This window comes from Phocoena phocoena, chromosome 12 (assembly GCF_963924675.1).
Source record: "Phocoena phocoena chromosome 12, mPhoPho1.1, whole genome shotgun sequence".
NCBI classification, from domain to species: domain Eukaryota; kingdom Metazoa; phylum Chordata; class Mammalia; order Artiodactyla; family Phocoenidae; genus Phocoena; species Phocoena phocoena.
The window spans coordinates 14,605,986-14,715,370 of NC_089230.1; the positions used below are offsets into that span (position 1 = coordinate 14,605,986).

Sequence of the window (109,385 nt, forward strand, 5' to 3'; positions counted from 1 at the left end):
CAGGCGGGATATGCTAGGCAAAGGGGTGATTGACGTCCCAGGAGAGATGGAGTTGGCGGCACAGTATTTCATCCTGCTACTCAGACGGCCACAATTTAAAACTTATAAATTGTTTATTTCTGGAATTTTCCATTTATTCAGATGGAAGTTGACGGCAGAAAGTGAAACCTCGGATAAGGGTAGTACTGTATATTCACATCTCCCAACTTAGATGAGAGTCTTGTGCCTAGTTAACTCCTCTGAATATCTGAAAGGGATAATCAAGGTGTGCCTCCACAGCCCTTCAGGCAGACAGGGGGTCTTGAAGACCAGAAAGTCATGGGAATCACAAAGGATCTGGTGGATGAAGAGAGAGGGGTGAGTGCTGCACCCTGATGGAGAAGGAAGGGTAGGTGTTGTGTTCACCTACTCATGCTGGGGTGCAGGGGCTCTTAGCAGCTTGCGGCCACCTCCTCCACGTGACAGACCTGGACAATGCCAGTTGCCTCCCCAAACCAGAAGCTGAGTACAGATAAGGAAGCCCACCCTACCCTGGGATACTCGGTACCTATTTAATCCCAAGAGGTTATAAACTAATAATTTATTCTGAGTTTTTGATGGTACCAGTTTAAATAAGCTTTGGACATTTCAGTTGATGGTACTGTTCCTGGTGACTTTGAGCTTCTTGACGTCTCCTCGCAGAAAGAATTCAATGAGAGACAGAGTTACAGATAAGAAGTGGATTTATTTAGAGAAACACACTCCACAGACAGAGTGTGGGCCAACTCAGAAGGCAAGAGGGCCCTGAAATACAACATTGTCAATTTTTATGGGCTGGGTAATTTTATAGGCTAATGAGTGGGAGGATTATTCCAATTATTTGGGGGAAGGGGCGGAGATTTCCATGAATGGGCCATCGCCCACTTTTTGGCCTTTTACGGTTGGCCTCAAAACTGTCATGGCGTTGGTGGGTGTGTCATTTAGCATATGCTAATGTATTACAATGAGCGTATAATGAGGTACAAAGTCCTCTGGAAGTCAAATCTTCTGCCATCTTGGACCTAGTTTCTTCTAACCAGTTTTTGTCATGTCCTATGGCTATGTCATTCTTTTAAACGTTGTGCCCTTCCCCCTTTCCTCCTGTTTCATTAAGAGCAATCTGAACACCTAAGCTTTAGAATTACTTTGAGCTGTCATTCTCCATGCTTTAGCCCTTATTAACCCCACTGGTTCTATTACTTTTCCTTTCTTAGGGAAAACAATAAACGACTCATTCAACAGATGTTGCTAAATGATAGATTCATAAAGAACTGTAGGATTTTATTTTACCATAGGAAATATGGCTTTAATAGGAAGAAAGCATTCCATTAAAATATATTTATCAATTATTCTTCAATAAAGCTGAAAAATAAATAAACAAGGTAGCTTGGATAATGATAGAAGAATGGAGAGTAGAGTGGACCCCAAACCTCCTTGTTAAAGTCATAAGAACTAGCCACCATTCTTTTTTGTAGTTTCACCTTGCAAGAGAGGGGAAGAGCTGAGACATCCAAAATAAACATTTCTAGTTCAAAACGTCAGACCTCAGTCATGCGTTTCAGGTAAAATACTAAACTGCTTCGTTTAAAAAGATATAGGGGGCTTCCCTGGTGGTGCAGTGGTTGGGAATCCGCCTGCCAATGCAGGGGACGCGGGTTCGTTCCCTGGTCCGGGAAGATCCCACGTGCTGCGGAGCTGCTGGGCCCGTGAGCCATGGCCGCTGAGCCTGCGCGTCCGGAGGCTGTGCTCCGCAACGGGAGAGGCCACAACAGTGAGAGGCCCGCGTACCGAAAAAAAAAAAAAAAAGATATAGGCACTTAGAAGGATGATTGTGGAGGATGTGCGTGGTACCTCCTGAAATTTAGCTAGGAATTGAGATGGGCGAGGGGGAGCCCTCTCGTACTAATTCACTAGGAGTGAATTCTAAGACAAAAGTATGTGCACGGTGAGTATAGTTTATTGTAATGAAATTTAACTTGCTCTTCGGGTTGACTTTGCATTTTTATGACAATTTTTGCTTTGGTTTAGTCCTCCATTTTGGTCTAGAACAAATTATTGCTATATATCACTTGCGGGTAAGCCAGATTTAGGCTTGGAAATCTTTAAGTAAATAAAAAACTAATTATCTTAAGATATGATCAATGAAACTCCTTTTTCTAGAACTAGCTCGTAAAACAACTGGAAGACTATCACTAAACTGTGATGATCACTAAACTGTGTAATAGCTCTCTAAATAAAAGAAAGACTAGGGGCTTCCCTGGTGGTGCAGTGGTTAAGAATCCTCCTGCCAATACAGGGGACACGGGTTCGAGCCCTGGTCCAGGAAGATCCCACATGCCGCGGAGTAACTAAGCCCGCGCACCGCAACTTGAACCTGCGCTCTAGAGCCCACAAGCCATAACTATTGAAGCCCACGCACCACAGCTACTGAAGCCCCCGCGCCTAGAGGCCGAGCTCTGCAACAAGAGAAGCCACCGCAATGAGAAGTCCAGGCACCGCAAGAAGAGTAGCCCCTGCTCGCCGCAACTAGAGAAAGCCCGCGCACAGCAACCAAAGACGCAATGCAGCCAAAAATAAAATATTTTTTTAAATTAAAAATAAATAAATAAATAAAAATGAGAATGAGAATCTCAGTGTGGGAAAAGAATGGATCAGGATGAAATGATATGGTGGCTTCGTTCTCCTCAGGCAGATCAAAAAAGAAATTTTTTTTTTGGCGCCTTATGCGGCATGCCGGATCTTAGTTCCCCCACCAGGGATCGAACCCCGGCCCCCTGCCGTGGAAGTGCAGAGTCCTAACCACTGGACCACCAGGGAATTCCCAAAATATTTTTTAACATAAGGAATAGTTATTAAATTTTTGACTCAAGCTTGTGCTAGTCTCTGGAAAATATTCAAAACCTACCCTACCTAAATTCCCTGGTTGTTGTGAAGATCGATCCTTATGAAGAAGACATTACAAACTGAAGGGCTGAACCTGGGGAAGCAAGATCCTTCTTTTTATTTTTATTTTTTTAACATCTTTATTGGAGTATAATTGCTTTACAATGGTGTGTTAGTTTCTGCTTTATAACAAAGTGAATCAGTTATACATATACATATATCCCGGTATCTCTTCCCTCTTGGGTCTCCCTCCCTCCCACCCTCCCTATCCCACCCCTCTAGCTGGTCACAAAGCACCGAGCTGATGGGGAAGCAAGATCCTTTATAGGGTGTCTGTGTGCTCCTCCCAACAATACTGTCAGACATGTGTCCCATGTTTACAGTTGAGGGAATTGAGGCCCAAGGAAGTTAACAAACTTTTCTGAGGTCACCCAGACAGGATTCAAACTCCCATGTGGCTCAGATGCTATATTCCCCAATGTGCAAATATTTCTGTGGGCTAGAAGCAACTGGGGGGAAGGTATGTCAGGAGAGGGGTGGGAATCTGGAAGGGGAAACCTTTCCCACCTGTTAACCTATTCATTCTGCTATTGAAGCGATTAACTTAATTCTGTTTTATTGCCTTTACTACAGTAGTCCTAAAACTTCAGCACATCAGAATCTTCTGGAGGGCTCGATAAAACAGACTGCAGAGTATCTGATTCAGTCGGTCCGGGCGGGGCTGAAGAATTTGCGCTTTAAACAGGTTCCCAAAAGATGATGATGGAGATGATGATGCCAGAAGCAACATTTTGAGAACAACAGCATCGCTATACAATTTGTGTTGTAGTATTAGTGCCTTTTCTTGGTTCTACTTTCTTCTCAGAATTGAAATAAGCAGGGGAGGGACTTCCCTGGTGGGCCAGTGGGTAAGACTCCACGCTCCCAATACAGGGGGTCCAGGTTCGATCCCTGGTCAAGGAACTAGATCCCGCATGTGTGCCGCAACTAAGAGTTCACATGCCGCAACTAAGAAGTCTGCGTGTCACAACTAAAGATCCTGCATGCTGCAACTAAGACCCGGCGCAGCCAAAATAAATAAATAAGTAACCAGGGGAGCTAATAAAGGGCCAGAAAGGGATCTGTGCCATGTCTAGCATGCTTCTCTCTTTGAAGCAAAGGGCTCCTTAATGAGATGTGTGCAACGTACAGATTGGTGCATGAGCCCTTAAAAATGCATGTTTGAGAGGCTCTAGAATTTATTTTAAACCTCCCTATTCTCATTCTAAATGCCTTTGTAATCTCTGAGCACAGAAAAGGTCATAGCCATAGTAACAAAATACCCTAACAAGTTTTAGAGGAGGTCACCTAGACTATCCTCCTTACTCTAAGAGATGCAAGGATCTGGATGAGGAAACAAAATGGTGGTAATTACAGAGTCCACGTCTCCTAATCCAGGGCTCTTTCTGCTATCATTACTCTGCCTAGGAAACCCTTCCTTGCCATTAGTCATTTAAATTCATTTCTATAATTTTTTTTGATTAGCAAAAGATAAAAGACTAAAGAGTCCTTTTATCTTTCCATTTAGATTAAGATGCCCAGAAGCAGACAAAGGTCACAAGGTAGCCAGCCAGAGAGAACTGGGCGCCAGGAGGATGCACGGTCTAGGGAGTCCCGGGAGTGACCGGGAAGAGACTGCAGGTTTGGTCCCCTCCCAGCCAGAGTACCCTACCCCACGTTGCATGCCCCCCACCCCATGTTGCATGCCCCCCACCCCAGTCTCCCTGGGGAGATGTGCCAGCAGGCCACAAAAGCTGAAAAGGCAACAAGGAGAGGAAGAAAGATAAGAAATGCAGATGACACACAAAGCGAGCATGTCTGAAAAAGAAGTTTATGATATTTTTAGAAAGATCAGTGTCATTATTCTGAATCTTCCAAAATACTCAAGGGCACAACAGTCATCAGGTTGCTTCTAATGGGTGGTTTTACTAAAACTTCTCTTCTAATTACTAATATTAATGTACTATGGTTGATTTTGCTTTTTACTTTGTCAAGCACCTTCACAAGAGGAAAATCTTGTGAAGCACCTTGTCATGCATTCTGAAATGAGGAAACGGCTGTGACAGGGTAAGTGAATGCAACAGCCTCACCTTTCTTAGTCACCAATGTTGGTGCATGAGCTTTTAGGAAATGTCGTAGGGATCTGTGTAGGTTATCTCCCCCTCTGTGTCTCCAAGGACGTAGAGAGGACAGAAGAGCCATTGATGTCTCTGTCCTGAATCCTTTTCTGTTTATAAGACCCATATAGCCAGCTACTGGTCCTGCATTTTCCCTTGGGGATCTCACAGGCCTCTCAAATTGAACATTACCCAAACAAATATCATCACCTACCTCTACCCATGTCGGTACATGGCTCCATATCCAGGCTGTCAACATAGAAACTTCATTTAAAAAAAAAAGGTTTGTCATTTTATTGCTTGGGGGGCGGCGGTGCGTGTGTTGGGGCGAGGGGTGGGGGTTGGTTGTTTATTTTGGGGTTTGGCTGCACCTCGTGGCTTGCAGGATCTTAGTTCCCCAACCAGGGATTGAACCCAGGCTCCTGCAGGGAAAGCACCGAGCCTTAACCACTGGACCACCAGGCAATTCCCCGGAAACCTCATTCTTCAGGCCAAGCTGTTCCTGTGACAAATAATCAGGTATCCTGCCCTGAGGCTACCTCCTAACATCTGTCGACCCCCTCACACCCCTCCAGCCAAAGTGTCGCTACTTTAATATAGGCCATTTTCAGCTCTTGCTAGGTTATTATAGTAACATGTTAGCTAGTCTCCTCCCAACCTCTGGTCTTCAATTCTCTAGAAGCAATTCTCTAGAATGCTTGGCATTTTAGGTAGAAACTCTCTTTTTAAGAAGGGCTGTTCTGGACCTTGCAGCATCACAAGTGTTTGGTCCCAACTCATTAAAATTCAGTAATACCCTAGCCATTGCGATAAGCAAAAACTCTACAGGGGAGTGGGGCAGAATCACAACCGCTAACACTGCCTTGGAAATGGCAGGAGGATAGCATCATTTCTCTGCTAATGATATCTTAGGATAAATCCCACTCCTTAAAATGGCCCGCTGGCCAACACTGTAGTACCCTTTTCAAAAGGCCTTTACAAAGAACCCTAATTGTATCCAGGTCTCAAGTCCTAGAGGCAACCCCACCTGCTTTTCCAGGAATCAGGTGAGCTCCTGAGGCTGACAGTGGTTAAGTAGCATCAAGCACAATGTGGGGTTTTTTGTTGTTTTTTTGGGGGGGCTGGGTACGCGGGCCTCTCACTGCTGTGGCCTCTCCCTTTGCGGAGCACAGGCTCCGGACGCGCAGGCTCAGCGGCCATGGCTCACGGGCCCAGCCGCCCCGCGGCATGTGGGATCTTCCCGGCCCGGGGCACGAACCCATGTCCCCTGCATCGGCAGGCGGACTCTCAACCACTGCGCCACCAGGGAAGCCCCACAATGTGGTTTTTAAATTGGCCTAATTTAAAGGATTGTCGTTGTGCTCACAATTATACCAAGTTATTTGGGATTATTAGAACAAACAAGAAAACGCACAGGGGTGAGTTAGAGCTAGGACTTAGCACTCAATATCCTGTTGTGGGAAAATAACACCTTGGGGCCTAATTTCATCATTTATGAAATGTTACTCTACCTCTGGTCTCCAAATATGAGTACTATCTATAAGGAAGCTTAAGTCACATGTTATACTTCTCTTGTGTTAAAATTTTTCATGTCAACAAGAAATGGGAGAATACGCAAAGTCATGAGATTACCTCAGTCCTAAGTGTAGGATACTGTACAGATGGCCTGTTCTATTTAAATATCAAAAAAGGGGGTTGATTTCTAAGCTGTGACAGCACTAAAAAAAAAAAGTCATGATTACCTTTATCTTCACCACCATGCCACCCCCACGTCCTGGTCACCTTAGCTAAAACCTGTGCTATCACATAAGGGCTGGTGACCTATATCTCAACTTCCTTATTTATAAAAGCAGAGCCAGGTCATTTTCCTAATTGTAAGAGATGGTAAGGAATTTGGTGGTGAGGAGAAAACTTGCATTTGCACAAAAATTGTGCCAGGCTATCCATCAGATTCATCTCCAGCATCACATTACAAATGAAGTCACGTGACATTGGTCACGTTCAGGTGCCAACTTCTTCCTGGGAATCCTTGGACGGTGTCCATTTCCTTTCTTGCAGTTGGATGAGGGGTTTCTAACTCTGGTTCTGGTTACCGTTGGGATTTGAGTGTGGCTATCCAAAAACGACCTGAAACTGTGTTCATTTTAGGGAGTTGGAGGTGAGCCAGAGCTTTACTGAGAGTCTAATTAAAGGGGCCCTGACCCAAAAAGGTGAAGAAGAGACTTCTGTGCACTCACAGAATCCCAGATACATTCCAAACTCCCACGAAGCTTTGTGGCCAGTGTCTCAAAGGATGATTAAGTAGTTAAAAGTAGAAGTGAAATGTGTGATGGATCTCATAACAGTTAAGAGCAATCAAAACTGAATTATGGTGCAATTATAGAAAGAAAATCCATGGCATTTAATTAGGTTGCATTTTATTTAGATAAATGAAAATTTACCCCCCAAACAGAACTAGGAATCAAATACTGTCTCAGATTAAAAAGGAAACTGCTAAGCTTGAAGCTTACACTGAAAAGCTAAAATTTCCAGCCCTTCACTACCTGTCGTTCCAAACATCAAAGGAAAATACCGGAAAAAAGTATCTGTGTGACAGAGAGAGGCAACTCGGGTGTACCATTAGCAAAAGAACCTGAGGGGGAACATTTTATATTCTTCGATTACAAGAAATGGCGAGAGTTTACAAGTCTTGCGTTGCTTTCTCTTGAACATGGCTCCACAGGAATGCCAAAAATAGCAAAGTTTAGGCACTTGCTTCAACTTCTGCAGTTTGCATTTGATTATTATGTACTTCACAAATTAACAGCCGCTTTAGAGTTACAATACAGAATTGTATTTCACGCTACTGTTAATAGCATTCCTCCTGTTAATAAAACAATGATGCTTAATGGACATAGGTCCAGAGCTTGTACGGAAGTAATCCAGGGCACATCAAGGGCACAATCATGAAGCAACCACTACTGGAAAACCAATCGTGATGGCCAGAATGACCTGGCCACGTGTACTGAGACAAGACCAAATACAAATGGGATGAAGTGGCAGGATGGAATTTAAACCCCCCAAAAATGATTACCACAAACTACACAAATCTTTAATCTGTTCAAAATAGCACGAAGTTTCTTCCTGCCGTAGAAAGGAAGTCAGTTGATATTTAGAAGTGTAATGAACTCCTTAAAAACTGCTACCATCTCCAAATTTCAGCTGATCTTCAAAAATTGACACCAGCATTCGGGTTTTTTTAAAGTATCAAGTTGGCGAAAGAAATATCTTTAGATCAGAGGGTGTTTTTTTTAAGTTGGGGATTTTAAAGTTTAGTAATTAAGCACAAGTAAGTGGCTATCTATGTGTGAAAAACTCCCAAAAAGATGCTAAATGTTTTCCAACTACCATATGCTCTTACCATGAGGGGGTCTTTCTGATAATGGCCAATTTTTTATCGTAGTCAGGTTTGTTGGTTTATGAGAAACTACTTTCCAGTTTTGACAGCAAACTGTCTTTCTGCTAAAAGACTGTTCTAGTTTTGCTAGAATGTTATACTTCAAAATAATTTAATTGGCAGTTGAAATTTAAGCTCTCAAACTGGAGTACTGAGTGTGAGTACAATTTAAGAAGTGTGCACACCAGGCCAGTGCTACCCATGAAAAAGTGGGACTTTCAGGTAGATGGGGGACTGTCCTTTGTGTGGCACCTGTCTGACAGAATCCTTTAGGTATTAGCGTGAATCAGAAATCATTTTGACACTTAAAATTTTTTTTTCCAAGATCACCTGTTAGGTAAGGCATTTTTACCACTAAGCCTTCTTAAAATGTCATTCTAGAGACATTTGTCATTAACAGATATTAATAAAGAAAACTGACTTTTTCAGGAAGGCACCACCAGATGGTAGCATTGTTTCAGTACCGTCAATCTAAAAAGCTCCTGGTTTATTTCAGCGGATCCCCCTCTGCCTTTGACTTCCTCTGATCCCCAACTCAAACTGGTGTAAAGTGGTGACATCGTGTAGTGACTACATTAGAAACTTCTAGCTTCTCTGCTTTTAGAATGCAGTAAACATATGTCCCAGGCTTCCTATTATCTAATAAATCCAACAAATCTAAGTGAAGCAAATGTTTTATTGAAATCAGTTGTCAAATCACAATTTATCCAAATGATAATGCTACATTGTTCTTAAAAGAGTGGGCACAAATATGGCACAGACACAATCCAGCATCTATCAAAATACCATCTGTAAAGAACCTAACTTATTTCGTGCTATGTGTGGATGTGGTCCAGCATAGAAGGTAGACTCAAAACCAGTCGAATTTTTTCTTGATAACACGAAAAACATTTCACTACTTTGCCTCAAAACCAGTCGATTTTTTTCTTGATAACATGAAAAACATTTCACTACTTTGCCTCAAAATTAAGCACTCATCTGTCCGTAACAGCCGTATAACAATTAGCGGAGAAGACTTTAAATTAATCTGCTACTGAAGAAAACTTCCTTCCAACCTCCACTGGGGGATAGAAAGAAAAATTTCCCAGTAACAATGGAACATTCTGTATGTTTCCCTCCAAAATACACTTTCTATTTTTAGTGCACTGTGCATAATAGGAAAGTGACCAATTTCAGAGTGATACTAAACACTCTGAAAGGACCTAATCCTTAGTGAATTTTAAAACAAGAAGTGTAGCTTCTGATCAGGAATGTTATTTCTAGGAAGCTCTGTTTTCAAAGGTTGTAACTGAGGCAGACAGCTTCCTGAGACTTCACCGTGGTTGCATGCCCCGTCGTATATTGTGTGATACAGAAGGAATGCACTATACTGTAATTTCCTTAAACATTAAGAAAAAAAAATATACAATAGATACAGGAGAATTACTTAAAACATACATATAAATACATAAAGAATGATACTCCAGTTTGAGAAGCAGAACTAGGTATTGCCAACTCCAGTTCCGGGCTAAGAATTAAGGACCTTGAATCAGAAACATTATATGGTACCAAGGGAAAATATCAGGGTGGTCTTGAAAGGAAGAAATGTTATCTGGCTACAGCTCCCGATGAAGCCTCAGGATTGTCAGGGGTTCTCTAGAAATGAGAGCAGTTGATGTGTCTGTTCTTCCGTTCCCAAAGTTCTGTAAGATCGGTCTCGTCAGCAGCATTCGTTTTCTTCTCCCACTCGTCTTCACATTCTGGTCTTGCAAATACACAACAGTAACTGTAGAAGGAAGCCAGAATCAAAAGTAAATAACATATCCTTCGCCTCCCTCATTTATTCAACCACAGAAGAGCTGTGAAAGTGAGTTGCAGCCAGTGGGAGCCCTAGTGAGAACCACGGTTTAACCGTGTGAGAAAGAAAGATGGTGAAGGTCCGTAATACAGCATCCTTTGCTACTTGAACACCAGTAGGCAGGATCTCACGTGCACTGGAAATTCTTTTAAATGCTTCTTACTACTGCTGGAAGAAATCCAATTTTTTCCCAGAGAGCTATAAACTATAAATTTCAAGCACTACCGTATAAACCTACTTTGGACTTCTAGTTATTAAAAAAAATGCAACAAAGTAGCTGTGAGCACCACATATTTCTTATGTCTTTGAGCCAAACACACACACAGTCACACTGGGGGTAAAACGAAGTCATTACTTTCAGGACACCTGTAAGACTGAAGAGCATGTCAATGAGAAAAAGGAAACTAACCCTGGGGGCTTCCCTGGTGGTGCAGTGGTTAAGAATCTACCTGCCAATGCAGCGGACATGGGTTCAAGCCCTGGTCCAGGAAGATCCCACACGCCACGGAGCAACTAAGCCCGTGCACCACGACTACTGAGCCTGCGCTCTGGAGCCCGCGAGCCGCAACTACTGAGCCTGCGTGAAGCCCGCACGCCTAGAGCCTGTGCTCCGCAACAAGAGAAGCCACTGCAGTGAGAAGCCCGCGCACCGCGACGAAGAGTAGCCCCGTTCGCCGCAAGTAGGGAAATCCCACGTGCAGCAACGAAACCCAATGCAGCCAATAAATAAATTTTTAAAAAGGGAAACTAACCTGGATCTCCTAGTCTGGTTGATGGTTATTTCCCCAGATGTAGGTTCTGCATAAAATCCTAATTATTTGAATTCCTGCTTCCCTCATAACAAATCTGCCACCAGATGACAGAAAAGAGGGCAAAATTACTTTCAAAGGAAAGGAAGTTACTTACGTGACGTTTTAGGATTCTGTGGGCTCGGGTTTTGCCGGTGCTCTCTCTTGGTCCTGTGTCTCCTCCTGTGTTTGTGTTTTGATCTCTTTTTCTGACTCGCTCTGCACTTTTTCTTCCTGAAATTCTACTTCCTGGCCATCTCCCTTCTCTTTCAGTTTGGGTCCAATTGTATCTGGAGACTCTTTGGTCGAGCCTCCTGATGCCTCAGCATCTTCCGGGGCTGAGGTTTGGTTCCCGGGGTCAACAGCAGCATCACCTTTTTCATCTTCTCGGGATTCAAACGGTGACTTCTCTGTTCTTTCTCCAAACCCGGCACCACCGTCGTCTTCTGGCACAGACTTTGTTTCAGGGGCTTCTCTCTTTTCCTTGGATGGGGAAGCTACCTCTTCAAGCTGCTGGCCATCTACCGGGGAACTTTCTACCCTCGTGGCCGCCATCTTCTCTAAAGCTTCATTCACATCTCCGGAAACATCTGGATGTGTGTGTTCCCCGGCACTTAGCGGGGACTCCTCTTTGGCTTCGATGGTTTGTGTTTCATCCAACGTGCAGGGCTGAAGTTTGCTTTCTTCTTTCTCGATTTCCTGCCCAGCTTCCTGGCTGTCGGCTTCCGTCAGTTGAGCCTGGGTCTGGAAAGCAGAGGCCATTTCTTCTGTACTCCCCAACTGGTCAACAACTGTCTGAATTACGTTTTGTACAAGCTTGCAGCTCTCTGTCTCAAGTTTCAAAATCTCATCTTCAGCCTTTAAATCTTCCTCTCTTGTTTTGCTTACTCCGCCTTCCTGACAACGAACCTGCTCACCGTCTCCATCTGACTCCCATTTCTGTGATGTGGTTTTATCTCCTTCCAGGTCTGCGCTGATGCCTTTTTCAGGCATAACAGATACTATTACCGGGATTGATTTGGCCTGAGACTCGGTCCCTGTGGGCACCGCGTCTTCCCCTGGCTGAGCAGGAGAGCCTTCATCTTTTTCTGAGGACTTTTCTTCCGGTACTAAACGTGCCTCTGCAGATTCCAAAGTTTCCACTGTTTCTAAAATCTTGATAGCTTCTGCTAAGACCTTCTCCCCCATTGCTGCAGCTGTTAGAGCTAATGGTGCCTCAGAGCTTTGAACTTGAATTTCTGTGCATGCCTCTTCCTCGTGAACGGGCAGAGAACTTCCTTCAAAACTGATGACTTCCTTTTCCCCGTCTATGACGGTTACATTCACTGCCTGAACCAGTTGCTTACTGAGCTCTTCACATGTGGTAACAGCTGGTTTGCACTCAAGTTTCTCTTCATTTACTTGAGTTGGCTCGAATTCCGTTTTGTCCCTTTCCACTTGAACTACCCTCTCTCTCTCCGCTGGGGTTAGAAGAGACTTAGCAGGTCTCTGGAGTTCGAGATCATCATTCTTTTGAAACTCAGTTTTCGTAACTTCATCCTCAAGGGCAACTTCAGTTATCTTTTTCTCGGTTGTTTCTGTGTCAGTGGACACAAGTCCTTCGACAGATGGCTCCTCTTTGGCTTCCTCTTCAGCACATTGGCCAGCCTCTTGAATCACCTCAGTCTTTGAAAGGATGGGTACAGTTTCCACTGTTACCTCTTTATCTGCATGTTCTAGAACCTCTTCCACTTTTGAACGCTCTTCTTCCTGGGATTGAAAATTGGAAGGTTCTGGAGGCATCTCTTTCAGTTCAGGAAGTGCCTCACCTTCTGTGACCTGGTATTGGGTACCGGATGGAACCTCACCATCTTCATCGATTTCCATGATCTTGGTCTGCTGGCTTACATTTGTAGCTTCAAAATCTGCTACTGGGGTGCTTCCATTGGTCTCACTATCTGTGAGGGTTTCAGCTGAGTCAGGAGCAACAGCCTGTTCTGGGACAGTCTCTGGTTTTACCGCAGCCACGGTTTCAGCTGGACAAGTGCTTGTAAGCTCCCTGGCCTCTGCACTCTCTGTGCCTGGAGGAATTTCTTCCAAGCTTTCCGCGGTGGCCTGTACCATCGCCGTCCCCTGTGTCAAAGTCTCAGTTTTCGTTTCTTGTACACGTACTCTGGGTGCTCCACCCATCGCTTCCTTCTGATCGAGTGCGTAAGGATCCTCTTCTGCTTCCTCCACCTGCTCCAGTCTTTTCGCTTGTCCTTTCTGGGTTGTCTGGATGGTGTCGTCTAGCCCTCTGGCGTCAGGCAGCTGTGATTCCTCTTTAACTTTTTCTGCAACGGCCTGCAGCACCTCTCGGGTCCTCTTCGCCTGGTCTTCCATGTCGGGCATGCTGCCCTCCACCTCCTGAACCGGTGTTGCTTCCTCGGTGGTATCTGGAAAGTCGGTTAACTGGGAAACAGCCGAAACCATGTCGGTGGTCTCTTCAGCACCAGAGGCTTCTGTGGCTTCTTCAGCACAGAACGGCTCTGTGGTTTCTGCGGCCGTCAGAGCTTCAGGGGTCAATTCCACCTTGCTGGCGACTGTGTCATCAGTGGCCTCCTGGCTCTCCGGCAGCGTTTTGGTTTCGACAGGGGTTTCCTCTGCAAAGACTTCTTTTTCAAACACCTCCCCAGATGGTGGCTTGTCTTCGTCTTCTGCTTGTTCAAGAGGTTCTGTCACCGAAGCAGAGATCCAGGAAGGTGCCCTTTCTTCAATGCTAGGGACGGCCCTTGTCCCGTCCGTGACAGCCACAGTCACGGCGTGAAGCAGACCCTTACTGAGCTCCTCCGACACGTCGACAGCCACCTTCTGCTTGGGGCCCTCCTCGCTCTTGGGAGCCCGCTGTGCTTCCGTTTTCTCCCTTTCCACCGCATCGTACTCGGACAGAGGCACCACGGCTGGGACGTCCGAATCGTCCTCGTTGACCTCCGTTGGCCCCGTATCTTCCATCGCCGCTTGTTCTTGTTTCCCATCCAGCCTTTTCTTCCTTCGCCCAGGAATAAACTTCCTGATTGAAACCCAAGACTCTTCTTTCCCCAGCTCAGCATCTGAGGCTGAATATTCTAGGCCGGACCCAGCTACCAAGTCTTCGTTTTTCTCTTCCAGTTTTGACTTCGGTTTTTTCCTCGAGGTGACTAATCTTTTAAATGACTCCCAGGTGGAGACCCCCTCCCCTTCGGAGGGGCTGCCGGCCTGCTCGGGTGAGGAACTTCCTGGGGGTTGGTCGTGGTCTTGGGAGCCGGCAGGGGGCGCGTCTGGGCCCGACTCCCTGTCTCTCCCTGCTTCCTCTGGTTTTTGGCTGTCTCCTCCCAGGGGTTTTGGTCCCCCTTCGTCGTCAGAAGAGGATGCTTTCCTTGCTCTTTTCTTGGATGACCCCACACAAATCAGAGCTTCCCAGGACACGGAGGTGTCAACCTTGCGCTTTGGCTCTTCCGGCTTCTGCTCCTCTCCGTTTCCTTTCCCCTCCTCCTGCATTTCAGAGGTGGTGCTCTCCGTGGAGGACAGGGTGGCGCTCTTAACCTTGTCCACTTCGTCCTCCTTGTCACTTTCAGAGAGCCTTCTCACGCGTTTCTTGGGCGTCACCATCTTTTTGAAAGATGCCCAGGGGGTAACACCTTCCCTCTTCTTCTCTCCGTCGGAAGTGGTCCCTTCCTCCGTCTCCCCGTCCTGGGGGGCCTCGGCCACGCCTTTCTCCAGGCACGTGATCTCCTCGGGCTCTTCGGGGGACGAGGCTGAGCTCTCACCCTTGGGTTCGTCTGGGCTGTCGGGAGAATCCGCTGAGGCTGGATGCTGCTCCCCGGACTCCTCATCTCCTCCTCTTTTCCCTTTCTGCTTCTTTCCAGAGAGTTTTTTTAAGCCGCTGCTTGTGAACAGTTTCTTTAAAGGGCTTCCCTGCACCTTAGTTCTCTCCTGCGAGGACGGCACTTCCACCTCCCCCGCGACGCCCTCAGGGGGCGTGGGAGGTGCTTTCGCGTCTGCGCAGAGCTCGGCTGGCTGGGCGTGGTCCCCGCTGGGGGCGCCCGCCTCTTCCTGCATCTTCAGCAGCGCCTCCGGGGGCTCGGCATCCGGAAGGTCGGCGTCCGTTTCAAGCGATCGCTCAGGCGGTGAGGGCTCTACTGCCCCTTCTACCTCGGCTTTCTGCGCCTCTGTGCCCTTCTCTGCAGTGCTGACGTGGACCTCCGCGACAATCTCTACTTTTTCATCGAACACTTCTGTTGCTAACGGGGCGGGTTTCTCTTCGGGAGGTGCTTGCCCTTGGTCTTCGGGGGGCAGCTCCACCTTTTCATACTCAGCCGACAGCCTGGCATCCTGGGTGCTCTCGCGGGCCTCCTGTGAGGACGGCTGCTCGGAGAGACCTTCCGTCTTCTCGTTTTCTTCTGTGTCTGCCTTTTCTGCCTCTTGTTCCTTTTTCTTCTCTGAAGCCTCCAGCTCATCCTCCCGAGGCTTCCTGAAACTGGTCTTTTTTCGCCAGCCGGCCCAACCTTGAGTGAAGAATTTTTTGAAGGGCGATGCGGTTTCGCTGGCCACTGGACTAGTCGGAGAATCTGGAGATCTGGCGGGTTCTTTCTCTTGTTTTTCTTCTCCTTCGTCTTTGCCTTCCCCGGCTGGTGGACCGGACTCCGCCTGAAGGGAGACTTCTGGGCGGCTCAGCTCGTGTCTGGGCGTCTCTTCGGGCTTCTCTGTGGACTGTTTGAGTTCAGTGTCTGTGGGTGTCGCATCCCCTGTCTCCCGGCTGGGCTCCAGGCGGTCACCAGCCCCGTCGGACCCCCCTGGCCCTTCGCCTTCATCCTTTTTGACGGTGAGAAGCTGCACAGTGTCAGACTTCTCTGTCTTATCCTTTTTCACAGTGAATTTGAAGCCGACAAACTTAAACACCTTCTTAAATCCTACGTCATTAGCCTGGGGCTCAGCGGGTTGCATCAGCTCATCTACAGTGCTTTCTGAGGCAGGGATCTGTTCCATCGTCTCAGGCATTTCCTCCTGCCCCTCCTTCGTGATGTCTTGAATGTCTTGAACCGCCGCTGAGTTAGCAGCCATGTCTTTGTCTGAGTCCCTTTCAGTCACATCTTCAGACTCTCTCTGTCCAGCTATTAACAGAAAAAAAAAAAAAAAAAAGAGGGGGTGGGGTGGGGAAGAAAAAGGTTGAAAATGATTACAATTCAAGAAAATTAAATATTTAAAAAACACGGCCAATGAATACTTTCTTTAACATCAGGCAGTTCCAAGATCGGGTAACGGTCTTACCAGTATCTGTAAATCTCAATAGATTAGGCAAAAAATTAGTTATAGGTAAGTAGTCACAACATCACTAAGGGTAGGTCAACCAGACGGCGTATGCAAAATGGAATCACACATCACACCTAGGATCTAGAATCCATCAAGCTTTAAAGATAACTTCCACTTTATAGGAAATATAGGGTTAGAGAAACTAAGCTAAATAAGTACCTAGACAAATCTAAAGGAGGGGCATTCTATGTGATAACTACCTGGCCTCTTCAACAAGTCCCCAAAGGCGACCAGAGCTCCTTGGGGAAATTCTGGGCTAGGTCAGGGAAAGTACAAGGAACATTTTATTGCGACAAAAGGGGGTGCTCAAAAGCTTGTGTGTGGGCGGGCATATCCAAAGGACACAGGAGCCAGCTTGAAAGGGCTTCTGCTGGCCAAACTTTGAAGCGTAAAAAAATAACAATGATAGGTTATAATACATTGACTAAAAATAGAATCTATGAACCAAAAGTGACACTACAAATACAACATTGTAAATCGACTATACTTCAATTATAAAAGAGTGATACCAAAAAATTAAGTGAGGAGTACGGGATACTTCCTTATGAAAAAACGCCAATCAATAAATTTAGATATAACTTGCACTTTGATCCGTAGAGCTATTTCTTTAGAATTTAGAATTCTACCACATCAAGATTCATATTTATTAAGGACGAGAGTTAAGAAAAACGGTTCTTTTATAGACAGTTGTCCAGGCTCTTCCTAGGCCACAGCAAACAGCCGTTCAGCCTTGAAAACGCAGAGCATCACTGTCTCTAAACACGTATTTGTATCATTCATCAAACAATTAACTTAAAGGAAATAATATAAGTGGATTTTCGCTTGCAGTTAATTTGGAGAGGAGAAAGCCATGTTTTAATTCACTTCAACTGTAGTGTCAACTGAACTGAACTTTTTCAATTGCTTAGAAAAATAAAAATAATTTCTCATTATATAAAATAAATGCAACACTGTTTCATGGCCAATGAGGTTACTCTTTTGAATGTGGGCCTGACTGAAGGCATTTGGAACTAGTCATATCACTATTAAAATCAGCTATTCAGAAACAAATTTTAAAGACAGGAATTAGGGGGAAAGTTTTTAATAGATGAGACTTGGAAGCAAAGCAAGGAAATTGGCTGTAGCTTAAGTGGTTGCCTTATTTGGTAAAGCCTAGTTGGCTGTTTATCAGTAGACTTAGAAAAACCACGTTTACTAATAACACCATTCTAATAACTCATTCAGTCAAGAATCAAGAGATGCTAAAACTTTGGGGTGAAAGGTTTCCAACACACTTACAGTTTTAGAGTATCAACACACAGATTACTTCGTTTCAAAAGCAACAACTTCCTTTATAGTGCAGAAACCTGCCAGGTACCACCTTAACCAAGCGATCAGAATTAACATCTCCAATAATGGGACAAAACTGTCATCATGCTACGTGATGTGAGGCACTGCGAGGGCCAATAAATCAGCTACACAGTACTCCTGACAAAAATGTTTAACAGAATTGAATCGTGTGGAAACAGTCAGACAACAGCCCACATGGAAGCCTGGCCTGAAATATAAATGTCGCAAAGGACAAAAATCAAACATAAATACAAATGGATTGTCTGCAAGTAACTTTCAAAGAGTTTAAGGGGAGAGAATGAAGGGGTACGGCTAGAGGAGAAAGAAAATGTGGTAAAGTATCAGTGAATGGTGAATAAAGTCAAGTGTATATGGGTGTTCACTGTATTTTTCTTTAGGTTTGAATTTTTTTTTGTTTTTTTTGCGGTATGCGGGCTTCTCACTGCCGTGGCCTCTCCCGTTGCGGAGCACAGGCTCCGGACGCGCAGGCTCAGCGGCCACAGCTCACGGGCCCAGCCGCTCTGCAGCATGTGGGATCTTCCCGGACCGGGGCACGAACCCGTGTCCCCTGCATCAGCAGGCGGACTCTCAACCGCTGCGCCACCAGGGAAGCCCGGGCTTGAATTTTGTTTTTTTTTTTTAACATGTTTATTGCAGTATAACTGCTTTACAATGGTGTGTTAGTTTCTGTTTTAGAATTTAGGTTTGAATTTTAAAACTTGGGGGTTAAAGAAGCAAGTCAATGTTATTTAATAAAGGGTGGGATTCTGTGCTAAATTTAAAAATTTAAGAAACATAACAACCAGAGACACCAGGCATGGTCCTGGGTTGGATATTTGTTAGGGCAAGCCAGCTTAATGACATTTTTGGGTCTACTTGGGATACTCGATGTCAGATTAGAGGAGATGAATTCTTAGCAAAATGAAAGGGTAGAAATTTTGACTGAAGAAAAGCAGGTTACCAAACAGTGTATGTACTATGACCTCATTTTGGTTTAAAAACTCTCTCTCTCTCTCCCTCTCTCTAGGCCCCAGCAAACAGCCGTTCAGCCTTGAAAATGCAGAGCATCACTGTCTCTCTCTCTCTCTCTCTCTCTCTCTCTCTCTCTCTCTCTCTCTCACACCCCTCACATACAACTTCCGGAGGATGGGAATGTGATATAGTATAGTTTTGCTTATCTGAATTTTTTCATTTTCTATTTAGTATTGCTTTCTGTAATAAACAAAAAGGTCAATTAAAACTGACGCACAAAAAGGTCCCAATAATGTTGGAACAACATACTTAATGCCCGCTGCACAAAATGAAGCTTAATAATTATAACCAGTTCCAATACCAGTGCTTAGAACGTGGCAATAAGTATTTGAAATACAGAAACACAGAACAATGTGGAAATACAGAAACCATATGCATATCCAAATCCATAAATTCCTCCAAGAAAATAATTTTATACTTTATATGAAATATTACAAACCTATGTCTACAAATTTCCATTTTACTATTTATTGGGTTTCATTTTGAAAGTGAAGCCTAGAAAGTTCACTGAAAAGCTGTCCAAAGTACCACCCAAGTGAAGACCAGAGCCCGCGTGCAGAGCCCCGTTTGAACATGCCTTGTACTGTGCTAGAAATCAACCTAAAGTCCTTTTCCCCTTCCTTTTTCTTTTCTAACGTTACCAGATTTACGGATAATCACAGATAAAACCTGTGACCATCTGGACCTCCTCTTCTGCAGAGAGGAAGGAAGGATACTGAGGAGGTGCTCTAACGCTACCCACATACTTACAGGGCTGGGCAGGGCCTCGGCTTTGGTGACAGTGCGTAGCTGTCTCTGTAAGAGTTTTGGGAGTTTCAGCCAATTTTCATTTTTTTCTAACTGATATCAGCATCTAAGGTAGCATTAAAAAATAATAATAATAAAACCGAACTGAACATTTATATATATTTTTTGGTCTCGCCACAAGGCTTGCAGGATCTCAGTTCCCCGACCAAGGATTGAACCCAGGCCACGCCAGTGAAAGCTCGGACTCCTAACCACTAGGCAACCAGGGAACTCCCCAAACTGTGACCATTTTTTTTTAAATTCATTTATTAATTTATTTATTTTTGGCTGCGTTGGGTCTTCGTTGCTGCCCGTGGCCTTTCTCTAGTTGTGGTGAGTGGGGGCTACTCTTCGTTGTAGTACACGGGCTTCTCATTGCAGTGGCTTCTCTTGTTGCGGAGCACAGGCTCTAGGAGCGTGGGATTCAGTAGTTGTGGCACACGGGCTTCAGTAGTTGTGGCTTGCCGACTCTAGAGCGCAGGCTGAGTAGTTGTGGTGCACAGGCTTTAGTTGCTCCGCGGCATGTGGGCTCTTCCCGGACTAAGGTTCGAACCTACGTCTCCCACACTGGCAGGCAGATTCTTAACCACTGTGCCACCAGAGAAGCCCCCCAAACTGAACATTTTAGATAAAGAAGGTTTGAAGAAAAACCAACTTGATTACTTTTAAGAAGTATTCTTCTTAAAGGGAAATTTTTCCTTTCCTTTTTTAGAAAAATCAATTTGAGAACCAAACACTGAACTCTAGTTAATAACATGCATGCTGAAGTGTTTAGCGGTGAAGCATACTGATGTCTGCAGCTTACTTTGAAATGCATAAAAGAGAAGTAAGATGGACTCATGAACAGATACAAGGATGGATAGTTGGAGAGATATGTGAGAAGGCAATTATGGTAAAACATTAATTATACAATCTAGATAAATATACATGTCTAATATTCACTTTTCTTTCAACTTTTTCATATCTTAAAATTTTTCATAAATAAATAAATTTGGGGGGAAAAGCTCCCCAGGTGATAAAAAAAATCACTTTGAAATACACATTTGTGACCAACTTTAGACTTTATAAACAATAAAGGAGGACTTCCCTGGTGGTGCAGTGGTTAAGAATCCGCCTACCAATGCAGGGGACATGGGTTCGATCCCTGGTCCGGGAAGACCCCACATGCTGTGGAGCAACTAAGCCCGTGCACCACAACTACTGAGCCTGCGTGCCACAACTACTGAAACCTGCGCGGCTAGAGCCCGTGCTCCACCACACGAAAAGCCACTGCAATGAGAAGCCCGCGCACTGCAAAGAAGAGTAGCTCCCGCTCGCCACAACAAGAGAAAGCCCGTGCCCAGCAACGAAGACCCAATGCAGCCAAAATTAAATTAATTAATTAAAAAAAAAGACCCAACGCAGCCAAAACTAAATAAATTTATTTTTAAAAAATAAAGGAAAAATTACGACCCACATTAAATACTGAGGCAAATATCCCAAGAGAAAGAAAAATTCAGACATATGTGATAGACTGTTCAGAGTATCCAACCCTGACATTCCTTTCCTTCTGGGAACACTCTCTCCCCATTATTTATTTAAAAGTATGTATAATCTTCTGAAATAAGAATATGCTGTTTATTTATCTCTTGTAAAAATAAAATACAGTGTGTGTGAAAAAAAAATATGCTGTAAGTTTCCATTTGTTCCTATTATAATCCAGTTTATACAGTTAAGTCTAAGGGTTTCTTGAAGTTAAGTGCATTTCGATGAACTACTTTACAAATTTTCCCAATTATAAAAGCACACTCATCAGAGAACTTTCTGCAAACACTTCTAATGCAACACAAGAGATGTGACCTTCTTTTTTTAAAGATGGATGATATCATTGGAAATACACTAGAGGAAAAAGTCAAAGCCCAAACGTAAACTCTCTTCTACTATAAGTTTACTAGTAATGCACACATATAAAAATTAAATTTCCTGCCAGCAAGCCGGAGGTAAAAACACTCATTAACTAACCTCTCTAGAAACCATTAGAAAATGCAGAGACGCTTTGCTAACATAGTAGGAGAAAGTAGGTGTAACACACCATTTCCCCCGTTTCCCCTCCATGTTCCTAAATCTGTGTTTCAATTTGAAACACCTTTTATGAAACTCTGGGATGACTGGAATGTTTATAGTCAAAACTCGGGAAACAAAGCTGAACAGCTGCTAACTGGAATTACAAAACAACTATTGGTGGTTCCTTATAGCTTAGCAATATTCAGATGTTCTCTTTAGAGTGTTATATGGCTGAACCCATTAAAAAAGAAAAGTATTTAAGATCACAGGAAAATTTAAAATCCTAACTGGTCAACTGGTCTGCAGTCTCTTTTTACCTAAGTAATCCTAGGAGCTACTATTGTCAGAACAATCTTCCAGACTGGGCAAGGCCCCCGCTGGCCCAGATGGCGCCTTTGTGCTTTATGCACAAGGCTGGACAAACCCAACTCAGCCCTGATTTCCACTTGCCTTCTGTACCAGCTAGACCTGTACAGACCTTACAGAGAGGCCCTGTTTCCTAAAATACCCCTTTGATCACACCATGAAGCTAGCTGCCAAACATCCCTAAGGGCTCCAGGATCTAGGGGAGTGTCTTCTACACTACTAACCTGGCAGCCAAGGCTGTCTAAATTACATTCTAACATATAAGCCAACTTAAAAAAAATTTTTTTTATTGGATATATGCATATGTATAACTGATTCACTTTGCTGTATACCTGAAACTAACACAACACTGTAAATCAACTATACTCCAATAAAAATAAGCCAACTTTGATCGCACACTTGCACTTCAGAGGTCTGTAACCTGCCTCAAACCACGTGCGACCACGTGGCTACCCACTCAGCTGGGAACCCGCAGGCAGTGAAACTTAGATCCTTTTTTTTCAGCCTCGTTTCCTATGACTGGGCCAGGCGCTCGGCGTGCTGCAGCCCAAGTAGCAAGGCCTGCTCCGTCCTGTTCTGCATCCCCCATTTTGCTCGCCTGCCTCTGGGCTCTTGGGGAGGGGTGGGGGGCGACTTTCTGGTCTTGGCTAAATCCTTGTGATTTTTCGAGGCCTGTATCGTTTTCTACCTCACCCGCCTGCCGGGCAAAGACCTTCCCAGGTGACCCCAGCCCGCACAATCTCTATCCCAATCCTCACGCCCCTCCTCCTAGGTCATTGTCTTCCCGATGTGCCTCTTTCTGGCAAGAAGCAACGTGCAGCCTAGGGCCTCCCTTGCGCTGCGGTTCTGTTTTTCAGTTTCCGGGCGAGGTGCTGGTTCGGAGAGTGCAGGGTTCGGGCACATGCTCCACGGGCCTCAGCGAACCCTATGGAGCCCAGAGGGTGGCTCTGCAGCCCTGGGCATGGTGTCCTGTGGTGTGCCTCCCTAACACCCCCCCCCCCCCCGACCCTGCGCCGGCAGGTTGATGAAAGCAAGGGAAAGGAGGAAGGATGGAAACCCACAAACCCATCTAACTGACACTTCAGGGGGCGCTCCCGGCGATCCGGCCCGCCAAGCCCCGGGGCGAACCGCCGCTGGGGGGCGCGCGCTACTCACAGCAGAGGATACTCTACCAGGGCCTGGCACGCGCCGCTGGCCGGCAGGGGCAATCCGACAGAGGCCCCGGAGGCCCCAGCCTTCCTCTGCCGGCTGCCCCATCGCTGCATGGAGACGCCCCTGGGAGAGTCGCGCACGTCTCAGAGGGCTCAGCCTCCTCGTCAGTCTGCAAGGGAAAGCCAGGAGGCCCTGAGCATCACCCCCAGGGGCCCCTCTTCCAGGCGAAGCACACTAGATGCCAGAAACCAGCCAAACCTCCCTGGCCAAAGGCCGCCAAACCTCACTGCCGCAGCGTTCCTGTACTGCCTCTCTTACCCGCACAACATTCCATCGAGTATTTGATCCAAAACCCGCATTGCCTATCAGTGGCCCAGGGCATGGCAGGCACCTGTGCCTGGGTGGGTTTGTTTGTAAGTACTTTAACTTCCTAAGTATTAGAATAAGAGCTGGGTTCCCGTTACGAAGCTATCATCTCCAATCATAGAGCCTTAGAGCTGGAAAGCAGAGGTCACCTGGTCCCCCTAGCTGGTTTACAGGGGAATAAACTGACTTCAAACATGGTTGTATGTGGGAAATGCAAAACGGTATAGCCACTTGGGAAGACATTGGGGCAGTTTCTTGCAAAACCAAACACACTCTTACCATCTGATCCAGCAATTACGCTCCTTGGTTTTTCCCTAAATATTCTTGGTATTTACTCATACCCACACTTGGTATGAGTTGAAAACATGTCCACACAAGAACGCACACATGGATGTTTATAGCAGCTTTACTCACAATTGGAAAAACTCGGAAGCAACCAAGATGTTCTTCATAGGTGAATGGATAAATAAACTATGGTGGTATATCCAGGCAATAAAATATTATTCAGCACTAAAGACAAGCTAGCAGATCATGAAGACATGGAGGAGCCTTAACAAGCGCAGATGACTAAGTGAAGGAAGCCAAACTGAAAAGGCTACGTACTGTACGATTGCAACTCCACGGCATTCTGGAAAACGCACAACTGTGGAGACAATAAGAAGACCAGTGTTACGGGGGCAGGGAGGTGGGAGGGATGCACAGGCAGAGCAGAGAGGACTTTTAGGACGGTGAAATACTCTGCATGATACTCTAGATACATGTCATTATACATTTGTTCAAACCCACAGAATGTACACCACCAAGAGTGAACCAATGTAAACGAACCCACACCAATGTAAACTATCGACTTTGAGTGATAATGATGTCAGTGTAGGCTCATGGATGGTAACAAATGTACCGCTCCGGTGGGGGACGCTGATAGTGGGGGAGGCTAGGCATGTGTGGGGTTAGGGCGTGTATAGGAACTGTACTTGCCACTCTTTCTTGCTGCGACCCTAAAACTGCTCTAAGAAATAAAGTCTATTTTTTACCAAATGCTAAACACAAAGTTTGTCTTTTTAAAAGAGAAATAAACTCCATGTACTCTCAAAGCATTAAAATTCTTATTCTCCAAACATTGTAACTTTACAATTTGTAAATGCCACTTATGACAAGAAAAATTATTTAGACATGTCAACACCTACACTTAAGAGAAAAATTGCTATGTCTGATGTGGACAGCAATTCAAATTCTATTTCAGTGTAAAAAGCGGTTTTTTCATGGTTACGGTCATGCTTTAAAAAAAGAAAGAGGGCTTCCCTGGTGGCGCAGTGGTTGAGAGTCCGCCTGCCGATGCAGGGGACACGGATTCGTGCCCCGGTCTGGGAGGATCCCGCATGCCGCGGAGCGGCTGGGCCCGTGAGCCACGGCCGCTGAGCCTGTGCTCCGCAACGGGAGAGGCCACAGCAGTGAGAGGCCCGTGTACCGCAAAAAAAATAAATAAAAAAATAAAGAACACATATATACTATGCGCCCACTCAAAGATAATGATTCAAAAGATCACCTGAGTACATCTGTAACTTATATAATATTGTACATCAACTCTACTTGCATTAAAAAAATTTTTTTAATGTTGTAAGATCACCTCACCATCATTTTGTCACTTTGTCAAGGTAAAGATTGGATAAAAGCAAGAATCAATGGGTGCTGGGTTTCCCTGGTGGTGCAGTGGTTAAGAAATCGCCTGCCAATGCAGGGGACACGGGTTCGATGCCTGGTCCGGGAAGATCCCACATGCCCCGGAGCAACTAAGCCCGTGCGCCACAACTACTGAGCCCGCTTGCCGCAACTCCTGAAGCCCACGAGCCCTAGAGCCTGTGCTCTGCAACAGGAGAAGCCACTGCACTGCAACGAAGAGTAGCCCCCGCTCGCCGCAACTAGAGAAAGTCCGCATGCAGCCACGAAGACCCAACTCGGCCGTAAATAAATAAATTAAAAAAAAAGAATCAATGGGTGCTAAATGGGGGAGGGGGGGAGTTGGGCTGGATACTTACATGCCTAATAGTCGAAAGGGTGGTGAAATCGGACAACAGCTCAACATCAACCTATGAGGGACACATGGACATTGTGTACAATACCTTGAGAAGGAAACAATGTCATCTGCGGCTAAGAATGCACAACCTAAATTCAAGTAGGAGAAAACAAACACAAAATAAGGAATGTGGTAGAAATGGGAAGAGAACTATATGCTTTGAACATGCCAATATCTAAAAGACAAAGGTTATACAGATGCTCCAGATTAAAAGAGGCTAAACAGATTACGATGTAATACCTGACCTGAGGATGGATCTGGCAATGCAAGGGGAGAATGCTAAAAAGAACCTTATTAGATAACTGACAAGATTGAAAAAAGAATGGTAGATTATAAAATAAGTATTGTGATAATGTAAATATCTGACATTGATAACGGTACTACGATTACGAAAGGAAATATCTCTATTCTTAGGAAATACACACTGAAGCATTTAAGAGTGAAGGACCATGATGTACATAACCTTTCCTCAGATGATTCAGAAAGCTCCACATCTCATGCCTACATAAGACATAACAGGAACCTGTATGTTGGTTTTTTTATTTTGTTTTGTTTTCCAACGTAGAGCGAGAGAGTAAATAATGAAGCAAATGCGGCAAATGTTAAGAAGTGAAGCTAGGTGAAGAGTACATGATGTGCCCTGTACCATTTTTATTTTTGCTACTTCCTCTAAGTTTGAAGTTATTGTTTGAAACAATCAATCAGAAGAATGAACGAGTGCAGACGACTAGTGAAAATATAGAGAACAACAAAAATGGAGAGGTACTGATTCACCCTACCTGATTTTAGTGGCTCTTTGCCTCGTATTATACACCATGGAACAAATTTTTATCAATGAATTAAATAACAGGAAAACTCTTCCCCTACCCCTCAAAGAAGAGACAGAATTCAGGTAGAAAGGAAGAAGATTAAAGACCAGAAGTTCTAGAGACAGACTGGTGTTTAAATTTCAGCTACACCACCTACTAGCACTGGGCCCTTGGGCACATCTCTTGAAGTTTCTGTTCTCAGTGCCCTCACCTATAACATAGGTCCCCTCCGCTACTAGCAAAGGCTAGTTAGGAGGGTAAAACATCAACTGGCAGTCTAGAATAAAAATAAAACAAAAGCCATTAGAATGGCTTTTTTTTTTTTGCTTCACTGTTTTCCTCAGAACAGAAATACTTCCTTTTAATTACTTTTCACCAGTTCCAACAGTGAACTATATGAATTGCAGAAGATTTAAAAATACCGAAAATTGGGAGTAACATCCATAAAGACTATGTCCAGTGATAACGGCTATTAATAGCTGTATTTTCTTCCGGATAAATTATCTAATAGTCTTCAAAACTATGACATACTGGTTGCATAATTTCTTTTCATGTCCCCTTGTTTTCAGACAATTTATGTTGGTCCAGTTTTTCATTATCACACTCACATGTATAAAGTCATTGTCCAAACCCGGGAAGGAGTTTTTGAACAGAAGAGGGCAGTCTTGAGCAGCCTTCAGCTCTCCAGACCTGGCAGCCTTGAGACACTCCTAGACCTTCAGCACCACAAGACGCTGCAGAAACCCATCAACACATAAAGTTTAGGTGCTCTTTCAAGTTCTGTGAAGTCATATCACACCTGTTTTTACCTCTTCGACTCTCAGCATAAACACTTCAAGGGGGGAAATGGGCATTCTGAGTTAGCTCCCTATCTGCTCTCTTCTTCTTTATTTGCACCCAGATCTAGATCCTTTTCCCCGATTTTGGACCAAGTTAAGGTCACACGTAGATGAGCCCTACTTTCTGTCTGGAACTCCCTTCCTCCCCTTCCCTGCTTTCCCAGCCCAACTGCACACAGTACAGCAAAATCACCCCACATTTCCCAGGTTCCGGCTGAAGGCAGAGACTCCCAGACCATCATCCACCCCACCCACGTTCCAGTTTGTGGTTAGCAGAAAGCTCTTTAAAGGTGTTTCTATGAGCTGTCTGCATGCAGGTTCTAAGTGAGTTCAAAGATCTTAGCTTGGTGAGCAAACAAGGAGGCTGTTAAACGCATAAAAGAACAGCTAAATAAATAAATATCAGTGTAAAAATGTAACAATACAGCTTATAATCCATGAAATTATAATCAACTTATCAAAAAAAAGAAAAAAGAAGAACAGCCCAAAAATGTGGGGTGGGGCTTCCCTGGTGGCGCAGTGGTTGAGACTCTGCCTGCCGATGCAGGGGACACGGGTTCGTGCCCCGGTCCGGGAAGATCCCACATGCCGCGGAGCTGCTGGGCCCGTGAGCCATGGCCCCTGAGCCTGCGCGTCTGGAGCGTGCGCTCCGCAACGGAGCAACAGTGAGAGGCCCACGTACTGCAAAAAAAAAAAAACCAAAAACGTGGGGTGGTAGGGAGGGGCGGACCACGTCAGCAGGTTCAGCTGTTGGGAGTAGAAGAAGCAGGTGAGTGACAGGAAGCAGATAATAATGGTGGCGACGGCTTTCGAGGAAGATAGTCCAGTGTTCACCTGTTCGGACTTAGCATAGCAGAATCTACTCACAACCACACTTACAAGCATTTCATTAATACATTTACTTTTAAATGACTTCAAAACCTCCTCTACTCTAACTTGACACATCAGCTCCCTATGGAATTGCTGTCTGCCTTAGATTTGTCCAGTTGGATAGGAAGAGGAAAATCAAAAACCTTCATCATCTAAGCATCACTGATTTGGGGATGCACTTTCTTGGCATCCAAAAAGACCTTGCACAAAATAACTGGTTTAGGGTGGGCCTTTCTGATACAATGTATAATTATCCCACACGTGGGGCTTTGAATTATCCAGTCATTTTGCAGAACGCTGCTATTAATCCTGCAAGTTTCTCAAATACCCATAAAGTCCAAACACAGTGCTCCCATATTCAGTGATGCTGTGGTTTACCTAGAAACTCCACGTTCTCGCCAGGCATCAAAGATGGCCAAAAGGCTGGGAAAGGGAGTCGGTCAATGTGTCAACTGGGAAAGCTCTAGGAGGCGGAACCAGCAAATGCTTCATCTCCATGCAGTCCTGCTTGTCACTGGTCCTCTCCCCACCCCGCAGACACTTCAAAGGGCAAGAAAATACTACAGTTCTTGCAAGGATCCCCGCACTTATCGGCAGCACCCTAAACACAGTCTTACCTGGACACGTGATTTGTGTCAACATGGTTTTCCACTAAAACCGTTAGTGGCATCAACGTCATAAGTCTTGCTTCGTAAATAAACATCAACATAGAAACCAAATATTTCTAGTCCCTTTTTCTGGGAGGAGATTCTAGTCATATGCCTTTGTGAGTGAGTGTTACTACGTTGGAAACATTACTTGGAAAAGAAAAAGATGATTTAAAAATGACATAGGAAGTGCTTTCACTCACTTAATTTTCTGCATATGCCCCAGAAGGAGGCTCTTTAGGGTGGACATACAGCTTTATAGATGCAGAAAAGATAAAGGCGAGTGACGGGTGAAGCGATGGTGCAGCTTCTGAAGTTTTATCAAAGACTTTGAATAAGCTTTTTGTTTGTCTTTGTGTTTTTCTAAGACAAATGAAAGGTCTCCTTTTCTTTTCTTTTTTTTAGCCACACTGCGCCGCTTGTGGGATCTTAGTTCCTCAACCAGGGATCGAACCCTGGCCCCCGGCAGTGGAAGTGCGGAGTCTTAACCACTGGGCCGCCAGGGAAGTCCGGAAAGGTCTCCTTAAAGAAAAAAGTATGGAAAGTGAAACGGAGAAGAAAAATGACAGCTGGTAGTACATACTTTCTGCCCCGATATTTTTACTTTTAAAAGTATAAGCTATCCTCAGGTACTACATAATAGGAAAACTTATAGCATATCTGTAATAGTAATATGAGTTGTTTAATGTTTTGAACAGCTTAACAAGCCCTTCCAAGGCTTAGAAAACCTACAGAACATTAATGAAGTCAAATAAGTGCGAAAATATACGAATAGCTTTATCTTCAGTAGCGTCAAAAGAAACCAAAACTTGAAAGCATTTTGCGGACAGAAATTCCACTTTGGAAGAGAATTGTCAAAGCTTTTCCTTTTTCGGTGTTATCGTCTACTAAACCATGCTTATCTGCAGATAAATGTCCAGTCAATGCCAATTCATAAAATCAAGCACAGGAGATCTATGAGTATGGGCGAATATACATTTTCCCTGTGAACAATTTCATAATCCTCCACCTTCCAAGTCCCAAAGGGTCTTCCAAGTCCCAGAGGTTAAAGGTCCTGTACTGAACCCTGCTTCCCGCGCAGACACCCTGCTCCCAAGCTCCACAAAATGCAACAAGCATTTATGGGTCCAAAAGCTGCGAGATCAGCATTCTTTTCTCACTCTTCCAAAGACTCAGAGATTAAGAGATAAAAGTATGACTTGTTTTCTTTTACTTTAGAGGTTTAAAAGAAAAAAAAACCGTTAAGAAATATGTCATATTATAGATTACAAAATGTTAATGTTTTTATCCAAACTTAGATAGATATATTTGTCAGATAAAAAGTGCAATATTGTAAACAGCTATAACATTGATTTTTTTTTAAGGTTTAGTATAACCCATGCTCTCCGTTCCCCACGCAAATTGGGGCTGCTTGCTGTGACATCTGGAACTGGTTAACTTTCCCCCATGATTTGCAGCATTGCCCTGAAATTTTTCCAGGAATTCTCCACATTCTAAATCCATCTCTATATCTTACACACCCAACCAACTATTCTCATTCTAATGCTGATCAACCACGAAACCTCCAAGGGGAGATGTGTAACTGGGGTTGAAACTCAGAGAAGCAAAACCCCACACAGGAGCATACAGGTGATGCTCATCATCGGCCCTGGCCTTGATAGTGACGTCCCGTGGTCCCTTATAACCTGGGCAGGCATGTAAAAATGTGGGCACCACGAAATCAAATCAGCATCCGTTACACAACGAGAAAGAGGTTCTTTACAAGCTATTCTACAGCTGTGCTTTTTTTTTTTTTTTTTTTGCGGTACGCGGGCCTCTCACTGTTGTGGCCTCTCCCATTGCGGAGCACAGGCTCCGGACGCGCAGGCTCAGTGGCCATGGCTCGCAGGCATAGCCGCTCCACGGCATGTGGGATCTTCCCGGACCGGGGCACGAACCCGCGTCCCCTGCATCCGCAGGCGGACTCTCAACCACTGCGCCACCAGGGAAGCCCACAGCTGTGCTTCTTAGTAGCTGTGGAACACAGAGAAACTTAGTTTTCATGTTAAAAAGGGGGTTACAAAAACCACTTTTTGCAGGATTTTTGTGGGAAATCATAATAATGGCCACCTCAGAGTGGGCACTCGGTACACGGCAGTTACTGGGCCAGAGTTGTGAGGGTATTAATTTCAGGTTTCACAAATCCCTTGATAACTAGTCTGCCTGCACAGCAGAGAGAAGCAGCCATGTGGGGGGGATTTGTGATTTGCATAAAGAAGTGCATTATCAATCATCTAGAACTTTTGTGAATATTGGAGGATTCTTTCTTCCCAGTTTACTTTAGAGATAGAGAATACTGCTGCCCTAATTCCTCAAGATAACTCTATATTTTGTCTCAATACTGTGTGTGAGTTAGGGAAAACAGGAAAGATATTTTCCTAATTCAAAAAGGTGGTTTTTTTTGTTTTTTTGCTGGCATGCCACTGATACATGGGTGGGGAGGGGATACCTCTTTCATCATCGTGTCCAATTACTTATTTTCTAGTTCTTAAACTAAGCTACTGCTAACATGATGTGAGGGAAAGACTTCAGGAAAGGCAACAGAATGTGATGTGAATAATCAATCATCTCCTACTTGAAGGTCTGCTGTATTCACTTCAGGGGGTTGTGCACACAGGGTCTGAGGAGGGGAGAATAATGGTCAGTATTAGGTGACAGCTTTCCGTGCTTCACAAAATGAAAACTCATTCCTAAGCAGTTCTACAAAAATGTCATCAATCCTGCTTCCTTCCTATTAATTGTGAAACTGAAACACATTCTCACATAAGGCAGTCCTACTAAAGCAGCCGAGAATAACTTTCTCCTATATTATTTATTTTTTAAAAATTATTTATTTAGGCTACGCTGGATCTTAGTTGCTGCATGCGGGATCTTTAGTTGTGGCATTCAGGCTCTTAGTTGCAGCATGGGGGGATCTAGTTCCCCTACCAGGGATGGAACCCAGGCCCCCTGCATTGGCAGCGAGGGGTTCTAACCACTGAACCATCAGGGAAGTCCCTCTGCTACATTATTTAAATGAGCAATCCCGAAGTTACAAAAACCTTTGCTATTCAATTAATCCTGAATGCCAATTTTAAAAGCCTTCATTGCTTTTCAAGATTCTGACCAGTTATTTAAAGACTATTGATTGTAAATCTTCCTCATCAGAATAACTTGCAGAGGAAAAAAAAAAAAGACGGTTGAAACTCCTTTTTAATTTTTACTTCTTCCATTATGAAATGTTTATTTGCTATAAACCTTTTGGAATTTAAGATATTCTGCACACTTTCTTTTTACCAGGAAAAAACACAATATTTTGCCACATCCTTCATACCAACATTGTAATAAAACTCAGAAAGCAATTGACCCAATTATTTAAAGCTGCCTTAAAAATTAGACAGCCCTTGCAACTGTTTCCATTCATTTAGCATCCCATTAGGATTATCTGAACCAATTTTTTAAAGCCCCCAAGTATCCCAAGTTTGTTAACTCAACTTCTGCTTAAAAAGGACCACCTTCCTTTCCCATAAGAAACTGAGCATGTGCTGAACTCATCAAATAGTGAATATAATAAAGATTATACTGTACACAAAAAGCACCCGGAAAAAGTCATGATCATAGAAGCCCCACCCCCAGCTGTGACACCGCACAAATCACACTCCCAGGCAGGCTATCTCAGGGTTGAGCATTTATATATCTCATTCATAGAAAAATTAATGATCTGGGGAAAAAATGCATTTTGTGTTTTTAATTTTTAAGTTTTGTGTAGTCTAATAATACTTTCTAGGTATCGTAAATTTTCACGCTACGTACAGGGTAGAAAGGCAAGTTGAGTTAACTTGCGGAAGGAATTTTAAGGAAATTTCAAAGTAAACAAGCTCATCTATAGGACGTGAGAGATACGGAGAAAAATTTTAAGTCCTAGAAATTCTATACTGCCCTTTTAAGAAAACATGTATTTGGAGAACAAAGATCTCAAATATTTAGAGAAGAGCTGGTCTTATAAACCTAAATTAGCAAATGGAGTTGAATTTTGATGGAGGCAAAAGGCAGAAAGGAGGAGAAAACAGGCAGGTTCCTAAGGATTCAGGCTACAGTACATCATCATGAGAAGGTCAAATGACAAGCAAGAAGGGCTCTGAGTACGTTCCACAAGTTTGATGTCTGTAACTTATTTGCTGGAGGTAGGTATTAAATATTATCATTCACACTCAACAGCCAGATTTCTAGAAAGCAAGCTTAAGAAACATACATTTTTATTATTCACTGCCCAAATACTGTTGCCTGTTAGTCACCAATTTTACAGTAACTATGGCTTTATGAGAACCACCACACAGGCCTTTCTCACCTTCTGAGATGGGCCACACTCTGTCCTGTGGAGTGTGTTTCCCTCTAAATAAATCCGCTTCTTACCTATCACTTTGTCTCTCACTGAATTCTCTCTGCGATGAGACATCAAGAACCTGAGCTTCATTAAGTCCTGAGACCAGGCAAGACTCCAGCCTCCATGACCTTCCCTGAGTTCCAAAGGGTGGATTCGAACAGTTGCTAATCAGCACAGCCAAGAAACCATCCCAGGCCAGATTGAAGGAACCAGAGAAGCTCCTCAAGGTTAGGAAACCAGCCACCTGAGACCCCGCACACACCCTCATCTTGTCAGCAACTCCGCTCGTGAAGTATCCTTATGAAGCTCCTCATTAAATCCTGTCCCAGGTTGGGACACAGTTTTTCAAGGCAAGACCTGATGTGTCTCCTTTTGCCTACCAAAGCAATAGAGCTATCCCTTTCTACTCGCCCCCCGCCAAAAAAACACCCACCACACAAACCAGAGATAACATTTTCATCCCCTAAATGGCCAAGTGTACCTTCATTGCCAGTTCCTAATAAGCAGGTCAAAATGTCAAATACTGCAATTTCTCAACAACAGGAATTTACCTTTTTTAAATGACTATAGCAAGCAATTAGGCTTTCACAACCTGTTTTCAAATTCACCCCAATCTAACATGCATCTGTTGGGGTGGGGTTGTCGTTCCCCTCCACCAGGGGAAGAGGTGCAACCCCTCCCAAAATGCATTCCAGGTCTCCCCCGGGCCCGGGTCAGGAAGATTCCTGCAGAGGCAAAAAGAAAACGTTGGGTTTGCTTGGTGCCTGCTGAGCCCAAAAGAGAATGATCTTCTGATCAAAAAGTCAGCACAGTGAGAGCGTTAAACGCCCATCAGGATGTCCAGCCGCTGCCCTGCGGCCCCCGACCCGCCCATGTCCAAATGCAGGTTCCTCCACCTGCCACGGAGGCAGGACACAGCTGACCCGGCTTCCGCCTTACCTGTGATGGTGATGATCCCCAGCATCTTGGACGGCGCACTCCGAGCGGGAAGAGCGGCCGCCCTCGGCCTCTTCGGGCGGTTGGCTGGGGCGGCACGGGGTCTTGCCGGCGCCCCTCCCCCTCCCCCGGCAGTCTACCCTGTGACCCGCAAGAACGAAGCGCCAGGCCACCTTCGGAAGATCAGGGAGAGCCAGAGGTGCCCGCGGAGCTGCAGTCGCAAGCGGACTGAGGCTGCATTTCCCTGGCTAATTATGCAAGGACTCACCCACCCATCCGGGCCTGCGGGCTGGGGGCCCGGGGCTGGCCCGCCCTCCCTGCGCTCCGGGACTGGGCTCGGCGCTCTCCAGTCATGTGTTTCGCTGTAAAGGAGAGGAGCCCTCCCTGTAGCTGGCCTCTGTTCGTGGTCAGTAAGGCTCTGCAGAGAGACCCAGGGAGGGTTTCCGAGTTGCTGGGATGAGTAAGACCAGAGTCAGCGGCATTTTATCTAAACCGTTACTTCATTCCTGGCACCGATATACTTGTCTCTTAGCTCTTAATATTACTTAAAGGAAATAACCACACAGATATTAAATCCCACTGCCATTTAAAAAAAAAGACTGTGTTCCGTACCCTTATGTTTGTTTAGAGGCTGATGAGGTGCAAAAACGCTCTTTCCTTTTTAGCACCTATAGCTTTTTATATTTTCACCACCTGCTTCTCACACAGGCACACACACTGCGCTGATCCGGGGTTGGCAACCCTCAGCTGTCCTGTTTCCTGAACTCTCTGAGAAGGGCTGTTACAAGGCGAACATGTGTCTTCAACACTTGGTCCAGGCAACTTTTTCAAAGTCTAGATACATGAGCATTACGTCTGTTCCCCGCCCCGCCCCGCCCCACGCCAAGCCATGGTAGAAGTTAGTTAAACTTTCAAACTATGCCGTATTCCAATTTGGAGACACTATGGCATCTCTAACATACAGGCACACAGCATGAAAATCAGTCAGAGCCGACATTTAAAGTTCAGAAAACTTCAAGCAGCCCTAAATTTGTAAAATCTTTTTTTCAGATTTGTTCTATATAAAGACACAGGATAAGTTGGGGGGTTCTTACGATTTTGACACACTATTTCCATTTAGGCCCTCCTGGGTTTGTTTCTTTTTTCATCCTTTTTCTCTTTATCTCTTCATGCCTTGCCTGTCTGACCCCATTAGCACAGGCTCTCCCCCTAAGTAAACAAAAGAAAGGTTTACTATTCCTTTTTTTCTTCAGGCAGTGAAGATTTTGTTCATCATTGCTCGGGGGCAGGGAGGAAGGTGGGGGGCTTGGAGTGGACCAGAGTGGGCACAGGAAAGAGGAGGGGGGAGGGGAACAGAATTATCAAGAAAGGCTAATAAGGGCTTCGCTGGCGGTGCAGTGGTTAGGAATCCGCCTGCCAATGCAGGGGACACGGGTTCAAGCCCTGGTCCGGGAAGACCCCACATGCCGTGGAGCAACTAAGCCCGTGCGCCACAACTACTGAGCCTGCACTCTAGAGCCCGCGAGCCACACTACTCCCACGTGCCACAACTACTGAAGCCTGTGTGCCTAGAGCCCATGCTCTGCAACGAGAAGCCACCGCAATGAGAAGCCTGTGCACCGCAACGAAGAGTAGTCCCCACTTTCTGCAACTAGAAAAGGCCCGCGTGCAGCAATGAAGACCCAACGCGGCCAAGAATTAAAAGAAAAAGAAAAGAAAAGAAAATGCTAATGAGCACAGACTTGTTGGCTGGCATGGCACGTAGTTGCTCCCTCTGGCCACCAGGGGGCGCTACGCACCCTATCAGGCCTACACCGAGCAAGGTTAAGGCGGCACCGTTTCTGGCAACCAGACCTTGTTACAGAAATCAGTTCAGCCTCCATAGATTGGATTTCCCTCATGTTCTGGCGAACGCCCAGCCTGGCCATACGTCCAAGTGGGAACAGGGAGTGATGCGCCTTGTCCTGAGGCCTGGGAGCTGATTCCCAGAGTGAGCCACTTAGCAGTTTCCTAACCTTTATCTTCCCTAGCTGAAACGTTGCTGGTGTTAATGGTCCCTGTGCAGTCCACAGAGTTAAGGGGTCTGGGCAGCTCCACATTCCTCTCTCTGCCACCCCACCCCCAACCCGCGAGAGTCCTAGCTGTGCAAATCACGGATAAAGCCGACCCTGAAGGCTGCATTTAATGTAGACCACTGTACACTAAATGAGTGGTCTACAGCCTTCCCAAGCGTGTGTATCGGCCTGGGCTACCTCCAGGATCTGACCTCCCAGCTCTGCATCATTTCTCAGCACCAGCAGTTGGGGACCACAGATGGCTATCGTCCGGCACCGCCTGAAATACACATATTCAAGTTCTGGGTGCATCTGTTGATTCTCCCCTTGCTTGGCTGTGCCACCAGCTCCTTTCCTTTCTAAAAAGTCCAAATTCTAACAATAGGACCGGCATCAGCTGTTCGCCTGAGCTGAATGGAAGAAACATCACTAGTTACAAATGCAAGGTCCAGGGCTTCCCTGGTGGCACAGTGGTTAAGAATAGGCCTGCCAAGGCAGGGGACATGGGTTTGAGCCCTGGTCCCGGAAGATCACACGTGCCGCGGAGCAACTAAGCCCGTGCGCCACAACTACTGAGCCTGCGTGCCCAGAGCCTGTGAGCCACAACTACTGAAGCCCGCACACCTAGAGCCCATGCTCCGCAACAAGAGAAGCCACTGCAACGAGAGGACCGCGCACCGCAATGAAGAGTAGCCCCCGCTCGCCGCAACTAGAGAAAGCCCGGGTGCAGCAATGAAGACCCAACGCAGTCAAAGATAAATAAATAAAAAATAAAATTAAAAAACAACAACAACATTTAAAAAGGTAAATGTATCGCTATTCAGCTTTGGTGCATAAACTTTCTGTTTCTTTTCAAGACATTGGTGAAGACAGTGACACAGCCCGTTTGATATTCTTGGAGTGGTGGTTTAAACCAGAAAGCAGAGCAAGGGATCACGTGGCAAGTTGTTGCCTCTCTTAGCAGACAGTCCTCCTTTGACCTCCATCCACCTTGAAGAGTAATCAAGGACAGGGCATGTGGCAGGCTGCCCGATAAGCCGCTGTGTGTCTTGGATTTACAAAGAAAGGTCATCAATCAGGATAAAAGCTGGAGTAAAGATCAGACTTGAGGTCAGTGTACAATGCAGGCAACTTTCTCTGGTTACTACTTTCATTCCCTATTTGCTTGTTTTTGTTACATCAGAATTTTTAGAGGAAGACGTCATCACCCAAAGCAAAAACGACGGGAAAATGTTTACCAATATCATAAATAGGTGGATGAAAAAAAACGTGTTTTCCCAAAACTTCATGGTTCATTCAACAAATATTTACCAAGTTCTTACTCCACGTTAATTATGCTAAGTCCCTAGGGATACAATTGGATACTGTCCTTGACCTCGGGGAGCTCAGTCTTGGGTGGTAGACACACCAAAGGAAGAAGCACGCACGCTCCAGTTTAACCCACCTCAGGTATCATCTCTGCTAGCCTCTGAAAGGATGGGGGATGTGAGGGGATAGCCCTACCTGAGGCCCAGAGGAAGGCAGTCCCACAGAGGGAACAGCATGCGGAAAGGCACGACGGAACACAACGTTTAGGGAATATAAGTGAGTTCTTTATAGCTACAGGCTCAGAGTCTACTTGGGGAGACCAGGAGAAGGGAGGGACAGAGGTGATAACTGGAAATGAGACAAGAAAGATTACATTGGAGGCCAGATTATGAAGGGCTTTGAATAACACCTTAAGAACTTTGTAACAAATAACCCAATTAAAAAATGGATCAGGAATTCCTCAGCGGTCCAGTGGTTAGGACTCAGCGCTTTCACTGCCGTGGCCCGGGTTCAATCCCTGGTCAGGGAACTAAGATCCCACAAGCTGTGCAGTGTGGCCAAAAAAAAGAAAGGATGAAGGATCTGAGCTGACGTTCCTCTAAGGTAGATAACACAAATGACTGATGAGCACGTGAAAAGATGCTCAACATCGTGAGCCATTAGGGAAATGCAAATCAAACCCCACAATGAGATATCAATTCACACTCGCTAGGATGGCTGTAATCAGAAAGGCAGACAATATAACAAAGAAAGGAGAAACTGGACCCTCATACATTGGTAGTGGGAAGGTAAAAGGTGCAGCTGCTTTGGAAAACAGTCTGGCAATTCCTCAAAATGTTAAACATAGATTTACCGTGTGACCCAGCAATTCTACTCCTAGATATATACCCAAGAAAAGTGAAAACCTACGTCCACACAAAAACTTGTACAAGAATATTGGTAGCAGCATTATTTATAGCAGGCATAAAAGTAGAAGTAACCCAAATGTCCATCAACTGATGCATGGAAGAATAAAATCTGGTTTATCTTTCCAATGGAACATTATTCAGCAACAAAAAGAAATGGACTATTTATACATGTTATAACATGGAGAACCACTGAAAAAATATTGCTAAGTGAAAGAAGCTAGTCACAAAAGAGCACGCAGTCTCATATTATTTAATTCCATTAGAAACAGGCAAATCTATAAAGACATAAAGTGGAGTAGCGGTTACTCAGAACCAAAGAGTTGGAAAGACTGCTAACAGGTAAGGGGGTTCTTTACGAGGAAATGAAAATGTGCTAAAATTGATTGTGGTGATGGTGGTACAATTCTGTGAATATACTAAAAACCACTGACATGTATACTTTTTTTTTTTTTTTTGGACGCATTGGGTCTTCATTGCTGCATGCAGGCTTTTTCTAGTTGCGGCGAGCAGGGGTTACTCTTCGATGCGGTGCGCAGGCTTCTCATTGTGGTGGCTTCTTTTGTCGTGAAACACGGGCTCCAGGTGCGCAGGCGTCAGTAGTTGTGACACGTGGGCTCAATAGTTGTGGCTTGCAGGCTCATTAGTTGTGGTGCATGGGCTTAGTTGCTCCGCGGCATGTGGGATCTTCCCGGACCAGGGCTTGAACCCGTGTCCCCTGCACTGGCAGGCGGATTCTTAACCACTGTGCCAGCAGGGAAGTCCCAGACATTATACTTTAAATGGATCAATTGCATGGTATGTGACTATTTCATTAAAGCTGTTTTTTTAAGAAAAAAAAAAAGAATTTTGTATGAGTTCTGGAGGCTGCAGGGAATCATTGGAGGTTTTAGAGTAGAGTTGGTGGCACAAAATTTGAACTGTGATTTAGAAAAAGTAAGCAGGCAGTAATGACAAGGAGGAAGATGCTCTAGAAATAAAATTGATGGAAACCGTGGTGACCAAGGAGGGGAAGGAGTCAAAAGTTACACCACCCACTGTTGGATGCAGGAAGGCAGCAGCAGCCACGTGCATCTCTGAGATCATCAGAATGGTAGGAGGCAGGTGAAGTCAAAGGTCTGGAACCCTGAGGAAGAGGAATCTGAAGAAGGGCTCTGAGAATGAACAGAGATTAGTGGCCATCAAGGAGAAAATGGCATCAGAAGCCCAGAGTGGAGAGGATTAGGAGATGGAAATAGTGGAAACAGTCGGACACAACTCACAAAGTGGTGACTCAGGATGAGAGCTGAGGAAGCCTCGCAGTCAGGAGAGGCTGGACTAGTGGACAAAACGCTGCAATAAAGACAAGGACCAAGACACCAGGATTAGCACTGACACTATGTTCATTAACTTCTTCCAAGGAGGCGTGAGTATTTAACCCAAAAATGAGCAACATCGGGAACTGTTGACTTGGACTCACACCAAATCCAGCCCCCGCCCATCACCCCATCCTTCCGTTTTCTTTTCACCCCAGTTTTACACTCGGAGGAAGATAAACTCAAACCCAGTGAGGTCACTTTTCCTCTGGCTGCAAAGGGCAGGTGAGCTCTAAAGGAGCATCTCTGCACTGTTACCCCTTTAAAATGCTTCAGAGATAATCTCAGGTTGAGTTAGAAGCCGCTGCAAACCAATAACCATGAAGAAGATGAATATCTACACTGAATTAAATGCATTGGGCAGGTTCTCCTGGGCTCAGTGTATTTTCAAGTCTCTGCTGCTCTGCTATGAACACAGACAAATACCAGCTAATTGGATTTTACGGTCCAGTTGAGTTGGACATGTTTGTGTAGACATGGTTATTTTGATTCAAAATCCTCAAGACAAATAATCTGAAGACTAGCTCCTCAAAGGGACTATTGTAATACAATAGAAAAGCTAAGGGGGATTTAAAAGTCACTTAAGATAATTTATCCAAAAAAAAGAAAAAAGAAGAAAAAAAACGAGTCAAGGGGAAAATTATTAAAAAACTCAATCCAAGTAATAAAAGTGACGCAGAATAAGTTTATTTCTCCTCTTACTGAGTTCACATGTTTTTATATTTTTTGCTTTGGCAATTCTGCTTTTATTAGCTATACCAAATGAAAGTATAGATTTATGTATGAAAATTTAACTGCTTGGGACATATAATGTTTAAAGAACCTAAGTGTCCCAATACTAGGAAAATAGTACATTTAACTCTTCAGTGGACTATCTGGCAAAACAACATGTTTGAAGCAGTTAATGACAAGGAGAAATGCTTACATGGATATAGAAAGACACACACCTCTTTGTTCAGTATATAAACTATATATTCAATAGAATCTTTGCTTTCTAAAATGCATATATATCTGCACATAAGTGAAGGTGAGGAAGAAAAGAGCCCAGAAAGAAGACTAACAAAAGCCAACCACAGTGGAATTATGGGTAATTTCTGCCCTGATAGTCTCCAACACTTTACACATCTTCTACAACAACCTCTGTTACTTTCACGGTTAGAATGCAGGCACCTTTGACATCCAGCTTGGGGTTGCACGGGGTGGTCCAGCACTGCTGGACTTTGAACCTTAGAGCAATACCTCTGATTTTCCATTAAAAATGCAAGGCAGTCTAAACCATGATCAACTCCCGATCATGGAATATATAAATTAGCAAGCAGGTTAAAGTCAAAGTGTGATCTTTTAAAAATTAGGAAATAAGCAAAAAGATGTTTCACTACCAAATTTGGTCAAGTATCTGCATAGATTCCAAATTCTTTCCTGAGTGCTTTGTGTTCAACTCTTCTATTCCTCTTAGGACTCTGAACTCTCATCTTTGGTTTAGTCTAAAGAAGATTCCAAAGTGTTGAGAAACTAATTGTAGTTCTCATTCTTCTAATAGCAATGTGGCCGGGGTAAAATATTCTTTTAAATCTCTGGGCTCTGGGCTTCAACGGACGGGGGAATAAATACACCACCCATGCTAATGTTATTCTGAGGTGCAAATAAAGGTTAGCCTCGGCACTACTGAGTGTATTCTAAAAGCATAATAAATGTTAGATATTGTGCTTACTTTAAACTACACATTCCCCCATGGGGTAAAAATTAGTTCATGGTTCATCTTACTCTTTATATATGAAGCACAGATTTTATATATATATATATATACATATATATATGTATATATATATATATGTATATATGTGTGTGTGTATGTGCGTGTATATGTATATATATATACATACATACATATTTAGATAGATATAGATATTACATAACCTGATATGCAGTATATCTCTTCTATTAAAATATTAGGTGGGGGGCGGGGACCGTTAGGGAAAAAAATGTCTGAAAAGACTCAGTGGGGCAGGGCAGCGGTAACGAAAAGAAGGTTGAGAAATACAGCTTTAAATATAGTTAAGTCTCATTTTAAAAAGTCCTTTGGGGCTTCCCTGGTGGCGCAGTGATTGAGAGTCCGCCTGCCGATGTAGGGTACACGGGTTCGTGCCCCGGTCCGGGAAGATCCCACATGCCGCGGAGCGGCTGGGCCCGTGAGCCATGGCCGCTGAGCCTGCGCGTCCGGAGCCTGTGCTCCGCAACAGGAGAGGCCACAACAGTGAGAGGCCCGTGTACCACAAAAAAAAAATTAAAAAAAAAAAAATTTATTAAAAAGTCCTTTGAAAAATACTTCTGTAAAAAGCAAGAATACCCTTTATCATCAATTTCTCAGAAATGCATCCTAATAAGAGAAGCATCATCTTGCACTAAAAGTAATTAACCTGAGGCTCCCTCTCGATTTTTCAGAAGAGAATGAGACAATCTTTGATTTGCCTGAAGTCTTTCTCAAAAGGAGTGGGAGCGAGGGGCCAGCTGAAGGTTCACACTGGGAAGAAATAATGATAATTACCTACCCAAGACCCACTGACATTCCACAGTTGTCCATCTGAATTGTGATGTGAGCCTGTCAGCAAGCCACATGCAAGGCTTTAAATTTTCTTTCTTTTTTTGGGCGCCCAGCATGACTTGCAGGATGTTAGTTGCCGCCCGGGCAGTGAAAGCGCCAAGTCCTAACCACTGGACTGCCAGGGAATCCCCAACTTTAAATTTTCCGGTAGTCACATTAAAAAGAATAAAAATAAACACTTGAGGTTAATTTTAATATATTTTATCAAACCCAGTATGTCCGGTTACGTCAATAGGTACTCAATAAGAAAAATTATTAGGGAAATATTTTACATTCCTTTTTTGTACTATTTCACATGTAGAACACATCTCAAATAGGATCAGCCACATTCCAAGGGTTCAACAGCCACATATGGCCAGAGCACAACTTCTAAAACTCCAAAAATAACTGAACATCCCTCCTTTATGCTAACTCATTTCCCAATGACAATTCATGTGGGATCTTAGTTCCCCGACCAGGGGTGCAACCTGCACCCCCTGCTCTGGAAGCGCGGAGTCTTAACTACTGGACCGCCAGGGAAGTCCCCTGCAATGACAATTCTAGCCCTGCTTCCATCTCCTTGCCTCCTGGACAGAAACAACCAAGCTATCCAATCACAGAACTGCCCTTACTTCAGCATCCAATCTAGAGATGACTCCTTTGTTTTCTCAGAATCATCCAGCATAAGCCCAAACTCTATAATAAAAGTCCTCCCACCTCCCACATTACTCCATTACTGAGCCACCCGTGCCTAGAATCCTCCCTCAGCACAGCAGAGGCTAAACAAACCTAACTTGGTTTGACTACACGAGTTCCTGCTGGTCTCTAAGCGGCAAGGAATTAAATTGCCATTGATAGATTTAATTGGTACATCTGTCTCTTTCATTATCTCTTAATTTGAGTGAATATATTCAAATCTATTATTTTCCCAGCAACTTTTACTGTAATCATACACAATGATAAAGTGCTTAAAATGACTTTTTTTTTTTTTACTTAAAAGGTCAGCTAGTATATTTAGACTGGCTTCAAAAATAATTGCAAAGCAAAAATTTACACTTGAAGGAGTAATACATTTATTTAACCTGTAGTCACATGAATTAAAATTTACTTGTAAAGACAACTTTTCTACAAATCTAGAGTGTGATCTTTAAAAGTATATCTTTTTTTAAAGTCAAGGTAGAATTCACTGCCTAGACAAAGAGTAAATTCTGGATGACAGAATTTACTTCTAATCCCTCCAGAAAACATAGTCCTGCTCACCAAAATTTACTGCATAAACTCCAAGGTCATGGGAATTCCCTGGCGGTCCAGTGGTTAGGACTCCCAGCTTTCACTGCTGAGGGCCCAGGTTCAATCTCCCTGGTCGGGGAACTAAGATCCCGCAAGCCACTCAGCACAGTCCAAAAAAAAAAGGAATGAATGTTTAGAACAAAAAAATCAGTTCTTAGAAATTAAAAATATAGTGACAAGATGAAATCTATTCTCGAGGACGTTCTCCAAGAGTAAAAAGATACAAACCAGAGGAAAAAAAAAGTTTTACTTAGAATCATTCTAGAAGTTCTAAAATCTGAACAATAGTAATCTCGGAAAGAGAGCAAAGAAAAAGAGGGAAATGGAAGACATAACTTCCTACAAATGAAGTGCATGAGTTTCTAGACGGAAAGAGGTCACACGAACCCAGCATGTTGAATAAGTGGATTCACATGAAGATCCATCATTGTTAGATCTTCCGAACACGGAGGACAAAAAGGACTCCGTGAGATAATGGGCTACCCAAGGGATTAAGATCAGAATAGCATCAGATGCCAACAGTAATACATTTATCAAGATGACACTGATAGAATCCTACTGTGTTAGAACACTGATCAGAAATTAACACAACTGGGGGAACGGTCGGGGCCAAGACTTGACAAGCGCGAGGAAGACATCACCTTTCCGTACACTGAGCTTTACTAAGTGAGGCCACAGAGCTTGAGAGGAATCCCGGGGGCTCTCTGCAAGAGGCTGCTTAGGGGCGAACCGTGGCTCTGCTAAGGGGACCTTTTCGACCTTCCACTTTATTTACAACTAACAATGACTTGAAAAGTGGGATTTCTCTTATTCTTATCTCTAGCTACTGTTATCACGTAAAGGCTGTCTGCTTATGATCATGCTGGGTGAAGTACCGAAAGGGTGACTAAGGATTCCAGTGTTAGAAATACCAACGTGTATGGGTATTTTCTTCTCCTGTCTTCATTCTATGTGGCAGTAGCTCCTTTAGCAACATCCTTGATAGGGGAACTCCTTTATATACTTCTGAAACAATTTACTTCTCGCCTCCAATCAATTCCTCCAGTACGTAATCCTTCGTTTAACGCAGACTAAGCTGTTCTCGTGTTTTAAAGAGTCTGAGAAATAAACTCTTCTTTAAAAGTGGGAATATTGAAATTAATACCCCGTCATGCTTGGCAAGCTTCCATCAAGCACATCCGTATCTGAAATATATATATCAGCCCTGGCATTTTTCTTTGAATGTGAGACAGCTTGTCTTCTCTGGGGAGGTTCTGCCTAGAAGAGAAAAGATTAAAGGAAAGACACGATAAATGTTTTCAAATACTCAGAGGGCCGCGATGTGGAAAAGGGAGGTGAGTTTGTTCTATGTAGCCCCAGAAGGCAGCACCAGAAGCAGGGAGCAGCTGGAGGAGGCATATTCTCACTCCAGTGGAATAACTGGTTTCCTTTTATGGAGAAACTCCCCAAACCTTCCCGTGTTTAAGCAGAAGAGCCTTCTGAGTGGGGGCAGGAGCCTGGCGTAGACAGCCTCAGACTGCCTTCCCACGGAGGCTTCCTGGTCCCAAACCTGGCTTTCCAGCTGACAATCATAAAGGCAGGTGTCCCGGGCTGAACTGCATCCTCTCCAAATTTGTATGTTGAAGCATTAAGCCCCAGCACATAAGAACGTAGCTGTATTTGGAGAGAAAGTTTCTAAAGAGGTGACTGAGTTAAAATGAGACTGTAAGGGTGGACCCGAATCCACTCTGCCTGGTGCCTTACAGAAGGGGATTAGGACACATAGAGACACCAGGGATGGGCACACACAGAGGAAAGACCAAATTCTGGATGACAGAATTTACTTCTAATCCCTCCAGAAAACACAGTCCTGCTCACCAAAATTTACTGCATAAACTCCAAGGTCATGGGAATTCCCTGGCGGTCCAGTGGTGAGGACACAGTCAGGACACAGAGAGAAGCCGGCATCCACAAGCCAAGAAGAGGCCTCAGAGAAACTAAACCTGAGGGCACCTTGATCTTGGTGAGAAAATAAATTTCCGATATTCAAGCCACCCATTCTGTGATATATTATTATGGCAGCCCGACCAAACTAATACAGCAGGATAACTGCCTGGTACTTGGTGTCAGTCTAAATACTGCATGTCCGGTTTAAGACACATTAAAGCAACCAGTTCATTCAATTAATTCAATCCAGCATATATCAATTTTCACCAAAATAACTAATGCATGCATTGTTAACTGGGGGGCAGGGGGGTCTACTTGATATCACATTGTACCGACACACTAATTACGAAAACAGTTTGTAAAAATTCAAAGTATGGCGCTCAAGAATAAGACTCAATCGATAGGCTAAAAAGTTATAGAACTTAAGCTCAGAGAATACACCTTCCAGAGATATATACAAATATAGATCAGAGGATTTATGTTATCAAAGCATCCTTCCATATAGTATAGGGACATTGTGCTTTAGCATATACATTGCCAGGACCATTTGGGGGTTGCTGTATTAGGTGAAACTGGAGCTGTTTTAAGAACGTCCTTCAGACCTAAATGTCAAAAGGCTGAATGTTTTTTTGGCTGTGCTGTGCAGCACGCGGAATCTTATTTCCCCCAACAGGGATTGAACCCGTATGTCCTGCAGTGGAAGCATGGAGTCTTAACCATTGCACCGCCTGGGAAGTCCCCTAAAGGACTTTTTTAAAATAAATAAAATGCTAAATTTAATGTTTCCTTTCTTGGCTTAGTTACCATTAGAAAACCATTAACTGCCTCGATCCCTCCAAGGGAAAGGGTCTGAATCTTGGTATGTTACTCGGACAAGCTATAGGCCATCTTACCTACGCTCCTCAAGTGGGCCAGAGCATCCATCCTATTCATGGGTGCCCTGGAGTAGCCTCAAAATTACAGCCATTTATAGGTAAGTCTTTGCAGTAATTTAAGATTGACTGACAGTCTTTATGGCACTTATCAACATCTTGCACTCATTCTGGGCCAGAACCAACCCCTATTACACGATTCTGATCTCCTCCCATGTAGGCAGAGAAAAACGTTACTTTGTGGCCACATTTATGAAGCTCCTTATCTTTCTTGCATACCTAAATAATTACATATGGAGACATTCTTGAATGTTTTCCCCTCCTGAACTTTTTTTTTTGTTTTAATTTACTTATTTTTGACTGCGTTGGGTCTTCGTTGCTGTGCGCGAGCTTTCTCTAGTTGTGGCGAGCGGGGGCTACTCTTCGTTGCGGCGTGCAGGCTTCTCATCGCGGTGGCTTCTCTTATTGCGGAGCACGGGCTCTAGGTGCGTGAGCTTCAGTAGTTGTGGCACGTGGGCTTCAGTAGTCGTGACTCGCGGGCTCTAGAGCACAGGCTCAGTAGTTGTGGCGCACGGGCTTAGTTGCTCCGTGGCATGTGGGATCTTCCCGGACCAGGGCTCGAACCCATGTCCCCTGCATTGGCAGGCGGATTCTTAACCACTGCGCCACCAGGGAAGCCCCCCTTTTGAATTTTTTGTTCATTAAGGTAAAAACTTCAAATCTAGAAGATGGCTTTTAAGATCAAACTAAAACGAAAAAACGTAAAAGTGTTTTTATAAAAAGCCATAATGAAATTGACAAGTAGAGTCCCACCTGCCTAAAGTCACTTGCATATCTTCAACAGTTAATCCATCATTGTTTTTTTTAATGCCTATATTACCAGTACTGCTGATGTGACTGTCACAGAATTTCAGAGACAGACAAGGATGTTCATTTTACAGATGAAAACTGCTGCTCAATGAGATAAAGGGATGTATTCAAGGTCAGACAGAAAACCACTGAAAAAAGCAGTCTCGCCAGTGTTTTACTCTCCTGGAATGAACTGATTATAAAAGGGAGGGAGGATGGATAGAAGTCTTACTCCTTCTTCCTTCACCCACCCCACCCCAAATTTTCAAGTTAGAACAAAAATAAAGGTTCATTGCACTGTCAGACTTAAATAGACTTCAGAGGGAAAAAAGCTCTATATAGCTTGGATGTTAGTTACTGAAAAATAAATCTGTGTTTCTTTAAAGATGAAAGCAGTAGAGTATTTGTACCAGAAATTTGTCAATGACATAACTAATTTCAGAGAAGCACGCTAAAAATATTGCTGTGGAGCAGAGGATTGAATTAAAACCAGTTCCCAGAAAGTGCAGACTGTAGGACTTTTGCCTAAGTTCGAGGCCTATTTTGTGAGTGTTTCAAAACATTACAAAACAGGATACAGCTTGAGAAAATGTCATGTATTAATATTGTATTTGAAGTACCAAAGTGTTGGAAGGGAGACCCCTCTCTGTCTATCCAGCCCTCATATTTGATAGCATCACTGGGCGTTCTTATTTAATTGCAGGCAGGTCAGGGTCTGATTTCATGTTTCCAGGCAACAACACCTGGATAACCAATGGTGGGCACCTGTGAGAGCCCAGCACCGGAAAGTACCAGCTTTGTCAGTGCTGATGCAGCAAAGGAAAGGGAGCCTCGGATACATCTAGAAAGCTCTGGTATTTACGTAGGGAATGAACTGATATAAAGGGAAAAGCAAACAGATCCTCCTCTCCCATATGAGTGAAAATGTAATATTGTTAACTCTAATTTAAAACTGTGTCTTCACTTAGTCAAATTTTTTTTGAGCACTTACTATGTGTCAGACACTGTTCTAGGCTCAGGGGATTCAACACTGAAGCACATAGATCCCACCCCGACCCCCCCATCCCAAGAAATCTCTGCTCTCATGGTTCTTATATTTTAGCAGAGGTGGGAGGTAAGAGACAGGCAGACTGAACGCCAGATGTTGACAACTGATGTAGAGAAAAATAAAGGAGGCACGGAGGGTAGTATTTGTGCAACACACATGTCTTCATGAGAATACTAACAAGGTACCAATTATGTCACAAACTGAAGGAGGAAAGGGATTGACTCATAAAAACATTTCTTCCCAGTTGGGAAAACTGTATCACAGAGAAACAAGTATTTTGGAGGATCATCTTTTAACAGCAACCTAGAGCAGCACTTGGGGTACTCATTCTTCACATAAATTTATTAAATGATCAAAAAGCAAAGAAGAACAACTTTTAACTCCCAAATGGATTTTCTGTAAGGTGACAAGATCCACGGGGAGGGCTGTGATCATATCCCAAAGGCACTGTACACCAGAAGCTGCCAGGTTCAAGCAGCAAATTCAATAAAGGCCAAGACAATGACATTCAGCACTGTCAGAAACATGAAATTAATTCCCCACAGTGCTGCAGACTCAGCTTCTAGATAACTGAGCAACGGATCCTCCATTTTGGTTACTGTATCTGCAGGGAAAATATCAGGATGTAGAAAAGTAGAACCTTGAGAAGGATAAGGAACACACTCTCTTAAAGACTTCTGCTTTAAGTGACAAGATTTTTTTGGCGCGGGGGGGTATTTTTTCTTGGGGGTGAGAGGATGTTTTCCAGGCTCGCCTCCCAGGTCAGAGAAATCACGTGCAGTGATTCACGTGCATAGTTCCTTAAGCAGCCTCCGCGCCATTCTGCTCAGCATAGCAAAGCCTGTTCCCCCGGTTTGCCGGCTGATACTCGCGGCCGACCCCAGAGTAGCAAACGCCAAGGGCAGAGTTCTCAGCTGCCGCTTCATCGCTGCTGGTGTAAATGCCCTCACTCGGGGTATGCAAATAGTATAAGGCATATGTGTGCACAAATTCAAAAACCAAGGAGAGGACCACCACCGTGTGTTTATTCTTTCATACAAGCAAATGTGACCTGTGACGGATGGAGAAAACATAACATTCACAGGCTTTACAATGTTTGCTGTAGCTACTCTGCAGAAAGAAAAATCTCAAAGAACCCCCAAAATAACTGTCTTGTAAATGGTACATTCAAATGTACTAAGATCACAGTCACGTGATTAACTCGTATATGGCAATGAGTTCAGTAGGCACTTTAACAAATATGTTATTATCAAAATAAAGAGGTCTTGGGACTTCCCTGGTGGCGCAGTGGTTAAGAATCCACCTGTCAATGCAAGGGACAGGGGTTCAAGCCCTGGTCTGGGAAGATCCCACATGCCGCAAGCAACTAAGCCTGTGCACCACAACTACTGAGCCTGTGCTCTAGAGCCTGCAAGCCACAACTACTGAGCCCACGTGCCACAACTACTGAAGCCCGTGCTCCTAGAGCCCATGCTCCACAACAAGAGGAGTCACCTCAATGAGAAGCCCACGCAACACAATGAAGAGTAGCCCCAGCTCGCCCCAACTCGAGAAAGCCCATGTGCAGCAACGAAGACCCAACGCAGCCAAAAATAAATTAATTTTTTTTAAAAAAGAGGTCTTAAGATGTTTGATTTTGTAATCCTTAATTTCCCCATCTGTTTGGAAAGAAAATAATCTGCCCAACAGATACTAAGACTGAATCAAAAAAAGAAAAATCTAAAAGTTTTAATTTGCAAAAATTTGAAATCTAAAGTTGGACCCGGACTGAGATATAATGTTTTAAAAATCATTCTTGCTCAGGCACCCATAGAAACTCATAGAAAACCATATAAACGATAAACTATAGAACAAATGACAATCTGGGTTGGGAGGGGTCTTCTTTTTCTTTAATCTTTCCAGCAGAAGAGATTAAAATCAGCAGAAGCAGATTTTCCACAAAACAAACGGCACTTCGTGCGGCCCCTGTGAGTGCTAGGCGTGGCATGGCTGGATAGAACCTTCTGGTTCGGAAAAGGCTGTATAGTGATAAATGCTAAATCGCCTAAAAAGAGCTCAGAAAAAAGGGACTAACTCCAAAAAAAGGGACTAACTCCAAAAAAAGGGACTAACTAACTCCAAGGCTAAAGTAATTTGTTGTGAATTCTTTTTTTTTTCATTTTAATAAATATTTGTTTTCATGCCTGACTGTATACTCTGTAAAAGATGGCCCCTGAAATTATATAATCTTCAAGCTCCCTCCAGAACACACACACACACACACACACACACACGTGTGTGTATATCTATATCATCTATATCTATATATATATGTGTGTGTGTATATATATCTATACATATATATAGATATATAAGTGTGTGTGTGTGTATCTGAACCCTACTGCATAGTTTTGAAAATATTTAGTAAGCAGATCCCTTTTTCTATCATTTAAAGAAAGTTTACAAGGAAACAGGATTTCATTTTCATTATAGGAAGAGGACTGGTTCTGAATTACCAGGATTTCTGGTTTCAGAAAGAGAGTAAGTCAAGGTAGAAGCACATTTTGCATATTCTACATTTGTCTAAATATTGTCTGTCACTTTATTTATTTATTTTTTTCTTTTGCGGTACACGGGCCTCTCACCGTTGTGGCCTCTTCCGTTGCACAGCACAGGCTCCGGACGCTCAGGCTCAGTGGCCATGGCTCACGGGCCCAGCCGCTCCGCGGCATGTGGCATCTTCCCTGACCGGGGCACGAACCCGTGTCCACTGCATCGGCAGGCAGACTCCCAACCACTGCGCCATCAGGGAAGCCCTGTCTGTCACTTTAAATTAAAACCCCTTGAGCAGGAATGCCCCTCATTTGTAGTTTTCTCCCATCCAACGATCCGCCTATGGCAGGACCAAATTCCACTGCCGGCCAATCCTCCTAGGGACCAGGGTGGCTCAGGTCTTTCCTTACTGAAGTGGGCAAGAGTAGAAACCAAGGCCCACCAAATCCTACAAATAAGCATCACATACCAAATTATGCCTTCATTTACATTACAGTAAGCCGCCATGTAGGACACGGATTCCTGGAAATACATAAAATCTAACCACAGGTTATCACCTATGTCAAAATAAAAGCATGAAAAAATACTGTTTAATAATTTAACATAGAGAATTTTCTGCATTTGCATTGCAGACAAAATAGGAAAAGAAAAAATAATAAAAACAAGAAACACCCTAACAAGCCAAAGCAATAACAGTTCTGCTCAAAACAGTAAAAGCTCATCCCAAAGGCAGAGCCTCCGGAAATGCCTCTGGCGGGGATGGGGTGGCCTCTGCAGCCCTGGGCCACACGGGGGTCCTTTCTAGGCCCGCAGGCCTTTTCAGGATCTTGTGAAGGACAAGGTATATTAATCACCACTCTTCCTGCAAGAGGCATCTGTATTTGCTCAGACCCCCAAGGCCATGGTAGGCTCAGGGAGACAATGGAATAATCACAGGGTGGGAACAGAATCACTTTCCGTAAAAATCAGTGTTTAAACACATGGCTGAAAAGTGAAAGAAATTACATCTGGACTAAAGGAAGATAGCCAGCGGATCTCCAGTAAACAGGCCACAGATTAGACAGGATTTTCACGCTACCTAGGATTGTATGGAAACAAGGGCATCACTGAAGCCCCTCCCTTCTCTTATCAACACTCCACACCAGATCAGATGAAAAGGCCTGGCCCGACACTCCCTTGGGGGTATATTTCAGTGATCCCACATCGCCGAAGCCACTCGCCTTTCAGAAGAGCCCTCCAACCCAGCGCACTTTCCCTTCTGGGTTTTCATTCTACCCCTTGCTCAGAAGATGCCATCCCAGTGGGCAAGCCTGTGGATGTGGCCCGCACAGCGGGTGAGAGCTCGTGCTTGGAAATCTGCTGATCTGGGTTTGAATCGAGATAGGACCTGTCTCACCGGGTTACTGCCATACTGCACAAAAGGCACAGTTCCAGGACCCATAATAAAAGCTTGTGAAGTGTTGGCTGTTCTTATTCTCCTCCCTTCCGGCTGGCAGCCCCTGTCCCAACAAATCTAAACCTAACCTCCCCTCAGTCCCCAGACCTTATCCCACACCCTGACCTCAAACGAGGACTCCTCCAGAACTCTGAGCAGCTCTCATCTCTTGCAAAATTCATTAGGTAATCAACACGTTGCCTTGTCTTAACTTTTTTTTTTTTTTTTTTGGCCATGCGGCATGTGGGATCAAACCGACCGGGGATCAAACCCGTGCCCCCTGCATTGGAAGCCTCGAGTCTTAACCACTGGACCACCAGGGAAGTCCCCCTTAGTTTCATCTTAGGGAGCCTTCCATAGACTAGCTTGTCTCCCCTGGTGGACCGTTTCTTAGCTTTCTTCACCCTCCCCAAAGCACAGGGCACGGTGGCTTGCCCATCCATGGAAGGCTCCAAATCGGCTGTGGCTTGATTTGATTCAAAAGTTATCATGGGAAGGACAGAGCGTGGGACTCTGGAATTTGAGTTGGGGCCGTTCCAATTACTTTGGTAGAAATTATTTGAAACTCTCGTACTGGGTCGTGCAGCTCCTCTTTCTGTGAGGCTGTATGTATTTCTAGCTTTATATGGTGCCTGTGGTGCTATAGAAAGATCAGGATTCCCACCAACTTCAAAAGCAGCCCCCTGCTTGCAGCAGCTCCACAGGGGCATTGAACACGAGGAGAAACAGGTTCCACATGTTAGAAGAATCTCATCTCACCGAGGCAATGGCCAGCCTCCTTTCACAAGACTTTCCCTTCATCTGTCTTATTCATATTACATGTAAGCGTGAGTTCACTTACGGAAAATGATCATTCTGTGCCTCTTCAACAGCAGTGGCTAAATGATTCCTTTATGACTAAATGGAACAACGAGACAAGAAACAGGAAGGTTCTTCTCCAACACGTGGCCTTCGCAAGAGACCTACTTGTCAAGGTGCTTGATTCTGACCCCCAGGTGTGGTCCCCAGCCCCTCCACGGGCTGAAACCAAACCAGTGATAGCATGGTCACAGATTTGCTTTCCAATAAACACCTCTTGAGGACCTCTGGGCTCAAGAGCTATAACACATGCACGTATCATAGTTTGGGCAAAGAGGTATGCACCTTGAAATGTACACTACCAGAAAAATCTTCGCAAGGCCAGTAGGCTACTCTAGAGTGAGAGATACTGACTCTGAAAGCAGCCAAGACTTAAGCATTTCCAACAAGAATTCACGTTCGACATCAGACAAGTAGTTGGAATAAGGCAACAATAACAACAACAAAAAGATCATGAAGTTTCAGGCAAGGATGCCTAAGAAAAAGGAAAAATAACTTCACTTCCATACCCAACCGTTACTATAAGCTCCCACGGGGCTATGCAAACGGCCAGATAAATACTTCTTTTTGCAATCAATTGATTGCTTTTGTTGTCAACGTCACCCACCCCCGGGTAGGATGACAGTGCCCATTCCATCCAGGCCTGTTTTTATTGTTCTGCAGGGATCCGTTGCAGGTGTTGTTTGTCCTCCAGCCCCTGGTTCTGCCCAGTCCCCCGCAAGGCGACTTACCATCTGTGACAGTTTCCTCCTCCTGGCCATTCAGGGCTCCCTCCTGGAGGCCTTGCTCGGCTAAGCCGTTCACAGTGGACAGCTGACCATTCTTCTGTAGTAGCTACGGGGAAGACAGAACCATGTAAACTTAATTTCAATCTTCACAACCAAGTTAGAAACGATACTGTAAGTTCGAGAATATAAATCATTTAGAGGAGAAATACAGAGAACTGGAGGGCTAGTAACGGTGAAGAGTTAAGTCTTTTTTTTTTTTGTCTGAATGATCCAGCTATCTTACAAAAGATACAAGGAGCTATGAACAAGCAGATAGGACTCTGTATCTGGATAAAGGTACACACCATTCATGCATTCGTTCACTCTTCTGAGAAACCAGACATAGGCCTGACACACAACACCCATCATTCCAGGTCTGTTTGAGATTTCACAACGACTAAGTCAGGTGTGGTCCCAGACACTTTGAGCTTACAAACTACTGTGGAAGGCAGACAGCCCTCTGAAAAATATTTTTTACTTTAAAATAATGTTTCCTTGTGATTAGACACAAGATATGCATATTTGGCTGGAATATATCTCTAAGCGACAATGTGTCCTTCTCGGGGAAGAGGGCAGACATTTAAATAAATAATTACTGAATTGCAGCTATGGAAACTGTCACGAAGAAGGAATACATACAGCAAATGACAACAAACAGAGGGCCATGACCTAGGCCAGGGTGTCGTGAAGGCTTCTCGGAGGAAGTAAAGGTAAAGCTAAGATCTAAGATGCCAGCAAGGGGTATGTGAGCAAAAGGTAAAGGGGAGGCAAGTGAGAAGGCCCCGTGGTTCAAAGGCCAGTGGATCCAGAGCCCAGTGAACAAAGAAGAGACGCCTAACATGTGTGTTCATGACTCATTGTATTTTCCTTAAAAATATTACTAAAACGGTGGTTTACAATCGTCCCCATAGGGTAGCCCGTGCAATTGACGTCATCAGATGCAAAAACAGTAGACATACAGACATGCCCAGTTGTTTTTTTTTTTCCGCCCCACGGCTTGCAGGATCTTAGTTCCCCAACCAGGGATTGAACCCGGGCCCACAGCAGTGAAAGCGTGAGTCCTAACCACTGGACTGCCAGGGAATTCCTAAGACATGCCCTAATTTTTTAAATCCTGATAATATAGGTTAAAAGTTTTAAACCAAATAAAAATCGTACAATAGGGCTTCCCTGGTGGCGCAGTGGTTGAGAGTCCGCCTGCCGATGCAGGGGACATGGGTTCGTGCCCCGGTCCGGGAAGATCCCACATGCCTCAGAGCGGCTGGGCCCGTGAGCCATGGCCGCTGAGCCTGCGCGTCCGGAGCCTGTGCTCCGCGACGGGAGAGGCCACAACAGTGAGAGGCCCAAGTACCGCAAAAAAAAAAAAATCGTACAATAACCACTAAGAACCTAAGGATTTCAACAATGCTTTACGGTCCACATACATTTCTCATTTTCCTTAAAACCAACTTAGCGCGGTGCTACTGTTTCCATTTTACAGATGAAGACACTGAGACTCAAAGTGATTACAGAGGGGAAGGCTGGCCGGCCATGGGTCCCAGAGCTCAGCCATGGCCTGAAGGCCAGGGCTTACCACCAACTACTTCCAGAGATTTTTCTTTTTCTTCTTCTTTTTTTTAATACACAGATGGTTTCTTTCTTTCTTTTTTGTATTTATTTATTTGGCTGCACTGGGTCTTAGTTGCGGCATGCGGGATCTTTAGCTGAGGCATATGGGATCTAGTTCCCTGACCAGGGATGGAACCTGGGCACCCTCTATTGGGAATGCAGAGTCTTAACCACTGGACCACCAGGGAAGCCCCCAGAGATTTTTCCGCAACACAACAAAGCGTTGGAGGACCTGTTACTGAGCACAATGACAAAATGCCTTAAATAGTATCCCAGAGTACCCAGACCCCATCACGCCAAAGTAATCTCAAAGCTGGACACTCTGTTTGGCATCATTCCATGCCGTTTACAGGCCAATGGGGGCATGCTGGCCAAACCATAGGCTTCCATCAGAGCCTTGAAGGGAGTAGATCCAATTCAAGACGATCAATCCAGAAGGTTCGAACGGTGCTGAAATGGATTTCACCTGGCTGTTCCCTGCTCCCAGCAAAGATGCCCTGCAACTGCAAAAGCTGCCTTCTGAAATACCGCCACTGTAATACTCTCACTACAGATGGCAGAGCCGGCTTCAAAATGCCCATGCTGAGTCAGTGCATTAGAAAGGAGCCCATGCTGAGTCAGTGCATTAGAAAGGAGCCCATGCTGAGTCAGTGCATTAGAAAGGATGCTCAGACTACACTTCCACTTAAAGTCTTCTCTTACCAAAATATGAAAGATGGGAGTTTTAAATGAAACCTAAAGACGAAAGCACAGGAGATGGGGCAGGGGGATATCCCCACAAAATGCTCATCAGCAAAAATGTCAACGTTTAGGAGTATTTTAACTAAATTCCACTAGTCTTACGCACGAGTTAGACTGAGATTTCATTAAGAATGTGATGAAGAGCTAGTGGGGGAAAGCAGGAAATGCATATTCTTGTGGGCTACGTGGTCAACCAATGAACCTGAAACCTAAAAAATTGAACACAGATAGCAGGGCATGGCAACCTAAGCAGGGGAATGAAAGACAGCCATTCTAGTACCTCGATTTCAAGTCAAAAAACGTTGGTCAACTGTGCTCCTAGTTTAGGACCCAGAACTCTGAACTTTATTATAGAGTCTAGAGTTCTACAGAGTTTCTATAATTCTTGAGCTGTTTCTCACAATTCTTCGTGAATTGTCAAATCCAAGACATCTTTAGCAGGAGTCAAACTGAGTATCTTCAAACTTGAGGGATCTATAGGAGACGGCACAAATTTTCATCTACTCTTTTAGAAGTGTTACACGTATACAATGATGTATTACATTAGATGATATAAAACAAAATGAGTCTTTGAGATCACCTGCCAGCCCCCTTTAAAGTCAAGCGTGATAAGTAAATTGTGGATTAGTTATTCCCCGTGACCACAGGGCAACTGTCTTTACCTCAGAAAGGCACTTGCTGACTTAACTTTGGTGACAATTTATGACAGCGACATTACTGAAACTGAGTTTTGAGCTTATTTTATTATATGTGTAGCTTGGGTCCAGCAAGTGTGCCCAAGCTCTGACCCATGAGTGATGTCTTGAGCACTCAAAGCCCGTGACACACCAGCCCTCCACACAACAATGGGACGTCATTCCATTCAGCCGTACTCAGACACTTCCACCATTCTGTGTTTCACTTAGAGATGCTTTTTACAAAATCTCACGTGTTCTTGTACATGGATAATTCACTTTTTGGCCAACCCAATCTATGGTGTTTTTGTTTTCCTTTTCTCCCATTCCCAACCATCTAAATAATTCATACTATTGTTAAGGGTTCAGGTGCTTCCGAGAGTTATCAGCACGTTAAAGTCACCTCAAATGGCAAGAAACCTAACCCACGATTCCTTAACGCTTACGTTCTTTCTGTCTTTTCTATGTGTTTACATGCACACAAGCTTTCTTTTTTTAAAAAACAAAAATGGGGACTTCCCTGGTGGCACAGTGGTTAAGAATCTGCCTGCCAGTGCAGGGGACACGGGTTTGAGCCCTGCAGGAAGAGCCCACATGCTGCAGAGCCACTGAGCCCGTGCGCCACAGCTACTAAGCCTGCGCTCTAGAGCCCACGAGTCACAACTACTGAGCCCGTGTGCCACAACTACTGAAACCTGCGTGCCTAGAGCCCGTGCTCCACAACAAGAGAAGCCACCACAAAGAGAGGCCTGTGCACCGCAACGAAGAGGAGCCCCCGCTCGCCGCAACTAGAGAAAACCTGCGTGTAGCAACGAAGAACCAATGCGGCCAAAAATAAATTAATTAATTTAAAAAAGAAGGAGAATACATGCTTTTATAATCTGATTGCTTCGTACACTGTGGATGCATTTCTTTGTCACTAAACACACATCTGGCTCGTCCTCAGTCTTTCTCTCTTTTCTCTGTAACTCAGACGCCCACAGAAGACAAGGATTTCAGTTAAGCCCAGATAGACCCTGAAAGACGTACAGACACAACTCAGTGACACACGGAGTGGGAAGGGCCGGAACCAGATGAGATGCGAGGGGAGGAAATCGGTACAGGATTGAAGTTTCCAAACGCGTTCATGCTGAAGCTTCCTCACATAACTTCTTTTTTTTTTTTTTTTTTTTTTTTTTTTGCTGTACTTGGGCCTCTCACTGTTGTGGCCTCTCCCGTTGCAGAGCACAGGCTCCGGACGCGCAGGCTCAGTGGCCATGGCTCACGGGCCCAGCGGCTCTGTGGCATGTGGGATCTTCCCGGACCAGGGAACGAACCCGTGTCCCGTGCATCGGCAGGCGGACTCTCAACCACTGCGCCACCAGGGAAGCCCTGTCACATAGCTTTATCCATCCACCTTGTTCTTACTTTTATGAACAGTTAGGTCTTTTGAGATGAGAACTAGACTTCAAAGGCATGCTTTTTGCACTGAAACACAGCTAGCACCAGGAAACCTATTTTCCCACTGGATTTCTGCTTCAAAAACGGTAAACGCCCCCTTTGAGCAAATCAAAACCCTAAATGTTTTCAAGCTTATCTCCCTTGAGTGGGTCAGCCAGAGTTTATTCCCGTAAAGCATTACCACATTACAACTAAACAAGCTTTAAAAAAAAATCTTGAATGCTTCCAGCAACAGTGTTGTCCTCTCATTCCTCTAAGGACAACAACAGAAAACATCAAAATGGTAGCTAAGGCACGGCAGAAAAGCCACCCAATGTCTCTGTCCCCTTTCCTTCTCCACAGGACGGCCCACAACTTGCTCTGAACTCCTTTGCAGAGTAAGCTGTAGGGGTATCAAGCTCTTTAATGAACATGCTAAACCATGAACAAAACGGGTGAGCTCCTGACATGTGTCAGGATGCTGGGGGAAAAGGAGGTGAGCCTGCAAACCATTTCCTCACAGAGTGATGCTCCCGGCTCCACCATCTCACTGCAGGACCAGCACGGGTGGGAGCGGTCAGAGCCCTGCAGTCCACACAGCAGATGAGGCTCTGAGCAGTGCCACTGGTCCCAACAATAACAGCAAAACCCAAGAAGCAGAACTATTACATGGCTGTAACCAGGAAGGAACCAGAACCTTGTCAATATAAGGAGAACACATGCACAAATGATGAGAATAAAAAAGATAATCTGGAAATGATTTTAAATCCCATGACAGAACTTATAAAGAAGACTCTTCAGGGACTTCCCTGGTGGCACAGTGGTTAAGAATCCGCCTGCCAGTACAGGGCCCACGGGTTCAAGCCCTGGTCCGGGAAGATCCCACATGCTGCGGAGCAACTAAGCCCATGCGCCACAACTACTGAGGCTGCAAGTCACAACTACTGAGGCTGCATGCCACAACTACTGAAGTCCGTGCACCTAGAGCCCGTGCTCCGCAACAAGAGAAGCCACTGCAACGAGAAGCCTGCGCACTGCAACGAAGAGTAGCCCCCACCCTCTGCAACTAGAGAAAGCCCGTGCGCAGCAACAAAGACCCAACACAGCCAATAAATAAATTAATTAATTAATTTAAAAAAATGGTATCAACAAAGCACATGTAATAGTGTAGAGATGTATTTTATGTTGTAATATTAAATTTAAAAAGCCAACTAGGGGCTCCCCTGGTGGCGCAGTGGTTGAGAGTCCGCCTGCCGATGCAGGGGACACGGGTTCATGCCCCGGTCCGGGAAGATCCCACATGCCGCAGAGCGGCTGGGCCTGTGAGCCATGGCCGCTGGGCCTGCGCGTCCGGAGCCTGTGCTCCGCAACGGGAGAGGCCACAACAGTGAGAGGCCCGCGTACCGCAAAAAAAAAAAAAAAAAAAAAAAAAAAGCAAACTAAACAGTTATAGGTACAATATGATTACAAATCTATATAAGAACATACCCCAAATAGCTAAATAAGTGGTGATAACCATTTTACCAAATTGTTAATATCACAGTATAGCAAATAATCATCGGGGAGGGAATTATGAATTTTTCATATCCTTTGTTTTTCTACTTTTCTGTGTTCTGTTCCTTGTCTAATACACCTGATTACTTTCATAACTGGATGGTGGGAGAGAAGCTTTTCCTTCACACGTTTTCCTGTCTTATTGTCAGTATGGCTGGAGACAGTTCAGAAAATTCTGCTTCACCGATTGCCAGTCACGTGGATTTTCATGGGAAACGAGAACTGCTTTAAGACAGGAACTTGACACTGAGATCATATTTCAGGAGGCTTTTCATACAAACTAAGCCGTACTCACTCCTCCACCGTGGAGGACATGGTGGACTCAGAAGCAGAGCGGAGGGCTGGGTGCTCTGGGGCAAGATGAAATACTTCACCTCTGGAGTTTTATCATTGTCGTAGGCTGAAACTTGGTAATTCCAGGTCAGCAAACAGGAGGTGGCTGGGAGAGCAGGGTCTGATCTGCCATCTACTTGATCTTTGGCCTTGGGAACATTATTTAGCTTCTCACAGCCTCCTCTCTTTTTCTGTAAGCTGGGGTAAGAATTCATTTTCACCTACCGTAATGAATAACTGCAGTTTCACCCCACACATGTTAAGTGGCTAATAAGTCAACTACTAAGTAAGTTTTAGCAGTTCTTGTTCTACCATTTGGTCAACAACTGCGATCTAATGGGAATGAATTGTCCTGTGCCCATTTCCCCTCTAAAATGAAACCTCCAAGACTTCCTTCCTGTTGCCTCCAAGCTCTGCACCCAATAGAACATCTGGTGTAAAGACTCCTAATTAGACTTCTTCTAATTTTCTAATGGTCTGGGTGGGAGAAGAGAAGCAATGCAGTTTATACAAAGGTCTAAATGGAGGGGAGCCACCTGAGTTTTTTCTTTTCTTTGTTCTTTTCTTAACCCTATAAGGTACAGGGGAAACAGCAGACAGAGCACAGTCAGGCTCCTGTCAGCCATGGAACCTTATCTCTGAGCTCATTTTCCCAATTATAAATTGAAACTAATACCATCTCTATTTTCAGGCTGGTTGAGATTCAAATGAAATATTTGGGAAAGTTCTCTCTCTAAATGGAAAAGCTCTCAGAAGCCATTTTATGTCTGTCCACTTGATCAAATCAAGGCAAAGCTTGTACTCCAGTATTTTTCCAGCCCTCATATCACACTAAGGATGCCTTTTAAAAATTGTCCTCATGTTTGTGTTAAAGAAGGTTTCTTTCTTTCTTTTTTTTTTTTTTAATGTGATTGGATTATAGCTGATTTACAATGTTGTGTTAGTTTCAGGTGTACAGCAAAGTGATTCCATTTTCAGATTCTTTTCTCATACAGCTTTTTCAGATTCTTTTCTCATATAGGTTATCACAGAATATCGAGTCGAACTCCCTGTGCTATACAGTAGGTCCTTGTTGGTAGTGTGTGTATGTTAATCCCAAACTCCTGATTTACTCCCCCCGACAACCCTCGCCGCAAGGAGGGTTTGGAAGGAGGCAGCATTAGATGTGAGATGATAAGAAATCCAACAAAATGAGACATCTGTGTACAGGGACCGCATCTCACTACACCCACTCACGGGCACTCGAACAGGGTTGTAGCGCAAGACTCAGGCAGCCCTACAGTAAAATGGCTGTAGCCTTGCTTGGTCACAAGAAGAGAAAACAATGGCTGGAGAGAGGTAGCCTTTTCTGCCTAGGATTCCTGCTTGGTTTGACCCTCAGGTAGCAAAAGCAACTTATGCTGCTGTGGGAATGGGGCTGTAAATGACATGCCATGCATCCACACCTCCACACCCAGAGCTGCGTGGGAGCTGTGAGTGAGCCCATCCATCAACACCGACTAAAACGCTGACCATCCTTTTGGCTGAAGACTCACTACATTCAATAGCCACAGCTCCAAACAGTATATTCACTCTAGAGCCATGCTGTCCAAACAGCAAACATGAGGACCATGGTGAAAGTATTTCATTCCCCCTTTTATTTAAACACAGGCACACAAAGCATTTTCCAATGTATTTTAAAATTTCTAGAAATAGGCTGAAAATAAGAGGCTAAAGGCAGAAACTGATGACTCCATCAGCAGTCCGTGTTTATAAGAATTTTAGAGGGGCAACAGCCCTAACTGTTGTGAGCAAACTGGATTGAATTCTTTAATCCCTCTGTGCCTTCCCCTACACAGCCATGCTTTCCAACAAGTTAGCTTTAAGATGCTGTGTCTTGATATGAAACCTCTCTACCACAAGGACACGTCTCCTCTGAGATGCAGAAATAAAACCGTATGAAAACATCAGTTGTTAAAATAATTTTTTAAAGATTTTCTTTAAGATTCTAAAAAATTATTGTTAATTCTATAAAGAGTGACAATAACGTGGTTAGGTTTTTATAAAGCCCTCAACTGGGGGACTTCCGTGGTGGCGCAGTGGTTAAGAATCTGCCTGCCAATGGCGGGCACACGGGTTCGAGCCCTGGTCTGGGAAGATCCCACAGGCTGCAGAGCAGCTAAGTCCGTGCACCACAACTACTGAGCCTGTGCTCTAGACCCGGCGAGCCACAGCTACTGAAGCCCATGCACCTAGAGCCCATGCTCTGCAACAAGAGAAGCCACCACAATGAGAAGCACGTCCACCGCAAGGAAGAGTAGCCCCCGCTCGCCACAACTAGAGAAAGCCTGCATGCAGCAACGACGACCCAACGCAGCCAAAAATAAATAAATTTATTTTTAAAAAAAAGTCCTCAACTGTTAGAGATATATAATAATGGAGCTATAGACGACATATCTTGTATTTGTTTTAAAATAGGAAAATAAAATTTAAAAATTAGACAAAATAAGACTGGCAAAATGTTGATTACAGCTGAAGCTAGGGGACGGGTACTTGTTGCTGTTCTCTACTCTTGTATACATTTTGAAATCTTCCAGAATTAAAAGAAAAAATAACATTTTCTTTAGTGAACCTTCTCACAGAGTTAAATTTTGGGGTATAGCCAATAAAATCTGTAGACTCAAGAAAACCTCAGTGCAGTCGAGAAAATTTCAAAAGTTTTATATTTTAAACAGTAAAATGTTTCACCCCTTGGTATCATCTAATTTCTAATTAGCTCAAGATATACAGTAAGCAGGGCTAAGGCAATTCTTAAATATTAAGATATATTTCTAGTCTATGAATTTAAAAAAAGATTTAAGGCAATCTATAAAAGAAAAATGAGAACTTTTAACTTGCAAAGCTTTTCAAAGAGAGAGAATATGAACTACTTATCAAGTTTCAGAGGTATTGTCAAAACATCGGGCCAAAAGCTCTCTCAAACCACATGAAATTGAGAAGAGCATGTACCCCAGGTCAGGGGTGCTTCTAGCGACCTCTAAAACGGAGAAGTCCTTGTCTCCAAGAAACTGGCCTTTAGAGATCTCTTTCTGATGCCAGCTTTCCTCCCGAAAAGGAGGACAGACCCTCCTGTCAGTGTGGCAGCTGTCCCACCTCTTAAAATCCTGGTGCCCTGAAGCCTCTGATCTTTAAAGAAAACCTCTGTTTATTTTTAATTTCATGCTACTTTTTTCCACTCGTATATTCAGCAAACAAAACCGACAAACAAAAATACGCCCTTACTGGCTGGTAACTTTGCTTTAAATATGAGTGAGTTCATTTGAAGGACCAGAAAAGGGGGCGGCATCTCATCACCATCACCCAGAGTCAGTGTGGCCCCCTTCCTTCCAGCCCCACCCAATGAAAACAGTGGTCCAGCTGTCTGACCCTGCACATGCTACCAATTTATCCTGCTGGTCTTTACTTAGAAATCTGACTGTGAGTCTACAGTGCTGTTCAACTAGACAACATCCTCCAACCCACAGCCAGAAGTAAAAATATTGGCCAGAAAGCCACATTTAACCAAGTTTATACCTAATTGGCGGAGAGCAGTTTTGTCGTGCTGCTGTTTATTTTATTAATTTAATTTAATCAAAGTGGAAAAAATTCTGATGTTCAGAATACAAAGATTAATCTTATTTTGCTTTTGAAATTGCATTGCTCCCTATTTATGGAAAGTTTCTGGAACATTATCTGCACAGCACATGAGGGCCCTTAAATGCCACTTGGTGAAGGGTGTACATACCAGATAGACAGTCTCTGGTCATTGTCTACAAATCGCTAATTTTCCTGTTTCTCGTAGTTTTCAGTAAAATTTGTGAAAATTACTTAGTATAGTTTTAGGAGGAATAACACAGGCTCACCCCTAGAAATGAGAAAGAATGAAAACTAGGAGATGTCCATTAAAGTCCCTAGTTTGCTTTTAGCCTGCGAAATTAAATTTCAATTCAATTGAATGTTTCTACTCAAATATTCAAATTGTTGAGTGTCTTAGAAAGTAATATCTCCCATATTATTTATTTAAATCCCAAGGGACTTGGCCACTACAGGTGAAGTCATTTTATGAGGAATGGTGTCTACAATTTAGGCCTCTAAATCTCAAAGATCAGCATTTTTCAAACTGGTATCCAAGAATATCAGTATACCAGGTATATCAACACCTGTGTATTACCAGGCTTCTCTCAGAAGCGTTCTGGGCTCAAAATCAGCTTGCAAAACTCTGACCTAGACAGTTAAGCAGATTTAATTAGAATTTAGAGACTCCTGAATGTGCATTCTGAACCTCTAAGGAACAAATCATTACAGCATTTTCTCAAGTGACTTGCCCACAGAACCCTTTTTGAACCACATCCATTAACATCTACCATAAGTAAAGACACCAAGATAAATGCAATATGTTTTAACACACGACATTTCAGTCAAATATTCCCCTACATTAAAACGTTATAGTTGTTTTAAAAAGTATTAAAACTCCTGGGTTCTCTGGGAAAGTATGTAAAAGAAAACAAAGAGCTCTAAATCTGGTGAGGTAGGAGATCAGCCATGCTGATTTCAAGCAAAGGGAATTTATAAGATCTCTGCTTGAGATGAAGGAAATGAAAAGCACCACCGACCCAAGATAGCAATTCACTGAGTGAAGATAGGTCACCACAATTCCATTACGTGAAATGCCTACCTGTATTGTTTGGAGTCCTCACACAATTGAGGTCTGTATCATACTTAGGACAGAGAGATGCTTGATAAACACAACTTAAGAAACCTGTGTGGACAGCTAAGTCAGAGGACTAATACTACCTAACTTAATATAAAACTACAGTAATCAAAAGACAGTATGGTACCGGTGAAAGAATAGACAAACACATCATGGGAACAGAATAAATTGCCCAGAAATAGACACACACAGATACACTTCTAATCTTTGACAATGGAGGCAACTTAATGGAGAAAGGAGAGTCTTCTCAACAAATGATCCTGGAAAATCCTATGTCCACTTGCAAATAAAGCTGTGTGAACATTCGTGTACAAGTCTTTGTTTAGATACATGCTTTCATTCCTCCTGGATAAATACCTAGGTGTATTTCCTAGGTATTTATATATTTATATACCTAGGTTATATTGTCGGTATATGTGCAACTTGTTAAAAAAACTTCCAAACTCGGAGCTTCCCTGGTGGCAGAGTGGTTAAGAATCCGCCTGCCAATGCAGGGGACATGGGTTCGAGCCCTGGACAGGGAAGATCCCACATGTCACAGAGCAACTAAGCCCGTGAGCCACAACTACTGATCCTGCGCTCCAGAGCCTGCGAGCCACAACTACTGAAGCCCACACGCCTAGAGCCCGTGCTCCCCAATAAGAGAAGCCACCGCGGGCTTCCCTGGTGGCGCAGTGGTTGAGAGTCCACCTGCCGATGCAGGGGACGCGGGTTCGTGCCCCGGTCCGGAAAGATCCCACATGCCACGGAGTGGCTGAGCCCATGAGCCATGGCCGCTGAGCCTGTGCGTCCGGAGCCTGTGCTCCGCAACGGGAGAGGCCACAGCAGTGAGAGGCCCGCGTACCACACACACACAAAAAAAAAACAAAAAGAGAAGCCACCACAATGAGAAGCCTGTGCACCGCAATAAAGAGTAACCTCTGCTTGCCTGCAACTAGAGAAAGCCCGCGTGCAGCATCAAAGACCCGACGCAGCCAAAAATAAATAAATTTAATAAATTAAAAAAAACAAAAAACTTCCAAACTGAACAACATGGATTAATTTTATTTTATTTACTTTTTCTTAAGTTTTTTTTTTTTTTCATGTAGACCATTTTTAAAGTCTTTACTGAATTTGTTACAATGTCGTCTCTGTTTTGTGTTTTGGTTTTTTGGCCTGGAGGCATGTGTGATCTTAGCTCCCCAACCAGGGATCAAACCTGCACCCCCTACACTGGAAGGCGAAGTCTTAACCACTGGACCATCAGGGAAGTCCCAACATAGATTAATTTTAAAATAATTATGCTGAGTGAAAAAAGCAAGAGAAAACTATACATGTGGTATATTCCATTTATATACATTTCTAGAAAATCCAAACTGATCACAGTAACAGAAAGAAGATCAGAAGTTACAGAAAGGAGGGGGAGATTACAAAGAGGCATGCAATTTGGGGATGTGTTTGATGTGCTCACTATCTTGATGGTGACGATGGTTAGACAGATGTAGATGTACGTCGACATTTATCAAACTGTACACGTCCATTATTTCTCAGTGAAGTTGTTAAATGCAATGTGAAAAAAAAAGAAAGAAAGAAACCTGGGAATCCTAGGCCAAGTCTCTGAATCACCAGCGTCCTCCTCTATGTGGAAACTATGCAGAGGAATTAGGACATGAGGCTTCCCTGATGGTCCCCACAGCACACCCACGTGTGCCATCTCTCCTCAGGGGGTAGTGCTAACACTCGTTAAGAACCAGCCAGTCCTCAGCCTCCTAGAATCAGGAATGAACTCTAAGCATTGAACTTGAAGAACTGTTTTTTTTTCCCTCCACCAACTTGTCCTGAACTAAGAAAACACAATCCTACTTCTATTATGTTGGATCAATGATACAATCCGTCTTACTTGAGTGAACTATGGCTGAACTGAGGTGTCCAACTGGGGGAAAAGACAGCATAAGCAGCCCAACTCAAAAGATTCTTGTGTTAGGACAGGGAACACGTTCCACTCGGGTTACTCCGTAAGCTCCCAAACCTGCTGAAGTTCCCGGTTTTACAGAAAAGTGAGCACCTACCATCTGTTGGTTGGTTATTTGACTGTGGCCCCAGTGGGATGAGGCTCTACAGATCTTGTCAAGTTAGACATCTCAGGATACAGACCCGGAAAGCTTATATTCTCGTGTTATGACAGAGCACGAATGTCAAGTTACTTTCTTCCCTTTTGATCTGTTGCACCTATAAGATGTACAGGGCAAAGCAACTGCCTCCACAAATCCCAAATGCAAAGTAAGAAAAATACTACTGTGAAGAGAACGATAAAAATGAGTAGCCTAAAAACATAAGATTGGTGTTTTGAAACTCTTCTGACAATTGTCACATGTCTAGTTCCTTTTGAGCCCTTGCACCAGAGTTTCATTCTTGTAGATTTAGAAGTCATGATCCCAATTCCCACCTAATCCTTACACACCATGTCATATTCCGGGAATTACTCTCTTGGTAAATGGCTGCTTCTTTCAAAGGATGTGCGTTCAGTAGTAAAATAATTACGTCACATCCTTGCTTAGGAATTCGATAATACAAAATGTTCTGAAGTCCACCACATGCCATAGGAAGGCTAAATAGTGTCTAAGCCTGACAGATAAACAATTTTGACAAAGGAGGAAACCAGCGTTATCTCAAGTAAAGTTTAGATTTTAAGGTTCAAAAAATTATTGATGCTAATATTACTTCTTTTTGGCCACGCCCCACGGCTTGTGGGATCTTAGTTCCCCGACCAGGGATTGAACTCAAGCCCTCCACAGTGAAAGCGAGAAGCCCTAACCACTGAACTGCCAGGGAATGCCCTAATACTACTCCTTCTGATGAAGGACTTGTCCCTAAGACACAAGCGTCAGAAACTTCACCACGGAGGGAGTCCCAAAAATACACAGTGCCCAAACTTTGCACAATAAACTCCAATCGCCAATACAAGACGCACATCTGGGATTGAGTACGGGTCCAGTGGTAGAGGCTCATCATTACCTGGTTATAGGAGACAAGGCAGAGATGAGAAAAGGGGAAACACAAGAAAGTCTCTTAAAAGAAGCTCTCCTTAGGGCTACCCTGGTGGCGCAGTGGTTGAGAGTCCGCCTGCCGATGCAGGGGACGAGGGTTCATATCCCGGTCCGCAAGGATACCACATGCCGCGGAGCGTGAGGTATGGCTGCTGAGCCTGCGCGTCCGGAGCCTGTGCTCCGCAACGGGAGAGGCCACGGCAGTGAGAGGCCCGCGTACCACCAAAAAAAACCACAAAAGAAGCTCTTCTCCTATTCTGAGATGTTTATTTGCTCGTTTAAGTAGCCCAAGGGAGCATGCATCACCTCCTTTGGCAGGTACTTCTACACCATGTTATTGTGGTAGAGAGAGATGGAACAGATGTTTACTCCAAATTTCGCCCAACACAACATACTTTTTTTTTTTGGCCACACCGCGCGGCTTGCAGGATCTTAGTTCCCCGACCAGGGATTGAACCCAAGCCCTCAGCAGTGAAAGCACCAGGAACTCCCAGCGACATACCATTTAATTAGGAATATAATTGAGACCACTGTCAAAGTTAAACAGCATACTCTATCAGTATGCAAATTTAGTGGTCATACTGCTTTTGAACCACATTGCTTAAAATGACTGCTGATTTAAAAAAAAAAATCCAGTTAGAGAGAACATATTGGTCATCTTGTTGCTACTTCAGTTCTAAGCTTGTGATCCATTTGACTGAAAAAGAAAACAGGCAAAGGTCTTGTCTTATTTTCGGTAAAATGAACTTAATTTGCAAAGATGGCCCATCTAAGATAATATGATTTAGAATCAACAATTGCTATCCTATAATGTTCTACCCTAAATATTTCTAGCACAATCACTGGAAAAGCTAAGATACAGAATAGCAAACCTGCCAATTGCTACTCCACAAAGAGCCGCGCTGCGTTTGCTAAAAAGCATCTATTGCTTCCTGGCCTGAATTCGAAACTGCTTTTTGATTGATTAAATGTCTGCCTCACATCTGCTTCTTTTTGAAGCCTGCTAAGCAGGAGGTTTCACTGCTAGAACCTCTCCTGCCTGAAGCTTTTAGGAGAGAAGGCAACCCAGCAAGGAAGGAAGGGGAGGGGGCCAGCCAGCGGCCAGTGAGAGCTATGTTAAGCCATCCCCAGGGACGTCCAGAAATGCCTCCTTCTATGTGAAAAACACTAAAGAAAGTTTCCTATACTCCGTGGCATGGATTATTTAACAAAGCTATTAAACATTTAGCTCTGATAATGGGCTTGAAGATGCCATTCTGGAGGAATCCATTTAGGGTCTGTGATGGTTAACAGCAGAATTAAAATGATAAATTGAAATGGGTTTCTCTGACGTGTGTACTTAGCCCTGTACTCCCCGGAATTCCAATGGCCTGCTGCATACCAGAAGAAGTGACGTGATCCAGTCCTGCAGCAACTGCAGCATGGCTACTGTTTATCAGTAAGTCTGGTCGGACTAAAACAAGGCCTTTGTCTAGGCCCACGGATTCACAAAGGCAGTTAATGGCAGAACCCTTCCTTAACCGGTAGAAATGCTACAAAGCTTCTCTGGATCCACATAGCACAGTGCAGCAAATGAAAAGCGGGCATCACAAGCAGGCAGATGGGGAGGGGTGCCCAGAGCCGTTGCTTATTAGTTGTAAGAGTTTTGAGCACATTTGCCATCCTCTGAGCCTCTGCTTCTTCACCTATACAATGGTGATAATACTATGCAGAGTTGTCATTGTGGCCACACCCCAACTCAATTAGGCCGGCATCTCTGGGAATGGGACCCGGGGGGTATAATATTGACAAAGGAAACTGATCATTGGTGAGTGGGGATACCGGATTCGGTCACTGGCAGAGACTGGAACCCAGCTCTCAAAAGGAAAACAAGAGGTGAGGGATAAATTAGCAGATATACACTACTATATATAAAACAGATAAACAACAAGGTCCTACTGTATAGCACAGGGAACTATATATACTCAATATCCTGTAACAGACCATAATGGAAAAGAATATGAAAAAAATATGTATATATTACTGATTCACTTTGCTGTACACCAGAAACTAACACAACATTGTAAATCAACCATACTTCGATTAAAAAAGTAAAGACAGGGGTTTCCTTGGTGGCGCAGTGGTTGAGAGTCCACCTGCCGATGCAGGGGACACGGGTTCGTGCCCCGGTCCGGGAAGATCCCACATGCTGCAAAGCGGCTGGGCCCGTGAGCCATGGCCGCTGAGCCTGCGCGTCCGGAGCCTGTGATCCGCAGCAGGAGGGGCCGCAGCGGTGAGAGGCCCGCGTACCGCATAAAAAAGAAAAGAAAAGAAAAGAAAAGAAACAGTGACTATTCTAAGAACAGGTTGATGCTGGTCCATACACTTCTTCGGTCTCAATGGTAGGCTTCCAAACCATCTTGTTCAGATGCCTCTTCCCAAGCCATGCCTCCTGGACAAATAAAAGCATCTTCAAACCAGACAAAGCAAAACCAAACCCAAACTGACGCAAACCCTAAACACGCTAGTCATCGTGTTCCCTAAGGAATAAAGAGTCACAACTAACGTCTCTGCAAGTTAAGCATCTCTCAGCCTTTACTTTGTAAATTTATTTATTTCATTTATTTTTACTTTTGGCTGCATTGGGTCTTCGGTGCTGCGTGCAGGCTTTCTCTAGTTGCAACGTGCGGGGACTATTCTTCGTTGCGGTGCGCAGGCTTCTCACTGTGGTGGCTTCTCTTGTTGCACGCGGGCCCAGTAGTTGCAGCACATGGGCTCAGTAGTTGTGGCTCGCGGAAGTTATAACTCAGGATGACAGAGATCCCGCAGTTCCAACCCTGGTCCAGGAAGATCCCACAGGCCGTGGAGCGGCTGGGCCCGTGAGCCATGGCCGCTGAGCCTGTGCGTCCGGAGCCTGTGCTCCGCAACGGGAGAGGCCGCAACAGTGAGAGGCCCGCGTACAGAAAAAAAAAAAAAAAAAAAAAAGTACTAGAAACTGGAAAATATATATGGCTTTCTTCACCATATAGACTGTCCAAACAATTTCCCTTTCCCTCTACAACTCACCCAAACAGTAAACAGTAATACTTTGAATATTTTTCTGCTTTCTTTACGTAATCAACTCCTCCCTTTTGGCATGAAACTTTTTTTTTTTTTTTTCCCTAAAAAAGAGTAAATTGCTACTGGAGAAGTTAATATAAAAAAAAACCTTTTGGGCTTCCCTGGTGGCGCAGTGGTTGAGAGTCCGCCTGCCGATGCAGGGGACGCGGGTTCGTGCCCCGGTCCGGGAAGATCCCACATGCCACAGAGAGTCTGGGTCCGTGAGCCATGGCCGCTGGGCCTGCGCGTCCGGAGCCTGTGCTCCGCAACGGGAGAGGCCACAACAGTGAGAGGCCCGCGTACCGCAAAAAAAAACAAAACAAAAATCAAAAAACAAACAAAAAAAACCTTTTGATTGTCTTAATACTCATTTGTCTCAAACTTGTGCATTGTTCTTCTAAAAAAATCCCCTTTTCACCTTTTCCATAAACTCTCCATTGAGGATCAGAAGCTTTCTGGTAATCAGTAGTTTGAAAAAGACACACACAGAAAATGAAATGCAGTTTTCTCTGATGGGTACTATTACCTCCTGGCAAGGAAAAAATAGTTCAATAGCAAACAATAATGTGAATCACTGCCAGGATGGGAAATTATTTGGTATCCATTCATATAATAATGGGGAATTGTTTTGAGATTGAAAAGTTTTTATATCAATTAGGTTAGCAAATATCCTATAAAACTGTCTCTAGTTATTGCCTCTGGGAAATAGGGGATGACATTTTGCTTTAATATGTAAGTTTTTATGATGGAATAGTATTACTTGAACTCAGTAGACTCCCCACTCTGTTGCTTCATAAATTATGTTCTTCACAGTAATTATTCTTTCTTTAATATAAATTTATTTATTTTATTTATTTATTTTTAGTTGTGTTGGGTCTTCGTTTTTGCACGCGGGCTTTCTCTAGTTGGGGCGAGTGGGGGCGACTCTTGGTTGTGGTGCGCGGGCTTCTCATGGCGGTGGCTTCTTTTGTTGTGGAGCAGGGGATCTAGGCACGTGGCCTTCAGTAGTTGTGGTTCGTGGGCTCAGTAGTTGTGGCTCGTGGGCTCTAGAGCACAGGCTCAGTAGTTGTGGCGCACGGGCTTAGTTGCTCCACAGCATGTGGGATCTTCCTGGACCAGGGTTGGAACCCATGTCTCTTGCATTGGCAGGTGGATTCTCAACCACTGAGCCACCAGGGAAGTCCCACAATAATTATTCTTAAGGTCACAGAATCTCATAACTTAGACCACTACACACTCACATCTTGCACTGCAGTCTCCTGACTGACCTTCTAAGTTCACCCTCCAAAGTCAATTGTATGAGTCTTCTTGAGATGCTATAACAAAATACCACAGACTGGGTGGTTTAAACAACAGAAATTTATTTCTCATGGTTTTGGAGGCTGGGAAGTCTAAGATAAAGGTCTTAGCCAATTTGATTTCTGGTGAGGGCCTGCTTCTTAGCTTGTAGATGGCCACCTTCTCACCATGCGCTCACACGGCGAAGGGAGAGCACTCCCTGGTATCTCTCCTTATAACGACAAAAATCCTTTCAGGCCCTACTCTATGACCTCATTTAGCCTTAATTACCTCCAAATACAGTCGCACTGTGGGTCAGGCCTTCAACACGTGAATTTTAGGAGGAGGCAGTCTGTCCACAGCAGGAAGTAATCACTAGAAGGGGCCACAGGGAGGTCTCTGGGACACTGGGAATGGTCTACAAACTGACGTGGAAGCTCTTTACACACGTGTGTTCATTTTGTAAGAAGGTATCAAGCTGTACACTTAAGGTTTGTAGGCTTCACTGGATGTAAGTGGACCATGAGCAAACAAACCTAAAACCCCCTCAAACCGCAGGACAGGAATAAAGATGCAGACATAGAGCATGGACTTGAGGATATGGGGAGGGGGAAGGGTAAGCTGTGACAAAGCGAGACAGTGGCATGGACAATATATACACTACCAAATGTAAAATAGATAGCTAGTGGGATGCAGCCGCACAGCACAGCGAGATCAGCTCGGTACTTTGTGACCGCCTGGAGGGGTGGGATAGGGAGGGAGGGAGGGAGGGAGGGAGGCGCAAAAGGAAGGAGATATGGGGATATATGTATACGTATAGCTGATTCACTATGTTATAGAGCAGAAACTAACACACATTGTAAAGCAATTATACTCCAATAAAGATGTTTAAAAAAAACCCTCAGACCATCAATCTGGCTGCCCAGTGGACAATGGAAAGAAGGAGGCCAAGAATAGAGGCAGGGAGACTGCTACTTCATCCAGTGCAGAGCTAGAAGCAGGGAGGAGACCCTGGGGACAGGAAGGATCAACCTGAAATAATGGACATGAAGCCAGCAGGACCTGCCAATGGAAAAAGAAGGACTCCCAGACTTGAGGCTGGGTTATGTCAGTGACAGTTCCTAAGTTTTGAAAAAAAAAACTTGTCCCTGTTCACTGCTTAAAACCCTGGGCTTTTGGTCTTTATACTGAATTTCTCTCTCACACACACACACATTCTCTGAGCCAGAATGTCTATGCCTGACAAGAGACCCCAGCTGCATGGTTCCTTAATCTCTACACAGTGCCTGTTTCCTCATTGGTAGAAAGAGGATTTACAAGTTTACTTGTACAAAGCACTTAAGACAACACCTGACACGTAGTACACACTCAATTAATGTTAGCTGTTAGTATTACACAAATGACAAATCATGCTCTTGTCACCCCTTCCCTCTGTTTTGCTAGCCAACAGTTCATTCACGTCTTTTCTCGACACTACTCTCTAGGAGAGGAATAACATCTCAGATGCAAGAGCCTAGACACTTGGGGATCACCTGGGGCTTTTCTGCTTCTCTTTCATCCCCAAGTGCCATTCCACCAGCTGCCATCATTTCTTATGTCTTCAGCGCTGTCTACACCCATTCCTTGACCTCTGCCCTAGCTCAGGCTTCAACGTTTCATTGAATCAATGTCTGATTTAACGCAATATCCTAAAAGCTGATCTCCCTGACTCTGGTTAGTTCTCTAACTCAATCTGTCACTCCAGTCTCCTTTAGTTCCTAACCGTAATTCCCTGCCATCAACTACAGAGGCCCAGCCTCCTTATCTAAGAGCCTCTGCCTTGCCATGATTTCCTACTACCCTCTTCCTTAAAGGCTCCGCCCTGAGCTGATCAGGAAGAAATTCTCAACGTTCTTCACCAGTCACCTCTGAATTTTTATACAATGCAGGCTATGCTGTGGGAAGTTTCAAGGGCTAAGCTAAGATTAAAAAATCTACTCCGTGAGGATGGCGGACACACCCAGCACCTTACACATAATACGCTTTAGGTAAATAGTTATTGAATTCAAGTGTGACTAGCTTGAACAGAAACTGGAGGTAGACAGCAGGGAACAAACCTAGTCAACAGACAAGAGGCAAAAAGGAAAAAGCAATTACATCAAAGAATCCCTACGAGCGATAACACCATTAGACCCAGGCCAAAGAGCCTCTCACTTTGCACAGTCCATTCTGGCGGTCCTCTGGCCCTTCCCTCCCCTACAGGAAGCAAGAGGGCAAACCTACCTGAAGTTGCCATCCCACCCACCCGGGGACCCAAGACTGTGGAGTTCCCAGGGCACCCCAAGGCCAGGGGCCTGCCAAAGGCTGTTTGTTATGATGGAGTTTGGGGGGTAGGGACAAAGCTTGGACAGTGGGCTGGTTAATCACATCCATGTGCTGAAGGCCTCTCAGGGGCAACCAGGAGTGGGAAGAAGGCAAACTGGAGGCTGGCCCTCCCTCCAGCCTGCCTCCTTTCTGGTAGGGAAGGTCTAGGGGTCTAAGAGTTCTAAACTCAGATCTGGCCTTCTAGGTCATTATGAAGGTATGTTTTTCAAGATAAGACAATAGCATTTCATTTAACAATGTGTTAGCTTGATTAATAGTTTTAAAATATTTTGACATGTAGTACATGTGTCTTCATTTGTATTCTTGTCCTGGGCCCTGCAAACATGAGGGATGAGCCTATGAGAACCAAATCCGGGTTATGAGCAGCCCAAGGCCTAAAGGGAAAAACCCAGCACCATCCATTAGAGTCAGCCCAGAGGAGTGAAGAGCCAACCTCCAGGATTCTACTCAGGCTCTGCTTCCTGGAGCTGGGTGACCTTAGTTAAAGCTGCTTCACCTGTCAGCCTGTGCCTCAGTTTCCTCATCTGTAAAATGGATCTAATAGTACCTACATCTCAAAAGGTTGTTGAAAGGATTACATGAGTTAATATTTGTAAAGTTCCTGAAACAACCCCTGGGACGTAATAAGCACTATGTAAGAGTTTGTTAAAGAAACAAAACGTATGTGGAGAAAAGGAGCCACAGGAAATCAGGTCCCAACCTCACAAAGAATGCATTAACCACAAAACCCAAGACTTAAAAATCCATGGTATCATTAGATAACAAAGGGTTAAGTTCAGGATTGGGGGCTTGGCCTGTAAACCCAATCCTTATGTGTAGGAAACTTCTAAGAGAAGACACTTCCAGCAACTCAACTCACCAAAAAAATTAGAAAAAATTGTTTGCCGAGGGACTGCCCACAGATGTGAAAATAGAAACCGTGAGTTTAGAAGCATATAATAAGACCCCAATAGATAAAATGGGCAAAGAATACCGTTCGTAACATGAAACTAAATCAGTAAATCAACACATGGAAATATATTCACCTGCTCTAATCAAGTAAAAGAATGCAAAAACCAAAGCAAACTTAAGATGCCATCCTTCACCTGTCTAAGTAAACTCTACCAGTATCAGTGACATGGCAGTAAAATCTGAACACTTATTTGTTCCCAGCGGCATCGAAATTAGCATCGCTTGTGAAAGCACGCCCTTAACCACCAATTTGTAGAGGAAGGCTCACAAGGTAAGCCACTTATCTTGGGTAAGTGGCAGACCGAGGATTCAAATCCATATCTTGATGACAAAACATTTGCTGTTTCTACCATTCGTGAAACCGGGAAGTTTATCCTCAGGAAATAAGAGAAGAAGGTCACAGAAACAAAGACACTCCCTGCAGAATGGAAATCAGCTGTCAGTGTGTTCCCTGGCAAATAAAAAGAATTACTTCGTTAGCTGTAATGTATTTTTTAAAATGACATGGAAACACAGGAAATTCTATAAGTGAATGCAAAATGGGAGTGTTTTCAAGCTAACTGCAACCCAATAAAAATCCATATGCTTATGAATCACAAATTATGGATTAAATATATTGAATACATATAAATTTAAAATTCTTATGCCAGAAGGGAGGGAGTGTTCTGAGTATTTTTAAAGTATCTAATATTATAATATCTTTAAGAAGGAGGGAGACAGAATACGATTATGAAACATTAGAGCTTGACGTGTTCATCTTCGAGACCATCCAGAACAGTCTCTCCATTACACTGCTGAGAACCCAGCCCTGAAAGAACGCTATTTGTCCAAGGTCACAGACCTCATGAGGAATAGAAACCACACTAAAACACTCTCGGCTTCAAGGTCACTGTTCCCATCTCCTTCTCTATCTCTACCTTTCTTTTAAAAAGATAACATTGGGCTTCCCTGATGGCGCAGTGGTTAAGAATCCGCCTGCCAGTGCAGGGGACCCGGGTTCAAGCCCTGGTCCGGGAAGATCCCATATGCCACGGAGCGACTAAGCCTGTGCGCCACAACTACTGAGCCTGCGCTCTAGAGCCCGCGAGCCACAACTACTGAAGCCCACGGGCCTAGAGCCTATGCTCCGCAGCAAGAGAAGCCACGTGCACCGCAATGAAGAGGAGGCCCCGCTCACCACAACTAGAGAAAGCCCACGCAGCAACGAAGACCCAACGCAGCCAAAAATCAATAAATAAAATAAATTAATTAATTAAAATAAATAAGTAAATAAATTAATTTAAAAAAGAAAAAGAAAATAATAAATGGCTCTTGGATTCTCCCTCATTGTGAGTCTATCCACATTCATACATTACAGACCCAAAGATTTCCTTCCACATAGAAATTAATATGAAATTGGAATTCCCGGGAAGTCCAGTGGTTAGGACTCTGAACTTTTACTGCTGAGGGCCCGGGTTCAATCCCTGGTCAGGGAACTAAGATCCCACAAGCCATGTGGCATGGCCAACAACAACAAAAAGAAATTAACATACAATTAACTCATGAACTTTTCAAATACTATCTGAAGTGATACATTTCATTTTCATCATTGTAGGTGTTAGGTAAAATATGAAAATCTGAAAGAGAAGATGAACAGTGTTTACTATCCCCCTTTCACAGTAGTAAGAAAAAAGAAATGCTTCTCCTCTACTAGGAACACACACACACAGACACACACTCACACACACACCTATTAGCTGTTCCCTAAGGATCTGAAAGGGAAGTCTTAACAAGTCTCATATATTCCAGTGATTAATGCTTTATTTAACATTACCAAAAATACCAGTACCAGGCAAACCAATGCAATTAAAGAATAAATTCTTACAAAGTCCACACATTACTCCTAAAATCTGTTCCTATGTATATTATTAGCATTTAAAATGAACAGAAGGGAAATGTTAAAAAAGTAGGATTTATAGCCCTGTTAAAATACAGTATACTAAAGAAAATGGTTAAATAGGAGGCAATGGTCTACTTGCAGGTTAAGCTTGCTCATTTTATTAAGGAAACAGGTTATTTTTAAGACCTAAGAATTAAACTCATTCAATAAATACCTACTGAGTGTCCATTAGTTCTCAAGCATCAAATTTTCAGTTAAAGAAATGTAACGGGAATATTTTCAAAGTATTTCAGTTCTACAAAGTTCTCTCGTTGTAAAACTCTAGATGCTTAGAAACTATATGTGTCCTCTTTCCACCCATTTTGCATTTTAAAAACTCTCCTTCTTCAAGGAGTAGATCCAGAAAATGAGTTTTATCTGTCTGGGTGTGGTTATCTTAGGAGGATTCCACCCCCAAAGAAAAACTCAAGGCTTTCCCTTAACTTAGCAACATACACATTGCTGAGGAAAGCACTCCAGTCTATGTAACATTTACAACTGACAAATGATTCTTGTAGCCCCGTGGATTAATAAGTGATCCCCATCTGCTCCAACGGAAATCGGGAGCCCCGGCGTACAGAACCCACCTTGAAACAGCTGCAGAAGCAATTACCCCTAGGAAAGGACGGATGCATTTTCTTCTGTATCTTCGAGATTTTATAAGTCGCTGGATTTGTTTTTAGGTTTGTTTTCGTGTTCACTAAATGACCACAAGCAAGATTTGTTTAAAATGGCTTAAACTGAGTATGTGCCTGTAGAAATGCACACACAAGGAATTCCACCTCAAAACCGCCAAGAAAAAGGCAATCCTTCCATATCAATCCACGAACGATAGTCTTTTAAACAGCAGGTCCCCTTGTATTCTTACTAATTGGATAAATCAACAAAAAGGTCTATCTAAATCTTTCACAAAAAGATAGGATTGTGATCAAACACAATCAGAGACTTCCCAGGAGGAAAAGGTAAAATAAACGATAAGTAAATAAAATAAGTTCCTCCAAATCTTCGGCTCTCCCAGTGTACTGTGCTCCTGGAACCACTCCCAGCCCCGCTGGCTTCCCTTTGTGTGAGCCACCGGGAAGCTCTGTCCACAGGGAGAGGCGACGCAGTGAGTGTGAGGCAGGTTCAGCGCTGGGAGGGAACCGTATCCCTTCAGCTGCCCGGACCGCTGACAAAGTTAACTTGAAAGAATGCTCAACATCATTAATCATTAGAGATATGCAAATCAAAACTACAATGAGATATCATCGCACACCAGTCAGAATGGCCATCATCAAAAAATCTAGAAACAATAAATGCTGGAGAGGGTGTGGAGAAAAGGGAACACTCTTGCACTGCTGGTGGGAATGTGAATTGGTACAGCCACTATGGAGAACAGCATGGAGGTTCCTTAAAAAACTACAAATAGAACCACCATATGACCCAGCAATCCCACTACTGGGCATATACCCTGAGAAAACCATAATTCAAAAGGAGTCATGTACCACAATGTTCATTGCAGCTCTATTTACAATAGCCAGGACGTGGAAACAACCTAAGTGTCCATCATCGGATGAATGGATAAAGAAGATGTGGCACATATATACAATGGAACATTACTCAGCCATAAAAAGAAACGAAATTGAGCTATTTGTAATGAGGTGGATGGACACAGAGTCTGTCATACAAAGTGAAGTAAGTCAGAAAGAGAAAGACAAATACCATATGCTAACACATATATATGGAATTTAAGAAAAAAAAATGTCATGAAGAACCTAGGGGCAAGACAGGAATAAAGACACAGACCTACTAGAGAACAGACTTGAGGATATGGGGAGGGGGAAGGGTAAGCTGTGACAAAGTGAGAGAGTGGCATGGACATATATACACTACCAAATGTAAAAGAGATAGCTAGTGGGAAGCAGCCGCATAGCACAGGGAGATCAGCTCAGTGCTTTGTGACCACCTAGAGGGGTGGGAGGGAGGGAGACGCAAGAGGGAAGAGATATGGGAACATATGTGTATGTATAACTGATTCACTTTGTTATAAAGCAGAAACTAACACACCATTGTAAAGCAATTATACTCCAATAAAGATGTGAAAAAAAAAAAAAGCTAACTTGGTTTCATTAGCCATCCTTTCTCTGTTCCACTAACGCCCTGAGCAAAAACAGAAACAGCAATCCAAGGCATTGGCACCTATGAAAATGTCTTCATCACTTTGCAATGTGTAGCGAACATTTGGAGGAAGAAATCTACATTTTCAATTCCTTCCTGGCTCTGCTAGCGAGACTTTGCAACAATGACTAACCAGCAGAACACCATGCTGTTAAACTGAACTTTTACAGCTATAGCTTTGCTACATTTAAATTCTGTGCAAGATTTTAAAAGTGTTCGGGAGGTCCAAGAGGGAGGGGATATACATGCACATATAGCTGATTCACTTCGTTGTACAGCAGAAACTAACACAACATTGTAAAGCAATTACACTCCAAAAAAATAAAAGTGTCCCAGGAACATGGAAAGATTAAAAAAATAGGAGATTCATTGTTCTACACTGAAAATTGTATTTCAAGGTCTCTTTAAGCTCACCACTACCCTAATGACGTTTATACACAAAATTTCAGCCTGATCAATTTGTTAACCAACAATTGTTAGACCAAGAAAAATTGTCAGGGGTGTTATCGATTAATATTATGGTCAATCTAATTTTTATCCTTTAGTAGCTATTTTCTTCCTGCAAAGATGAATGCTAATAAACACTTAAAACCAGTCTAGATGTCTAGATAAATAGAACAGTTTTCCAAGTCAATGAGGCATTCTGATGGTTTAACCTGCATAAAGTCATTCAACAAAAATAAGACTAGAAACAGTCCTGCAATCCCCACAGTGGAGTGAAAAATACAAATGCACAACTTGCAGGCAGACAATGAAATGCAGGTGGTTTTCTGAGACAGATGCCAGGAAAATAATTATTTACAATCTTACTCCTTCCAGCGATAGTCATAGTATAAGATTTCTTGTTTTTAACATTCAAAGTACTAAATCAATATAAAACGTATAAATGTATAAATGTTCTGATTTTTAAAAAAAGACTGTTATTGATTCATTCAAATGTCTCCTACAACAAAAATATGAGCCTAGGAAATGTGGCATCTCCTATAATGGAGTTTCTAAGGGAAGGTCTCAGTCAGGCAGTTTTTTGGATCACCTTGTTGGAGGGTAGATTCATTTTGCAAACATCTAGTCTTCAACAGGGTTTCCCCTTTTCTAGATGTAAAATGTACATGCATTCTTCAAGGATTACTCTGAGGGTTCAACATCCAAAATGCAAATAACATAGGAGACCTCAAACTTGACACAAGGGACACTACCCAGTTCTAGGTTCTCTCAGATGCAAAACCTCTGCCCTTTCCAACGCCTTCCAAACGCAGCACGCTAAGAAGCTAGGAAGATGACAGTTTAGGGACCCTTGCTGCGAAGCTCAAAATGGCCGCCAGGGTGATCCATTCGCAACATTGCTGGACCACATTTGGGTCAAACAGGTTTGTAAGAACTGGCTTCGAATTCTCACCTCTGCCTTCGTACATTGTCTCTATGAACCTGAGTTTGTTTGTGTGTGTGTGTGTGTGTGTGTATTTGTAAGGCTTTTGAAGTTAGAAACTATAAAATTGTGAAATGGCACCCAGTCACAAATATTCCTTTTTTCTAAGAATATGCAAAAGAGATAACGGTTGTGTTAACTTGGAATTTCCACTTTTTTCCCCCTCTGCTACTTTATAATCTTTCTACAGTTTCTAATTTCCATATTTATAATACGGAAAGACCATTACCTGGTCAGGGACAGAACTTTTTTTTTTTTTTTTGCGGTACGCGGGCCTCTCACTGTTGTGGCCTCTCCCGTTGCGGAGCACAGGCTCCGGACGCGCAGGCTCAGCGGCCATGGCTCACGGGCCCAGCTGCTCCGCGGCATGTGGGATCCTCCCGGACCGGGGCACGAACCCGTGTCCCCTGCATCGGCAGGCGGACTCTCAACCACTGCGCCACCAGGGAGGCCCGGAACGGAAATTTTTTGTTTTGTTTTATAACTGGCAACTTCTTCCAGGAAAAAAAAAAAAAAGAACACTTCTGACAAAATATTTCTAATTCATTTTAATGAAATTAAGGCCTATTATTCTAGTCAACTGCCTTGCTTCCCTGCTACGCTACCCCTCCCTCGTCTTCCATAACCACCACTCACACCCAGGTGATCCTCAGGAACTGAGGGTAACGACCATCTTGATCCCATTTTTTTAACCAGTCTAAGCAATAACCATCTAACCATTCTCTTGTTCTGTTAAATAAATATGCTCATAACGTTTCTACTGGGAAAAATTTTTTTACCTTTCAGAGGAAAACGAAGAGAGAGAAGAGGATACAAAGGAAAAGCTCTTCTCTACAGAAGAACGCCAGATGGAGAAATGTAGAAAGAATGATGAATGAGAACGTTACCATTTTGTATCCCCCAATGTGATTCAGTCGAGGATCATCAACGGATGCTAAAACACTGTTCGGCAACAGAATAATCAGCATCGAGCGCTCATATTATCCCACAGGGAAAAGCATACCTTCCTAATGAAGAGATCTGGTGGGAACCATTAATCAAATCATGAAACTCAGCATCACCTATTGATATAATCGGGCAGCCAGGCGTTATATGACTCCCGGGGTGATGTAATAGTAGGTACTCAGTAACAACACCTAGGTGTATTCTTGCTAAGACTGTTCAGCCTCAATCTAATCATAGAAAAACAAATCCAATGAGCCCACTATCCAATAAACTGGCCTGGGCTCTTTAAAAAAATCCCACCATAAACAAAAAGGCAGGAGAAGTATTCTAGTTTAAGAGACTAAAAGAAACGTAACTGAATGCAATATGGGACTTTTGATTAGATCCCGGATCCAATTTTTTGAAATGCAGGTATAAAATATGTTTAAGGAATAGCAGAAGTTTGAATACGGACTCTATATTAGACGATATCATCAATTTTATGTTAAATTTCTCAAGTGTGATCATGCTACTGGGGATAAGCAGAAGAATGCAAGGATTTATTCTTAGGGGGCAGGGCTAGACTCTTCAGAAGTGTTTTGATGTGTAAAAGAGTTCAGTCACCACACACACACAAAAGTATACAAACAAGACAAGGACAGGCAAATCTGGCAAACGCTGACGACTGGTGAATTTACACAAGTAACTGCCACTACGTTATTTGGTGAGAAACATATTTAACCAACAGAAATTCTCACCACCTCCTCACCATGGAAACATTTAATTATTCCATCAACTCCCCCATCTAGAAACAGTATTTCTTATCTATTAAGTCAGGACTGTAAGAACCACTTTTCAGAAGCCAGAACGTGCTTTAACTGCCAAGGATGCACAATGCATACTGTTCCCTTGGATCCGCTGTGCTGTTTGCTGTACAAACATTGATTTCAGAAGGCATCTTTAATTTTTAGCTTTACTTGGCTGTATAAGAATACCAGATATTGGGCTTCCCTGGTGGCGCAGTGGTTGAGAGTCTGCCTGCCGATGCAGGGGATGCGGGTTCGTGCCCCGGTCCGGGAAGATCCCACATGCCTCAGAGCAGCTGGGCCCGTGAGCTATGGCCGCTGAGCCTGCGCTCCGCAACGGGAGAGGCCACGACAGTGAGAGGCCCGCGTACCGCAAAAAAAAAAAAAAAAAAAAAAAAAAAGAATACCAGATATTTATTTCACTAAAAATAAATGGGATCAACATGATTGGCCATCAGGGAAATGCAAATCAAAGCCACAGTGAGATACCACTTCACAGATTACAAGTACTGGAGAGGATGTGGAGAAACGGGAACCCTCTTATATTTCCAGGGGGAAGGTAAAAGCTGCCTTGGAAACCAGTCTGCTAGTTAACATATAACCCAGCGATTCTACTCCTAGATAAATACCCAAGAGAAATGAACACATACGTCTAAGCAAAAACTTGTACACTAATGTTCTTAGCAAAAAGTGGAAACAACCCAATGTCCATCAACATGGATAGATGCGTGGATAAATAAAATGTGGGGAAGAACCACACAATACAAAATTATTGGGCAATAAAAAGAAACGAAGTACTGATACATGCTGCAACATGGATGAATCTGGCAAACATTAAAGTAAGTGAAAAAAGTCAGAAACAAAAGGCCACATACTATGTGATTCCATTTATAAGAAATGTCCAGAATAAGAAAATCTTTACAGATAGAAAGGAGGTTAGTGGTTACCAGGGACTGGAGGGAAGGGAAATGGGGAATGATTGCTAATGGCTATGAGGTTCATTTTGGGGGTCAAAATGTTCTAAAATGGACTGTTGTGATGGTAAGTGTACACAACACAGTGAATATACTAAAAACCACTGAATTGTACACTTTAAATGGTAAACTGGGGACTTCCTTGGCGGCGTAGTGGTTAAGAATCCACCTGCCAGTGCAGGGGACATGGGTTTGATCCGTGAGATCCAGGAAGATCCCACATGCTGCGGAGCAACTAAGTCCGTGTGCCACAACTATTGAGCCTGCGTTCTAGAGCCCGCAAGCCACAACTACTGAAGCCCACATGCCGCAACTACTGAGGCCCGTGTGCCTAGAGCCCGTGCTCCGCAACAAGAGAAGCCACGACAATGAGAAGCCCGCGCACCGCAATGAAGAGTAGCCCCCACTCGCCACAACTAGAGAAAGCCCGCACGTAGCAATGAAGACCCAACGCAGCCAAAAATAATAAATAAATAAATAAATAAATGGTAAATTGTAGGGTATGTGAATTATATCTTAATAAATTCTTCCAGCAATTGAGACTAGGAAATATCTCAGAGGGAAAGTTACCCATGGATGTCTTCCTGGGGTAAATATATCTGTTCATTTCCTATTAATCACAAGCCAAGATCTACAATGCTTCTTGAGCAACAGTAAAATGTCATGACAAATCAGAGTTAAGTGGTGTTGATTCCTGAAGGAAATAAAATACATCCTTTTAATTATGTAAGCCTCCCCAGATGTTTTGGCCAGTTCTTATGGTAGAAATAAGCTCCTTTTCCACTAAATTTGGAGGGGAAGACTGAATAGGATGACAAATGAGTCTAAAGTGCTCTTGAAAGATATTCTGCACTAAATTTTAAAAATTTAGGAAGGATATATAAAACAAAAAAAAAACCCTTAAAACTCTGGTGACATTTTGGGACGTCTCCAGAAATCTTTTCACTTAAGATCGAACATCCTTCATCCTGACCATGAGATTTAGTCATTAGACATTAAATATTTTCCACACCTAGTACTGGGGACAGCTTCCTTCCAGCATTCTTAACACAGAACTCATATTACACTAAACTTTGATATGCCCCAAGTTCTAATTTTCTTTCTGTAATATTAAAACAGGGATTTGAAAGCTGGTCAAATACCCTGCAAATTATAAACATGGGTCTGTTCCAAAATTGAAAGTTTCCATATAATGTAGGTATTTGATTAGATGTCACACCCTCTCTTGTAAAGCAAAAAGAACAATATTGACAGATTCACATTAAATTTAGTTAGATATATGTATAGCTGCCAAAGTTTTAGTTTTGTTTTAAATACACATATTTGAGAACATGTCCCATTGTTTTAATAATGGCTACTTGCTTGGTCCCATATGAAGATTCCTGGATCTCACTTAGTAGAAAAGAAAAAGATAAAGCGGGGGGTTTTGCAGGGGGATAGGAGTGGGTGGCATCTGTCAGGCAGAAAGGTGATGCCCAGTGAGTGTGGGTAGGAATCAGAGTACCTGGGGAGGCCTAAAGGATGATCACTTAGCTCTCTCCATCAGCAATACCTGAAGAGAAAGGTTCAGAGAGCCCAAAGAATGGATGTCTCCCTATTGGCAATGGAAAAAACTGGCAGCCTGGAGACCTTGCCTTTGAACTATCTCAGCTGCCACTAAAAAGAAACCACGTCCCACACCTTCCTGGAACTTGTCACACTCTGTTCCTGCCATTATCCCCGTTATGTTTGCCTGTGAAAAAGCCTTATTAAATTAACAGTGATATGTTACCTTGCCAACCTGTGAGAACAGTTATGGCGTCTTTCCATGGTTGCATTCTAGACATTTAATAGGCCCCGATAACAGGAATCAAAAATGGTGTACAATGACTACAGATGTAAAAGCAGGTCCCTTGTTCTACACATCTATAACTTACTTGCAAAACTTATCACAGGAAACAAAGCTGGCACTCTGAAGAACACTCTTTTCAAAATAACCCTACTCCAAACCCTACATTCTCTCTGTTCACCAGGGTTTTGTGGATTCTGCTTGTGACAACTGTCTCTCAAGGCCCTGAAAATATTCATGAGTCTTTTAAGGACCAAAATCTACACTTCTGGCTTTAATGTAGCAATATCTGGCACTAAAATGTGACTCTGAGGACTAAGTACTATACTCCAAGTAGACATTGACCGGTGCAAACCACGGTACACTATTTCTATTAATATAGCATAAGAGGGACTTCCGTGGTGGCGCAGTGGTTAAGAATCCGCCTGCCAGTGCAGGGGATGTGGGTTCAATCCCTGGTCCAGGAAGATTCTACATGCCGCAGAGTGGCTGGGCCCACGCACCACAACTACCGAACCTATGCTCTGTAGCCCATGCGCCACGACTACTGAAGCCGGCACACCTAGAGTCTGTGCTCGGCAACAAGAGAAGCTACCTCAGTGAGAAGCCCACGCACCGCATCGAAGAGTAGCCCCCTCTGGCCACAACTACAGAAAGCCCACACCCAGCAATGAAGACCCAATGCAGCCAAAAATAAATAAATAATTAATTAATTACTATATATATATAGCATAAGAGTATGTTTGGTATGTATTAGCCACCCGCGCTCATTTAATACTATAGTTAACAGAAAATCAATTAAACCCCCAGTGTTTTACTTCCCTTCTGTTTTGGGGTTTTTTTAAAAAATTTTTGGCTGCGTTGGGTCTTCGTTGCTGCACGCAGGCTTTCTCTAGTTACAGTGAGCGGGGCCTACTCTTCATTGCAGTGCGTGGGCTTCTCATTGCAGTGGATTTTCTTTTTGCGGAGCACGGGCTCTAGGCACGTGGGCTTCAGTAGTTGCAGCACATGGGCTCAGTAGTTGTGGCTCGTGGGCTTTAGAGTGCTGGCTCAGTAGTTGTGGTGCACGGGCTTAGCTGCTCCGTGGCATGTGGGATCTTCCTGGACCAGGAATTGAACCCATGTCCCCTGCATTGGCAGGCGGATTCTTAACCACTGCGACGCCAGGGAAGTCCCTCCTTCTGTTTTTAAACTAGATCCTCTTTCATCCTAAATTCCCTCCCATGTTGATCTATCTGCTGGTTATTCAATAAGCTTAAAAAGGGAAAATATTAAAGAAAGTTTTTAAAAGTTGACCTAAAACACTGTCGTCCTAACACCTCTTCATTTTCATGTGCTCCCTTCAATTTTTAGCCACATACATACACTTGGACTATATACAGTTCCACATATTTTCCCCAGTTTGAAACCATAACCGTTTTCCCAAGTTGCTACCAATTCTCTTCACGTATCCTTTAACGACAAAGGATCAGGTGTATGTACCACACATAATTCACTTAACAGGTCTTTCAAAACCGATAAACATTTGTAACACATTTTATGTAACATAGCTTACCTTCCTTTATATTATTTATTTGCTGAATTTCCAGAACCAGGTGCACTGGAAAAAAGGATGTGAACACTTACATGGTTCAATGCATTGCCAAATTGCTCTATAATTTTTTCTTTTTAAGCACGGGAATGGATGCATTTCATGGATGTTTCAAAGATGTTTTCCTTCTGTCGTATTAGAGGCCCTCCTTGCTCCCCATTCTTCCACAGATCCAGTGCCCTCCTCTGTCTCTACTGGATGCCCTGGGTCTGCCTGCTCCAGTGCACTGAGCTAAACTGGCTCTCTTCTTGATCCCATAACACTGTCACCATACCTACGTTTGAAAAAAGACGTCATCCAGCGTTTGCTTTCTATCCTAACTTAAAAAAAAATCTTTTGTCAATTTGAGACATCTGCCTTCAGTTCTGCTGCAAGGTGATGAAATAGCAGGCAACTCTTACCAGGATGATCAATCGATTATGTTTATTCAACTGTATGTGTGACTAGACCACATTTATAACAACTCAGTTTTGTCAGACCTCTCTCGTGAAATCCAGAATCACCATCAGTCCATTCCCCTGAAATCTTATAGTTCAGGAACCTGAACAACAATAAAAGACCAAGAAATGAAGGGAAAAAAATTAAATTAATTTGATTATTAGGTTTATTCTTAATTAAGTGAACCCAAGCTGACCCCTAATGATCACCAACTTTTTCTCACACAACTGTTGAGCAATCCATTCTAGGCTGGGAAGGATGTTATAATCGCCATTATCTGTGGTTCCTTCTGATAAGGAAGATTGACTGATGGGGGGGATGGATGGGTAAGGAGAAAAAAGGGCTTTTATATAGTTATGTATGTACTATCAGATTTTTAAAAGCACTATTATTCTTGAATTTTAAAAACATGAATTTAAGTGGGCCTTTCTCCAGAAAGGTAATATATTCAAATGTTTGTCTTCTGCTATAGTCTTGTACTAGATTTAAAATACAGCAATAGAAAATGAGCTTGAAAGCTACTGGGTTGAAGTTGTTTTAGCTAACTGATTTAATGGGTCATGAAATCCCTACAGTGACTAAAGTTCAGACAGTAAATAGGAGTTCCCTTCCTCTACTTCGATTTTTGAAATATTTTTTAGCAGGGGCCAACTGGATTCCTATGAAGGAAAGTATTAAACAGTCGTAAGAACCTAAGTCAGATGAGTTAACAAATATCACTTCCTTTTAGTCATTCAGCAATAACATTTTTTCAGTAAAGAATCTTTTGATTACTAAAAACTATTGAATTGTACACTTTTTTTTTTTTTGGCCGAGCCTAACCACTGGACTGCCAGGAATTCCCCTGACTCATAACACTTTAAATGGGTGAAATGTATGTTAGGTGAATTATATATTAATAAAACTGTTGCAGAAAGAAAAAAATGCTTTCATTTACAGGTATAAATTTAACTTTGTCCTTAAAAACGTAAGCTTTTACTATAAATTCTATTTACTACAGACAAATTTGGTCTGTATCATCCAAATAAATGAGATTTTTGAGTCTGAATTTACTTTTTTTTTACGAGAAATATTACATACATATTTATATTATATAAAAATCTATCTTTAACAGGCATTTGTGATTCCTACTATCTTGATGTAGAATTTGTTGGCAAAAGAACCACCTACAATTTTGCATTCAATATAGATCTTATTCTTTTATGATGCTAGCAAGCAAAACTAGTAAATTGCTTTCAACACATATTTTAGAGCTAATAGGTTCTTGTCTATTGTCCTTAAGGCATTCAAGCCTCCTTGCAGGACCACACTTTGCTTGAGCTTTCTTCTTGGTGCCCTTAGACTTTTGGGCCATCTGCCAAGCTGATGTTCTCTGTTCCCTTCCTCTATGTCACTCAATCCCATCTGTGTACCGCTGGCTTTTCTCCCAGAAGTCTCCTCTCCACCTGCCCCAAGCTGGAGACTGCATGGACCATCAGGGAAGAGAGCAGGGAAGGTACAGACTTGGGGTAGGTGGGCTCAGCTTGAAGGAGCAAAAGACAACAAACTAGAGGTGTCCCTGGCAGAGAGAGGGATAGTTTCTGGATTCGGATTCGACAGCATGTAGTCGTATCAAAAGCCAAGATGGTGCACAAGATATCTCCCAAGAGCTTGTGGAGCAAAAACAACTGAAGAAATACCAACAGGAGTTTAGTATGTGTTGAATGGATGCCCCAGTGACAAGTTCTGCATGGATACAGCTAAAAAAGAACTGAGTTAGAGAAAGCCCATTAAGTAAGTGATGATTCTAGTTCAGGAAGTAATGGTAATTCTCCTGCCATTAAGTTATCCAGACTCTCAGCGAATCACCATGTGAGTCAAAGAGAAAATTTAAGAGAAGACTCTGAAAAAGTCACATGAACACATTTTTCACCTGTAAGGAAGAAATCTAAAGGCTAACAACTTCAATTAATAAACTATCTTTTATATCCAGGCAAAGAAAATGGGCTTAAGCTCTGAAGAATAAGGAAATTAAGACCCCAAAAACTTGTTAAAGCCTTAGACTTGAAGTTGTGAAATGTCTCTTTAGCTTTAAAAGAAAGAACTGTTGATAGTGTCCTCCTGGGAAATAGTCCTGATAAAGAATGGCTTCAACTGTTTTATGAAAGAAATTATAAAAAGCTTTAGGAATTTTCTCTTTTTTGGAGGTGGGAAGAGGAGAAGGAAAACAAAGAATCTCTAAACTTTATTTAATTCATACCAGATACCTGCTCGTTGAAAATGAAAATGCCAATAAATCAAATGCTGGAACATTTTAAGTCAATTGGCCACGTTTCTGCTTCAGATAGAATTCCCAAAATAAAAACCAACCCAAGAATGGAATAAATTTATAGCCCAAACTATGTTTCTATACAAATATGATGAAGATACCATAGTTTTCATTTATCTTAAGATGCCCGCGGTGGTAGAAAATTGACTTCAGTTATGTAGACATTTCTCGAAGGCCATGTTACTGCAGTACATGGAAGAGTATTTAAAATCAAACAAAGGCAATGAAAAGAGCTTCCATTTATTGCTACATTCACTGACTGAATGGGAAAAATATATATAGAAGAGCAAAAGAGAGCATCTAACAAACCACCGGTTTTTATCTTCTCTCCCAACCCTCAAGGTGCAACCTGGGGAATGAAGGATAACAAATACATAAGTGCGTGACTGGAGGCAAAGAGGAAAAGTCTGGAGAATCCTCTCAGATCACAGGGTTCCAGGTACTTCTACTACCTAACTATCTACATCTATAAAGCAGTAATACACAGAGAAAAATGGCTAGAAACAGGAAGACTAGTTTGAAGACTAATGTTGCAGGATATTGCATGAGATAATTAAAATTTGGAAATGAGAAAAACATCTGAGGAAGCAAGTGAAAGGAAAAGCCAGTAAGACAGAACCATTCTACAAGATGCTAAAGGCACCAGAAGAGAGTTCTCTTATGGCAGCGGTCCCCAAACCCTGGGCCACGGACTGGTACCAGTCCTGGAGGTGAGCGGCGGGTGATCGAGCGAAACTTCATCTGTATTTACAGCCGCTCCCCATCGCTCACATTACCGCCTGAGCTCCACCTCCTGTCAGATCAGTGGTGGCATGAGACTCTCACAGGAGCTCGAACCCCACTGTGAACTGAGCATGCGAGGGTTCTAGGCTGCGTGCTCCTTATGAGAATCTAATGTCTGATGATCTGAGGTGGAGCTGAGGTGATGCTAGCGCTGGGGAGCAGCTGCAAATACAGATTATCATTAGCTGAGAGGTTTGACTGCACAGAGACCATAATAAATTGATTGCTTGCGGACTCCTAATAAAACCCTATCAGTGGACTTCCCTGGTGGCACAGTGGTTAAGAATCCACCTGCCAATGCAAGGGATACCAGTTCGATCCCTGGTCCAGGAAGATCCCACATGCCACGGAGCAACTATGCCCGTGCACCACAACTACTGAGCCTGCACTCTAGAGCCCGTGAGCCACAACTACTGAAGCCTGGGCACCTAGAGCCTGTGCTCCGCAACAAGAGAAGCCACCGCGATGGGAAGCCCGCGCACCGCAACAAAGAGTAGCCCCCGCTCGCCGCAACTAGAGAAAGCCCACGTGCAACAACAAAGACCCAATGCAGCCAAAAATAAATTAATAAATTAATTTTTTTTAAAAAAAGAAAAAACAACCCCATCAGTGAGTGGCAAGTGAAAACAAGCTCAGGGCTCCTACTGATTCTGCATTATGGTGAGTTGTAGAATGATTTCATTATACATTACAGTGTAATAATAATAGATATGAAGCACACAGTAAATGTAATGTGCTTGAATCATCCCAAAACCACCCCCTCCTCTGGGTCCGTTCAAAAACTGTCTTCCACGAAACTGGTCCCTGGGGCCGAAAAGGTCGGGGATCGCTGTTTTATGGGAAGAAGAGGCAGGCAAAGGGGACAGAAGAGAACACTGCTCTTGAGGAAAACTTGTCCAGTACATAGATGCATATGCGGGACTGAAACTTGGTGGATATAATTGAGTATTAAAACCCTGGGAGAGGGCTTCCCTGGTGGAGCAGTGGTTAAGAATCCGCCTGCCGATGCAGGGGACACGGGTTCGTGCCCCGGTCCGGGAAGATCCCACATGCCGCGGAGCGGCTGGGCCCGTGAGCCATGGCCGCTGAGCCTGTGCGTCCGGAGCCTGTGCTCCGCAACGGGAGAGGCCACAACAGTGAGAGGCCCGCGTACCGCAAAAAAAAAAAAAAAAAAAAAAAAACCTGGGAGAGCACAGTATCCCCGAAGGACAAAGCCTTGATCTGGGCTGGCAAATCCTTAGAGAGGAAATGGAATGGGGTTTACACGGGTACAGTAGGAAGGATGGATGCCCTGGGAGGTCAGGTTGGCAGAGCAAAATGGGAAGGGAGAAAACGGTGGTTGTAGGTGCCTGGCATTCAGTTAAACCCAAATGAAAGAGGAATGAGTGGTATCGATTCTTTAGGTCATATGACTTGCCTCCAAGCCCAAGAAGCTCTTACAGCCTGGCATCAGCTATCTCCCCTCTCATATGGGATGGGAAGAGTGCGGACAGGGTCTGAAATAACCGGTTGGCCCACAAAGATGAATCGTTTGCCATTTACTTGACAGCAGATCGAGTGATACATCCTAAAATACCTAGAGAGGCAGAGAGCCCTGGGATCTGAGGAGGGTCTAGTGTGTCAGAAGTTATTAGGAGCCGTCTTCTCAGCATCACAGCCAAGGCACATTTCACATTGCAGTGGTCTCACACCCAGCAGTCCCAGCCCGGGAGCTGACCAAACCCGGGGAGTGCGGGGAGCGGGGTGCCCTCAAGAGCTAGTGAATCCTCCCAGATGTGAAATAGATAGCTAGTGGGAAGCAGCCACATAGCACAGGGAGATCAGCTCCATGCTTTGTGACCACCTAGAGGGGTGGGATAGGGAGGGTGGGAGGGAGAAGCAAGAGGGAGGGGATATGGGGATATATGTGTACATATAGCTGATTCACTTTGTTATACAGCAGAAACTAACACACCATTGTAAAGCAATTATACTCCAATAAAGATGTTAAAAAAAAGAACCTGCTGTATAAAAAAATAAATAAATAAAATTCAAAACAAAACAACAAAAAAAGAGCGAATGAATCAAAAGCTCCATAAGTATTCACTTTGTTGGCTCCTTTTTTAAATGGGGATGCCACTACTTAGCTCATAGAAGTTATAAGTGACTGGTAAGATAGGAAAAAGCATGTACAAGTGCCCCCAAAACTGTCTGGTACCTGATAGATACTCAACCCGACAAATGAGCTGACAGTCAGTGAGAGAAGGGACTATATTTTTTAATATTTCTACATGTACCTGACCCTTAAGGCTTTGGCATTAGTTCATCCCCTACAGCTTTCACCCTTGGAATCAACCCAGAAACACACAGTAAAACTGTGTGAGGAGCCTCGGACATGGGCAGAGCACACAAAACTGGCACAGCCAGGCTCCTCTTCCACTCACAGAAAGTTCATGCTTTGTTTGAGAATAAGCACAGAAAGTTACACTGAAGAAAAGGGTCAATGCGTGGGTATATTAAACATGTTTCTATATGAGCTAATTTTTAAAGTAAATGCAGTATTACTAAATGTTTACTAAGAAGCAGGAATCATTACTTTATGCCTAGATTGAGTCACTCCCACTTAAAAATGGCCTAAAGCAATCTTACAAGAACAGCCCTACATTGATTTTTAGGTTTTCCAAAGGAGCAACTTACTTAAAAATTTAGCTTCGTTAACAATCCCAGAAAACAGTTATTTGCTTTGATTTGCTTTGATGAGACTCAAGGAAAAAAGAAATCAGTGTGCGTCTCAGCTTCTTATCCAAAGCCAAAACAAGCCAGCTGGTCAGCTCATAGCAAAGGAATCAGAAGCTTTGGGGATTTTTTCCTTCTTCATGACCATAAAAAGCAACAAATGGGTGACATTTCCCTTTACTCTTATTTGCCAGAGGAAGAATTTGCAACTCCATTCAAGAAGGCTCTGCTTTGACCTTCCCCTGATCTTCGTTCGAGTTCACATACAGTTACAATACCTCCAGTATTCACTGCAGGAGCTGGAAAGGGTTTGAGGAACACAATAATTTACAGCATTTAACTCCACAGTAGTCCGATTGTCTTTGGCCCCAGAAAATCTGGTTAAGGGAAAGTTTCAGGACATAATGTGGCTTGTCCCAGGATGTTCAGCTCTACGTGCAATTAATTAAGTGCCATAGAAACTGAGTCAATAAAGTTATTGGACTCACTTGCACAGTGAAAATAAAAACTAAACCTGATATGCAATTATCTGGATTATCTGAACAATGAAAGAAATCCAAAGTATATTCAATTTCCAAATTTTTAATCATCCTTATTGTTGCTCCACACAGCCCCCCAAAATACATCAGAAACTCTAAACATAACCTAATGAGGATGTAAAAATATGATATATTTCATCTCAGGATAATCTGAGGCATTTCCCAATAATGTACATTTAAAAGCTGGGCTATATTCCATATTTTTCCATTTTAATCTGAGAGTAAGAATCTCTCTACATATGGTTCATTTAAAAATTAGATATAAAAATGCAATCATTTTTATATAAAAGAAGTGAAAATCCATCCTCCTTGCTCCCCTCCTCCAAAAGAGACAAATTTCCTTAATATCTCAGAATGATTCTTTGTCTCAGATTCAAAACAGAAAAGTTAAGCCCCCGCCTCCACCCTAACAGATGTAGATGTAGATCCCAATTAATTATTGGCTTCACATTGCCAATTACAATAAATGTAGAAGTCACACTCTGGTATTCAAATTCTCCATGGCAGAGCCACAAGATACCTCTCCTGGCTTCTCAATCACCACTCTCTAATTGTGCTCTCTTCACTAGCCTGGCATTTCCCAGTCGTATTTGGGTAAAGATGCATACTATATGTCTCCTTTGGGAGAAGCATAATCAATAGTAACATATTAAAGGTTCTGGGACTTCCCTGGTGGTCCAGTGGTTAAGACTTTGCCTTCCAATGCAGGGGGTGTGGGTTCGATCCCTGGTCGGGAGCTAAGATCCCACGTGCATCATGGCCAAAAAACTAAAATATAAAACAGAAGCAATATTGTAACAAATTCAAAAAAGACTTTAAAAGTGGTCCACATCAAAAAAAAAACTGTAAGAAAATAAACTTAAATATAATAAAGGTTCTGGGGACTTCCCTGGTGGCGCAGTGGTTGAGGGTCCGCCTGACGATGCAGGGGACACGGGTTTGCGCCCCGGTCCGGGAGGATCCCACGTGCCATGGAGCAGCTGGGCCCATGAGCCATGGCCGCTGAGCCTGTGCATCTGGAGCGTGTTGCTCCGCAACGGGAGAGGCCACAGCGGTGAGAGGCCCGCATACCGCAAAAAATAAATAAATTGATTAATTAAATAAAAAAATAAAGGTTCTGCAAAAGTCCTGCAGTTAAAAAATGAAATCTTTAACCCAATTTTTCCTAGACTATTTTTCACTCAGTATTTGTCCCAGCATGATGAGGTTCTCTCTTGCCTCCTTATTTCATTATTTATTTTTATTATTTTAAAAAATTACTTATTTTCTTGCCTCCTTCTCTCAAGTATCTCCACTCTTCAGCAATTCACTATAAATTCCATTTCCTCTGTCTTAGTTCAGGCTGCTATGACAAATTACAATAGACTGGACAGCCAAGACAACTAACATTTATTTCTCACAGTCCTGGAGGCTGAAAGTCCAAGATGAAGGTGCAAGCTGATTTGGTTCTTAGTGAGAGTTCTCCTCCTGCTTTGGAGAGGGTATCTTTTCGGGGGTGGGGAGGGCAGCAAGCTCTCTGGTGTCTCCTCTTATAAGGGCACTAATTCCTTAATGAGGGTTCCACCCTCATGACTTAATTACCTCCCAAAGACTCCATCTCCTAATATCACACTGGGGATTAGAGTTTCAACATATGAATTTTGAGGGACACAAACACTCAGTCCATACCATCCTCCATGCCACCTTTCCTGCTACCCCAGTATGTGCTCTCCCTCTTGCCTTTGAACCCTGTCATGTTAGTGCCTCTTTGTCCAGCACTCAGATACAATTCAGGGCAAGATATGGTTTCCACAGGCTTAAGTCCACAATAAACTGTGGGCACTATGGTCACACTTAGGTAGAGCGGACTCAGTTGGTTCCCGCAGCGCTTAATCTTGGCAGCAAAGAAATACCCCCAGTTCACTTAAAAGCTACTCTCTAAATTTCCTAAGTACACTTACACATCATCTGCCTATTTACTATTTAATTTTTTTTTTTTTTTTTTTGCGGTACGCGGGCCACTCACTGTTGTGGCCTCTCCTGTTGCGGAGCACAGGCTCCGGACGCGCAGGCTCAGCGGCCATGGCTCACGGGCCCAGCCGCTCCATGGCATGTGGGATCTTCCCGGACTGGGGCGTGAACCCGTGTCCCCTGCATCCGCAGGCGGACTTTCAACCACTGCGCCACCAGGGAAGCCCTAAAAAAAATTTATTCCAAGATTGTGCAATTAAGAGAAAACACTTCTCACATCTATGATTTTCTTTTTTTGTTTTTAATAAATTCGCTTATTTTATTTATTTATTTCAGGCTGCATTGGGTCTTCATTGCTGCATGCGGGCTTCCTCTAGTTGCAGAGAGTGGGGGCTACTTTTCATTGCGGTGCGCGGGCTTCTCATTGTCGTGGCTTCTCTTGTTGCAGAGCACGGGCTCTAGGCACGCAGGCTTCAGTAGTTGTGGCTCGCGGGCTCAGTAGTTGTGGCTCGCGGGATCTAGAGCGCAGGCTCAGTAGTGGCGCACGGGATTAGTTGCTCTGCAGCATGTGGGATCTTCCCTGACCAGGGCTCGAACCCGTGTCCCCTGCATTGGCAGGCAGATCCTTAACCACTGTGCCACCAGGGAAACCCACATCTATGGTTTTCCAGTCACTAGTCTATAGCCCTAACTATTTTTGGTGTTGGGAGTACAGGCGCATGTGGTGAATCTGTTACTTTTAGTCCAGCCCTCCTAGAAACTAACAAGTTAATTTAGCCACCTAATTTGCCTAAGACTAAAGAACCCTGAGTACGGAGTTAGCGGGGACCCAGCAATCATAAGGACTGCTTGAGAAAAGTTCTCTGACAAATGTAAGGCTTTAAACCATGACCTACTTCCCTGAAGTAGAATGCATTCTTCGCATTCCTCCCTGTCCTGGAGGACTGTTTATCATGCACAGTTCCAGAAGTGACTTGAAATCTCTGTCACTGTTGCAATTCTAGATAACATTGTAGGTCCTCTTAGCTCCATTTAGGACAAAAATCTTTTCAGCATTCAAAAGACCTTAGTGTGCCTTTAATTAATAACAAAAGAACAACCAATCTGCATTTTAATTGAAGTAAAACAAATTTCCTATATTGCAAACAAAACGGACAGATATAACACTGCCATCACACTGAATTTAAAGGAAACTTAAACTCCTGAAGTTTTAAAAAAAAAATCAGATATCAAATCAAATCAATTTGAGTTTTGCTCCCGGTACTGTCAAGAAGTTTTTGTTTAAATGTTATACACTTTTGTCAGGATTGGAGAAAGGATCTTAATAATCAGGACTGATTTAGTAAACTTTAGTGGTGACATTTTCCACTGCTTTTCAGTAACTTACTTCATATAAAACAGAGCAGAACAAGAACAAAAACTTCCACTCCAATATTTAGATTAACATTATAGGAGTCAGGAACTCATGTCTAAATGTTGGTTAAACGTGTCATTTCTGAAATAATTAAGAAAAATTCGTCATAGAGAGACTGTCTAATTTTTAGCAATTTCCTGTAGATTTCGATCCCTTCTCCACCTCTCCCATCCCACCCCAGTTGGTACTGCAGTGTATATCAATTGTAAATTCAACCACATCTAAGGTTGAACTTTGCATAGCATTCAACGTTGCTGGTGTGGAATAGACTGTTTTACATACATACCCAAGTGAAGGATAATTTCAAACAAAAGTTTCTTAAAAAGCATTATGCAAGCAGTTTGTTACCTTAGTGAAAAATTAACACCCAGAACTGAAAATGTAAAAAAAAGCTAACAACCATAACGTACATCAACAATCTTGTTTTATGCATCACAACGATATGTATTTCAAAGAGTAAGGAAAACCATCAAGGACGTGATGAAGCATGGCTTCGATAAGGGTGGTCAATATCTGAGCAAGGACAGAAAATTGATCATGAAGCAGACACAACCCAGAGCCTTATGTAATGGCTCAATTCATTAAGAAATCATACGCTCAGACATGAAGAAAAATAGCAAACCATAAATAGTCCTCCGAACGACACACCAAAGGGCATACACTGGAGATGGAAAAAATTGCGAAGAAGTATCTGCTTTGAGAGCGAAGATAAACCTTCCCCAAGCCACCTAGATTCTTTGCCTACAAATGGAAGAAATGCTAGTCAACCATCAGTCTCTTTCATTTTTAGGTGGACCCAGATGTGCTGGGGTAAACCAGTCACTGTTGCATGATGAAGCAGTGACCCAATGGCTGGTGGAGCCAGTGCCATCTGTCTTCTCTAGTCTTCTCCTCTATTAATATTCACTGTTGGTTCCACCTTCTCCCCAGCCGCCACTCTCAGCCCCTTCGGTGTCATCATCTCTTATCCTGTGATATTTAATCTTTCCCTGTGCCCTCGACTCTGCAAGCCTGGATTGCTTGCAGTGCCAGTGGTCTGGGCTCTGAGCAGATCACTACTTAGAGAAACCCTATTGATCTCATGGATGCCCTCTGTCATTCCCTAGACTCTGCTGCAAACCTCTTCTTTACATTAAAAAAAAAAAAAAATCCCAAGCTGTTACTATCAAGTGATGTTCTCTCTTCTAAAGATACTATTGGTTTGAGCAGTTGTTTGGCACAGTTGGTTACACAGCAATAGAAAACTGAAACCGATATCCTGAGGGGAACGTCCTTGTCTACTGGAGAAACTGAGGCACTCCGCATTCCAAGTCTTGAAACCTCAATTGTTTTTGGCTGCCCCCGTGCCAAGCCTACACCCTGCACCCATCCCACCGCATGGGCTAATATCTGCCCCCCAAGCTCCTAGGGGTGTCCTCTCTGCCGAGTGTGAGAGGGTCTGCCTCTTTGCTTTGTTTTTTATCGGAAGCCTTCACTTCACTGGCTCTCTGCTGCCTGTGCAGCTCTTACCATGATTGGCTGCAATTCTATCGGCATCTTCCCATTATCCTCTTACAACATTCAGCTCTTTCATATGCCCTGTACCTCCTGGCCTCCCGACTAACGGCCTTTATCTGCCTGCAACACTTGCCAAGATCTTCTTTCCTTTGTACATCAGTTATCTGGACAATTCACTGAATAGACATGTACCAACTAATGGCAATTCTTCTATTGTCTACCCAACTTATTTGAATCTTTCTTATTGAATCTTTTCCTCTAGAGGAATCCTATACCTCACCTAGATCCTGAGGTGCTCAAGGATAATGCTGTGTGTAATTTACCTCAGGAAGCATCTAGACCAGGGCCTTTCATAGGCTAAGTGGTTAGGAAATACTTGAGTGACTATTTTTAATGCATAATGTTATCACATGCCAAGAAAATAAATTCACTTCTGAAGACTACACAGGGCTCCCCACTTTTTTATATTTATGTGTGTATAAACTTACAATAGCCACAAGACAGAGGTGAGCCCGGAGATGTAGAATATAAAAGTATTTTAAACCATGGGTCTGCCATTAGAATCGATTACATTTTTAGCCACTCTCTTAATGCTTTTAACTACGTGTACAAATAAAGAGTAGGAAACATTTTTTAAGTAAAAAGAAATCAATAAACATATATGCATACGGAAACTCGAGTTTTAACCGGAGGGACTATTTAGTCAATGGTACTGGAACAGGTAACCAGTATGGAAAATGAATTAAATTTCTCCCTCTAGACAGAAAATAATACATTTTAGTGCACTGGGAACACTTTAACCTTCTTTTTAGCACTGAGCTCTTGGATTTCTCTCTTCTTCAACCCCCAGTTCCTGGAGTACAAGAGCCAGTAAAGAAATGTTAATGAAATCAAGTGGTGGGGAAAGCCACACAGCCCTCTTCCTCTTTTTTCTTTTTAATTAAAAAAATTTTTTTTTAGACAGCCCCCTCTTCTGATCTTCAGCAACATGGTTAGGTGTTAAGATTTCTTCACGGATTTTCGGACCAGCCAAAGGCCATAAACTAAGCCATCAGCTACTGTCTACTTACCCAACACAAGTGACGTTTTAAATTGATAAATGAGGGTTGAGGATTAAGAGGCAATCAGGTGGGAACGAAAAGTGAACTTTGACAAGTAGCTCCTGGCTCAGAAACGATGGGAGCATTTGATTCCACACCTATTTACCCTGAAGAGCACATTCCATTAAGAAAAAGCCTCTACTAGCAGCACACTTGGTTTCAAGACAGTAGAATAGGGACTTCTCTGGTGGCGCAGTGGTTAAGAATCCGCCTGCCAATGCAGGGGACATGGGTTCGAGTCCTGGTCCGGGAAGATCCCACATGCCGCGGAGCAACTACACCCATACGCCACAACTACTGAGCCCGTGAGCCACAGCTACTGAAGCCCTTGCACCTAGAGCCCGTGCTCCGCAACAAGAGAAGCCAATGCAATGAGAAGCCCGCGCACCAGAACGAAGAGTAGCCCCTGCTCGCCGCAACTAGAGAAAGCCCACGTGCAGCAACGAAGAGCCAGTGCAAAAAAAAAAAAGGCAGTAGAATAAAGGCGGGAAATTATGTAGGAAATGTTTCTGTCTATTTTCTCCTCTGTTGTGAGGAAGGGAAACACCTAATTCTTCTAGCATCATCTGAAACCCTCCCTCCCACCCACACAAGCACCAGTGTCAGTCTGTGCTGCTGTTACCTCTGAATGCCTCGCCCAAGTCTACACCCCAAACCGCTTCCTCCAGGCAATGGTGGCCTAACTAGGCAAATTAGGATCCCTGATGAGCATTAAGGCTACAGAATCTCAGACGCTGGGGTGGCCTGGGATTCTGACTGAATAATCTAGAAGGGGGCCCAGTGGTGTCTTTAAAAAGCTCCCCAGGTGACTCAACTGCATAACCAGGTTTGGGAGCCACAGAAAATTTAATCTCTCCAAACTCTACAATTTGCAATGTCTGCATATGACGGACAGAAGATCTGCCAATGATTTATAGTTATCTTCCCTTCTTAAAATTTGGCTTATCTCATTTACACAACATCATGAAGAAACTGTAGGGAAGATGAAAACCTTTGAACTTGAATGAATACTTGTATTAAGAGAAGCCTAACAGTGTCCGGGAAAGACCCTGTAGTTTCCAGTGCTTTGAACACCTACGTTTTCCTGGGAAAACACATTTATTCCAGTTAACAGAGCCAGGCTGTCATTTGTTATGAGAACTGAGAACAGCACCCAGGGGAGGGGACTACTGTTTTCCCAGGAGGTGGATTTCTGCCCACAATCCCTGATTCCAACATTTCATGGATCAGATGTATGAAGAAATTTCTGGCAACTGGATGATTTTAGATTGTTCCCAGAGGAGAAATTTTTAAACTGATAGCTAAAGAAGTAGGTCATTGCAAAGTCAATCCAAGCAAATAAAATTAAAGACAGTTTGCTAATTTGGGAAGGAAAGGGAACAATACCTCAGCCCCCTTTTTACTCTAAACTTGCTTTTCCCCAATTTTGATTAATTTCTGGAGGGAAAAAGTCTTTTAAAGTTAACTAACAATAAAATAAACTATACCCTTTAATGCTCTAAAAGCCAGTCCAGTTCCTGATGGAGTGGTGCACAGAAAAAAAAGCATATGGTCAATATACCTGACAGGGCACCCAACTTCATAATTAAAAATGCATTGAGGAAACTGAGGTGCCAACTGAGGTACAGACTGGCAAATACTAGAAAAATCTTCTATCCACTGAGGCAAGGGAAAGTGAGCGCTGCTCTCCACAGAGTAGGGATGCAAAGTGGATGAATCTCTTTGGAAAGTAAATTTAGCAAGGACTATCAAAATTTTAAATGCATGTAAATCCTGTAATCCAGCAATTCCACTTCCAGAAATATATCCTAGAGATACATTCACACGCATACAAAGATGTCTGAACTAGGATATTCCCTGTGCCAATTTAATATAACAAAAGACTAGGAAAATCTAAATATAAACACAGGGGGATTGCTTAAATCATTATGGTACTTCAATCCATAAATGAGAAATTTATGTAGCCAATAAGAATGAAGGTAGATGTTTATGTCCTGTTATGAAAAGATATCCAAACTCTAAAGTTGCAGAATATATGTGTTATGATCTTATTTGTTGAAAGCAAAAGATAGAGCTATTCTTATCTATATAATTGCACATGTATAAAGGTTTTAAAAGAATATGCTAGAAACAACCAACATTGATTTCAAACTATTATTAACAGTGAGTACTTTAAGGGGCGGGGAGGAACACGAGGCTTTCCCTTTTTACCATACTCTACAAATTAAGGTTCTCAACCATTAACATTTTTAGAAAAATAAACATTAAATGAATCCTGTTTGCTATGACTTTAAATAAAAATCATTTTAATAAGAGTAAGCAAGTGCTTTTGATCATCTTTTTATAAAGCCTTTATTATTCAAGAATGATGATGTCAGGTCTACAGTCAGGTTTAAATAAGTAAACTTAATTATTCACGATAAGAAATAAAAATGTATATATAATCAAAATTATTACAGATTAATATCTTCCCCTTAATCCTTTTATTAGATGTACTAACAAGTAAGAACATAGGTATAAAACCCATACCCGAGGGGGAAGGGTGAGTTTTGACAGGGCGAGAGAGAGTCATGGACATATACACACTAACAAACGTAGTAAGGTAGATAGCTAGGGGGAAGCAGCCGCAAGGCACAGGGATATTAGCTCGGGGCTTTGGGACAGCCTGGAGGGGTGGGATGGGGAGAGTGGGAGGGAGGGAGACTCAAGAGGGAAGACACATGGGAGCATATGTATATGTATAGCTGATTCACTTTGTTATAAAGCAGAAACTAACACACCATTGTAAAGCAATTATACCCCAATAAAGATGTTAAAAACAAAACAAAAAAAAAAAAACCCATACCCATTCTCTAATAAGGTGCTAACTTACAGGAAAATAGTCCAAAATTTAAACAGACAAAACAAATAATTATAATTATAGATTTTTAAAGAATTTATTGAAAATAAGCTTGCTGGGCTTCCCTGGTGGCGCAGTGGTTAAGAATCCACCTGTCAATGCAAGGGACAGGGGTTCAAGCCCTGGTCTGGCAAGATCCCACATACTGTGGAGCAGCTAAGTCCGAGCGCCACAACTACGGAGCCTGTGCTCTAGAGCCCGCGAGTCACAACTACTGAGCCCGCATGGCACAACTACTGAAGGCCGCGCGCCTAGAGCCCGTGCTCTGCAGCAAGAGAAGCCACTGCAATGAGAAGCCGGCACACCACAACGAAGAGTAGCCCCCGCCCACCCGCCCGCGTTCAGCGACAAAGACCCAATGCAGACAAAAATAAATGTAAATAGAATAAATTTTTTAAAAAAGAAAGTAAGCTTGCCTATTTACAAGATATAATGCATCTCCCTCCTAAACCCAGCTTTTTCCATATTTTTCTATTGTATTATTTTAAAATGAAACTTCTTCTAAATTATAATTTTTTAGGTTATAAGAGAACTAAGAATTGGCTTCAAGGATTTTTAGTTTTATATATATATATATATATATATTTTTTTTTTTTTTTTTTTTTTGCGGTATGCGGGCCTCTCACTGTTGTAGCCTCTCCCGTTGCGGAGCACAGGCTCAGCAGCCATGGCTCACAGGCCCAGCCACTCTGCGGCATGTGGTATCTTCCCGGACCAGGACACGAACCCGTGTCGCCTGCATCGGCAGGTGGACTCTCAACCACTGCGCCACCAGGGAAGCCCTTAGTTTTATATTTTTCATGTGATAAAAGTACTGATATATTTTTCTCACAATGCTAAGTGCTGTAAATTCTAATTTCTCACTTCATGAATGACTACAGCAGTAAAAATTATAGAGGCCAAGGACGAGCACCATTTAGCTGGATTTTCTTTTCATTGGTATTCCTGTAACACTGAACAGGTGTTAAAACTGGTAAAGAAAAGAAACCATTTCTTAGTGCCTTTTATTTTTCTTTCATTTTTAAAAAAACATGTATTTATTTATTTGGCTGTGTAGGGTCTTAGTTCCAGTGTGTGGGCCTAGTTGCCCTGCGGCATGTGGGATCTTAGTTCTCCAACCAGGGATTGAACTCGCGTCCCCTGCATTGGAGGGTGGATTCTTGACCACTGGACCACCAGGGAACTCCCCTTTGTACCTTTTAAAACAAAACATTTTATTTCCATTTTATTAATTATCCTGTAAGATACCAAGCTGGAATCATCCTTTTAATGTAGTTTAAAGCTATCCCAGCACAAAGATTAGTCAATGCACAGCAAATTCAAAGAGGACGCACGTTTGGGGCCTTTTCCTCACCAAGGGAAGTATTTTAAGTGGAAATCTTCACTGATCTCACAAATCTAAGAGCTTAAAAGGCTATAATGGATTAAAGGGAAGGCACTGCAGTCCCCACAGGCTATTGGTACCCTAAACGACCATCTTCACACCCACAGCTCCAATTTCTAGACTGTGTTCTAATCAGAAAGTAGTACCTCTTATAATCTGAGGGAAATCCATATGAATACAGGTAGTCGCACACAAAAAAACCCACTCTGTTAACATATAATTCTCTCGAAATCATCTTAAATTCTGGCCCTTCTAGTGTAAAACTGGTGACAATCACATTACAGCCATCTCCATTCCTATTTTGTAAACACAGGGTAAATGGGAAACAGCACATATCTTGTGTTGGGAGAGGAATTAAGAAATGCAGCTGGCCAAATCAATTGTCTGTTTTAATGCACAAAAGGTAAGGGCGTCCTCAACTTTATTAATCGGGACAGTGGATTCTTCTATATGAATACATCTGTTTGAGTCACAGCTCTTATAACCAAATGGAACCACAGCTTGAAAGACTGTCAAGGGTCCCAGTCTCCCCACCTGCTGGGGACCTAGGCCTCACACTGTTGCAACTGAGAACTGTTCCATTTCTAGCTCTGAGTCACTGAACAGAAAAGACAGAAAGGCTAATTTAGAGGATTGTGATTGTCCAGATTTAGCCTGAAGCTTGGCTCCAGAAATCAAGATTTGCCAGAGATACGGAAGATTGTCACTGGCCACCCCACCCTACACGGCTACCTGAGTGAAAACAGGCTTTTCAACTTTTAAAAGCAGATGACTGAGGAATACCACGAGGCTTTGCTTACCACCTGTGTTCAGGTGGTCTAATCTTCCTGCACCCTGCAGTGGCCAAAATGGCAAACTCTCAAAATTAAACCTGGAAAATAACTGATCAAGCCATTTCCCTTCAGAATTAACATACAAAGATTGTAAAAGATTGACTGGAAGATAAGACTCCTTCCATTTCCATTAAAATACATCACAGATAAAACCAAGACTTGTCTCAGTGCATCTAAACTGTGAGGCTTCAGTAATCAAGTTTTACCAATGGGGAAAAAAATCTAACAGTCTTTAATTAATGATGCAGCATTCCACTGGGGGGAGGAGGGAAGCATTAGTCTAAACCTCCCCAAATGTCCACAGACCCAATCAAAAAAGCTCAAGATGTAATTCATCACTAATCCAATGTATGAAGTGGTCTCCTCTGAGCAACCTGCATTTGTAATGCATTTGTCTATCTGAGATTAAAGGCAATTCGAAATTGCAATGGTAAAAAGCCCTTCTAAAGAAACAGAAATCAGAGTCCCCAAACCTGAGTTTTTTGCTAGACATTCACCTGGTCTGTGAATAACCAGACTCACTTTGACATAGTCACTATCTGATAAGTGACACAGATCATGATGATGAGAAAGTCAAAGAACAAGTAGATAGGCCAAGGTGTTCCCCAACTTGACCGTCTGCAATCAAAATCAGGGAGCCAGCCTCAGCCTACCCGCCAGCCACACACGTCACACATGGGGCAACACCTGTTATGAGCCAAACCAGATATGGTCCCTGCCCTTGTGGAGCATTCAGAACAGCCAGAAGAACACAAGTCACTAAACCCACAAATATGGAAACTGCTGGAAAGAAGGGTCCGTGGTGCTGTGGACAGATGAGATTACTCAGAGGTCAAGAACTGGGGCTGAACAGGCAAGGAGGGGAGGCAAAAGCTATGTGCAGAATCGTTCTTAATTAGACCATCCTTGTGAAAAGACTTAGGTCTTCAAAACCTGAGAAATAAATATTGCTAGTTGAAATGAAAAACTACACATTTTCTAAGGATACATGTAAGTTTATTGATTTGTCTCCAAATTGATAACTGGGCCGTAGGCCAAAAAGTTCAATGATATTCCGGGTGTCATTTAGGTAATTTTTTAAAGGAGGTCATCTGGCTGTTTCAAGATGGTGGTGACTAAGAAAAAGGGAGGATAAGGTTATGGAAGAAAGAGAACAGAAAGGAGGGAATATTTTAAATGAACACACTGAAGTTATTGGGAAGGGAATAAGTACCATAACCCAGGGTGAACTGTTGATAAGACCTGAAGGACTGGTAAAAGCCAAGGAAAAAAATGTTCCCCAACTGCAAGCTTTTAGCAACTATACCTTAAAATTACTTTCATTACTGGACTCTAAATACTGGTTATACAGCCATTTTGACAGTAGTTGGCATCAAAAAGTGATGTACAGTAAATATTAAAACCTAACTGAGATCTCAAAAGGATAGTACATTTCTTAGGCATCTCAGAAAATCTAGGCATTCCAGGCACAGTTGGTACCTGTGAGCACCTACAGCTCTAGTACAAGTAGTTATGTTAACGACTAGAGGTAATCTAGTTAAGAGCAGTCTCTCAGCCCAAACTAAACTAAGACAGCTAAAAGGTCAAGGCGATTAGGTCATATAATTCTGTGATTTTTACCTAGATTTCAGGGTTGTTGTTTCCCCCCCCAAACTGTAAACATCTATACTTCCTGAGATAACTCCTAAAGGTCCTCATGTACTCCATATATCCTCAAATTTGACACAACGGGTTTTCTTTTTTCCTTTTAAGTATTAAATGTGGTTATCCACATCTTCTATAAAAATATCACAAAAAGGGTTGGGTGAAGCCTGGCTAAAGAACATAGATGCTGGAAAATAGATCTAAAAGACAACGATCTGAACAAGTCACAATCTTGGCGACTGTAGTCGCCAAGAAGAAATATTTCAGCCTTGAAGACTACGACTATAAAATGCAAAATGTCTAGGAGGTTCAGCACTGCCTCCAGAGACCAGAGTAGAGGGAATGCTGGCTTACGCCTCTGACCGCATTTGAGAACTTCTAACTACTCCTCCAGTATTTGTTTATCCAACTGAGTGCAATGAACTGAGCAAAAAGGAGGACGCCGCCGTGTTTGCGAAACCTGTCATTCCTTTTGGAAATGCAGCGTCGGCTCAGATTTTCTTTGGCTCCGAGAGAGCTACACCCCAGGCTTTCTCTGCATCAGGAAGGCGGTATCTGCTCGAGCCGCTGCCGCAGGAGGACTGGGTACCAAACCCGGGTCGCTCCAGACACAGCTGATATCACGGACGGTACGTTGCGGGGAACCCATGGGTGGAGGGCTCGCCAGGCTGCAACACGCGTCAGGGCCCAACAGCGGACTTTCCGCTTGGGGAGATAGCGGGGCGGGGGCTCGACACGCTCGGCTCGGGGGTCAGTTCTCCGCGGACTCCCCCAAGCAGCTCGCCGGTATCGGGCTGGGTCGCTCCCACCGGAAGAGCGTGGAGAAAGGCTCAGTTAGCGGCGGGCAGCCGGCGGGTTTTATTACTGCGGATGGCGCAGTCGCCACCCCTGGAGACCCACTACAAAGATGCAAGCCCCTCGCCGCGCTCGCCGCTGCTGTGGTCCCGCCCCGGCGCTAAAGACCCTGAAAAGCCTAGAAAGAGGGATTCATGCTCCCGAGTTTGCAGATGGGCTGGACCGGCCGGGAAGTTATCGCAGGCGGAGATCAAGGGACCCCCCCACACACACACCCACACACACACCCGCCACCCCGGGGCAGGTGGCTCCGCGCGCCGGTACCTTGGTGGCGGGGTCCGCAGCGGCGATGGTCGCGTCCGCCGACGATCCGGGCGCCGCCTCCGCCGCAGAGCCTCCGCCGTTGGGCTCGGGCTCGGGCTCGGCCGGCGTCGCGCTCCCCGCCTCCGGCTGCTCCGGGCTCCTCTGTTCGGTGGAGCTCCCGGCGCCCATGGCTTGTCTGCGGTTCTCCCGCGCCCAGCAGCCGGGTTACGCCTTCCCCAAATAGCAGGGACGGGGAGAAGAGCCAGGAGCCGTGCGCCCGCGAGGTCTCAGGAGCGCCTTCCTCTCCCGTCGTCCTCCTCCGAACCCGCCCAGACAGCGAATGAAGGAGACGCGCTCGCTGCAAACTCCTTAAAAGAAAAAAAAAAAAAAAAGCCACCTCTTTGCCTCCTCCTCCTCCCCCTTGTTTTTCCCTCGCTTCATCACATGAGCACAGCCCCAGACACGCCTTGCAGCAGCATCTCCTGCTAGGCTGCTAGGACCCGAGGAGCGGCCAGAGCCTCGAGCCAAGGGCCAGGCGAGCCGCCCACCCCGACCCCCAGGACGCCTCCCGTTCCTGTACGGGGACAGGAGCTGGGGGACCACCACCCAGGGCTGCCTCCACGAAGGGGAGGGGAGGGCGAGAAAGAGGGCAGGGCAGAAAGCCCCCCGAGGAGATCGGATTCGCTGGGGGTTTATTAAATGATTGATGACCCGAGGCAGGGCTTCTGCTGCAGCCCACTTTCAGCTGGCCCAGAGGCGAACCCAGATCCCCCCGTTTGCTTACCTTCAGAGTGTTTGCTTCCTCCCCGTTAGCAGGAGAAAGGCAAGCGCTCCTGGGCTCCTGCGGAGTCTGACCATATTAGGACACCTCACGTGGCAGGAGCTGGGAACCGAGAGGTTAATGCAGTCAGACCACGGATGAGGTGGCCCAGGCAGCCCCACGCTCTCCTATCATCCGGAACAAGTGATATCAGGCGATGCCGTGGGCAGCACCGGCTGCCCTCATTCCCCGGGGAATCTGGGGAATTGAGCCTGTTACTGGAAATGTGCCTGTCCTTAAGGGCCTGATGCTGGAGGTCCAGGCCACCTCTCCCTCACGCCACCACTGAAACAGGATGACATGGATCTGCTCGTCGTTTGCTGTCAGTATTTCTCCATAGATAAGGGCTTTCAATAATAACTGCCTAAGTGGCTTGCATTCTGTCCCTTCATACTCTTGAATATAATACTTGTCATATGAACATAGCAGGCAGTCACTATATATTTGAACTAAATTAAAATGTTAGCTGAATTATCTGGATGTAAGCATGAAGGTAGTGGGGCTGAAAGAAAAATTATCCCAGTTTTAACCGACAACTAAGCGCCTTAGTTTTCACAAACAGAAGCTCATTAAAAATGAAGAAACTTTTGGAATATTGCCACTAGATGCCAGATAAATATCCCATACCCAGATTTAGGACAATCTTGTAGAGAATTGATGTAAACAATAGTTCAACACCAGGATATTTGTGCCCAACTAATTGCATGTAGTAAAATGGCTCCTTGGGGACC

At 43.7% G+C, this 109,385-nt stretch overlaps 1 protein-coding gene across 2 annotated transcripts; it reads right to left on the reverse strand.

Moving 5' to 3' along the window:
- Positions 1–11,244: 11,244 nt before the first annotated feature.
- AKAP12 (A-kinase anchoring protein 12) lies at positions 11,245–108,023 on the reverse strand. Of its 2 annotated transcripts, XM_065889057.1 has the most exons (5): positions 107,856–108,023; positions 53,818–53,920; positions 29,801–29,821; positions 19,456–19,479; positions 11,245–16,226 (listed from the first exon to the last, which is right to left on the reverse strand). In XM_065889057.1, exons 1-5 carry the CDS (start codon positions 108,021–108,023, stop codon positions 11,245–11,247), a joined length of 5,298 nt encoding a protein of 1,765 aa, XP_065745129.1. The 2 variants fall into 2 exon arrangements, with proteins under 2 accessions (XP_065745129.1, XP_065745130.1); XM_065889058.1 differs by lacking the exons at positions 19,456–19,479; positions 29,801–29,821.
- Between the last annotated feature and the right edge of the window lie 1,362 nt (positions 108,024–109,385).

What these genes read in the sequence shown, in the direction of transcription:
- AKAP12 (XM_065889057.1), bottom strand. Translation starts at nt 108,023, where the DNA reads ATGGGCGCCGGGAGCTCCACCGAACAGAGGAGCCCGGAGCAGCCGGAG. An exon ending in CTGCGGACCCCGCCACCAAG is followed by an intron (nt 53,921 to 107,855) that starts GTACCGGCGCGC and finishes TCTTCCCCGTAG; the next exon opens with CTACTACAGAAGAATGGTCA. An exon ending in GGAGGAAACTGTCACAGATG is followed by an intron (nt 29,822 to 53,817) that starts GTAAGTCGCCTT and finishes GCTTGGGAGCAG; the next exon opens with GGTGTCTGCGCGGGAAGCAG.